This window comes from Dipodomys merriami, unplaced genomic scaffold, assembly GCF_024711535.1.
Source record: "Dipodomys merriami isolate MVZ:Mamm:240054 unplaced genomic scaffold, mDipMer1.0.p SCAF_133, whole genome shotgun sequence".
Classification (NCBI taxonomy): Eukaryota; Metazoa; Chordata; class Mammalia; order Rodentia; family Heteromyidae; genus Dipodomys; species Dipodomys merriami.
In genome coordinates this window covers 1,992,520-2,110,748 of record NW_027202638.1, presented here as the reverse complement: position 1 = coordinate 2,110,748, position 118,229 = coordinate 1,992,520, and the positions used below count along the sequence as shown (strand labels likewise).

The 118,229-nt window shown below is 39.6% G+C and overlaps 1 protein-coding gene and 1 non-coding gene across 3 annotated transcripts; one reads left to right on the top strand and one right to left on the bottom strand.

Moving 5' to 3' along the window:
- The first annotated feature begins 3,887 nt into the window (after positions 1-3,887).
- On the top strand, positions 3,888-49,762 carry Copb1 (COPI coat complex subunit beta 1). Of its 2 annotated transcripts, none has more exons than XM_070019440.1 (22): positions 3,888-3,993; positions 4,737-4,885; positions 8,303-8,532; positions 9,489-9,658; positions 11,562-11,676; positions 14,996-15,088; positions 17,768-17,905; positions 20,619-20,738; positions 21,882-21,989; positions 22,073-22,219; positions 23,800-23,945; positions 26,431-26,527; positions 29,228-29,388; positions 32,086-32,206; positions 36,203-36,430; positions 36,873-37,052; positions 40,156-40,300; positions 42,489-42,608; positions 45,828-45,973; positions 46,445-46,534; positions 48,574-48,729; positions 49,383-49,762. In XM_070019440.1, exons 2-22 carry the CDS (start codon positions 4,795-4,797, stop codon positions 49,440-49,442), a joined length of 2,862 nt encoding a protein of 953 aa, XP_069875541.1. In that variant the 5' UTR covers positions 3,888-3,993; positions 4,737-4,794; the 3' UTR covers positions 49,443-49,762. The 2 variants fall into 2 exon arrangements, with proteins under 2 accessions (XP_069875541.1, XP_069875542.1); XM_070019441.1 differs by having other exon boundaries at positions 3,911-4,025.
- LOC138825065 (small nucleolar RNA SNORA73 family) lies at positions 21,350-21,553 on the bottom strand. Its single transcript, XR_011371327.1, has one exon. It is a non-coding gene; the product is annotated as a small nucleolar RNA SNORA73 family (small nucleolar RNA).
- Positions 49,763-118,229: the final 68,467 nt, after the last annotated feature.

Below are 118,229 nucleotides of genomic sequence, written 5' to 3'. Positions count from 1 at the left end.
AATTCCAGTACTACAAAACACACACAAAGATAAAGATTATGTATCTTTTTTGAGACAGGATCTCACTGTGTAGCCCTTAACTGTGTAGCCCTTAGCTTAACTCCCTAATGCTTATCTTTTGTACTTGTTCTCTAAATGCAGCTACTAGTTTGTTGGAACTCAGCTTAAAAAAAAAAAAACAGTGGTTTGTATTGTGCCATAGGTGCAATTTTAGTTTTTTTTAACATGATTTTTAGTCCTATGCGCTGACTTAAAATTATTTCTCATGAGAACCAACCATACTATTGTAGATTCATTTGATGCTTTTATATTTCATTTGTTGAACTGTTTTTCCATAATGTTGAGAAATTTTGAGCAGAATGATTTCTAATGTCATCTGTGTCCTTTCACTGACAAAGGTGAACAATTCACTTAGAATTTTTTGAGCATCTATATATGTAGCTCTGAACATGGTTAAAAACTAAAAGGTTGGGGCTGGGAAGGTGGCTCAGTGGTAGAGCGCTTGCCTTGCATGCATGAGGCCCTGGGTTCGAGTTCTCAGCACCACATAAGCAAAAAGAAAAAAGACAGAAGTGGCGCTGTGTCTCAAGTGGTAGAGCGCTAGCCTTGAGCTGAAGAGCTGAGGGGACAGTGCCCAGGCCCAGAGTTCAGGCCCCACAACTGGACCAAAAACAAACAAACAAACAAACAGGAAGAAAAAAAAACAACTAAAAGGTTGTACATGACAAGATTCAGGTTCCAGTGCTAGTTCTTTTCGTGTTTGATAATTACATGATTGGGGAAATTCCTTTTAGGCCTTGGTTTCTTAGACTTCAAAATTTTTGTGATTCTTGATACATAGCAAGGTCTTTGTACTCAAGTTACAATTTGCAAAGCATTCAAAATTACATAATTAAATGCAAAGGTAAAAAAATACCAGCCTGGTTACAGTGGCTCATACCTGTAATCCCAGCTACTCAAAAGGCTGAGAATTCAGGATCAAATTCAAACCTAGCTCCAGTAGGAAATTCTACTAGTGCTCTACCATTTTGAGCCACAGCTCAACTTCCAGTTTTCTGGAACTTAAGTGGAGATGAGAGATTCACGGACTTTTCTGCCTGGGTTGGCTTTGAACCACGATCCTCAGATCTCAGCCTCCTGAGTAGCTAGGATTACAGGTGTGAGCGATCTACACTCGGCATCATTGAGACTCATAACCCCAATTAACCACCAGAAAACCAGAAGTGGGGCAGTGGCTCAAAGTGATAGAGTTCTAGCCTTGAGCAAAGAGAACTCAGAAACAGCACCCAGACCCTGAGTTCCAGCCCTACAACTGACAATATTAATAATAATAATATAAAGTGAAAAGTACCAAAACATGAAGTACAGTAAGGAAAGAAGTGCACTTGTTAGGAAGAATTGGTGAAGCTGTATAAAGGGTTTGTGTTTGTGTATCAGTACTGGGAGTGAAATTCAGAGCCTCACTCTGAGTTGGCATTTACACTCAACAGTCACTTGGATTTGTCTGCCTGGGCTGGCTTTGAACTGAGATCCTCCGATCTCAACCTTGGAGTAGAAAGTCTGTGTTTAAAAATAGATAACATACACACTAACAATGACATTTATGTGTAGACCTAAAATGCCATTTCATATTATAATAGTTTCCTTAATGACTGAGGATCGTAATATACCTTAAAGTTTAAAACAGAATTTGTGTTAGTCCTGCTCTGATAACCTTTCTTATTGCTAAGTCTAGTCTTATATATTTTTGGCTTCTTTTCTTGCTGATGGTTTGTCACTTTTTGTTAAATTAAATGGATTCAGAAACCAGGTAACTTCATCTGTGAAGATTCCATATTAAAAATGAGTATACATGAGGAAAAAAGGGTGAAAAAGTGCAGCAGTGGAACTCCCTGGACACTGATGAAAGTGAATCTCGTGGGTGGAGACAGGAGGGAAGGACTAGGAGAGAGTGAGGGAACAGAAGATACTGTACCAAAGGAAATGAAATGTACTCATTAGCTGACTCTTGTAATCCCTCTAGTAAATTAATTTCAAAAATGAGTACACAGAAAAGAAACTAACCTAAACACCTATCTTGGATTAATCCCAAAGAATTACTCTGAGTAAAAGAAAGATAAGTGACAAAATTGGACAACGAATAAGTAGCTGCCAGGGTTAAAGAGAAATGTGATTGTGACTGAAAAAGGAACAGTTTGAGGGTTCCTAAAGAACCATTATGCATCTTGACTGTTGGTGATAACATGATAAAGTTATAACTAAAACTAAGTAACACGCATGCATAGAAAGCGGGTGAAATTTGAATGGCAAGGGGTTAATTGCTTCCTGTATAAATTGTTACCATTGGTAGAAACTGGTTGGGGAGTATAAGTGATTTCTGTATTCACATTGCTACAATTTAAAAAGTTTTTTAAAAGGCAATGCATGCTAATGCATGTTAATGGCTCACACCTGTAATCCTAACTACTCAGGAGGATGAGATCTGAGGATTTCAGTTCAGAGCCATCCCAGGCTGTAAAGTCCATGATACTCCTCTCCGATTACCCAGCAAAATGTCAGAAGAGGAGATGTGACTCAGTGGTACAGTGCTAGCCTTGAACAAAAATGCTGAGGGACAGTGTCCAGGCCCTGAATTCAAGCCTCCAGACTGGTACAAGCAAAACATAGTTGGTGCTGGCTGGATTCTGGTTCATGACTGTAATCCTCTCTACTCAAGAGGCTAATATGTGAGGATCTGAGTTTGAGACTTTCCCTGGAAGAGAAGTCTGTGAGACTTCATTTCCAAAATAGCCAGCAAAAAGCAGAGCTGGTCATGACTAAAGTGGTAGAAAGGCTGCTGAGCAGGTATAAAAGCCAAGCCAATGGGAGCCCAGAGTTCAAAACTGGTACTGCCAAAAAAAAAAAAAAAATTCATGTATGGGATTAGAGGAGTCATCCATGATTATTGTTAATACATGGCTCTTTTTGGGTGCTCAAGTAATTGTTTTGCTTGAGAGCTCCAAAGAGAAATCTCAAGGTAATTGTAGATAGATGAGCTATTTGTGTTCAGACTCTCAAAGTGAGCTGAACCTTTCCAATAAAGATGGGTTATATCAGATGTTTTTCGTGTACAGCTTAAGATTTCATGTTTTCAAGTTAATAACTGACTAGAAAACTCTTGAGGGGTAGGGTGGGCAACAAAAAGTGAGATAGGGAAACACGAGCAAAATTTAAGTTGCTTTGTAAAGTTGATTCTATCTATAAGGGCTTTGGAGATAGGTAAAGCCACTTAAGGATGACTATTTTCCTTGATGCATAAAAGAGATGCAAACTACTGGATGCTCAAATCATAGATCATTACTATGTTGCAGAAATTATACCAGAGCAACTTTTGAGCTTCAAGCAACTCCAGCTCAGTTGAAAAGGAGCTGGCTTAAATCACTGAATATGTTAAGAACTGATATAGAGTTTCAGATAATCGAGTGATCTTATTTAAAAAAAAAACGGGAAATTAATTGCCCAATAGTAATTACTTTCCCAGTTTATTGGTAGGAGAACAGGAAGAGGGCTCCCTGAACCTCCAGCTCCCAGAAGTCCAGGGCTGGACCACAATAGCACTGTAAAATTGTTCGTCCTTCTTCGAGCCCTTACTTCCCTTTGGCCATTTTACTTCCTAGAAGAACAATTTACAGTTAACTCTTAAATGACCACGGTGCTTAAATTAGCACTCGTAACAGGGAAAACCAAACGATCTTCCACAGTGCTGTGAGTTACCATCCAACTCTAGAGAGGGAGGGGCCGGGGCACGCGGAGCTACTTGTAGTGCGCAGCCGCAGGATGGAACAGGCTTGTCCTCTCTGCGTCGCCGTAGACGCCAGGTGGCCGCGGCCTGGGTCGTTGCCCCACCCACCTCCACGTCAGCCGAGAACTCCTGGAAGCCTTCGCGGCCGGGGCAGCTCTGAGTGGAGGTCGACGGGCCCGCGGTTACCGCCGCCGCTGCCTCAAGGGAGCCAGGTAGCGGGCCTGGAGCCCGGGGCAGAGGCGCGGTGGGTCACGCCGAGGCACAGACACGTCCTCTGGCTGGAGGGAAGCGGGGCGGGAGCGGCTAGGCCTCGCGCCGGGTCCTGCTGAGGGGAGCGGAGGGCGGAGGCCCGGACTCTCCGCCGGACGCGGGCCGGGCCTGCCGGCGGGCTCCGCATCCCCTCACTCCCGAGACCCCGGGAGCTGGCGCTTGAGGTCGAGGCCTGCTGGGGTGGGAGAAGGGCCGAGCGGGCGGGCGGGCGGGCGGGGGTGCCGTTGTACGGGCCGGGGCACCCGGGGAGGCGGCGTCAGCGCCCACCGAAGGCCGCGGGGAAGCCCGGGGCGGCCGTGGCCGCGTCTGCGTGCACGGCCTCTCTGAGGTGTGCCGTGCACCGTGTGTGTTGTCCTGCAAAGCGCCGTTGTGTAAGTGGGCCCGGCGGCGTGGAGTGGGGAGTTGTCACCGCTTTGCGGGCCTTCATTCTGCTCTCCGACGTCCTCCATTGCAGGGTCGGCCCGCGGGAAAGGGGCGGCGGGTGAGAGACCGCGGCCCGGGGCTGACAAGTGTGGTTTCCGTTCGAATGTATTTTTCTGGGGGAACATAATACAGATTGGAACCCCTCTCCCCCCCCTCCAATTTACAATCGACATGCCAAGCTAAGGGAACTTTCAGACAGTAAAGATCACGACTGTGAGACTTTTTACAATAGGTGATGATTTCGCGGTATTTATTTTTCTAGATTTTCTGGCATCTGTCATCCTTGAATCTTGCTTTGGGGTTGATTATAACCAGAAACCATGACGGCTGCTGAGAATGTGTGTTACACGTTAATTAACGTGCCAATGGATTCAGAGCCACCATCTGAAATTAGCTTAAAAAATGACTTAGGTAAGGCTTTTTCTTTTTTAATTTAAATTGAACTTATTTTTAACTAGGATATTAAAACATTAAGTTGAACATATTAATGGTGTACATATATGTGTACATTTTATAATGTTTACGTTAAATCAGGTTAAACATGCCTACTCATTCATGGGTTTCTTTATAGTGAAAATACTATGTACAGTACATATTTATTATCTAAAGTCATCTTGCACAATTTCTTGCTCTTTTTTAGTCTTCCCATTCTGCCTTCTCCCATTCCCATCCCAGCCTCTGGTAACTTATTGTTGTACTCTCAACTTATGATGATCTAGGTAAACCTTAATTATATTTTGGGAATGAGACAGAGTAAATATAAGAGTATTTGTGTTTCATGTGTCTTATTAGAAATATTGATTCTCATCTGAGCTACCTCAAATCCATCTACTTAGAGGGCTAAAGCAAGAGATCACAAGTTCAAGGCCAGCTTGGGAAATTTAGCAAAATTGTCTCAAAAATTTTAAACTGTCTTAAAATTTTAAAAACCTGGTGTGATTCAGTGGTTGACTTCTTACCTAGCACTCAAGAAGTGCTGGGTTTGATGCCTAGTCCCTACTACTGAAGCAAGGAGTGAGGGTGGGGAGTTATTTATTTACTTACTTATTGCCAGTCTTGGAGCTTGAACTCAGGGCCTGGACACTGTCCCTGAGTTTCTTTTGCTCAAGGCTAGCACTCTATCACTTGATCCACAACACCACTTCCAGCTTTTTTCTGTACTGAGGAATCAAACCCAGGACTTCATGTATTCTAAGCAAGCACTCTACCACTAAATCACATTCCCAGCCCTATTTTATTTTTGAGTGAGAATTTTGCTAGGTAGTTCATCCTGGCATGGATCTCACTGCGCCCAGGCTGCCCTCCAAATCATGATTCTCCTGTTCAAGTCTCCCAAGAGCTGACATTGTAGCCCTTGTACCACCTTGCAGGTATAAAATGTGATTCTGTAAAGAAAAAAAAAGTATTGTACTTTATAAAATAATAATTTTTCAGTTGAACTATGAGAAATAAATATAAATTAAACGCTACACACTGTTCTAAACAGTGGAATGAAAATTTTGCTTTAAATATTGAAAATATCTTTGTACTTTGCAGTTGGAAGAGAGACGATATTTTACTTGTCTAATCTTGTCTCTTTGTAGACTGCTGTCCAGTCTTAGTTTACTTAAAATTAGATGTCTATTGTGGTCTGGGGTTTTTGTTTGTTTTTTTAATTCTTGTCAGCACTGTGGATTGAACTCAGGGCCTCTCTCAAGCCAGGCAATTGTACTATCACACTGAGCTGCCTCCCCAGCACCTAAAAGATCTATTTTTTTTTTTTTTTGGTTGGTTGTGGGGCTTGAACTCTGGGCCTGAGAGCTGTCCCTCAGCTCTTCAGCTCAAGTCAAGCACTCTACCACTTGAGCCTCAGCGCCATTTCTGTGTTTTGGTGGTTAATTGGAGGTGAGAGTCTCACAGACTTTTCTGCTTTGAACTGAGATCCTCAGATCTCAGCCTCCTGAGTAGCTAGGATTATAGTCGTGAGCCATTGGAACCTGGCTTACCTTTTCAATTTGAGTTGTTGAAATACATGGGAATTAGAGTGAGGTGCTTAAAACACAAATTGTATAGATTTTTTTATAAGGTTGCTGTTAAACTTTTTATAGTAGTGGACCTCTAATCTTGTAGGAATATACTTGTTTGTGAAAAATAGTAAAAACAAACAAAAAACACAAAACACTGGTGCAAGAAAAAAAGCCATTAAGGTCATAGTAATACAGTTTTATGGCTTTTAGACTTTGTATTGCTTAAGTTATTAAACAGTAAGGAAAAAGCATTTAAAAATCTGAAAGAGGGATGGGAATGTTGTTCAACAGTAGAATGCTTCCCTAGCATGGCCAAAGTTCTTGAGTTCCATCCTCAGTACAAAACAAAACAAAACAAAACAAAACTAGAACAAGAGTTTTGGAACAGGGCTGGGAATGTGGCCTAGTGGTAGAATGCTTGTCTAGCATGAATGAAGCCCTGGGTTTGAGTCCATAGTACCACATAAACAGAAAAATCTGGAAGTGGTGCTGTGGCTCAAGTGGTACGCTGCTAGCCTTGAGCAAAAGAAGCTCAGGGACAGTGCCCAGGCTCTGAGTTCAAGCCCCAGGACTAGCAAAAAAAGAAAAATAAAAAGGTTTGGCAAATTTATTTTGGCTCAGTGACCACTTTAGCCACTTAGAACTTTGCCTAATTAGTACATATAACCAGAGGGTATTCTCTGTTCTGCAACATATAAAATACCATAATAATTTAGTATGGCCATAGAGCCTTAGAGGGCAAGAAATAACTTTTGGTTTGCCTAGATTGATTCCTTTGAAGCTTAAGTCCTTCCTGTGGCCCTACCAAGTGGTCATGGATAGTCTATGTCTCTTTGACAAGAGGAACTCTTTATTTTATCGCCTCTTAGCTCTAGTTGTTAGCAATCATTTCTCACATTAAGTCTAATTCTGCTTTCTGGTAACTTCTCACTAATTCTAATTCTTTTCCTCATATTGTATGTAAAGTATCTTAAGATTTAGAGATAAATGATTTGTGCAAAGATACACAATTTAAGCTGGGCGTTGGTGGCTTATGCCTGTAATTCTAGCTACTCAGGAGTCTGAGTTTGAGGATTATAATTCAAAGCCAGCCCAGGCAAGAAAATCTATGAGACTCTGATCTCCAGTTAACCACCAAAAACCCAGAAGTGGAACTGTGACTCAAGTAGGAGAGCCCCAGAACTTGCACACACACACATACACACACACACACACACACAGATATGCAACTTGTTTATGGTAGAGCCAAGTGGCAAAACCTTGCAATTTGGATTTATACCTTTATTGCCTTTTATAAAAATCAAATATGAAAGGCAAAAATATTAATTGCCAATAGTAAAGTATGAGTAAAGTATGATTTAATTGGTTGGTTTTTATTTTTTATTTATTTTTTTTAAATTTTTTTATTGTAAAGATACTATACAGAGGGTTACAGTTACATGAGTAAGGTAATGAGTACACTTCCTCTTGAGCATTGTTACCCCCTCCATTGTTTTCCCCCTACCATCCCTTCCCTCCCTCCCTTCCCCAAGGTTCTTTTTTTTTTTTTTTTTTTGATTGTGATTAAGTGATTACTTAATTTCCGGTAATTCACAGTATTGTGGAATAATGATGCTCGTTTAAAGTCACAAGTTCATTCTAACTTTCCTGGAGCAAATTGTCTATCACAGTCTGTAATATATAACGGTGCTCACATGTTATATGCCATATATGTGATCAGCAGCATGGGGATATTTGGTAGTGGTTCAAATTGGTTGGTTTTTAAATTACATGAGGAACTTTCTTTTGAATAATTGTGTTTGTTTTTTAATATTTGAATCAGAAAAAGGAGATGTGAAGTCCAAGACAGAAGCTTTGAAGAAAGTAATCATCATGATTCTGAATGGTGAAAAGCTTCCTGGGCTTTTGATGACCATCATTCGCTTTGTGCTACCTCTTCAAGATCACACCATCAAAAAACTACTTCTGGTATTTTGGGAAATTGTTCCTAAAACAACCCCAGATGGGAGACTTTTACATGAAATGATTCTTGTATGTGATGCTTACAGAAAGGTAAACCAAACCATAATTATTTCTGAACATTTGTGAATATTTAAAAATCATTGTAAAATTAGATTGAATATGTATCATATTTGAGTGTGTACCTACTAAGTGCAAGGTTCTGATTTCTGGGTTAAGCCATAGTATTATCTCCCCTTAAAAATACACAATAAAAGTGATGGAATGGGGCTGGGAATGTGGCTTAGTGGTAGAGTGCTTGCCTTGCATGCATGACGCCTTGGGTTCAATTCCTCAGTACCACATAAACAGAAAAAGCCAGAAGTAGCACTGTGGCTCAAGTGGTAGAATGCTTGCCCTGAGCACAGAGAGACCTAAGGACAGTGCCCAGGCCCTGAGTTCAAGCCCCAGGACCAGCAAAAAAAAAATAAAACAAAACCACAAAAAAAACCCAAAAGTGATGGAATGAACTTTGTGGTAGATTTTGAACATGACCTTTGAAGCGAGGAAAGCTATACATGTTTGGAATTGAGAGGGTAAAGAGTTATTGTAAAATGTTCTAATGCTTCTTTTTAGGAATTTCTTATGCATTTTATATGTGTTAATAACAAATGACACATGTAGTATGTAAGGCAGGTAAGAGGTTAAAAACAATTGTTTTAATCAATGGAATGGAATGGTCTTTTTCCTCAAACTGATATTTTTCGTTGTTAAGTTTTATATTTAAAATTGGATTTTTTAATTTTAATTTAAATTTTTTTGTTGGTCATGGGGGCTGAACTCTGGACCTGGGCTCTGGCCCTCAGCTCTTCAGCTCAAGGCTAGTGCCCTACCACTTGAGCCACAGTGCCATTTCTGACTTTTTCTGCTTATGTGGTGCTGAGGAATCGAACCCAGGGCCTCATGCATGCAAGGCAAGCAGTTTACCACTGAGCCACCTTCCCAGCCCCTAAAATTGGATTTTTATAAAAGCTGACACTCAACATTTCATATTTTAATTTTTACATTAGGATCTTCAGCATCCTAATGAATTTATTCGAGGATCTACTCTTCGCTTTCTTTGCAAATTGAAGGAAGCAGAGTTGCTTGAACCATTAATGCCAGCTATTCGTGCTTGTTTGGAACATCGACACAGCTATGTTAGGAGAAACGCTGTTTTGGCTATCTATACTATCTACAGGTAAATATTCCTGTGGCTTTTCTCTGTGAAAACATTTTAGTCTGTGAGAGCAGAGGGTTCCAAATTTCAGATTATATCTAAGATGTTTGCAAATACCTTTTGACAGCATAGTATTTTTTCCTTACTATCATTAACTTGCGAATGTGGAAAAGTCTGTTGGCAACACTGATCCCTAGCTTCTAGAAGCACAACAAGAGTGCAATTTAAGATCATTCAGTTTACAGTTCAAAGCATTGCCTATCATTCTCAATTGTATTACCAGTCTAAAGACTTGATTTTTTTAACCATGTTTTAGAATTTTGTTTCTGTGTGGTGTTATTCTTTGTGCACTTAGAGGCTTTTTTAATGAGAAGGGCTGCAGTTCTTCACTAATTCTTGTTCTTAGAAAGCTGAAGATTTAGCTTGGACTACTGGCACATGTAATCCCAGGAACTTGTGAGCCTGAGGCAGGAGTGACAAGTTGAAGGCTGACCTGGGCTTTGTAGTGAGATCCTCCAAAGGTCTTAGAGCCTAGTGCAGGTTGCTTACACTTGTAATCCTAGCTACTCAGGAGTCTGAGATCTGAGAATTGAGATTGGAAGCCAGTCCAAACAGAAAAAACAAGCTCATGAGACAATCTCCCAATTAACCAGAAAAATCCAGAAGTGGAGTTATAGTTCAAATGGTAGAGTGCCAGCCTTGTGTGAAAAAACCAAGTGAAAGTATTAGACCTTAAGTTGAAACCCCAGTAATGACACCAAAAAAAAGAGAGGGAGGGTGGGAGAAAGATTGAGAGAAAGCTTGGGCTGATGGAGTGGTTCAAAGTGTAGAGTACCTGCTTCACAAGCACAAAGCCTTGAGTTCAAACCCAAGCAATGGAAGAAAAAAATAAAAGGCCTTATAGAGTCTAATGGTAGAGTTCTTGCCACTTATGTGTAGAGCTTAATCCCTAGTACCAAAAATAAAAAAAACAAACCCGATTTTAGAGTTCAAGAACAATTGAACCAGTTAGGGAGGTAAGATATTTGGTTTTTATGATCACTACTTTTGATCTGTTTTAAAGTAGAATATAATTCTTATAAGCACCTTTATACTATTTGATTGAAAAGTAATTCATAATTACCTTACTATTGAAAACATTAGGCTTTATTTGCTAAGCAAAATAGTATTCTGGTTAATAATATATTTGTTTGCCTGTTACCATACAGTCTACAAATTTCAGAATTTAAACTGTAGGCCATACATAAAAATAGTGACATTTATAAGCAAATGGAAATTTAAAACCGTGAATTGACTCTGGCTAAAAGTTAGGAATTACTAAATTTTGAAAATACGATGATAGTTTAAGTGTTTTATATAAAGTGACAGTAGATTACAACTTGACAGATGTTTACTTACATATGAGTGAGGGAAAAGTAGGCAGAGCATATAGATAGGTAAAACAAAACTGGTTAAAAATTAATAATTGGCAAGAACAGGTAATAATTTTTGCTAATCTGTTCTATGTATTGAAAATAAAAATGAAAAGTTAAGTTAGTAAATAAATGGTTAAGTGTCTATAGTGTTCAGTTAGGAAAACCAAAGGACTTTTTTTCTCTAATCATTATTAAGAAATGGTTGAAACTTTGTGAATTAATGGCCATAATGACTTTAATACTTTATTCCTAAATTACATATAAAACAGTTTGAAAATTAATAAATATATGTTGAATAATTCTTTTTTTCTGTATTGAAATGGAAGTGATAATTTGGTAATACATGAAGATACAACATTATTTTCATCTCCAACTTGTAATTGATTTAAAATTCCAGAAGCAAAGAATCAGTTGTGTTATAAAGTCAAAATTTTGGTCTTGTTCTGAAAGATGCTAAAATAGCAAGGTAGATTTTGATTAAATATGGATATAATCTGTTTTATTTAAAGAAATTTTGAACATCTTATACCTGATGCTCCTGAACTGATACATGATTTTCTGGTGAATGAGAAGGATGCCAGTTGCAAAAGGAATGCATTTATGATGCTAATTCATGCGGATCAGGTAAAGTACTTTTAAAAAATACTTTCATGACTGTAAGTGAAAATAGGAAGTAATGCATAGGCCTAATTGTGTTTTCAGTTACTATCGCTGGTGGTTTTTTTTTGTTGTTGTGCTTTTTTGGATGTTTGGATTAAATTTGTACAAAATTCTTTTTCTTAATCCTTTTCTACTGTTCAAATACTTAAATGCTGCTTTAAAGTAAATAATCAAAGAGGCATTTCAGAACAGGCTCTTCATAGTTTGGGAATTTGGAGTGGTATTTGTTTCTGAGGATTGAATACCGAGCCTAGTGCAGGTTTAATGCATATGCTACACTTGAGCTATCCTTCACACTTCATTATATCATTTTTCCTGATCGAATTTTTTTTCTTTTTTTGCCGGTCCTGAGGCTTGAACTCAGGGTCTGGACACTGTCTGTGCGTGCGCTTCTTTTGCTCAAGGCTAGCGCTCTACCACTTGAGCCACGGCACCACTTCCAGCTTTTTCTGTGTATGTGTTACTGAGGACTCAAACCCAGGGCTTCATGCATGGTAGGCAAGCACTCTACCACCAAGCCACTTCCCCAGCCCCGGATTGAAATTTTTATGGTTAGTATTCTATGTACTATACTCTAGGACTTTAGATTTTCTGTTTTTCTTTATATTAGTATAAATCTGAAATTACTCAATAGAGAAAAACATTATTTTGTATAGGGTATACCCTTAGGCATGTTTATGAAGTAGGCTGGCCTTTCATGTTCACGTGTATCCTTAGTAGGTTTTTGATTTTCATAAGTAGATGCTTACTCCATATATGTCTCTGCTGATAGTTAAAATACATAAATCCCTTTTAGGTTAGCAGTATTCTGTCCATCTATTGAAGCATTTGCTATCTAGTTTTTGTTATCAAAATTGGGAAAATGCGTGAAGACTGAAAGATAAAGAATCTCATTTCTCTGAAATCTTAAGTAATGTCATTACCCCAGGTCTTCCTTTATAAGTTTTTTTTTTTAACTTTTTTATTGTTTTAAAATTCTGGGCTGGAAGTTGGCTCAGTGGTAGAGTGCTTGCCTCCCATGAATGAGGCCCTGGGTTCAATTCCTCAGCACCACATAAGCAGAAAAAAGCTGGAAGTGGCTCTGTGGCTCAAGTGGTAGGGCGCTAGCCTTGAGCTGAAGAGCTGAGGGACAGTGCCCAGGCCCAGAGTTCAGCCCCCATGACCGACAAAAAAATAAATAAATAAAAATTTAAAAATAAAATTCATGTGACATCATATTTTAACTATATTTAAGTGTAAAGTTCAGTGTTATCTAATAATTTATTAAAGGAATTCCCACTTACTCCTGCCCCGGCAGTCACCATTTTACTTTCTGTCTCAATAATTTTAACACTCTTAAGTGTTTTGAAAGTAGAGTCATGGTGCTGGGATGTAGCTCAGTGGCAAAGCCCTTGCCTAGCAAGTGCAATATCCTGGATTTGATCCCCATTACCAAAAAAGAAAAAAAAAAGAAAGAAAGTAGAGTCATTTGTGTTCATTCTTTAAGACTATCTTATTTCACTTAGCATAATGTCTTGAAGGTTCATTTGTGTTATAACATCAGAATTTTCCATTCTTTTTAGAGCTGAATAATACTCTATTATGACCCATATCTTATTTATACATCCGTCAATAGATATTTGGGTTTCTGTGGTTTGTTGGGCTGTTGTAAATAATGCTCTCAAAATGGTTATCCAAATGTCTACTCTAGGTCCTGAGTATGTACTCAGAAGTGGAACTGCTGAAACTATGGCATTTCTCGTTTTCATTTTTTGTCGGTTGTCCCTCACCTCTTCAGTTCAAGGCGAGCCCTCTACCACTTGAACCACAATGTCGATTCCAGTTTTCTGGTGGTTTATTGGAGATAAGAGTCTCACAGACTTTCTTGCCTAGGCTGGCTTTGAACCGTGATCCTCAGATCTCAGCCTCCTGAGTATCTAGGATTACAGGCATGAGCCACCAGTGCGTGGCCAATTCTTCATTTTTTTGAGGACCTAATCCACCATACTGTTTTGACAGCTATGCCATTTTATATTCCCACCAGCAGTGCACAAAATTTCCATATTTCTCCATATCCTTGCCAACTTAATTTTTTATACTAGCTATCTTAAGGATTAAGAGGTGATATTAAGATATTGTCATTTATTTCCCTAAACAGTATTATGAAAAAGCTGTTAATATGAGCCATAGTGTTTGCCCTCTTGTAGAATTTTATTAACCTGTACTTTTGGTTTTATGATGTTTATGTATAATAAAGAATGTAATCAGAAATAGTTGGATTGTTTATTAATATTTTTACCAGAGAAATGTTAAGGCCTTCTTCTGATAGAGGAGAACGCATACAAGATTTTTCTCCTAGGTCTCAGTATTATAAATAACTATAATTTTAAACAGCTGGTGTTTGTGTTTGTTGGTTTTTAGTTTTTGGTTTTAGATTCAATGAATGAATATATTGAACTACGTAAAGCATAGTATTTTTCCCTTTGGTAGTTGCTAAAAAATTTAGACACTAGACTGGGCACAGTGGCTCATGCCTGTAATCCTAGCTACTTTAGGAGACAGAAATTGGAAATTTTTCAAAGCCAAACTAGGCAAAAATTAGCAAAATCCCCTTTTAACAAAAAGTTGAGTGGGGTGGTATGTGCCTGTCATCCATATTTGAGAAACTTAAGAAAGAATGTCCATGTTCAGGCTGGCCCAGGCAAAAATGTAAGACTTTGACTTAAAAATAACCAAAGCAAAAAGGGCTTTGGATATGGCTCAGGTAGTAGAGCTCCTAGCTGGCAAGTACAATTCCTGAGTTCCAATCCTACCAGAAAGCAAAAAACAGGGCTGGGAAGGTGGCTCAGTGGTAGAGTGCTTGCCTTGCATGCATGAGGCCCTGGGTCCGATTCCTCAGCACCACATAAGCAAAAAGAAAAAAGCCAGAAGTGGCGCTATGGCTCCAGTGGTAAGAGCGCTAGCCTTGATCTGAAGAGCCGAGGGACAGCACCCAGGCCCAGAGTTCAGGCCCCACGACTGGACAAAAAAAAAAAAACCAGAAAGGAAAAAACAGCTTGTTATACTTCAGGCTTTTATATTAGTATAAATCTGAAATTGCTCAAAAGAGAAAACATTTTTTTTTTGTCCCATGTACTTGACTTTTTGTCTTACATTTTGTCTGATAACTCTTACTTCACTGTTTTTCTCCAATTAGTTTCTCATTGCCCTGATTTTTTATTTTATATTTACATAATTTTAAGCTGCATTAAGTCATTGTGTTGAATGAGGGGGAGTATGATAAATACCTTTTTTTTTTTTAAAGGATCGAGCTTTGGATTATCTAAGTACCTGTATTGATCAAGTTCAAACATTTGGAGACATTCTACAATTAGTTATTGTTGAACTGATTTATAAGGTAAGAATGATAGTTTTTGATGGGTAAACAAACACAAGAGTTTTAAGAGAAGACTAGTTTCTTCTGTAGAGTTAGTCATTAGGAGAATGTATTTTAATTATAGAAATGTTTTATAGTATGGTTTTATTTTGACTTTGTTAGTCCACATATTTACCTATTTCCTTTCTAAATGTATATAAAGAATTCTTTAAACATTCATGGTTTGGTCAGTACAGCTGTGAAGAAATCATAGTAGACTGCCCAATTCACTGACAGACTGGGAAGTAAACTTCAGGATAAAAGATTTTTCTTGGGGCTGGGAAGGTGGCTCAGTGGTAGAGCACTTGCCTTGCATGCTTGAGGCCCTGGGTTCGATTCTTCAGCCGGAAGTGGCGCCGTGGCTCAAGTGGTAGAATGCTAGCCTTGAGCTGAAGAGCTGAGGGACAGCACCCAGACCCAGGATTCAGGCCCCACGACTGGACCCAAGAACAAAACAAAACAAAAAAAAATTTTTCTTAACTGTACACTAGACTACACTCAAAACAAGTACAAAAGTCATACTTTTTGTACTCCTTGTTTTTAAAATAGGACAGATAATAACTCTGAAGTACCCACTAATTTTTCAAGTGAAAGAAAAGAGACATCTCTCATTCAAAAATCTTAATGGGCCAGACACTGGTGGCTCAGGCTTGTAATCTTAGCTACTCAGGAGTTCAGAGCCATCCCATTCAGAAAACTCCATAAAACTCTTATCTTTAATAAACTACTCAGAAAAAGCCAGAAGTGGTGCTGTGGTAGATAGAGCTCTAGTCTTAAGCAAAAGAAGCTCAAAGGTAGCACATAGGCCTGAGTCTTAGGACCAGCACACCACAAACTTGGTGTTATGATTGCAATGTAGATTGAGCATAACCCCCAAAAGTTGACACACACACACACAAACTTGGTGTTATGATTGCAATGTAGATTGAGCATAACCCCCAGAAGTTCATGTGTTATCAGTATAAACCTCAGTGTAGGAATGTGGAGGTAATGAAACTTTTTACGAGGCGAAGCCTAGTAGGAGGTTATTGGGGACATTGCCTTCAGAGGGATGAAGGTAGTTCTCCTGAAACTTGAGTTCTTATAAAAGGAGCAAGCTCAGGAACTAAGGATATGTGTGTGTGTGTGTGTGTGTGTGTGTGTGTGTGTGTGTGTGTATGTGTGTGTGTGTGTGTGTGTGTGTGTATGAATATATGTGTGTGTATAATATATGTGTGTATAATATATATATGTATGTATATGTGTGTACACACACGCACACACACACACACACACACACAGAGCTCATTGGTAAAGTGTTTTCCTACCTTGCACAAGACCCTGGAATTGATCCAGGGCCCAAAACATTAATTTTTAAAAATAAAAGGCACTTTATTAGCAGCATTTCTTTAAGGCAAGGTCACAGTATGGCTTTGAATTCCAGGACTCAAGGGAGCTTCCTGGATTAGCAGCACTTTAATTTGCTCTGCCCACTGGAAGAATTGCTTTAGTGTTCTAATGAAATCAATAGTAGCAGATACCCCTGACAATTTACAGCTGTCTTGTCTTCTGCAGGAAAGGGGCCCACTCAACACAAGGTGTCAGTCTCTTAGAACTGGAATTTAAAGTGAGACTGAGATTTTTTAATCATGTGCATTGTTGGAGCATGCCACTGAGATTCTCAAAAATAGGTTTTCTGTGTTATTCAGTGACTTCATTGTTTAGTGGAGTCTAGGTTCTATGAAGAGAAAATAGTTTTTAAATATCACCCAAGTAATAGATATTTGGCTGTATATGTTTTAGAAAAATCTAGTATGAATACTAAAAGGTTATGAGAATTACTTATTCTACAAAAAAATGGTCTCAAGGTATATTTTTAACTGGAAAGAAGTTTTTAGTTTCTAGTAATGAATGTAATCCCAAATGATAGGAAATAGTAATGAGAAATAATAATAACCAAAGAAAATATTTATCTTGCTTGAAGAACTATATTTTCCTTTTATTAACTGATGACATGTCAACCATCATGTCTTCCTTTTGGATATGACACTGAGAATAAAAATCAAATTTACTGTTCTAAGAGTACATTGAGTATTTTAAGGACTGTTGGTACTATCTTACTATACTAAATATTTGTATACTTGGTTAATATTAGTATGTACAACTGAAATATCTTTATTATTACCTTTTATAGTGCAATGAAAATATAAATTTATGGTTGAATAAATAAATGAAAAGTAGCCGTAACAGTTACTTCAGATAGAACTTCTTTCTGAAATTACTTGTGTTGTGTCATATTATCTCTTCCTATTTTGGCCAATACTTTTATGTCTTTATAAGATTATTTTTAGCTCTTAAATTAAAAATCTCTGGTGTCCCATAAGCTGACATCTATAAACGTATTCCATTTGAAAAAGATATCAGAGCTGGGATTGTGGCTCAGTGGTAGAACTTTTGCCTGTTATCCATGAGGCTCTAAGTCAGTCCAAGAAAGAAAGAAGGGGAGGGGAGGGAATAATGGAGGGAGGGGAGGAGGAAAGAAAGAGAGAGACAAAGAAAGAAAAAGAAAGAAAGAAAAGCAGACAGACAGGCAAAGAAAGAAAAGAAAGAAGGAAAGAAGAGAAGAAAGGAAAGAAAGACAGTCCCTAAAATCAGTTAAAGCTTAAATGTTATCTTTTCCAGGTCTGTCATGCTAATCCATCAGAACGGGCTCGTTTTATTAGGTGCATTTATAACCTATTGCAGTCATCTAGCCCTGCTGTAAAATATGAAGCTGCTGGGACATTAGTAACACTTTCAAGTGCACCAACTGCCATCAAGGTATTATTGGACATTACAGTTCACTATTTGGTTATGTGTCATATAGAGGAATCTACAAATTTTATGGATTTTTCTCCTTATATAGCTCAACCTTTCTTCTGTTTAACTTCCTGCTTTCATACATACAAGAACATAAAAAGAGTCAGGAAAGCAAGTCAGAGAATTTCTGATTTTTGGATAATTATACTAATATATTTTTAAAAGACCTCGCTTTATGCTTAATCACAATAAAAACTAGATCTAGGGAAAATCAGTCTAGATCCTACATAACCACATGACTCCTGAAAAGGATCAAGTAAAGATTTTCCATAATGAGATACTTTCTCTTTAATTTACTTCATCGAGACTTTATCAGGAACGTCTTAATATATTCAGGGAATGCTAGAATATCAGATTGTTTTTCTCACTCAAAATATTTTTAAGCTTTTAAAATAAATTTACAAAAGTTACAAAAGACAGAGTTCCCATGTATTATGTAGCTTCCCATAATATTGTGTGTAACTCATATATTCAAAACTAAGAAGTTTAACCTTGAAAAATATTGTTAACCGAACTAAAGACTTTATTCAAAGTTTTCCCATTAATATCATTCTTGTTTCAGGATCCAATCCAGGATCCCTTTTAGTTGTCCTAGTTCTCCACTCTGTAAGAGTTCCTCAGCTTTTCCTTCTTTTTCATGCTTTGACACATTTGAAGAATACTGGTCTGTTTTGTTTACAAAATATTCTTTAATTTGAGTTTGTCTGTTTTCTCCTAGTCTTTGAGGTCAGGCATTTTTCCATAACTCTTCTCCTTATATTATTATATCAGGGAGTACATAATATCTCTATATATGTTACTACTGGTGGTGTTAACCTTGATCAGACTGTTAATATGTCTGCCAGATTTTTCCCATTATAATCAATAAACACTAAAGGGACATTGAAACTGCTAATATACTGTTGTACCTCAAACTTAACCTAACTAATATGAGCACCTATAAATCAGTTTTTTCAGTAACAATTATTGGCATGTTATTCTAATGTTGGTTTTCTACTTCATTCTATACTTATTAATTGGAATTTTATGTAAGGAAGAGTTGTCTTCTTTCTTCCTTTCATTTCCCTTTTTCTTTTTCTCCCTCTCTTTCTCTGTCCCTCCCTCCCTTTCTTTTTTTCTTCTTTCTATCAGTATGAATACTTTATTCTATGGATCATAATCTGGTATTATCATTATTTTGTTTATCGAATTATTCCCACTTTGGCTATTGAGAGCCTTTTCCTTTATCCTTTGCTTTTACATTTAGTCATTTTGTAGCCAGGTGCTGATGGCTCATGCCTGTAATACTTACAACTCAGGAGGTTAAGATCTGAGGAGTGGGCTAGGAAGGTGGCTCAGTGGTAGAGCGCTTGACTTGCATGCATGAGGCCCTGGGTTCGATTCCTCCTCAGCACCACATAAGCAGAAAAAAAAGCTGGAAGTGGTGCTGTGGCTCAAGTGGTAGAGCACTAGCCTTGAGCTGAAGAGCTGAGGGACAGCACCCAGGCCCAGAGTTCAGACCCCCCCCAAAAAAAAAAAAGATCTGAGGAGTAAGGTTTGAAGTCAGCCCTGGCAGAAATATCTGAGAGATTCTTGTCTCTAATTAATCAGCAAGATGGTGGACTAGAGATGTGGCTCAAGTGGTGGGTTGCCAGCTCTAAATAAAACAGCCAAGTGAAGGCAAGAGGGATGAAGTTCAAGCCCTAGCCAGTACTGGCAAAAAAAAAAAAAAAGGGGGGGGTGACTTAGTAGTAGAGTGGTTGCCTAGCATTCATGAAGCCCTGGGTTCGATTCCTCAGTACCACATATACAGAAAAAGCTAGAAGTGGCACTGTTGTGGCTCAAGTGGTAGAGTGTTAGCCTTGAGCAAAAGAAGCTCAGGGACAGCACGCAGGCCCTGAGTTCAAGCCCTAGGACTAACACACACAAAAAAAGTCATTCTAAAATACACATTTTTTTTTCTTATGTAATTGTTCTAAACACCTACTAAAATACTTTATGAACTCAAAGCATCATGCTTGCAAGCATGTGCCCTCTCAGCTTAGGGCTTTAAATTTATTAGATCCTACTGTTTGAGCAATGCCTCTACCCTGATTTTTCTGTATTGGGTATATTAAACTTTGATCCTCTGTTGAAGTAGGTTTAACAACTATATTGATCGGCATTTTCTAGCTGTTCTTTTCTTTGTTTCTTAGTTTCAATCTTTAATTTTTGGCTATAAATAGCTGTTCTTGCCTATACCAGCCTCTTTTTAATTTGTAATGCTTCTAATCTTTTGTAATAATAAGATTTTGGTTGGATCATATTTTCATTAAATAATACTAAGGTTTATTAAATTTAAGAAGTAAAGATATTTATTCTCACTTAATCACAATCAAAAAAAAAAAAAAGAACCTTGGGGAAGGGAGGGAGGGAGGGGATGGTAGGGGGAAAACAATGGAGGGGGTAACAATGTTCAAGAGGAAGTGGAAGTGTACTCATTGCCTCACTCATGTAACTGTAACCCTCTGTATAGTATCTTTACAATAAAAAAAATTAAAAAAAAAAAGATATTTATTCTTCTGAACAAAATGCATAAACATTAATGTAGTAATGCCAGTGAGTGTATTTTGGTTTCTTAGAGACATGTTTTTGCTTATCTTCAGATTCTGTGCTTATGTCTTAAAATGTATTTCTTTTTTATATATATATACAGGCTGCTGCTCAGTGTTACATCGATTTAATTATAAAGGAAAGTGACAACAATGTAAAGCTCATAGTTCTAGACCGATTAGTAGAATTAAAAGAGCATCCTGCTCATGAAAGAGTCCTCCAGGTAAGTGTTACCTGAAAGAAAGATCCAAAGTGAAATATTTTCAAATTTAGATCATTTCTAAGCCTTGCCATTTTAGTTAACTTAAAACTTTGAAGACTTGGCAATTAAAACTGTAGTCATCTGAAGTATAATTCTAGGGTTGAAGATATAGAACTTTTGCCCAGCACATGTGACTCTCTGGGTTTGAACCTCAAGCACCAAAAAAAGAAAAATCCAAGATGCCAGTGGTTTATACCTGTAATCTCATCTGATATCTGATATCTGATGTCTCTAGATATCAGTCTCTTGATATCAGTTTGAAGCCAGCCCTGGCACTAAAGTGTGGAAGATTCCATCTCCACTTAACCCTCAGAAAGCCAGAAAGAGAGATAGACAGACAAATCATTACAGCTTTTTAAGTAGTATTTCATGATATTGATTCATTGAAAAGACCAGGCCAATAATCCAAAAAATGTTTCTTCTTTTGCATGTGGCTTACTCTGTTGTAGTATTATTAGTTTGTTCCTTTCACTTCTATATTTCCTAGAAAATGTAAGTTGGATCTAAAAGTTGATAGTCATAATATACAATCTTCAATTTGAATATAGCCTGTGCGATTTTTTTTTTTTTTACACTGTTTCCTGCATGGTTTATCTCCCCAGTCATTGTCCACAGGACTCTGGGAAGCTGTAGGAATATGCAGGTGCAGACAAAAAGCCCGGCTTCATATCCAACATTGTGGAAAGGGACTATACATCATTGGGCAGAGCCCTATGCTCCCCTAGGCCACGAGGACAGAGCCCAGGGAGAGTGACCTCCCTGGATGTCCATGTTGGAAGCCTGTGTGATATTAATACTTTATATTACAGCAGGAGACCCAGGCTATATACTTCTACCACTAGGAATCTTATTATTAATCAAAAATTAAGGATGTAATGGATATAACCCATCAATGTGCAGTTAAGATTTTCTTATGATCAGAAGTCTTTAACTCCCATTTCTTGTATAGGGAGCAGGAAATGTTTCTCTTTTTTCTCCATTTCTTCCTACATGAATTTTATTGTAGCAAAATAAATCCTTGCTAAAACTTTAAAAAAAAATTTTTTTTCTTGTGATCAGAAAATTGTTGTTATTGCTCAAGTTTTTGCTTTTTTTTTTTTTCAGGATCTGGTAATGGACATCCTAAGAGTATTGACCACACCAGACTTAGAAGTACGCAAGAAAACTCTTCAGTTAGCACTGGATCTTGTGTCTTCTAGGAATGTTGAAGAGGTAAAGTAAAACTCTGTTGACCTTTTGTAAGTAGTCAGGCCAAATATGACATAATTTTCACTTACTTTTACTTCATCCTATAGCTGGTTATTGTCTTGAAGAAGGAAGTAATTAAAACAAATAATGTATCTGAGCATGAAGACACTGACAAATACAGACAACTCCTTGTACGAACATTGCATTCCTGTTCTGTCCGATTTCCAGATATGGCTGCAAATGTTATTCCTGTGGTATGTATTTCTGAAGACCTTAATTTTTAAATTTTCTAGAAAAGAAAAATTCTATTTGTTAAAAGTTAAACTAAAATCTTACCTGTAATCATTACATCTCACAGTAAGAAGTGATTTTTATATTCACCCTTAAGCTAAGAAGGATAAAAACTCTGGGCTTCTTTTACTTACATCTTTATCAAAAAGGCAGAAAAAACACAGGGTCAAAAAAAAAAAATGTACCTCTGTGATAGAGTACTTGTTTAACATATGTGAATTTCTCCGTTCAGTCTCCAGCACCACAATTTAAAAGAAAAATAGCTTCACGTATTATTTTAAGTGATTTATGTTTATTACAGTTACCCAAAGTAAAATAATGTTATAAATGAGGGTGCATTCATATTTTTTATTATGTCAATTGATTTTTATGTTGCTTCAAGTAAAATCATGCTATAAATATATGTAGCATTCATATTTTTCTTCCATATATTTCTTTCAAAACTTAACTAATAAAATTGAATTAGTTGTAAAAAAAAAAAAATCATGTAATTGCTTTCTATCAAGAGTAGATACCTGGGCACCAGTGGCTCTTGCCCACAATCCTAGCTACTCTGGAGGCTGAGATCTGAGGATCATAGTTTGAAGCCAGCCTGGCAGGAAAGTCCATGAGACTGTCCAATAAACTATTAAGAAAAAATGGGAAGTAGTGCTGTGACTCAAGTGGCAGAGTGCTAGCCTTGAGCCCAAAGAGGCCTCAAGATAGCACCTAAGCCCTGAGTTGAAGCCCCAAGACTAACTCTTCCCTCCCCCCCAAAAAAGCCGGGCGCCGGTGGCTCACGCCTGTAATCCTAGCTACTCAGGAGGCTGAGATCTGAGGATCAGGGTTCAAAGCCAGCCTGGGCAGGAAAGCCCATGAGACTGTTATCTCCAATAAACCACTAGAATACCGAAAGTGGCACTGTGGCTCAAGCGGTAGAGCACTCGCACTCGCCTTGAGCTGAAGAATGCAAGGACAGCACCCAAGCCCAGAGTTCAAGCCCCATAACTGACAAAAAAAAAAAAAAAAAAAAAAAAATAGATTATTGTCATTTGAAGTTTGGCCTTTAAACTTTGAATATTTTTTTCTAAAATGACCAATTTTAGTTATAATTGAGTATTTTAAGTTGTAGATCTCTAGTGAATTTTCTAATAAGCTTTACTACTTAATACAACCGTTTGTAACTTCTGTTTGCATAACACTATTTTTCAACTTATGTTTTATTATATATTTGTAAATTATGATAATGAGAATTAAAAATATTTTAAACTTGTTTTTTTTTTGTTTTGTTTTTGGTCCTCTATGGGGTTTGAACTTGGGGAGCTTTTTTGCTTAAGGCTAGTGTTCTGCCACTTGCACCACAGCTTGACTTCTGGTTTTCTGGGGGTTAATTGGAAATAAGGATCTCAAGGACTTTCCTGCCTGAGCTGACTCCTGAGTAGCTAGTATTATAGGAGTGAGCCACTGGTGCCTGGATAAATTTGTTCATTTATTTCTTGGTTTAGATCATTTTCTTCCTGAAAATTGTATAAACTGTAAATCCTATTTCCCTTTGTTCTTTTAGTTAATGGAATTTCTTAGTGACAATAATGAAGCAGCAGCTGCTGATGTCTTGGAGTTTGTTCGTGAGGCCATTCAGCGTTTTGATAACCTGAGAATGCTGATTGTTGAGAAGATGCTTGAAGTCTTTCATGCTATTAAATCTGTCAAGTAAGTTTAAAATATATTTAAATGTATAGTCAAGTAAGTGTTTAATCAGTTTTTGTTTTCAAAGAGTAATTTAATAGAAAATAGAATGTAGAGATGTTTCAAAGCAAGCCAAATTAAGATAAAGTAAGAATAACAGCAAGCATTACTATATCTTCAATCCATAATTAGTAAGTGAAAAAAATTTAGTTAATTTAGCTAGATTTTTCTATTCTGATTTCAAAACATTGTGAATCTTTTTTTTTTTTTTTTTTTTTTTTTTTGTCAGTCATGGGCTTGAACTCTGGGCTTGGGCGCTGTCCTTGTGCTCTTCAGCTCAAGGCAAGTGATCTACCACTTGAACCACAGTGCCACTTCCAGTTTTCTGGTGCTTTATTGGAGATGAGAATCACAGACTTTCCTGCCCAGGCTGGCTTTGAACCGCAATCCTCAGAACTCAGTCTCCTGAGTAGCTAGGATTACAGGTGTGAGCCACTGGCACCTGGCAACACTGTGAATCTTTTTTTTTTGGTGGGGGGGAGAGGGGGTCCGGTCATGGGGCCTGAACTCTGGGCATGGGCACTGTCCCTCAGCTCTTCAGCTCAAGGCTAGCACTCTACCACTTGAGCCACAGCGCCACTTCCGGCTTTTTTCTTTTTGCTTATGTGGTGCTGAGGAATTGAACCCAGGGCCTCACGCATGCAAGGCAAGCACTCTACCACTGAGCCACCTTCCCAGCCCAACATTGTGAATCTTAAACTAAGGTGCACATTTTTTTAAGTGGCATCATTTTGGGGTATCATTGTTATTTATGTCTTCTTTAGCATTTATTAAAGAAAAAGACTGAAAATGCAACCTAAATCAGATCTGTACTTCCCTTTAGATTAGCCATTGCTAATAAAGAATTATAGAAATAAATTTTGCTTTATTTAAGTCATCTAATGGATACACGATAATAGTCTTGTAGTATGTCTGCTTAGATAGGAAGACAGTACAAAGTGTTTTAATGTGATAATGTGATGATAAACAGATGAGCAAGATTTCCCACTTCAGCCTCTATAATTGGATTTTTCTAGTAAATTCAACAAAAATCTTTTGAGAAAAGATGACTAGAGACTATTCAGCTTAACACTTACTAGCATATGTTAATTGTACAAAGAAATTGGGGTTTTATTGTGTGGTGCATATTTTAATTTGCTTTTCTTTTTTGTGCCAGTCCTGGGGTTCAAACTAAGAGTGTGGGTGCTGTCCCTTAGCTTCTTTTGCTCAAGGCTAGCACTGTATCATTTGAGCCACAGCTCCATTTCCAGCTTTTGGTGGTTATTTGGAGATAAAAGTTTCTCATGAGCTGGGCGCCGGTGGCTCACGCCTGTAATCCTAGCTACTGAGGAGGCTGAGATCTGAGGATCAGGGTTCAAAGCCAGCCTGGGCAAGGAAAGTCTGTGAGACTTTTATCTCCAATAAACCACTAGAAACGCGGAAGTGACGCTGTGGCACAAACGGTAGAGCACTCACCTTGAGCTGAAGAGCTGAGGGATAGCACCCAAGCTCAGAGTTCAAGTCCCATGACCAACAACAACAACAACAACAACAAAAAGTTTCTCATAAATTTTCCTGCCCAGGCTGGCTTCAAACTACAATCCTCAGATCTCAGCTTCCTGAGAAGCTAGGATTGCAAGTACAAGCCACCAGTGCTCAACTGAGAACAATTACTATTTAAAAAAAAATTTTTTTGGGGGGGGGATTGGTGGTAGGGCTTGAACTCTGGACCTGGGCTCTTCAGCTAAAGGCTAGTGCTCTACCACTTGAGCCATAGTGCCACTTCAGTTTTCTGGTGGTTAATTGGAGATAAGAGTTTCACGGACTTTCCTGCCAGGGCTGGCTTTGAACTGTGATCCTCAGATATCAGCCTCCTGAGTAGCAGGATTATAGGCATAAGCCACCAGTGCCTGGCTTAAAAATAATTTTATTATTACTATTAATGTGTTATACAAAGGGGCTACCATTTCATAAGTCAGGTAATGAGTACATTTCCTTTTTTGAACAATGTAACCCCTTCTTTTGCCCTAGGAGAACATTTTTGTTGTTGTTGTTGGTCATGGGGCTTGAACTCTGGGCTTGTGTGCTATCCCTCAGCTCTTCAGCTAAGGTGAACACTCTACTGCTTGAGCCACAGTGCCACTTCCAGTTTTCTAGTGGTTTGTTGGAGATAAAGAGTCTCACAGACTTTCCTCCCCGGGCTGGCTTTGAACGTGATCCTTAGATCTCAGCCTTCTGAGTAGCTAGGATTAAAGGTGTGAGCCACCAGTGCCTGGCAACAATTATTTTTATTTTAATTTTTGTAGAGAAATGAAACTTACTGTTTGTTGTATTCTTTCTGAAATGAACTCCATAGTCCCTTACAAGCACAGAATCTTGTATTCTTGTTTTAGCTTACATTCACACACAAATCTCTGCTTTTACACTTGTATTCCAAGTCTGTATTTCAGATTTTGTATTTTTGTCTTAGGATTTATCGAGGAGCCTTATGGATCCTGGGAGAATATTGCAGTACCAAAGAAGACATTCAGAGTGTGATGACTGAAGTCCGCAGGTCCCTTGGGGAGGTACATTTCAATTTAGTCAATCTACTTGTATGGAAGTTTGTGCTGATGATGGGTTGGATATGTAACTTAGTGATAAAGTGCTTATCTAGCATGCATGAAACCCTGGGTTCAAAAGTTAGTACCACCTCTCCACCTTAAAAACATCTGACATTTATGTGTTGATTTGTTCTTGTGGATGTTGTTTGTTTGTTTCATTTTTTGTGATGATACTGGTATTTAAACTCAGGTCCTGTGTTTACTAGCAAGCATTCTACCACTTAAGCCATACTAGCCTAGCCCTTGCTTTTTCAAAACACTAAAATAAATGAATTTGAATTACCCAGATAATTAAGTTTCACTGGCTATGGGAAATTAAGATATACCTCGCCCCCACAAGAACCATAATGCCTGTCTATATTACTTTATATATTATATATGTATGTTTTTATTGTAAAAATACTGTACAGAGGGCTTACACTTACATGAGTAAGGTAATGAGTACATTTCTTACCGAGCATTGTTACCTCCTCCTTTGTTTTTCCCCTACCATCCCTTCCCTCCCCACCTGTCTATATTACTTACTTACTGTTAGCTAAGATTTTGTTAGAGCAAAATTGTTGTGACTAGAAAAAAGAAAAAGGAAAAATGGTAAAATTCTGCTTTAGCCGTGTGTTCTGAAAGAATGCCTTAGAACAGGATTTTTAATATTTATATATTAAAACTTGCGATATTCCCTCATCTGAACAACCTTATGTTGGACTTAAGTTTTTTTCACAAATAAAATCAAAGATTTTAAAAAGGTCAATTTTAAACTATTAAATTGGGTAATAGATAATAGACTAGTATTAGAAATAAATAGAAGCCAGGCACTGGTAGCTGATACCTGTAATCTTAGCTGCAGAAGGCTTAGATACAGAAGATTGAAGTTCAAGGTCAGCTTGGGCAGAGAAGTCTGTGAGACTCCATTTCTAAAATAATCAACAAAAGAAGCAAGACTTGCCATTGGCTCATGCCTAGTCTTAGCTACTCAGAAGGCAGAGATCTGAGGATCTCAATTTGAAGATAGCATGGGTAGATAAATCCTCCTGACTCAATTAACTAGCAAAAAACTGGAACTAAGCCAAGCACCATTGCCTCACACCTGTTATCCTAGCTTCTCAGGAAGCTGAGATCTGAGGATATTCCAGTTCAAAACCAGCCTAGGTAAATTCAAACAACTCCTATCTCCAATTGGCCAACAAAAAGCCAAAACTAGAGATGTTGCTCAAGGATGTAGCCATCTACAGCTAGGCCAGAATACAAGAATACAATAGCTGGGCGCCGTGGCTCATGCCTGTAATCAGGAGACTGAGAGCTGAGGATCACAGTTCAAAGCCAACCCTGGCAGGAAAGTTCTTGTGATCTTTATCTCCAATTAACCACCAGAAAACCAGAAGCGGTGCTGTGGTTCAAGTGGTAGAGCACTAGCCTTGAGCTGTAGAGCTCAGGGATAGTGCCGAAGCCCAGAATTCAAGCCCCATGACTTACAAAAACAAAACAAAAAAAAGAATACAAGGCCTTGAGTTCAAGCCCCAGTACTAGAGGAACTAAAGGAATGGGTCAAGTGGTAAAGTGCCAGTTATGAAGTCACATATGTGGTATATATGTGCACACCATAGGGAAACTAGGAGGAGGACACAGAACTAGAGGGAATCAGGAAAAAACATACAACAATGGGACCCATCAGGTGCACTGGACATTGATCAAAATGAACTCAGCAACACAATGGCAGCGATGGGAGGGAGGGAACAAGTGGGAAAGAGGGAACAGCTGACTATACAAAAGGAAAAAAATGTACGTATCATCTGATATGGAAGAAATAACTGTATTATCAAAGCTCATAGAACTCATAAGCTTTATAGACCACAATAGACAATTTGCCCCATGAGTTAGAATGTATTTTTGACTTTTTGCATCACTATCCCACAATACTGTGAAATTTGTGAAATTATGTAATCACTTAATCATAATAAAGAATTTGCAAAAAAAAAAAAAGTATTGCTATTATAAAGGTGATTTACAGAGGGGTTATTCTTACATATGTCAAATAAAGAGAACATTTCTCTTTGGAAAAAAAAAGTCAAGCAAGCATGAGACACTGAGCTCAAGCCCTGGTACCCAGGAGGGTTGGGGGGCAAGGAGAAAGCCTTGAACATTTAAAAGAGTAGTTGGTAAGTCATTTTCTATACAAAAGGCTTCTCCTAATGGGAATTTTGGAATTTGGAACTCTGCTTTCAATTAATCTTTTCCAGGCTAGTGTAGTGGGAAGAACAGAACTTTGAAGTTGTATTTCTTGGGTTTGAACTCTACCATTTATTTGTTTTATGTTTCTGGACAAAGTAATTAAACAACTTCAAGCCTCAGTCTTTGAACAAACTGTTAAATGGATTTTTTTTTTTTTTTTTGTCGGTTGTGGGTCTTGAACTCTGGGCTTGGGCGTTATCCCCCAGCTCTTCAGCTCAAGGCGAGTCTCTTAAATGGAAATTTTAATTCTTTCAGTACAAGTTACCTAATGTTTAGGAAGTGTTTGGCACAAAGTAAATGCTTCTTAGGTTTTATTCCTCTTCTCTATCTCTTTCCTGGAAATTTCAACCAAAACAACAGTCATCCTTCTGATTGTTTAAGTGTAATTTTGCTTGCTGTTATGTTACTACTAAATCATTATTTTCAATTGACTTTTAGATACCAATTGTAGAATCAGAAATAAAGAAAGAAGCTGGTGAATTAAAACCTGAAGAAGAAATAACTGTGGGGCCAGTTCAGAAATTGGTTACTGAAATGGGTACCTATGCAACTCAGAGTGCTCTCAGCAGTTCTAGACCAACCAAGAAAGAGGAAGACAGGTAACTTACAGTACCTGAGCCCTACCACCTGAACTATTTGCTTTATTATTCTTGTGTAGAAAATAGTCACATGATTTGTTAGTTTGCTTTTATGGTCAAAATGAAAATGTTAGCCAATTAAGATATTTGAAAGAGGAAAATGTTTAAATTTTCTCCCTAGTAATTATGTCCTCTGTTCACTTCTGTCTGTTTTCACCGAAATAAGTGGGTTCTAATAAAATTATATTACAGAGAAAATGCTCATTGTAATCAGGCATCAGTGGCTCATGTCGGTAATCCTAACTACTCAGAAGGCTGAGATCTGCAGGTTTTGATTTCAAGGCCAACTAGATCAAAAAAAGTTCACTAGAGCCCATCTTCAAAGTAACCAGCAAAAATCCAGGCTGTAGGAATACAGCTCAAGTAGTTCAGCTTGAACCTAGTGAGCCTGTGGTCCTAAGTTCAAACACTACTGGTGTTTGATGACATTCAAATGATGACATTTTAAAAGATGACATTTAAGATTTGGTTGTTTTTTAAAGGATCTGGAGAGATAATTAGACATTTCTTTCTTTTTTTTCTGTCGGTCATGGGTCATAAACTCTGGGCCTGGGCACTGTTCCTCAGCATTTCAGCTTAAGGCTATTGCTCTACTACTTGAGCCACAGTGCCACTTCTGGTTTTCTGTGGTTAATTGGAGATATGAGTCTCAGAGACTTTCCTGCCCAGCCTTGCTTTCAACTGCAGTCCTCAGATCTCAGCCTCCTGAGTAGCTGGGATTATAGGCATGAGCCACTGGCACCTGGCTCTTTTTTTTTTTTTTTTTTAATGGTATATATTTCTGAGGATTGATCCCAGGAACTCAGGGCCTTTACATATTCTAAGCAGGTATTCTTATCATTTAATAATATCCCCACCCCAATATTTAACAGCATTTCTTTTTATTTTTTAATATATATTTTTATTGTAAAGATACTGTACAGAGGGATTACAGTTACATAAGTAAGGTAATGAGTACATTTCCTATCAAGCATTGTTAACCCCTCCTTTTGTTTTCCCCTACCATCTCCCCAACTTGTCCCTCCTGTCCCCCACCCCCACAAAGTTGTAAAGTTCCTTTTCAACATGGTGTCTTGTACATTTCATTGTTACAATGGGTCAGTGTGTATCCTTGTTTCAACATTCTGTTATTTCTTTTCCCCTCCCCAAATAAAAAAAAATGTATAAACAAGATGCAAGTCCTCCCCAAATTAGAAAAAAATGTATAAACAAGATGCAAGGCACTGGAATCAACTGCAGTGAAAACAGGGGTTATACCATGGGGGAAGAACATACAAAAGAAACAAAAAAAATCACATAGTACATTATAAGTACATTTAAAAAGAACAGCAACAAAGATAAAACCTTTTGTGTCCCTATCTTGGGGTTAATTTTGCTTAGCATCTTCTTATATGGTCATATGTTCATAGCGGTTGACCTTTTCTGCTTGTCCTAGACGTATACTAGTTATTTTAAATAAGGGAAACCATGGGACCTATGTTTCTTTGGGCTCTTCTTACTTTTTTTGTTGTTGTTGTTCGGTCGTGGGGCCTGAACTCTGGGCTTGGGCATTGTCCCTGCGCACTTCAGCTCAAGGCGAGCACTCTACCGCTTGAGCCACCGCCACTTCTGGTTTTCTAGTGGTTTATTGGAGATAAGAGTCTCACAGACTTTCCTGCCTGGGCTGGCTTTGAACCTCGATCCTCAGATCTCAGCCTCCTGAATAGCTAGGATTACAGGCGTGAGCCACCAGCGCCCAGCTCTTCTTTCTTTTTTATTCTACTTATTTTTTAATTTGGCTTCAAACTGATATTCCAGATCTCGGCCGAAAGTGGTTGATATTACAGCTATAAGGCACCAGTGCCTGATTTAAGATTTAGCATTTCTAATCAGTTGAATAAAATTTTGATATTTTATTCTCTATTATGCTATCTTTTTATAGTGAAGATGAAAATGATAATTAAAACTTTACTTAATACTCAAAAGGAATCTGTCTCATAAGTCTTTTAAAAACTTTGCATACATTAGCTGTATAACCGGAGTTTCATTGTGCCATTTCCACATAATACAATGTATCCTAGTATGTGAAACTCACCCCACTCTCATCTTAACCCACTCTCATCTTTTCCTATCCCACTCCCCCTTAAAAGAATTTCAACAAGTTTCATTGTTCTATTTTTATACAAGCAAATGAACTACTTTGACTCTGTTCACCTTCATTCACCCTCTTCTCAAGCTCTCTGCCTTCCAACTGGTACCACCACCCCTCTCCCCACCTGCCCCAATCAGAGCTTGTTTTACTGTGTGTTAATTCTATCAAAGGGTTTCCCTATGGTATTTTAGATGTGCCTGTATTGCTCAGAACAATCCTTAGTTGCTTTCACTTTCCCCATCCCGGCTCATATAGTCTTAAAAACAACCTCTATTTAATGGAAAGGAATTTGAGACTTAGTCTATAACCTACCTAGTGAACAAAGAATCTAGGATTTGAAAGTAGCTCCTTCAGTACACACACCCTAATTACTTTGCCTTTCCATTCATTTGGCTCTTCAGTCATTTGAAGACAAATGTTAAAAGTCATATCTTTCTTTTCATTTTCCTTTTGAGAACTAAGAATAGAGTTAACTGAGTTCCTTATCAAGAAGTTGGAAGTTTTTGTTTTTCTTGATCACCTTGCAGACCTCCCCTGAGAGGATTCCTTCTGGATGGAGATTTCTTTGTTGCTGCCTCCCTTGCTACAACCCTGACTAAGATTGCATTGCGCTATGTAGCTTTGGTTCAGGAGAAGAAAAAGCAAAATGTAAGTTCAGTTATTCTACATCTACACAATAATTGACTATTATGTGTAGTTGAATAATAAAGCTAAAAAGTTAATGCTGAAGTTCACGCCAATTTAAAAAAGAGCTATGTTTAATAGGGAAAAAAATGGAACAGTAGGGTAATACGACTGTAAAGTTGGCTGAGCAATGCAATAGTAACATCATGTGATTGGTCTATTAAAGGAGATATAAGGGTTTGCAAACTCAATATTTGCTAGGAATAGTCAAGAACCAGTAAAGTGAATGCCTGTAGTCCTCCAGCATATTCATATAGTTATGTATTGTCTGTTTTATCCTGTGTCTTTTAAATAATTCTCACCAATAGTTCGTACCCTATCACAGCTTGTAAGCATTTGTTTATATTATAAGTAATAGCACATTATATGTTACAACTATTAGCAATTAATATTAACTGTTAGCATATCAAATATTAGTATATTAAGTATCATAAAAGGCATATTTCCTTCCCAACCACCTCAGCTCCCATCCTTTGTCCTACATGTCACACCCACATACCTTTTTTTCTTTTTTTTTGGTCTGTTGGAGAGCTTGAACTTAGGGCCTGGATGCTGTCCCACACAGCTCCACACAGCTCCACACAGCTCCCATTTATAGTTTTGGGGTAGGTAAGTGGAGATAAGAGTCTCATGAACTTTCCTGACCAGGCTGGCTTTGAAACCACTATTCTCAAATCTCAGCCTCCTGAGCAGCTGGGATTATAGGTGTGAGCCATTAGTGCCTGGCTACATATCATTTTTTAAGCCTTATAATACACTGTTATTTTTCTTGTAAATAGAAATATTTTCTTAAAAAGAAATCTGTGGTGTTCTTTCAGATCTCTGGTCTTAAATGGGGAAGGGACATTCTTATATATTTGAATATTATATTTTCTTTTTCCATTTGTCATAATTATTTTTAAAATATGTTCTTTTAAATGAGAAGAAAGTCTTAGTTTTACTCACATATTTACAATTTAAAGTAAACTTCATTTCTTTGTATAAATTTGTAATTACATGTGGTTTTTTTTCCTCTCAAGCAACTTAATCATTCTTAAGATACAAGTATATTGGTGAAAGAGCACTATAATACTAGTTCTCAAGAGGCTAAGGCAAAGGATCACAAAATCAAGACCAATCGGCTCCTTCTCAAAGGAAAAGAAGAGGAATTTTATCTGCTTTCATTTACTCAAAACTCTTACTTTGCTTTTATCTTAAAAAATCTTGCTGGGCACCAGTGGCTCACATCTGTAATCCTAGCTACTTAAAATGCTGAGATCTAAGGATTGGGGTTCAAGGCCAGCCCAGGCAGGAAAGTCTGTTATACTCTTATCTCCATTTAATCACTAAAAAGCCAGAAGTGAAACTGTGGTTCAAGTGGTAGAGTTGGGCAATGCACAGAAATGCCCCTCCCAACCCAATCTCTGTATGGTAGAATTATGCGTTTGTTGTATTTTTATTTTTAAATCTGTTCCTAAAATAAACAGAACATGCACAAGGCAGTGGTTTGATCTCCAGTGCCACAAAAAAAAGAGAAAAAATTATTTGTTAAAGCACTTAAGTACAAATGTTATTAATACTGTAATGGAGATTTTTTTTTAAAGATTGTAAGAATAATAGAAATCCTTCCTCCAAAAAGAGTTTAAAATTACTTTTCCCGTAGTAGGAAAATTTGCATTTTATAAAACCAACATTGTCCCTTTTTTTCATATTCATTAAACAGGGTCTCCCACTTACTCAGTTTGTTTGCTTGACTGGCGCTCTACCCCTTGAACCATACCTCCAGCCCTGCTTTTTGTTTTAGTTTTTGGAGATAGAGTCACATGAATTTTTCTGCTCAGGCTGGACTTGAACTTGAGATGTTCTAGAGCTCAGCCTCCTGAGTAGCTAAGATTACAGATGTGAGTCACCAGCACTCAGCTTATATTTAGCATTTGTTATTTGTATTCTTGATGTTCCTATTCTTAAATGGTCAAGAGTGGTATCACTAGATCATAGGGTAGTTCTATGGTTAGTTTTTGTGAGATCTCCAAATTGCCTTATACTAATTTACATTCCCACCAACAGTATAATAGGATTCCTTTTTCCTTGATTCCCCACCAATATTTGTTGTTTGTATTAGAACTTAATTGGCATAGGCAACAATGTCCTGAATTGAATTCCATGGACTGAGCAAATAGGAAAGAGAATTGAAAAATCGGTTTGCATCAAAGTAAATACTTTGTGTACAGTGAAGGACATAGTTACTAAGCTAAAAAGCCGACAGAATGGGAGATAACCTTTGTCAGCTATACGTCTGACAAATGGGTAATATCCAGAATATAAAAGGAGCTCAACACACTAAATGCCATCCAGAATCAATAACCCAATTAATAAATGGGCAAAGCAGCTAAATAGAAATTTCTCCAAAATAAAAATTGCTAATAGACACAAGAAGAAATGTTGAACATGTCTGGCCATAAGGAAAATGCAAATCAAAATAGCACTGAGATTCCATTTCACCCGAGTAAGAATATGAACAACAAACATGTTGGAGATGTAGGAATAAAGGAACCCTATTGTGCTGTTGGTGGAAAGGTAAACTAGTGCAACTACTAGGAAAGCAGTTTGAAAATTCCTCAAGAAACTAAATATATATATGATCCAGCAATATCATTGTCAGAATTTATCAAAAAAATTACAAGTCACAATATAGTACTTGCACAACATATTCATTGCTGTATTATGCACCATAGCCAAGTTATGGAAACAGCCCAGATGCCCTACTGTGGATGAGTAAATCAAGAAAATATGATATACATACATACATACATACATACTTATGTATATATATAAACAAACATACAATGGAATATAATTCCTCAAGAAGAAAAATATGGTATTTGCAGGGAAGTGGATGGACCTGGAAAAAATTATGTTAAATGAACTAAGTAAGACTCAGAGGACAAAGATTACGTGTTTTCTCTCCTATGTGGATGTTAGATCTAAAGTATATGCCCATAATACTCAATGTACATATGTGAAATGGAACCAGGTCACTTGAGAGTGGTGTTGGGGAGAAATGGAAGAGAATGATGGAAGGATTGACTCTGATTAAAATACATTGTACTCATAAACTGACATATTAAGTTGGAAACCCTTTGAACAACCATTTCTGTAAAGATAATTTTTTAAAAATTCTCTGGAGCAATAAGTAAATAATAAAATGTGAGTGATTGAAAACAGGCAGAAAATTGGTCTAGATTAGAAAGGACTAAGTAGTCCTTCATAATAATAGTCAAATCAAATTCATGAAGTTGATCCTGGATTTAAAAATTAAATTAAAAAAGGCTGGGAAGGTGGCTCAGTGGTAGAGCACCTGCTTTGCATGCATGAGGCCCTGGGTTTGATTCCTTAGCACCACATAAGCAAAAAGAAAAAAGCCAGAAGTGTTGCTGTGGCTCAAGTGGTAGAGCGCTAGCCTTGAGCTGAAGAGCTGAGGGACAGCGCCCAAGCCCAGAGTTCAGGCCCCACAACCGGACCCCAAAAAAAAATATTTTGAGATAATTTAGTAAAAGTAGAAAGAAGATGCAAAATGATGTTATAGAGCCAGGCACCTCTGGCTCATGCCTGTAAACCTAGCTACTGAGGAGGCTGAGATCTGAGGATTGTGGTTCAAGGCCAGCCTGGGCAGGAAAGTCCATGAGACTCTTATCTCCAATTAACTACCAGAAAATTGGAAGTGGTACTATGGCTCAAGCTGTAAAGCACTAGCCTTGAGCCGAAGAACTGAAGGACAGCACCGAGGCTCAGAGTTCAAGCACCACGACCAACAAAAACTTTTTAAAAATTTAAAAATGATGTTACAGAAATAAAGTCTAAAGGATTTAAAATTTTATCCAAATGAAATAAAAGATTACCTGTATTTCTTGAAGTGAATTATAATAAAGTGACATCACTGTAACTAGAGAATGATTAAATAACCAGTTTCTCTTATTCTAGTCTTTTGTTGCTGAAGCTATGCTGCTCATGGCAACTATCCTTCATTTGGGAAAATCCTCTCTTCCTAAGAAGCCAATTACTGATGATGATGTAGACCGAATATCCCTGTGCCTCAAGGTTTTGTCTGAATGTTCACCTTTAATGAATGACATTTTCAATAAGGAATGCAGACAATCTCTTTCTCATATGTTATCTGCCAAACTTGAAGAAGAGAAGCTATCTCAAAAGGTAAGGTGTACAAGTTGTTTAAGGATACAGGTGGACCTTTTGCAACAATGAGAAGTACAAGTTGTCATGTCCAAAACTAGCTTTACAACATCGGTGCATGGGGGGGGGGGGGGGAAGAGGGGGGAAGGAGAAGGATTGGGATTGGGGGGGAGGGGGGAGGCTGGGAAGGGATGTGAAGGGTAAACAAAGGAGGAGGCTGCAATGCTTGGTAAGAAATGTATGCATTATCCTGCCCATGTAATTGTAACTCCTCTGTACAGTATGTTCACAAATAAAATAAAATAAAATAAAAAATAAAAAGGTAAGGTGTACATAATAAGGCCATAAAGTGTTGTGGGTTATCAATTTGGGGCTTTCCCCATTTGCAAAGCTGTTCATATTAAAGGCCTGCAAAAGTTTATTCTTTCCATATAAAGAAACATGTATTGTTTTTTCAACACAGAAAGAATCTGAAAAGAGGAATGTGACAGTTCAACCTGATGACCCTATTTCCTTCATGCAACTAACTGCTAAGAATGAAATGAACTGCAAGGAAGATCAGTTTCAGCTGAGTTTGTTGGCAGCAATGGGTAACACACAGAGGAAAGAGGCAGCAGATCCTCTAGCATCTAAACTTAACAAGGTAACAAAATATCAGATATGCTATAAATTATTTAAATTTGCTAATTAAGAAAGCAATGAGGAAGTTGCTGCTCCTATTTTTTTTTAAAAGGAAAGTAGTTACGTAAAATCAGATCTTTTGTTTTTCATTTTTTTATAGTACTAAGGATTGAACCCAAGGCCTTCCTTAGCTATACTCCCAGCTCTAGCATCTGTTTTTATCAAGTCACTGTGATTGCTAATCAATTAAAATGGGCTGGGTGTAATGGCACATGCTTGTATCCCAGTACTTGGGGGACTGAGTCAGGAAAATTATGTGTATGATGCCAGCCTGGATTGTGGTAGTGAGTTCCAGGCCAGTGTGGGGTACATAATGAGACTTTGTCTCCAACAAACAAAGGCTTAATTGAATTTCGAAAAACTGACAAAGTACTTATATATGATACTACTGTAAATCTACTAGATAATTTTATGTGAGCCAGTTGTATATCTATCATAAACTTAATAATTAGAATTAGGGCCAGGTGGCAGTGGCTCACACCTGTAATTCTAGCTACTCAGGAGGGTGAGATCTGAGGATCACAGTTTAAAGCCAGCCCAGGCAGGAAAGTCCATGAGACTCTTATCTCCAATTAACCACTCAGAAAACAGGAAGTGGAGCAGTGGCTCAAGTGGTAGAGCACTAGCTTTGAGCTGAAGAGCTGAGGGACAGTGTTTAGGCCCAGAGTTCAAGCCACATGACTGACCAAAAAAAAAAAAATTAGAATTAGGGAAATCCTCAGAAGTTAGGGTTTTAAAGGGAAGCTGAATATTCAGGGTTCTGGCCTCTTTCCCTACACCTAGATCTCAGCTCTGTCCCTGCTTACCTGCTTTTGAGTAGCTCCATTATTTTGGTGTTTTTTTTTTTGGGGGGGGGGGAGGTTGTTGTTTTTCTGCAGGTCTTGGACTCAGGGCCTGGGCACTTTCCCTGAGCTTCTTTTGCTCAAGGCTAGCAAGCACCCTACCACTTGAGCCACAGTGCCATTTCCAGCTTTTTCTGTTTATGTGGTACTGAGGAATTGAACCCAGAGCTTCATGCATGTTAGGCAAGCACTCTACCACTAAGCCACATTTCTAGCCCCTTATAGTCAGTTTTATATTTTTAGTATATTAAGTTCCCTACAGGATTTTATTAGGAACTGAAGTCTACTCTTTTAAATATATATAAATTTAAGGATCAGAGCCCAGGTATCGTGGTTCACACTTGTAATCCCAGCACTTGGAAAGCTGTTACACAAAGATCCCAGATGAATCAGTGAGTTAGGGTTGTCCTTCATTTGTTAACTGAGTAAACAATCTCAAATCGATTTTTATGTTCAAGATAGTAGCAAAACTGAAATATTTTCTGTTATAATTGGAAATTGATAGCAATAGATTTTTTTTTGAATTGTAACAATTACAGAACATAAAGTTTAGGGGTGGGAAGGTGGCTCAGCGGTAGAACACTTGCCTTGCATGCATGAGGCCCTAGTTTCGATTCCTCAGCACCACATAAGCAAAAGAAAAAAAAGTGGCGCTGTGGCTCAAGTGGTAGAGCACTAGCCTTGAGCTGAAGAGCTGAGGGACAGCACCCAGGCCCAGAGTTTAGGCCCCACGACCAGACCCCCCCCCAAAAAACAAAAAGAGCATAAAGGTTAGCATTTTAACCATTTTTTCCTTTTTTTTTTTTTTTTTTTTTGTCGGTCGTGGGGCTTGAACTCTGGGCCAGGGCACTGTCCCTCATCTCTTCAGCTGACAGTGAGCACTCTACCACTTGAGCATCACTTCCAGTTTTCTGGTGGTTAATTGGAGATAAGAGTCTTTCCTGCCCAGGCTGGCTTTGAACCACAATCCTTAGATCTCAGCCTCCTGAGAAGCTAGGATTACAGGCGTGAGCCACCAGCGCCTGGCCATCTTAACCATTTTTAAGTGTATAGTTTCATGGCATAAATTAACTTTATGTTGTTATAGAGCTTTTTTCATCTTGTGAAACTGAAACTACGCTACACCCATTAAACAATGCATGCTCATTTGCACTTCCTTCCTGTCTCTAGCAGGGATTTTTTATGATTGTGATTATTTTAAGTACCTCATATAAGTGGAGCCATTTACCATTCATCCTTTTTTGACTGGCTTATTTCATTTAACAGAATCTCTTAAAGGTTCACTCATAGCATGTTTCACATTTTTCTTCCTTTTAAATACATTGTGTATATCACATTTTATTTATGCTTTGATAGACACTTGGATTTCTTCCATTTTGGGTTATTGTGAATAATGCTATACATGTGGATGCACAAATACCTGTGTAAGTGTTTGCTTTTAGTGATTTTAAGTATATACCCAGAAGTAAAATTGCTGGTTATAAGGCAATTCTTCTTTTGCATTGTTGGGATTTTCTTTTAGGTAGCTTCTCTATCACTTGAGCCATGCTCTCAGTCCTCAGAAGATGATTCCTTTTTAAATTTTATTGGAGAATGACCACACCATTTCCCTCTCCCTTCCTCCCTCTGTCCTTCTATCTCTTCCTCCCTTCTTTCCTTTCTTCCTTTCCTTTCCCTTGCTATTTTTGTTTTATGAGACAAGCTCTTGCTATGTAATACAAAATAGCAGAATATTGCCTAGATTGACTTGGAACTCAAGATCTCCCTGCCTCAGCTTTCTGAGTGCTCAGATTACAGGCATGCCCTACAACATATGGCTTCATACTATTTGGAGTTTGCTTTTATTTTTTAAGAATACATTAGTTGTAGTAAAAGACACCCCCCCCCAAAAAAAAAAAAAAGTCTTACAGACTTTCTTGCTTGGAATGGTTTAAATCTCAGCCTTCTGAGTAGCCAGGATTACAGGCATGATCCACCAGCACCTGGCTTGGATGTCACCTTTTAAATTAGTGTTTTAAGTTCTATATTGTTTGAATAACTTTAAGTGCTAAATTTCTTTCTAATTGTTCCAGTTTCCTTTTTTCATTCCTGAATTACAAATTCATTTTATGAAGTCTTATCTCAATATGATATATATCTGTTAATTATTAATCATTTGGCTAGGTATATGTTTAGATAAATTCTATAATTCATTTGACTATGTCTCCATTTTTGTGTTTCCAGGTCACCCAGTTGACAGGTTTCTCAGATCCTGTATATGCAGAAGCTTATGTTCATGTCAATCAGTATGATATTGTCCTGGATGTTCTTGTTGTGAATCAAACCAGCGATACTTTGCAGAACTGCACATTAGAGTTAGCTACTCTAGGTAAGAATATTTATCATCAAGGAAAGGTATTTTGTATAGTAAATCTTAATGATAGATTGATTATGAGAAATGCACAAATTTCGGTATAAAAATTGTGTATTTTGTGATATTTTGAATCAAGTTTTAAGTACCTTCAAGTCCAGCTTTATAAACTTTTTTTTTTTTTTTTGGTTGGTTATGGGGCTTGAACTCTGGGCTTGGTCCTGTCCCTGAGCTCTTCAGCTCAAGGCTAGCACTCTACCACTTGAGCCACAGTGCCACTGGTGGTTTTCTGGTGGTTAATTGGAGATAAGAGTCTCATGGACTTTCCTGTCCAGGCTGGCTTTGAACTGCAATCCTCAGATCTCAGCCCCCTGAGTAGCTAGATAACAGGCATGAGCCACCGGCACCTGGCTCTTTATAAACTTTTGTCACACTGATTTGTTTATGATCTTGGCACATTCAAATGGATTTAATTCCCAATTCCGTTTTATAATATATAACAAGAGCTGTTAAAGTTACATATTTACTAAGATACTCACTTAAAATTTTTTTTCCCTTGGTGCAGAATTAGGTATTTTCTGAATGCATATTGCGTCTTATTATATGTGTCCAAAGTAATTATTATACTTAGCAGCATGTGATTTTTTTTCTTATTAATAAAAACAAATGAAGGTGTATTGTATACATACATAGGAATAACAGTTAAACCTCTTGATACAACTAATATATGCTAGTAAAAACAAAAATGAAAAAAAAAGTCAAAAGTCAGACTTTTTCTGACTACTACTTTATCTAGATTTTAAAATGTAAAAGCCAAGTGCCAGTGGCTCACACCTGTAATTTTAGCTACTTAGGAGGCTGAGATCTGAGGATCACAGTTCAAAGCCGGCCTGGGCAGGGAAGTCTGTGAGACTCTTATCTTCAATTAACCACCAGAAAACTAGAAGTGGCACTGTGGCTCACGTGGTAGAGCGCTTGCCTTGAGCTGAAGAGCTGAGGGACAGAGCCTAGGCCCAGAGTTCAAGCCCCACAACCAACAACAACAACAAAAAAAGTGAAGTGTTTATAGAAATGGTACAATGCCCTCAAAAAACGCCAAGTGATGTATACAATAACAGTAAAACTATACCAAAATAACTCTTTAGCTATGCTCCAGTGGTTCACACCTATATTTCTAGCTACTCAGGTAGCTGAGATCTAAGGATCACCATTCAAAGCCAGCTCAGGCAGATAAAGCATGAGACTCTTATCTCTAGTTAATCTAGCATAAAGCTGGAAATAAGGCTGGCTGAAGTGGTAGAGGCCCAGCGTTGAGTAGAAAAAGCCAACTGACAGTGCCCAGACCCTACGTTCAAGCCCTAGTATCAGCACAATAAAGAAAATGTACTTTTACCTTCTTCAGCATAGCATGATGAACTATATCTTTAAGAATATACAAATCCTGGGGCTGGGAAGGTAGCTCAGAGTGCTTGCCTTGAATGTATGAGGCCGTGGGTTTGATTCCTCAGCACCACATAAGCAGAAAAAGCCTGAAGTGGTGCTGTGGCTCAAGTGGTAGAGCGCTAGCCTTGAGCTGAAGAGCTGAGGGACAGCACCCAGGCCCAGAGTTCAGGCCCCACAACTGACAAAAAAAAAAAAAAAAAAAAAAAGAATATACAAATCCTTATCTTTCTTTGTAATGAAGTTAAGGCTTAAGATCTTTGTGAAGTTTATATTCATTTATTAAAATAAAAAGATAGGGGCTGGGAAGGTGGCTCAGTGGTAGAGCGCTTGCCTTGCAAGCCTGAGGCCCTGGGTTCGATTCCTCAGCACCATATAAGCAAAAAGAAAAAAGCCGGAAGTGGCGCTGTGGCTCAAGTGGTAGAGCGCTAGCCTTGAGCTGAAGAGCTGAGGGACAGGGCTCAGGCCCAGAGTTCAGGCCCCACAACCGGACCCAAAAATAAATAAATAAATAAATAAAAATAAAAATAAAAAGATAGACTCAAAAGTATTCCTCTCTCACAAGCTCATAGTTACTCTGAAATCCTATTATCTCTAAAAGAAAATGTGCAGACTTATATAAATAATGATATTAAATTATTTTGTCCTCATAGTATTTGAATCACATACTTTCAATGTTTCTTGTTTAGCTAAAAACTGTTTTATACTTTCAATGTTTTATGTTAGTATGTTTATTTTAAAGATGCCTATTTTTTTTCTCCTTTAGGGGATCTGAAACTTGTGGAAAAACCATCTCCTTTGACTCTTGCTCCTCATGATTTTGCAAATATTAAAGCAAATGTCAAGGTAGCATCAACAGAAAATGGAATAATTTTTGGCAATATAGGTAAGGTATTATTTTATGGTTTGTGACTTTTTTTAATGTTTTTATCAAAGTACTTTTATAGTGATTAATTATGGGCATGAGAAGGAAAACAAGAATCCATTTATCACTTATGAGGCACTATGTTGTACCAAACATTATACTCAGTTCTAGATAAAAGTGGAGGTGCATAACTCAGTAAATACAAAAATTATCTATACAGAGTCACTCTTCTCAGGAAACTACAAGTTAAAATGAGGAGGTAGGTAGGAGATAAATGATTACAATTCATTGTGATAAAGGCTAGTGAATATACCATGTACTTTGGGGTCATATAGAAAAAATAAAGGAAAAGGATTTTCTTATCAAAGGATAACATTTGAGCTGAGAATAAAACTTGCATTGGCATGTGTGGCCAAGCATATTCTAGAGATTAACTTGTGCGGTGTCGTTCAGTCAATAAGCATAATTTCTCAAAATTTCCTTCATAAGGATAGATGTACAATGTTGAGGAACAAAGGGTTCTGCCTCAGATAGTTGATAATCAAGTAAGGGAAAATAGTTTATAAAATAGATAGTGTGCAGTATTACACAGGGATGTATTGCATTTTTTTCACAGCACACAACTCTTAAGTGCTTTTATACTAGGCAGAGTAGAAGTCAGTGAGGAATTTGGCTAGTTCTCAGAGGAAAAGGTCAGGAAAGGCTGCATAGAGAAGGTCATGCTCTTAATTAAAATTTTTAAAAATCAGTAGATGTCTACAAATAAATAAGGTTACAGCAGTAACAAATGAAAGTAGTTTGAGAACCTGGAGTTTAGAATGGATTAGAGGATGATAGTGAGAGGAAATTGAAATTAGGAAGGTCATTGGGAGCCATATTTTATTTGCCATAATAAGGTTTTCAGACTTTGTCCATGGAAATAAAGGGGAGACATTGGGAAATTATAAATGAGCAGCCTACGTGATTAAATTTTTCTACTGTATAGCAATATAGAAGAGACAGGAAGATTAAATAGTAGATTTTTGCAGAAGCCCAGGTGAGAAGTAAGAGAAGGCTGAAACCCATAGAGTAGTGGTAAGAATGCAAGAAGAGTTTATTGTAACCAATGTTAAGAAAATCATCATTGACTGAAGAGGAAATGACTAAAGCAGTCCTCTGATTTGTGGATTGAATTTATTGGGCTGTTGTTATTTATTTGATTCAACAAAACAGGAAGCATAAAAGAGAAAATAAAATTTGAAAGAAAATTTTAGGCACGTGTCTAAAGATAGCCAAAGGCAGTTGGATGTGAATCTGGAACTTGCAAAAGAAATTCAAATAATAATTTGTTTAAAAGCTAAAGAAGCAGTCTGAATTGTAGTTATATTGTAATGTGCTTCCCTAGCATGTGCAAGGCCCTAGGTTCTATTCCTAGCATGACAGAGAGAGAGGAAGGAAGGAAGGAAAGAGAGAGAGAGAGGGAGGGAAGAAGGGAGGGGGAGAACAATAGGAAGGACATGAGAATGGCTCAGTGGTAAATTTCATGAAGCCTTGGTTTTAATCCCCAGCATCACAAAATAGATAAAAGCAAAGAAACCAAATAATTCCCCCAGAGAAGGTTATAAATAGCACAAAGAGGACATTTGAAAACAGAGTCCAAGACAATGGTAATACTAAAGATTTGGTCAGGGTAGGAGATAACATTAAGAAAAGAAAAGGGATTCTGTAATACGCTTAGAGTAAAATCTTAAAGAAGTATCTGAAACTTCAAAAGTCAGGTAGCCTACAGTATGAAAGAGAATCCTTCGCATTTATGAGTTGCTGATCTTAAAACATTGTGTAGCATGTCTTGGGTAGTGGTGGTGGCTTGAATGCTAAATAGTTGAAGAAATAAAGATAGTGAATGTTGACAATTTTAAGACGTTGGCTTTGATAGTAATAAGAGGAAACAGTGGCTAGAAGAGAGGTTAAAGATGAGATAGAACTCCTTTTTTCTCACTGGATCTCAGAAGTAGCCCAAGCCAGTCTGGAACTTGTGAATTACAGGCCTGCATCACCAGCTGCAGCTAAGACTTTTGTTTTTGTTTTTTTGAAGTTTCTTTTGTTTTTAATAAAGAAAAGAGACCCCTGAGTATATTTTTTGAGTGTAAGAAACACAATTTATTAAGGGAATGGAAAGGTAAAGACATACTAATGAAAAATTTAGTTCTTGAACTGAAACAGGAATCACAGCTGTCAGGAAGGTAAGTTCTGAAGAGAAGAGGTAGCACTTCTCTGCTATGAAAGATGTTTACTTTTAGAAACAGCTTAAAACTAAAAGAAGAGGGCTGGGATGGTGGCTCAGTGGTAGAGCGCTTGCTTTGCATGCATGAGACCCTGGGTTCGATTCCTCAGCGCCACATAAGCAAAAAACAAGCCAGAAGTGGTGCTGTGGCTCAAGTGGTAGAGCGCTAGCCTTGAGCTGAAGAGCTGAGGGACAGCGCCCAGGCCCAGAGTTCAGGCCCCACGACTGGACCCCCCCCCCAAAAAAAAAAAAGAAACTAAAAGAAGATACTCTTGATAACCTTCTGTTTTCACAGAATATAGAAGGAATGGGAGAATAGCAAGAGAAAAGGTAAACTGCAATCAGATTGTAACTTTCTACTGTGGAAGAGTTGTAGAAGCAAAAAATATACGTACTAAGCTCAGCAATATTTACTTAAAAAATACTAGTTTAGGGTTTAGGGATGTGGCTTCATTGTAGAGTGCTTGCTTAGCATGCATGAGGCCCTGAGTTTGATTCCTCAGTGCCATGTAAAAAGGTTAATAATAATAATAAAAATTTAAAACCAAAACAAAATTAGTTTAGAAAAAGGAGGGCAGGTATGAGGTAGAAAAAAAAATACATTAGCAGATCACCTACTATGGGAGCATGGTGCTATTTGTGTATTCACTTCAGCACCTAGCACACTACAATTGCTATACAAATATTCAATGTATTAAATTTACTAAATTTATTTAATACCAAAAAAACAGGTGTCTGATTTTAAATCCTAGCCTGACTATTTATCACTTATGTGACCTTGAGCAACTTTATTTAACTTTTCTACTATTGTTTCTTCATCTGTAAGGTAGAAAATACTGGAAAAGCATTTTGGCTAGCACCCAACTTGCAGTATTATATAAATATCTGTTGCTATCATAATTATTATTTGGGCATATTAAAAATTACTTGAAGTTTTCATTTGTGATTTTGGACCTTTTTGTACATGTATATTACAGTTTATGATGTCTCTGGAGCAGCAAGTGACAGAAATTGTGTGGTTCTCAGTGATATCCACATTGACATTATGGACTATATCCAGCCAGCAACTTGCACCGATGCTGAATTCCGTCAGATGTGGGCCGAATTTGAATGGGAAAACAAAGTTAGTCTTTTAGTATCTGTTCTTATAAATTAGCTTTATGTAGAAATCATGCAAGTAGTTATGTAATTTTCTATGGCAAATAGAATAAAGCAGCAGTTCTGTAGTTAATATTTAAAACATTATAGATATGTTTCTATACTTTTATGGATGAACAATAATTTACCATTGAATCTAATGTCCAAAAGAGGCCTTGCAGACTCTGTGACCCACTGAGGAAGTCTGTTCTTTTGAGCTTTGATTTATTTGAATTGTTTTGTATATTTTGTGTTCATCTTCTATGAAGTTACCTACATCTGAAAGCACTGATACCAGATTCCTGGTAACAGCCTGCAAGTTGGATTTTGTAGATGTCATCTACTTTTTTGTTGTTCACTCTTCCCATAAATAATTGGAAGTTCTGGGATAAAATAGTGATTCATAATATCTCATCATATGATTTATGATCTTAATACATTTTTTTCTCCTCTCCAGGTAACAGTTAACACCAATATGATTGATCTAAATGACTATTTACAGCACATACTAAAGTCAACCAACATGAAGTGCCTCACTCCAGAGAAGGTAAAATTTGACTGGAAAATTTTTTGTTGTTTTTAGAATGCAGCTTGAACTCAGGGCCTGGGTGCTGTCCTTGAGCTCTTTTTGCTCAAGGTTAGCTCTCTACCTCTTTGAGCCACAGCTCCACTTTTTGAGTAGTTAATTGGAGATAAGAGTCTCATGGAGACTTTTCTGTGCAGGCTGCCTTTAAACTGTGATCCTCAGATCTCAGCCTCCTCAGTAGCTAGGACTACAATTATAAACCATCAGCAAGCTACCAGCGCCAGGCTTAGAATATCCTTATACCTGATTGAGTACTACATTAGTTTCCTGGCTTTTTTTTTTTTTTTTTTTTTGGTGGTGGTGGGGCCTGAGCTCTGGGCCTGGGCACTGTCCCTCAGCACTTTAGCTCAAGGTTAGTGCTCTACCACTTGAACCACAATGCCACTCCAGTTTTTTCTGCTTATGTGGTACTGAGGAATCTAACCCAGGGCCTCATGCATGCAAGGCAAGCACTTTGCCTCTGAGCCACCTTCCCAGCCCGTTTTCTGTCTTTTTTATGTTTCTTCTAGTATCTACTTGTTATAATTCATTCTGTTAAAAGTACTTTTTTTTGTTAATTTTTTTTGTCGGTTGTGGGGCTTGAACTCTGAGTCTGCGCATTGTCCCTCAGCTCTTCAGCTGAAAGCTAGCACTCTACCACTTGAGCCACAGAGCCACTTCCGGTTTTCTAAATGGTTTATTGGAGATAAGAGTCTCACGGACTTTCCTGCCCAGGCTGGCTTTGAACTGTGCTCCTTAGATCTCAGCCTCTTGAGTAGCTAGGATTACAGGCATGAGCCACTGGCACCCCACTAAAAGTAGTTACTTTTTTTTTTTTTTTTTTTGGGTCCGGTTGTGGGGCCTGAACTCTGGGCCTGGGCGCTGTCCCTCAGCTCTTCAGCTCAAGGCTAGCGCTCTACCACTTGAGTCACAGTGCCACTTCCGGCTTTTTTCTTTTTTGCTTATGTGGTGCTGAGGAATCGAACCCAGGGCCTCAAGCATGCAAGGCAAGCGCTCTACCACTGAGCCACCTTCCCAGCCCTAAAAGTAGTTACTTTTAAAATGTTTAAATCTACTTAACTTTTTATTCAAGTATATTAATCCTATACGTTCTTGGTGCAGTGGCTCAACTGAGTTCTCAAATTTGTTTTTTTCTTTTTGGCCTTCTCTTGATTCAGATAGAGGCTTATTCAGAAATATTTTTTCTTTATAAAACTCTGTTAGTGTTACAATATTCATATCATTAATGAAATTTGTCCTGTCAGGTTGAGGATATAACTCAATGATAAAGTGCTTGCCTGGCATGCGCGCGCGCGCGCGCGCACACACACACACACACACACACACACACACACACACATACACACACACACGATTAATTCATATGTTAGTTTATTTAGTAAATACTAAGTCTGCAAAAAGGAGTTTGGCATAAGAGCTAAACAATCATAAAGTATGCAAATACAAATTGGAAAAAATACAGTTTTTAAAGTCAGGTTTATTGGTTTATAATACACAGTGAAATCCATACTTTTTATATGCATCCTTGTAGAATTTTGGCAAACTATAATATGATCCTGTAACTGCCACAGTATGCGAGATACATATACTTTGTTGAATGGCAACTTCATTTGTGCAACTACTTAGAGATAAAAATAAAATTAGAAAAATGGTACATAGAAACATTTATTTTTTTGTGCTAGCACTGGTGCTTGAATTCAGGGCCTTTTACTGTCTCTTGGCTTTTTTGTTCAAGGATAGCATTCTTCCACTTGAGCCATAACTTCACTTTGTTCTTTTTGCTGGTTAATTGGAGATATGGGTCTCGTGGCTTTATCTGCCCAGGCTGGCCTCCAAGTGAGATCCTCAAATGTCAGCCTCTTGAGTTGCTAGTATTACAGGTGTAAGCCACCAGAGGCTGGTGTAACTAATATTTTAAATAGCAATTCTCTTATGCTATTTGGTTTTGTCAGTCGGTAGTTCGCTAGTAAAGTATTCGATTTATCACAAATTCCTCCCAGGCCCTTTCTGGTTACTGTGGCTTTATGGCAGCCAACCTTTATGCTCGTTCCATATTTGGAGAGGATGCACTTGCAAATGTCAGCATTGAAAAGCCAATTCACCAAGGACCAGATGCTGCTGTTACTGGCCATATAAGAATTCGTGCAAAGAGTCAGGTAACAATACCTTTATTTTGAGAGCATCTTTGAACTAAACAAAAGGGAAAAAATTTATGTTTTTCCTATTTCTATAATATCTTTTGTCATATTTACATTTTGTGCATGAATGTTATTTAATAAAAATACTACTTTTGCTTCCTTAAAATGGCTATCTCTTGAGTCTGGTTTTTTGTTGTTGTTGTCAATCATGGAGCTTGACCCCAGAGTCTAGGTATTGTCCCTGAGTTTTTTGCTTAGTGCTCTGGCATTTTGAACCATGGCTCCACTTCTGATTTTTCGGTGGCTAATTGAAGATTTTTCTGCCTCGGCTGGCTTTGAACTTCAATCCTCAGATCTCAGCCTCATGAGTGGTTAGAATACAGGTGTGAGCCCTTAGCACCTGGCTATTCTGGAAAATTTTCCCAAAACCAGATTGATTGCTGTGGGATGTTTGTCAGATAGATTTTGCATAGTTTTGTTTTTTAAAGCACTGATGTTAATCTATCACTAAAATGGACTTAATAATGTTTTGCTAAGTCTGTTTTTGTACACCCTAGGTTTTGTTTTTGATGTAGTGACGTTGAATAGAGGCTTAGTTAAATTGGAATAATAATAATGTACTGCTTATACATACTTTCAATAATTATAAATATTTGCATTCTTCTTTACAGGGAATGGCCTTAAGTCTTGGAGATAAAATCAACTTGTCTCAGAAGAAAACAAGTATATAAGAATAAACAAAAACTTCTTGAAGCTTTATAGTTAAAATTTAGGTATGGGCTTACTGGATTCCATCATCTTTTGTACTCTTTGATGCTTTATGTTATATATAGAAGCTGAGTTCATGCTAAATGCAGACTAGCCTATAATTTATAGTGTTTCCCTTAAATCAAGATTGAGTTCAAAATTTGTCTTTTGTCTTAACAGTCCTTAATGCTCTCCTCAAAGTATATAATGTTTTTGCCTATACCAAGACCATTTTCACAGTACAATAAACAGATTTATTCATAAATTTTTGTTACTTTATAAATAAATAATTACTTAATTTTAATATGGACCAATGGATTTCTTTTAATTGAGTTCTAGATCCCTATTATAAAGTTACTTTTTCTTATTTGAAAGTACCAGGATTTGAACCCAGGGGCCTCTCATTCTCACTCAGCTTTTTTACTGGCTAATTGCAGATAGGAGTCTCTCCAGTTTGTCTGCCCTGGCTGTCTTTAAATAGTGATCCTCAGATCTCAGCCAGTGCTTCACACTGGCACCCAGCTTAAGTTACTTTTTAAATCATTAATATATTCAGTTTTATTAAGAAATTTTATTTATTTTTTTTTGGGGGGGTCCAGTCATGGGGCCTGAACTCTGGGCCTGGGCGCTGTCCCTCAGCTCTTCAGCTCAAGGCTAACTCTACCACTTGAGCCACAGTGCCACTTCCGGCTTTTTTCTTTTTTGCTTATGTGGTGCTGAGGAATCGAACCCAGGGCCTCAGGCATGCAAGGCAAGCGCTCTACCACTAAGCCACCTTCCCAGCCCTATTAAGAGAATTTATAAACTCAGTGATATGAAATGAACCAAGCCTTGATTTACTTGATCAATGTTTACTTATTTAATACTACAGCATCAGTCCCTCTAAAATGCCTGTGTGAAGGTCTTTTCTCAAACTTAACTCCAGGGAGAAAGTACCAAACTAAACAGAACAACAATTTTTTTTAAAACTTGAAAGAAAAAAAGATCACCTTTAGTTTAAAGAAATTTTTTGAACCTTGACTGAAATAGATAAACTGTTCTTGATGATCCTAAGTCATAATATGAAGCAGATAATCCAAAATAGATATTTTTGTCATTCCCATTTAGTTTTGAGTGTTCTGTATTTGTTAGAAATCAAATTGGTCCCAGCCAATTACTAAAGCTATCTGGGAAGATTAACTCTAGAAGATTCAATAAGCTATTTTATTTCCAAATTACCTCTTCCTTACTTATTATCTTTTGATCACTTTACTAGAGTTGGGCACATCAACCTCCCTCTCCATTATGATTTCAAGTCTGTTTCTGAATAGAGTTTCCCACCTTCTTTGCACTGTTTTTTTTTTGGCCAGAAATGATTGAGGTAATCTGATCTTTCAGCTGAATCGGAACTTAAGCCATTATTCTTTGTTTCCATCTAGGACTTCAGTCTAATTTCCCATAAGTCCATAGATTAAAGTCTGTGAAAAAGTGAAAGCAGCATCTTCTATTTCAATGAGAATAGAATGATATTTTGTGTGTAAGGAGATTTATCTTGTATGATGTCATAAACTTCGAAGCCACTTTAAAATCATTAAGCCAGAAAAATACAAAACCAGTGGCTACCAAGTAGGAAAGATAAGAGGAATGTATTGAATCTAAAGGGTAGAGACATGATGGAAGAAGAGGAACTAATGTAACTTTATTTGGATTTAGATTATTTCCCACATTCTTCAGTTGAACATTAGTTTAATTAGATATCATTAGGTATTCTGGGATAAAAAGGATCTCGTAGTAGTAAATTTGGGAACAGCTGCTTAGTGTCTCATACTGGGGATTCACTGTGAATATTAGCATATTACATGCAGATTCTGAAAGATCCTACAGTAAAGATAGTTTCGTTTGGTTTAATCCAGAATATTCTAAGCTTGCTTGACCAAAGAATCCTTTCTTAGAATACCTATGTACTTAGGATATGGGTAGTAGTCTTGTATTCACAATCAATTTAAAGTTTCAAGGAATTATACTTATATATGTCCTAGAATGCCTCATGTTCTTGTTGTTATCAGATTGTCTCATGTTGCTTTTTTTTTCCTTTTGAGACATGATCTCTCTCTACAAACCAGATCTATCTGCCTCAGTCTCCCACGTCCTAGGATTTTGCTAGGATTAGCTATCCCTGAACTTTTTGTTGCTGCTGTTGTTCAAGGCTAGCAGCACTATACCACTTGAGCCACAATTCCACTTCCAGCCTTTTTGGTGATTAATAGGAGGTAAGAGACTTAAGGACCTTATCTTCAGGTCTCAGCCTCCTGAGAAGTTATGATTACAAGCATAAGTACCTGGGCTTTGCACATTGCCATTTTTGAAAAAATTAATTCTAACTACTCAGGAGGCTGAGATCTGAGGATAACAAAGCCATCCTGGGCAGGAAAATCCATGAGACTCTTGAATTAACCACTAAAAAAAGCCAGAAGTGGGACTGTGACTTAAGTGGTAGAGTGCTAGTCTTGAGCAAAAAAGAGGTCAGGAACGGCACCTAGGCCCTGAGTTCAAGCCCCAGGAATGTAATTTAAAATAATAATAATAATATATAGATGGAAAAATAAAAGGGAAAGAAGTTAATGCAGTTGTCAGAAGTTAATTGCAGTTGAAGCTGCCTACTTCATTTGCTTACTTTTAGCTATATGTGTGTGATGGTTGTGAGATGAACTGCTTAGCAGAACTTTTATTTAGAGGAGCTTTTTTCTCTGTGCCCTCTCTATTTGAATGAAATATGCATACACTGAGAAGTGTTAGATGTTCACACAAGAAGATACCATCTAATTAGGACCATAATGTCTTGTTAGAGACTACATATTATCTACAACAAGCTTAATATGTTAATAATGTATTAATGTATTGAATGAATAAACTAGTAAATATTAGGACAAAATTATATTTCAGTACTCTCATGACACTAGAGGGAGCTCTATGCAGTTATTTTCATTTGGAAATTAGACATCAGTATTTTAAAGTTATTAGAAGAAATGGTAAGGTCATTTTTTATTAGCAAAGTAATTCATAAATAATAAAAATATACATTAAGATACATTGAGCTGTTTTTACCTTTTTGTTATAAAACAACTTAGCTAGGCACCATGGCATACACCTATAATATCAGCATTTGGGTTTTGGTTTTTGTGGGTTTTGTTTGTTTGTTTGCCAGACCTGGGGCTTGAGCTCTGGGCTCTGTCCCTGAGCTGCTTTTGCTCAAGGCTAGCACTTTACACTTAAGCCACAGTGCCACTACTGGCTTTTTTCTGAGTAGTTTATTGAAGATAAGAGTCTCATAGACTTTCCTGCCCCAGCTGGTTTTGAACTGCAGTCCTCATATCTCAGCCTTCTGAGTAGCTAGGATTACAGGCATGAGCCACCAGGCCTGGCTAATAACAGTAGTTGAAAGGTGAGGCAGGAAGATCATGAGTTTTGGCTACATAGCCAGACCTTGTCTCAAAAAAATAAAATAAAAAACTTCAAATAGCAAGATGAGTGCTGGTATTTTGCGTCTTGTCAGGATTTTCTACATGATAGTTTATCCTTTGTTCTGAATGCTGTCCTCAAATTAGGGTTAGTCAGACAAACTTCTTGCTTTATTGTCATCTCTCAGATTCTATACACAATTAAAGGAAATATTCTGTATCTCCAGGAGATATAAAAGTTACCAGTTATAGTAGAGAAGTTCAGTTTAGAATCCTTTCTTGGCCACTCTAATGATAAAAGCTAACATAAGCTGTGTGCTGGTGGCTCATGTCTGTGATCCTAGCTACTCAGGAGGCTGAGATCTGAAGATTGTGGTTCAAAGCCAGCCTGGGAAGCAAAGTCTGTGAAACACTTATCTCCAATAAACCACCAGAAAACTGGAAGTAGTGCTGCGGCTCAAGTGGTAGAGAACTTGCCTTGAGCTAAAGAGTTGAGGGATAGCACCCAGTCCCAGAGTTCAAGCCCCACAACCGACCAAAAAAAAAAAAAAAAAAAAAGAAAGAAAGAAAGCTAACACATTGGATCTGGGATATAGCTCAATAGGAGAGTGTTTGCCTTTCATACACTAGACCCTGGGTTGAATCCCCAGCACAAAACAAAAATAGTACAACTTATTGGCTGCTTGCTTGTGACAGCCAGGCATTACATTTCAGAGTTGTTTCCATGATGCAACCCTTACAATGACTCTTTAGGAAAATTCTTATTAATGCCATCACTCACAAATGATTACATTCTCAGGAGAAGTTCTGGGCTAAATATGAGAAATGAACCCAGAAATAAAGCCATGGTGTTCTTGCATCTAGTCACATATTTTTACCACTATATCATTTCTTTGTACCTCAGTTTCCTTATTGTGAGATGCTATGATGTCTAATTCATGAAACTGATGAAAAATACAATAATATTATTCAGAGCATGATAGATATTCCTTAATAAGTGTTCATCCATTTTCATCCTGAAACCTATTCCCACTGTTCATAAATCTCCCTCAAAATTCTTTGAGAGAGAGAGAAAGAGAGAGAGAAAGTATACTGTCCAGAGGGGTTACAGTTACATGAGCCAGGTAATGAGTCCCTTTCCTATCAAGCATTGTTACCCCCTCCGTTATTTTTTCCCTACCATCCCTTTCCTTCCCACCTCCCCAACTCCTCCCTCCCCACCACCAAAAGTTGTAAAGTTCATTTTCAACATAGTGTCTTATATATCTCGTTGTTACAATGAGTCATCCTGTAACCTTATTTCAGCATTTTGTTATTTCTCTTCCCCTCCCCAAATTAGAAAAATGTGTATACAAGATGCAGGACACCAGAATTCAATACAGTGAAAACAGGGGTTATACCATGGGGGAAGAACATGCAAAAGAAACAAAAATCACATAGTACATTATAAGTACCTTAAAAAGAACAGCAAGAAAGATAAAATCTCTTGTGTCCCTATCTTGGGGTTCATTTCGTTTAGCATCAGCTTATATGGTCATATGAACAAAGCTTTTTTATAAACCTCCCTCAAAATTCCTTATATCCTTCTTTTTTTTTTTTTTTTGGTCGGTTTTTTGGGGGGCTTGAACTCTGGGCTTGGACACTGTCCCTGCGCTCTTCAGCTCAAGGCAAGTGCTCTACCACTTGAGCCACAGCGCCACTTCTGGTTTTCTAGTGGTTTATTGGAGATAAGAGTCTCACAGACTTTCCTGCCCGGAGTGGCTTTGAACCGCAATCCTCTGTTCTCAGCCTCCTGAATAGCTAGGATTAGAGGTGTGAGCCACCAGCACCTGGCTTCCTTATATCCTTGAAAACTTTTTTTGTCAGTCATGGGGCCTGGGCCTGGGCACTGTCCCTGAGCTCATCAGTTAAGGCAAGTGCTCTACCATTTGAGCCACAGTACCACTTACAGTTTTCTGGTGGTTAATTGGAGGTAAGAGTTTCAGACTTTCCTACCTGTCGAACTTTGAATCACAATCCTCAGATCTCAGCCTTCTGAGTAGCTAGGATTAGAGGTGTTGAGTCCCTGGCACCTGGCAACTTGGTCTTACTAAGTATCCCAGGCTGACCTCAAGCCCTCAATCCTCTTTGAGTGCTGAGATTACAAATGTGTGCCTCCTTGAGTTCGTGTGTGTGTGTGTGTGTGTGTGTGTGTGTGTGTGTGTGTGTGTGTGTGTGTGTGTGTGTGTGTGTGTGTGTGTGTGTGTGTGTGTGTGTGTGTGTGTGTGTGTGTGTGTGTGTGTGTGTGTGTGTGTGTGTGTGCGCGCGCCTGCCTGAGCATTGACCCGTAGCTTTTTTGCTCAAGGCTAGCCTTCTGCCATTTGAGCCGCACAGCTTTACTTTGAGCTTTTTGGTGCTTAATTAGAAGAAAGAGTTTCACAGACTTTTCTACCTGAGCTGGCTTGGGACGGTGATCCTCATAGCTTCCTTTTTTTTTTTTTTTAACACAAGGAATATGATTAAAAGAAGCTTAATTTCTTGAGAATTCTTTAATTGAGGTATAATTGTCCCTAAACTTTGTAACTGTTGTATTAACTCTATTTTAATAAGCTCTTGGAATTTTACCTATCAACTTGTTATTTGAGCTAAATTATGCATCACAACCCACATTTCTCATATGGTAGATTGCCTATGATGAACATATAGGCCTTATTTAATTTTACAATGATAGTTAAATGGTTCTTTAAAAAAATGAATACTAAAGATAACGTATTGGGATTATAAAAACAATATAATATTTAGGGCTACTCACTGATGAGAAATTACTTATATCTAGCCACATCCTTCTGGCAGTGACAGGATTTCTTCGAAGAGTCTGCTATGACAAAAGAATGCAAGTAGGATTTGTGCCTTCTAACTGGGGTTCTACCTATGATTGTGGGATTTTAAGAAAACTTACACTGTATATATTCTGGAATAACTGAAACCAACAAGATATATGAATGGAATGTAGCACTGTGGACTGAAATAGCTCTGAATGAGTCTACCTAAATCTAACCCAATTCTAATCCCAATATTCTAAGTAACTTTGCAAAAATAGGCAGGTATATCTGAGCCCATCTCATTAAATAGCAGTTTAGTTAATCTTCAGGGTTTCCATATGGAAAAGAAAGCCTTGTGTTTTTAGAGCTACCTCTCCAGCAGAATTTTAAATCATTCTCACAGATAGCTCAAATCAACACTATAAAATGGGGCTGGAAGTACAGTTCAGTGGTAGAACTCTTGTGCATGAAGCCTTAGATTTGCTCCCCAGCTCTCAAAAAAAAAAAAAAAAAACAGAGAGAGGGAGAAAGGAAGGAAGGAAGATAAAGAAGAAAAAAAGGAAGGGAGGGAAAGGAATGGGGGAAGTAAGTCATTTATGCTGAGGAGGGAGGGAAGGAAAAAGGAAACTGTAAGATACTTAGGCTAGAAACCCATCAGTTATCCTTTATTCTCATATCTCATCAAATATCAAGCCTATGTTCATTGTTTATACTCAGGAGGGTGAGGCAGAAGGATGGAACTTCAAGGCTAGCCTAAGAAGGCTACATAAAACCCTATCATTTTCCTATGACCAAGTGAATTAAGCATGTAGGCACAAAGATTATAAGCAAGGCTAGGGATATAGTTCAGCAGTACAACACATCATAAAGGCTTTGGGTTCAATCTCTAGTTAAAAAAAAACACCAGCCCAGAGCCGGTAGCTCACGCCTGTAATCCTAGCTACTGAGGAGGCTGAGATCTGAGGGTCATGCTTAAAGCCAGCTGGGGTAGGAAAGTTTGTGAGACTCTTACCTCCAATAAACCACTAGAAAACCGGAAGTGGTGCTGTGGCTCAAGTGGTAGAGCGCTTGCCTTGAGCTGAAGAGCGCAGAGACAGTGCCCAGACCCAGAGTTTCAAGCCCCATGACCAACAACAACAACAACAAAACAAAAACCACAAAAGACTGAATCAAATTACACCATGAACATGTGCCTATAAAATAATAGTTGTGAGAAAGTATTCTGTAAGAATGTATGTCTCGAGCAGGGGGCCAGTGGCTTACACCTGTAATCCTAGCTACTCAGGAGGCTGAGATCTGAGGATTGTGGCCGGGCGCGGAAGTCTATGAAAGTCTTATCTCCAGTTAACCACCAGAAAGCCGGAAGTGGCACTGTGGCTCAAGTGGTAGATTGCTTGCCTGGAGCTGAAGAGCTGAGGGACAGCACCCAGGCCCAGAGTTCAAGCCCCATGACGGGCAAAAAAAAAAAAAAAAAGAATATGTCTCTTACATTAAAATGAATTTGGATGTATTTTAGACATATTGCTAATCTTTCCAAGTAAATAGAAAATTGATCACTAGTAATACCACTAGTACAACTTGAAAATTAATGGCATTTCCCCCACCCTATTTACTAGGTGCGGCTAAGATATTTCATCTGTGTAGTCCCTTATTCCAGCTCTTAAAACAGTTATATCTGTGATCTCGATCTCTTCAGCTTCAAAGTAGCTGAAACCTCATCCTGTTCTGGGCCCACCCAGAGAGCTAGCATCTCTTATGAGAAAGCATTGCATTCCCCTGGGAGGGTGGAGACTAACCCTGCTGGACTTCACCAACCAGCCAATAAGGAAATGCCCAGTTGACTGAGTCTGTCTGCAAAATGGCTATATTTTACCAAGCTGTGCAAATCATTTCTTAAACCCTAGCAGTATAAAAAAAAAAGTGAGCTTAATGGATCATAGTCAGTTCTCTTTCTACAAGTTTTTTAAGGTCACCCTTTTAAAAAAAATGACCCCTTGCTTTGAATAAAGGTGTGGTTCTTTCTGTTAGACTAGGAGTGTGGTTTTCAACTACCCCAGCTAGAACACAAGTATTCCACAGCTACACGGCTATAAATAGATAATGGTGATCTCTTTCCCAAGTCCAAGGAAACATAAATTGATAGAAAATTTTGTTCATTTTATGTGTCTTCTCTATAAATGTTTTTAGTATTTTAGTACCTGCTACAAAAATTTAAAAACACTAAAGAAGCATTATGAGACTATTTGGCTAGCTTAATGTTCATGATCTATCTAATAGCTTATTTTTGTGGCTCTGTGTGTTCCTGGTGGTTTTCTATTATTGTATATGTACTTTTGCTACAAAATTGTTCTTTATTCACCAATTTAAATGTGTCAATATTTCATGAGATAGCAAAGGTGACACCCCTAGCTTATATGTCTTGTACAATTTAAATCCTCATGCAATCTTCTAGATCATGTACCATAGAGTACTATTGAATAGAAGAAGCTAAGTTCAGGAAAAGTCCTGGAAAAGAATGTACTGGTTTTGGCAGTCAGCCTCTTAAGATTTTTTTCCCATTACCCAGTAGAAGGTGCAAGCTTGGTTCTGACTGATAATACCTACTGTATATCTAGTGTTGTGCTATTTTGAAGTTACTCAGCCTGAGATAAAGTGTGGCATATGGGCACAAAACAGCCAGTCAGAACACTAGTTCAGCTAATCAGAACACTAGTTACTTAAATCTTTTACTTGAGCTTGGGGAAGTTTTCTGTTATTTTGTTGAACAGGTTAATGCCTTTAGTTTTTATTATTTCTCCCTTGTATATTCCAGTTATACTTAGATTTGATCTTGAATGTCCCTTTGGTATGCTCTGAGTGTCTTTTTTTTGGTATGCTCTGAGTGCCTTTGACTGTTCTAATTCCTCTGCTTTATCTTCAACCCCTGAAGCCCTGTTTTTGACTTCTTTTGTTCTATTGCCTATGCTTTCAACTGTTTAGTATAGTGAGATAGAGCTCTTCATGCTTCCTAGCTCTTTATTGATGTCATTTTTTCATGTCCTTCATAAAGCTCTTCATGCTTTGTAGCTCATTGATAGTGTCTCTCCTGTCCTTCACTTTTTTTATTATTTCGTCTTGCTATTTGTCCACCTTCTTTTGGTATTTTAGATTTTCGAGGATCTGCTCTTTTATTTCATCAGTAATCTTCCTCATCAATGCTTTAATGATTCTTTCATTGTCCTCCCCTGTGTGGTTGTTTTTCAAGAATGGAATGTTGGCCGGTGGGTTAGGCCTATAATCCCAGCTACTCAGGAGGCTGAGATCTGAGGATCGAGGTTCAAAGCCAACCCTGGCAGGAAAGTTTGTGAGACTCTTATCTCCAATTAACCACCAGAAAACTGGAAATGGTGCTATGGCTCAAGTGGTAGAGTGTTCCCCTTTAGCTGAAGATCTGAGAGACATCACCCAGGTCCAGAGTTCAACCCCGACAACTGGCCAAAAAATAAAAAATAAAAAGAATGTTCCTTGTTCAATGTGGTGATCTTTTGCTATGATTTACAGGTTTAAGATTTGTAAAGATTCTTCAATATAGCTCAGTTGTAATGGGGAGAGGTGACTTGAGAGCTTAACTCTAAGTAGAGAAGATTAGAATTCTAAGGCAAGCAAAAAGTGAGGGGAATAGCCGGGTGCTGGTGGCTCACGCCTGTAATCCTAGCTACTCAGGAGGCTGAGATCTGAGGATCGCGGTTCAAAGCCAGCCCGGGCAAGAAAGACTGTGAGACTCCTATCTCCAATAAACCACCAGAAAACCGGAAGTGGCGCTGTAGCTCAAGTGGTAGAGCGCTCACCTTGAGCTGAAGAGCTGAGGGACAGCGCCCAGGCCCAGAGTTCAAGCCCCATGACCGACGAAAAAAAAAAAAAAAAAAGTGAGGGGAATAGTTTGCTCAAGAGATAAGTGGGAAAATGAATTGCAAGTTTACAGAAGAAAGAGTAGAAAGAAGGAAAAGAGGCAAAAAATGAGAGGGGGCAGGAGGGAAGAGAAAAATAAGGCCAGATGCCGATAGATCACGCCTGTAATCCTAGCTACTTGGGAGGTTGTGATCTGAGAATCAGAGTTTGAAGCCAGCCCAAGCAGGAAAGTCCATGAGACTCTCATCCTCAATTAACCACCAGGAAACCAGAGGTGTCACTGTGGCTCAAAGTGGTAGAGTGCTAGATTTGAGAAGAAAAGCTCAGGGACAGTACCCAGGCCCTGAGTTCAAGCCTCACAACCAACGAAAAAGAAAGAGAGTAATAAGAAAGACATACCTGGAAGTAGAGCTGTGGTTCAAATGGTAGAGTGCTAGCCTTGAGCAAAAGAACTCAGGGACAGTGCTCCCCCCCACATCTATTAAAAAAAAAAAAGATAAGCCATGAATTCTACTCCAATGAAGAAAACAAAATTGAGAAGTGATAAGTATTAATCCCTAAACACTAGTGCACACAACTATAAACAGCCTAAGCCAGGTGCTGATACACATTTAAGCACCCTTATACTTTTCAAAATGAGAAAGGAGAGAAAAAGGAAGTTACTTAAATCTTACAATAGAAAAATTACAACTGCTTCAAGAACACAGAAAACTGGTAGCTATTAGAGGAAATTAGGCATGGTTTCATAAAATGACATTTGAACAAAGCCTTGAAAAGTAAAATTAACCTGCTGAATAGCAGATAAGAAATAGTGAAAGACCATTCCAGCCACAAAACAACTTGGATGAAGTTACAGGTATGTAGCACAGAGAAGTGTCGGCAGGCAGAGGCAGATGGTGTGGCTGGAGATGATTGTCAAAGGTCAGATCAAAAGGACAGGCTGAGAGCTGGGCATGGGAATGCATAACACTCAAGCTACTGAGTTTAGGGACAGCCTGGGTCACAAATGGAGACCCTGTCTCAAAAAGCACTTGAACTTTAGCTTATAGGGAATGAAGAACTAAAAATTTAAGGAGGCAAGTGGCTCAGAGATTAGTGTTTAGAAAACAAGCTAGACAAGATTGAAAGTGTGGGATAACAGGATCCTGTTGTAGAAATCACTTCAAGAGTGAGTTTGAAAGAACACAGTGTAGAGAGTAGGACATAGTGGAGGCAAGGAGGGGCCTTAAAAAAGTTACAAAGTTGGCGCCGGTGGCTCACGCCTGTAATCCTAGCTACTCAGGAGGCTGAGATCTGAGGATCGAGGTTCAAAGCCAGCCCGGGCAGGAAAGTCCATGAGACCCTTATCTCCAATAAACCACTAGAAAATCGCAAGTGGCGCTGTAGCTCATGTGGTAGGGCGCTCACCTTGAGCTAAAGAGCGCAGGGACAGCACCCAGGCCCAGAGTTCAAGCCCTATGACCGACAAAAAAAAGTTACATATAGCCAGGCACCAGAGGCTCATGCCTATAATTTTAGCTAAGATCTGAGGATCCTGGTTCAAAGCCAGCCCTAGCAGGAAAGATCGTGAGACTGTTATCTCCAATAAGCCACCAGAAAACCAGAAGTGGCACTGTGGTTCAAGTGGTAGAATGCATGCCTTGAGCTGAAGAGCACGGGGACAGTGCCTAGGCCCAGGGTTCAAGCCCCATGACTGACAAAAAAAAAAAAAAAAAAAAAAAGCAACAAGTTGCAGGTGAGTTCAAATGATGCTCTGATAGATGAGTTGGCTTACTTTTCTTATGTAAAATGGAACCATCTTGTTACCCTTCCAGTTTTAAAGAGTTCTTGAAATGACAATGAAATGTTAGCTGCAAAGGTGTGTACCAAGGGGCAATGGAGAAGTTATTAATGATATTGTCAGAATGGTCATCTGTAGAACTAATACCATGAGGTCAGATGAATTAAATTTATCTCACAGATTAGTTTTCTTATTACTTAATGCTTCTAAATCATATCATTGCTCTCCCGCCCCTACCCCCCCTTTTTTTTAAGATGAGCAATACATGTCATCAAGGGGATTTCCAGGAATGCTAGGGAGGCAAGTGTGGCAAAGAGAAAGTATGCAGTCTTCGGAGTAAGATAAACCTGGAATTAAATTTTCCTTGGTAATTTATTAACTACTGTCTTAGGCATGTTGTCTCAGCCTTTTTTCTTTTTCTTTTTTTTTTGGGGGGGGGGTAGGTCCTAGAAAATGGAAATGAATAACACCTACATTGGATAGTTATTAAATAAAATTCTTGTTAGTATGAGGCATATAAAAGAATGTTCCTTGCTCCCCTCCTCCCTTCTTCATTTTCTTCCTATTTGGCCCAGAACTCAGAATTATCTGTTTCTCATATCCCAGAAAAATTGAATTATGCAGGGATTTGGATATATATGAGACATGTTCAGGTTTGGAATGTGGTTCAAGTAGTAGATCTCATGCCTGGTAATTGCAGGGTCCTGAGTTCAAACCCTATTGGTGTGCTCTCAACCCCACCTCAAAAAGGAATGTTCAGCTGCCCTTGTTCAGCTGCCATATCTTCAAGCCAAAGTCTTTTAGACTGAGTGGTCACTGAAACGATCAGATACTCCATGGAATTACTTTAGAGCACAATTTGTGTCATATTTTTCCGGAACGCCACAAGTCTCATCACTTTACACATCATTCAGGAAGTTACTCACTTATCATAGACTTACAATCAGCTCATACATATATGCTGTGTCATATTCCTCTGGCAGTGTCATTGCCATTTTTTTTAATGGGATAACTGCTTTTCAAAAAGACAAAAATTTGAAATGGTATTTATATATTATACATATACATAATTATATATACATATAACCATATAATATAAATATATAAATGTGAATTACATATAAAATTTATATATAAATATATGAACATATTTATAATGTAATTATAAATGTATAATTATATAATTGTATATAAAATAGTTATATGTAATATATAATATATATTACTGATTTTAGGTACAATCTCAAAAAATAAAACCACAGTTAATCTCTATCCTCATTGAATTCCAATAGCCTAGCTGGATTCTGCCTCAGTTTTTGTGGTTAACTTTTTGTTTTCAATGCTGAGGATCAAACCCAGAACTTAATGGGTACTAGGCAAACACTTTACCACAGAAGTACATCCCCAACTCTTTTTGCTTAAGATTTTTTTCCATAGTGAGGTGCTGTATTTTCACATTCATTTTTAAAATTTTCTGTTTTTTGTTTTTAAATTGAGCTCCCTACTTTGTGAAAATACAGTTCTTGTCATGGAATGGTGAATGAGATGCAAAATATTTGCATTTGTGAGCTTACAAATAGTTGTTCTTCTGTAACAGCTATCAAATAAAGTATTTTCATAGTGGATGACTGCTAAGAAGAAAATGAAAATGCTAGTGGGATAGTGGCTGGTAGGTAGGAGAGTAATTTAGAAAGGGAGAGAAAATCTGAGGTGAAATGAGACAAAATGGCTGGGATTTCCCCCTTTTTGTGATAGAGGAATAAAGTAGCGAATGCCATAAGCAATGTGGTTGCAGACAGGTTAAAAACTGCTCTCTTGAGCTGTGACTCCCAGCTCCCCTGAAGGGTTGGATTCTATTTCTAGACATTCCTTCTTTTTATTTTAGTTTATATTTTACAGTGCTGGAGATCAGGCCTTGATCCTCAGCTAGGCAAAGGCTCAACCACCTGAACTATATGCCCAGTTCCATGCCATTTCCTTTGAAGTAGAAGCAAGCCATCCAGAAGTTTGGGCAGCTGCCACTGTTGCACAGAACCTGGCTACTTGGTCCTAGCCTCTGTATTCTCCCCAGTTGGAAACCAAGCCAGAGTCCTTACTTTTTCCCCTTCCTTTCCCTTCCCTTCCCTTCCCTTTCTTTCTTCCTTCCTTCCTTCCCTTTTCTTCCTTCATCTCTCCCTTTTCTCCCTCCCTCCCCCTCTCCTCTCTCTCTTGACAGCATCTTGCTATGTAGCCCAAGCTGGCCTTAAACTCAACCATCCTCCTGCCTCAGCCTCTTGAGTGCTGGGATTACAGATGTGTGCTACTATGCTCAGCTAAATGATGGCCTTTTTTTTTCACTTAAAAATTAGTTACTAAGTAGTGGCTATTCACTGAAGATAGAAAACAAATAAGGACAAAAGATAAATATTGGTTAATATTTCAGTATATATTTATATATTAAGATATGAGCATAATATGCTTTTAAAAATAGTAACGGGGGTTTGATCTTAGGTTTTTATGTTTGCCAGGCAGGTACTCTGTCCTTGAACAAACCCTTTCTATTCTAATATGATCTTATTCAATGAAATAAGTTCTAAAGCAAGTAAGTCAATTTCTATAGTACTTTAATTTCTAGCATGACAGTGATATATACTATAATTTATTTGATCCACCATTTGGGGGACAAAATCAACCACCAAGTACTTTACACAAAAATGTGTGAAAGAAACAATGAGAGATTGGGGCAAAAAGGAACCCTTGAGGAAAAAAAGGGATCTCTTTTCCACCCCAATGTAATAGAAGAAAAAAGGAAAAGAATAAAGGTTGGAGGGAACTCTAGCAATCTTGAGTGTAGAGCAATCTATGTTGGGGGGGCAGGAAGGGAGGAAGGGAAGGGAGGGAAGAAGGGAGATAGGGAGAGAGAGTGAGCACGGTCAAAGTTCCTCTAAAATAGTGCTGACTTCCTGAGAGTAGCTCACACATTGACCCACTGGCCTTTCATTGGTTGCCAAATAAGGTATGGCAGTCAGCCAATAGCAGGCATCATCAGAGAGTCTGCAAGAGTTTAGAAGGCAGAAACAGAAGCCTGATGATGCCTCATATCTGGGAGATCAGAGCTGTGCTTTTACACCCTGACAGCAAGTTGTTGACAGCAAATTGCAAGGACCTGAAGCAAGATGTGATGTTTCCATGGCAGCCAAGCCTTTAGGAAAAGCAGGAATAACTTGCTGCATGTTGGACCAACTAGGTTTCTTTTCCTTTTGATTAGAGAGTGCTGGAGATGTAGAATCTTAAGTTCTTGTCCATGGTCTGGGTTCTGGCTGACTCTCCACTGCTAACTAGAGAGAGTGGTAAGTAGCTCTCCTCTACTTTGATTTCAAGGACCAGACTGAATTGTTCCTTTCTTCGTTCTACACCTACTATGTCACTCCTATATTACATGGCACGAGTGACAGGGTTCTGTCTCTCACCCTGTGAACCCCAAAGTGTGGATTGTGTCTGATTTATTTTATCAGCTAACCTAGCTTAATTACTGATAATAGGTAGCACTCAGTAAAAAAAGTATACAATTGAACTTACTTTTGTTTCTCACCTGTAAAGTAGAAATTGTATCTGCCCTGCCTTCTTCCCAGAACTGATCTAAATTTAGTCACGAATCAGGAATGTTAGTCCAAATGCTATCTTGTATTCATAGTACAAAAATGACAGCAGCTTATTTGGATAGCCCTTTAAAGTTCACAGTTCCACTCTGCAACCACTAACTCATTCAATCCTCAACAGAACCTAGAAATTTTCTGTTTCACAAATGGGAAAAGTGAGCTTAAAGAGGTACAGTAATTGGCTGGGCTGCTTAGCACCTAGGTGATAAGATCTATGTGATGGGCCCCGACCTTTGACCAAGGATGTCTTCTTTACTATATGGCATTACATCTACTGCTGGAACAGTTCTTGATACAACTGAAAAATCAAGCAAAAAGACAAAAGCTCCTACAAACTTTTAGTTCATGGAGGGTTACTATCTCCACTCCTACTTAATGGAAATTCAGCATACTTTCTATGTCACACTCTGTGCTCTTTCAATCTTCACTGGAGGCTGACTGTTCCTTCACAGAGGGCTTCTGTTGGCCCATTGACAGTAACCTACCATTGCACTTCTTCCACATGCAAAATATGCTTCTGTGTTGAGACTCTTCACCAACAAACTCAGCCCATCAGACTCTTTGCCTTGGATTCTTGGTTTGATGGCTCATCCAAGAATAGAAGGGGTGGGTGCCAGTGGCTCACACCTATAATCCTAGCTACTCAGGAAGCTGAGACCTAAGGATTGCAGTTCAAAGCCAGCCTGGGCAGGAAAGTCCCTGAGACTCTTATCTCCAATTAATGACAGAAACATACCAAGGTGGCACTATGGCTCAAGTGGTAGAGTGCTAGCTTTGAGCAAAAGGAGCCAAGGGACAGTACCTAGGCCCAGAGAATCCAGGACCAGCATTAAAAAAAAAAAAAAGAAAGAAAAATAGAAGGGAAGATAGGAGGTTCATGCCATCCTTTATTCTATCTTTGCAATAGTCATCTGAATAACTCAGTTTTGGTACCTGTGCCAGGCAGAGTGGCTCATACCTATAATCCCAGCTATTCCAGAGGGCAGAAATGTGAGGATTGTAGTTCCTGGCTAGCCCCAGATAAAAGTTAGCAAGACTCCTAGTAGCTGGGCATGGTAGTGAAAGTCTGTCATCACAGTTATGTAGGAAACATAAATAGGAGAGTCACAGTCCAAGCCTGCATAGGCAAGAACAGAAGACCCTATTTGAAAAATAACTGAAACAAAAATGACTGGGACCTGACTCATTGTAGAGTGCTTGCTCTAGAACCTTGAGGCCCTATGTTAAAATCTCAGTGCTGGGAGAGAGTAGGAGAAGGGGAGGTACTTAGCATAGTCTCTATCTCAAGTTTTGCTGTTACGCAGATAACTTCTCTATATGGAACTAACCTCTATTTAATTACATGAGCAAGGTAATGAGTACATTTCTTACCAAGCATTGTAACCTCTATTTCTTATTGCTGGCAACACTAACAGTCACTTCAGAGGCCAATCTAGCCATTCATTTTCATAGCTGTACCCTGACCCTTCTCATGACCTGGAATTGTGCTCACTTTGGAGTCCTTCTTAAGTCCCCATATCCTGTCTCTCTAGCTCTCTTTGCTCTTCTATTCCCAACATACATGCTCCTTAATATCTGAGATATCATAGCTGAGCACACTGGAGCCTGCACATAGTGCTAGCATTCAGGAGTATGAAATCAATAGAATGGAAGATCCTTAGGGGTGGAGAAGAGTCTCTGAAGACCTTGAGTCACGAAAGTAGAGATGAAAAGGAGCCATGTTCAGAGAGAGTAAGGACAAGGCTGAGAAGACAAAATCAGCTGAATCTTTGGGAACAAATGTAGGGTTATTTTTGTTTTCATTTTATTCTGTGTTCCATATCAAATATCATGAAATATTCATCTTTTGCATGTGTTTCCCATTCCTTTAAAATTGAAAAGCCTATTGTATACAAAAATAGAAGGTGAATTAGATTTGACCCTTGGGACATGGTTTGCCAAATTTGTTCTGTGAGCATTTCAGATTTCTTCTCAACTTTAGAATTTTTCCTTTTTCTTGTCTTTTTTGATGCTGGTGTTGGGACTTAAACTCAGGGCCTGAATGCTGTCCCTGAGTTTTTCTGATCAAGGCTAACACTCTACCACTTTGAGCCACAGCTCCAGTTCGGGTTTAGGTGGTTAATTGGAGAGATGAATTTCACAGCCTTTCCTTCCCTAGCTGGCTTTGAACCTCGACCCTTAGATCTCATTCTCCTAAGTAGCTAGGTTTACAGTCATGAGCCACCAGCACCCTGCTAAATGTAGAGTTTTTAATGCACAGAATTGCATGATCTAACAACATCCTGTATTTCTGGGCTTGTATATGTACATGTGTGTACGTGTATATATGAGTGTATACATGTATGTGTGTGAGTCCTGGGGCTTGAACTCAGAACATGGTCACTGTCCCTGAGCTTTTTTGCTCAAGGCTAGTACTCTGCCACTGAAGCCACAGGTTCGCTTTTGACTTTTTGGAAGTTTATTGGAGATAAGAATCTCACAGACTTTCCTGCTTGGGCTGGCTTCAAAGCACGATCCTCAGATCTTAGCCTCCTGATTAGCTAGGATTGGCTCTGTTGTTTGTAAGACAGGATTTTGCTTTGTACAACTCAGGCTGCCTTGAATTTGTGATCCTTCTGCCTCAGTCTCTGAGTGTACTGGGATTACAGGCCCATGCTATTATCTCTGTCTTGCTTTCTTTTTTCCCCAAACAGCCAACCTACTTGCAGTAGGGAAAAAGGGTTTATTGAAGGTAAATAAACCATACAGGAGGTTATTGTAGTCCATTTGAAGGCTACTGGATTCGTGGAGATAGATTTGAGAAGCTTCTCCAAATTCCTAAAGGCCCTACTTCTGGTCTTCCACTCTTGAAAACTGACTTGATTCATACTTCATAGGAAATCTTAAATACCAGGTGTGAATTTCCTCAATTTCCTGCCTCCACACCCACAAATTTAACTAACAGTACTTCCCTCACTTCCTTCCTGCCAGTCTAAAGAATCAAGTCTCTTTTCTGAGGCCTATCCTTGAACCTTCCATCTTACCAAAGACCAATACCATGACCCATCGCTTAGCTATGCCCTCTCCTCTAACTATAGGTATCTTCCTAATTAGTAAAGTAAAACAAAGTCCTTTCACCTCTTATCACCCTAGGTGCTCCTTTATCTCTCTCCTTCCCTTTATAGCAAATGTTATATAGTCTCTTCTCCCTGTAAGATAGTGGTACTCACAAATATTCCAGATGCTCCCCCATGTTTCCCAGAAACTTTGCTGTTAAGCAGGCCTTAGGTGACTCAAATCTCACTCTGACCTAAAGCATAGAATAGCTGGCATGGGATCCTGCTGTGATCACTTTATTGCTGAGCAAGTTCTGTCTTCTAGAAGTTGCAACTTTTGACTGATGGAACTAATGCTGGAAGTCTAGCTTAGTGGTAGAGAGCTTGCCTAATACCAGATTCTGGGTTCCTTCCCAGTACCTGACAAAAAGAAAAAAAAGTGGTGGGACAGTGGGGGGAAGAGTTGAAGAAAGAGATACCCTACTCTACCCCTGACTCATAGACTATAAGAAAGAAACAAACTTTTGTTGTGTTAAATCACTGAAATTTGGGGATTAAAAAAAACTACAGCATATCATAACATATCTAGTGTCTTCTTCCATCCTCTTAAAAACAAAGAGCCAGGTGCTGGTGGTATGAACATACCACCTGTATGCACATACAGGTGTGAACATACCTGTAATCCTAACTACTCAGGAGGATGAGATCTGAGGATCACAGTTCAAAGCCAGCCCAGGCAGGAAAGTCCACCAGACTCTTTATTTCCAATTAACCACCAGAAAACTGGAAGTATGCTGTGGCTCAAGTGGTAGAGCTCTTACCTTGAGCTGAAGAGCTCAGGGACAGTGCCCAGGCCCAGAGTTCAAACTCCACAACTGACAAAAAAGAAAAAAGAAAAGAACATTTTTCTCTATTAACATTATTCAGGTAGATGGACACCACAGTTCTTTTATTCCTAAATCAACTGAAGTTATTACTTCTCTGCATCATTTGATCAAGTTGACTCACTTTTCTGGAAGCTTCTTCCTCTAGTAGCTAGGACACTGCCATCTCTTGGTTTTCCTCCTACTTCTTTTTTTTTTGGCGGGGGTAGGGGGGGTCAGGTCATGTTGTCTGAACTCTGGGCCTGGGCACTGTCCCTCAGCTCTTCAGCTCAAGGCTAGCCTTCTACCACTTGAGCCACAGCTCCACTTCCGGCTTTTTTCTTTTTGCTTATGTGGTGCTAAGGAATCGAACCCATGGCCTCAGGCATGCAAGGCAAGCGCTCTACCACTGAGCCACCTTCCCAGCCCCCCTCCTACTTCTCTACAACATGGGTTTTTAGATGTAAAAAGAACTTTCTTTCCTCACGTGGTCAAAGGGGAATTAGATGGCTTAAAAGTAAGTAGTTGTACAAAGGAGTTGCCATTTAACAAAGCAGTTTATGAATAGAATATATCTTAATCAATATCACTCCTGTCAACATTCACACCTGTCCCTCACCTCCCCACACCTTTCTTCACTCTTCTTAATTTTGTAGGATATGCTTTAGATTCTTGTATGCATTTTCCCCCTCTTCTCTTTATCTTTCTTCTTGATCCCACCCCATCTCTTTTGAGTATGAGAACCCAATTAAAAAACCAATATGGTTTTCCAAATCTAAGTTACTCAACTGACCTTTGAGGCTCTCCACATTAGGCACAGCCTATGTCTAGCCCTATTCTATTCTCCTTTACCCAGTATAAATTATATCCTGTGTATGACAACACACCTAGATTTGAGGAGCTCTTCTTCTTCTTCTGTCCTCCCCATGCTGTTCCCTGCATCTGTCACATGTTTCAGTCATAGTTTCTTTGCCAAATAACTTACACACATGTGCATGTGCAAAGACCCTTATGTAAGAATTGCTGTAGCTAGCTATGGTGTCACACACCTATAATCCTAGAGTTTAGGAAACTGGGGTGAAAGTATCATAAACATAAGGCCAGCCTGGACTACGTAGTAAGAGTCTATCTCAAAAAAAGAAAAAAATTCTTATAATAGCAACATATTGGGAATTACATAAATATATCTCTAGGTGACTACTTAAGTAGGCTTTGGTAAATTTATATCATAGATTATGTGAAGACAATAACAGTGATGTCCAGTCATGGAAACTAGTCACCATTTTTTTTTAAGAAAAGCCAGGTGATGATAGTTCACGCCTATATTCCTAGCCTCCTCTCAGGAGGCTGAGATCTGAGGATCGTGGTTCAAAGCCAGCCTGGGTAGGAAAGTATATGAGACTCTTATCTCCAATTAAGGACCAGAAAACCAGAAGTGGTGCTGTGGCTCAAGTGGTACAGTGATAGCCTTGAGCTGAAGAGTTGAGGGACAGTGCACAGGCCCAGATTTAAAGCCCCGTGACCAACAGAAAAGAAAAAAAAAAGAAAAGAAAAGATGGGTGCCACTGGCTCATACCTCAGTCCTTCCTACCTAGGAGGTGGAAATCTGAGTATCACAGTTTGAAGCCAGTTCCAGCAGAAAAGATTGTAAGATTTATCTCTCTTTAGCCACCAAAAAGCTGGAAATGGATGTGTGGCTCAGGTGGTAGGGTGCTAGCCTTGAACAAAAAAGTAAGGGACAGTGCCCAGGCTCTGAGTTCAAGCCCCAGCACTGGCACAAAAATTTTTTTAAAAATAATGAATTAAATACATCACCTTTTTTTTGTTTTTGGTCGGTCGTGGGGCTTGAACTCTGGGCTTGGGCACTGTCCCTCAGCTTTTCAGCTCAAGGTGAGGGCTCTACCCCTTGAGCCACAGCACCACTCCCAGTTTTCTAGTGGTTTATTGGAGATAAGAGTCTCACAGACTTTCCTTGCCCAGCTGGCTTTGAACCATGATCCTCAGATCTCAGCCTCCTGAGTAGCTAGGATTACAGCTGTGAGCCACTGGTGCCCGGCAAATACATCATCTTCATATTGTTAAATATTGTTAAAATATCTGGAGAAGCATGTATCAAAAATTTTTGTCATCAAGTGACAAAAAATACACAAAATAGACTTCATCAAAATGTGATACATTTATACCATTGAATTGTGCATTTAAAATAGTTGAGTTTTATAGTAGGGATATTCAATAAACCTGTTATTAATGTGGAATGCTAATGGTGATGTTTTTCTAGATCCTAGAAGAGAGTAGCAGCAGCATCTACAACTCTGATTTGAGTAAAAGAGAAATGTTTAAGTGTAAGGAATTTACTGAAAGGACACTGGGGCAGTTCATAGAATCCAATGAATTATTGAATAACCAAAACTTTTAGTAGGAAAGGAATTAGGACAGCTCTGGGGATTTTGGTTGTAGGAGCTAATGGATCCTTCTTTAGAATGCTGCTATTAATGGGACTTAACTCTAATGACTCCTAGTCTCCAAGTCTTTAATCTCAGTTTCAAATAACCAAAAGAGTGTTTCATTGGCTCAGCTTGGGTTAGGTGCCCACTCCTTAGCCAATCATCTCTAGGTGTAGGAGAAAGGGTCAAGCAGCACAGAAGGTTTTTGCCTATGAATCTGATCCATTTAGAGGCCAACAGCTATAATAAGGGCAACTAATAATTCTGAGTTAGGTCCAAAACAGTTTATAGAATAAGACTTTTTTTTTATTAAAGTTTATATCATGTGCAATTGAAAATAGAGACCAGATAGATGACATGTAGGACTATTATATTCAGGTATAAGAAAATAGAGCATGCAGGGGATGAAAACTATAGAAAGGATCCTGTGAGAGCCCCAAAAACTGAGCTGTGAGATCCAAAAGAATTGGGAGTTTGGAAGGCCTTCTCCCAACATACTCTCAGAATGTTGAGAGTTTCCAGGAAAGATAATCAGTCCTAGCTTGACAGAAATTCAGATTTCTATCTATCCTGGGTGTAGGCTAATTCAACCCCAAACTTTCTGGGAGTTTGGGGATAGCCAAAAGCCTATGCAAATTGTATGTCATTTACTGCTTACCTCCACTTCTTAAGATAAGGAAGCCATTTATCACTTGATTAAGATTATATCCCATGATTGATGCTTGTTACCTCAAGGATTTTGATTAAGATCATATCACATGACTGGTGCTTGTGACCAGGAATATGGATACCTCACTTTCTGCACCTATGCCCCTGTATCCTACTCAATAAATAACTTGTAAGAAGGACCCTGGGCACCCCAAACCTCAGTTCCACGGTCTGGTCTCCATTACTGCCTTGTCCCTGGACATGGTCATGGCAGGTTGCAACAGGGTGCTACATTTTAAAAAGGAGCAGATGCATCTCCATTACAATTGATTTTGCCTTGTAAGAATGTAAGTCTTTTTTTCCCCCCTCTTATACTTGAGATCAACCCCAGGATGTTGTGTGTGCTAGGCAAATGCTTTGCCACTCAGTCAGATCTTTGGATTATTGAAGGAAATCCAAACACTTAATTTTTTAAATTTATTTTTTATTAAGTAGTTGTACAGAGGGGTTTCAAATCCATGTCAGTTTTTAAGTATAATGTACTTTGATCAATGTCACCCCTTCAGTCATTCCCCATGCTTCTCCATCTCATCTCTATCCTCAAGGTATGTAGTTCAATTTTTACATAATACACCTTGAGTATAATAACTTCATTTGCTCACCCTTCCTCCCTCCATTCATGAGCCACTACTTCCTCTTGCCCTCCTCAACATATTTCAGCTTCCTGGTATTCATTTTGCTAAACAATTCTTTATTTGTTTAGCAGGGTTACATCATTAGACTCCTTTCCTAAGTATACTATCCTTAAGTCAATTTGTGTCTAAATATATATAATCATATATATGTTATCATGTATGTTTGTATTTTAGATCTAACTTGCACATATGAAAGAAAACATTCATTATCTCTCTGAGCCTAACTTACTTAACATAATTTTTTCTAGGTCTATCCATTTCCCTGCAAATAACATAATATTCTTTCTAATAAATGAGTAAAATTTCATTATATATATATATATATATATATATGTATCCCATTTTCTTGATACTTTCATCCGTTATAGGGCATCTAAACTTTTCCATAACTTGGCTATCATGAACAGTGCAGCAATGAACATGGATGTGCAAGGATCTTTACTGTATCCTGACATAATATTCTGAGCAAACACAATTTTTATGTGAAATTTCATGAAGGATTTTTGAAGACCAGAGAAAAATCTCTGTGGAGTATATCTGTTTGCCAGTTTTCAATTTGTAACTTCCTGTGGACATATTGTTGAGAGATAGAACTAACTCTGTACTGCCTTTGGAATCTTGGATAAACTATTTCCCCTTTAACATGTAAAATTAGTACAATAATCTCAATCCTCAGACTATGACTATGGAGTAGCATATATAGAAAGTGTTAAGAAAATTTGTGGTAAGGATGGTGAGGTGAATGTACAAATGTAACTTTGTTCCCTCCTTAAAAACTCATTAAAATCACAGTAAGTGATTTAGAAAAGATGAAATCTTTAAGGGTAGGAGGGAAAAGGAGAGAAAACCAACAACCCAGAAGCAATAAAATTGTAGAATCTAGAAAGTAAGTGGTTAAGTCCAAGACATGGTTAAGTCCAAGAAACTAAATCCTGCTAGTGAAGAGAAAAGGTGGGGATTCAATCTCATCTATACTACAGAATCCCTACAAAATTCAAAGTACTGAGGGCAACGAGGTAGTAATTAAATTTAGGAAATTTGTATGATTTGTGGGCTCAGTGACTCATACCTGTAATTTTAGCTACTTGGAAGATTGGGAGGATCATGGTTCCAGGCCAGCCCAGGCAAAATTTTGAGAGGCTCTATCTCAAAGAAAAAGTTGGGTGTGGTAGCTCAAGCTTGTCATCCTAACTATATGAGAAGCATAAATAGGAGAATTTTGGTCCAGGTCATCTGGGGCAAAATGCAAGACTCTATCTCAAAAGTAACCAAAGAGCTGGGAAGGTGGCTCAGAGGTAGAGTGCTAGCCTTGCATGCATGAGGCCCTGGGTTGGATTCCTCAGCAACACATAAGCAGAAAAAAGCCAGAAGTGGCACTGTGGCTCAAGTGGTAGAGCGCTAGCCTTGAGCTGAAGAGCTGAGGGACAGTGCCCAGGCTCAGAGTTCAGGCCCCACAACTGGCAAAAAAAAGTAACCAAAGCAGGGATTGGGAAGAATATGGTACAATGTCTGCCTAGCGAGCTCAAGGACCTGAGCACAAACCCATTAACCTACAAAAATTAAAATTAAAATGCCTCATTACTTTAATCCCCTCAGTGACTGTTCTTATCCCACTCTAGCCAATGACTAAAGGTTTATTTTCTGGAAATTAAAAAAAAATTAAGTCCTAGGGTTAAGGGCTACCTGACACGGTTGTGGAATGCTAAATATGTGTCTACTGAGACAATGCCCTTCCTGGTTGCCAGAATGCAAGCACCCAGGCCTCTACCCTGCAGACAGAAAAGTTAAACTTTTTTTTTTTTTTTTGCAGGATCTGTTCTGTAGAAGAGAAAACTAACAGAATAATCTGACAGTGGAAGTCCCCTGACAAATGGCCTAGTCAAATCATCCTGCTAGGAACCACTAAATCAACAAGCCTCACCCACATACTCCAAGATTCCAATCAATGTTTTATTGTCCCTTCTTAAACAAGAGTAGTCAATCAGAGGATAAGAAATACTAAAAGAAAACTTCTAACAGTAAGGATAAAAACCAAACAACAAGATAAAAGTAATTTAGAAACCATACATTTGTGATTCAAGCCTGTAATTCTAGGTACTCAGAGGCTGAGATCTAGAGGACTGAGGTTTGAAGTCAGCCTAGGCCAAAAATATTCTATCTCCAATTTGCCAGAAAAAAGCTAGGCTGGCTGGGTATTGGTGGCTCATGCCTATAATCCTAGTTACTCAGAGGGCTGAAATCTGAGGATCATGACTTGAAGCCAGCCCAGCCAGGACAGAGACTCTTATCTTCAATAAACTACTCAGAAAAAGCAGGAAGTGGTACTGTGGCTCAACTGGTAGAGCACTAGCCTTGAGCACAAAGAGGCTCAGGGACAGCCCCCAGGCCCTGAGTTCAAGCCCCAAGACTGGTTGGGGTGGGGTGGGGGAAGCTAAATCCTGATCTACCATAAAAAGTCACTGCATTATATCTAAAATCAATTAATTGAAATTAGCTGTAACAGCATAATGGCATATTATTTAGCAGAAAAAGAAACGAAAGCATCTAAAATAGTTACCTTCATGGAAAATAAGAAGGGAGAGGTGGGGCAAGGGAATTTTGGGTGTTTATTCATAAACTTTGCAGTTTATATGACTTTATGGTTTGAATCTTAAATGTCCCTTAAAGGCCTATATGCTAAAGACTTGGTCACCAGCCTGTGGCATAATTAGGAAGTAAGTGGTAGAATCTTTAGGAAGTAGCTCCTTGTTGGAGAAAATTAGGCATGCCCTTAGAGGCATGCCCTGAAGGGAATAGTGGGGCACCAGCCCCCATCCCATTTGCTTCCTGATGTCCTTGAAGTGAGAAGTTTCCTCTGCCCTTCACTCTGCCATGATGTGTTTGCTCACCACGGGCCCAAAAGCAACAGGGTCAAGGCACCATGAAACCTCTGAATACTGAACCAAAATAAATCTTTCCTGTTGGTATTCCTCAAATACTTTGTCACAGCAACCAAAAACTAATAGGAGTGACTTTCTGTTTAAAAAGCCATATGGTTGAGGGGTGGGGCAGGGTGGGAGCGGAGGGGGGAGGATGGGAAGGGATGGGAAGGGGAAACAAAGGAGGAGGCTACAATGCTTGATAAGAAATGTACTCATTATCTTGCCCATGTAATTGTAACCCCTCTGTACAGTATTTTCACAATAAAAATTTTTTTTAAAAAGCCATATGGTTTGAAAGGCCTTCTTAAAATGCAAATATAAAAATATAAGTGCAATATAAAATTCAAAGAGAAAAAAATGGACAAATTTGGTTGACTCATAAGGTAAAACTTGCGTATAAAATAGCATAAGGATGGATGATAAAATGGGAGAAAAAACACAATAGGTATGAAAGAACTATCACCCAAAATACAGTGTAAACTCTTACAAATCAGCAATAAGGACATTAAAAAGTAAAGCATATATAAAACAAATACAAACAAATCTACCAAACAGGAAATAAGAATGGTTGGAAAACACATGCAAAGATGGCTCATTTCATCAGTTTCTGGGAAATGAAAATTAAGATGATTAGATACAAAAAAAAAAAAAAGATGATGATGATGAGATACAATGTTTTAACCATTAGCTCTGCAAACCTTGGTAAGTCTGACAGATAGGCTGTGTGGAAGGTAGGCATGACCTTTCTTGCCTCTGCTGATAGCTAAACACAATGAACATTGAAAATAACTGTATATTGCCTTCAACAAGGCAAATCTTATTTCTAGATGATAGACTCTACTTTTCTTTTCTTTCTTCTTATTTCTTTTTGTCAGTTGTAGGGCTTGAACTCTGGGCCTGGACGCTGTTCCTCAGCTCTTCCGCTCAAGGCTTTCACTCAACCACTTGAGCCACAGCACCATTTCTGGTTTTCTGGTGTTTAATTGGAGATAAGTGTCACAGATTTTCCTGCCCAGGCTGGCTTTGACCCATGATCCTCAGATCTCAGCCTCCTGAGTAGTATGATTATAGGCATGAGCCACTGGCACCTGGCTTAGACTTTACTTTTTTTTTTTCACAAACATTCATTCATAAACACAATTAGTTGGGTACAAGGATCTCTTTTACTTGTGAATGGTAAAAAACCAAGAATAATTTAATAGTCTATCAATAAAGAACTATGGTTCTGAATATTATACAGCAAAGAAAATGAAGTGAAAGGACTCAATCCCCAGAACAATAAACAAATAGCAAGTGTTTAGAAGAAATTGCTTACATTACATATCTTAGAGTGGATTGGCAATGAGAAGGTTTTTATTTCCCATTTGACATCCTTTCTACGGTTTTTATTTTTACAGTAAGCAGTTAATTCTTTTATAATTATAGCAAAAAAAAAAAAAAAAGCAAATGCAATGTACTGCCCCTAGTTTCTGCCATTGGGAGCCTAAAGAAGTTTTCTCCATCACCAGACTTAAGTCCTGTGTGAGGTTTATCTCTTACAGATTTGAATGACAGCAAGACCCTGTGGGTTCCACACTGTGGTTTCTCTTCTCAGTTCTTTGTACCTTCCTATCTTCATGCCATCGGCAAAGAGCAGGTTCTTCTAGGAGTTAGTCTCTGTCCTACTCACCAGAGCCTCTCTCTTACCCATGTGCTGCTCTGCACTCTTATTTCTGAGGCCCTGAGTTGCATCCCCAGCACTGCTGAGGGTTAAGAAAAAAAGTCTAGAATATAAGATAATATGAGATGACTGATCCATAGAAACTATGAGATAATAAATGGTGGTTGTGTTAACATTTTGTTATACAGCATTAGATAACTAGCATGATTAGACATAATCTATAACCTATATGGTTTTACCTGCACTGCTCTTTACTTCTTTGTGTAGATCTAGAGTTCTATCAGGCATAATATTTCTTTTACCCAAAGTAGTTCTCTAACCATTCTCCTGGTGCTAGTTGCAGGTGATAATTTCTTTTTTAGATCTTGAAATGTCTGACAAGTACTTTGTTTTCTTCTAAACACATTTATTTAACTAGTTTGCTCTTGTTTTTGTGATATTGGTGGTACTAGAATCTGGACTCAGGGCCTTAAGCTGACAACTTTGTCAACTGCATACACCCACTGGATCTATGCCTCCAGTTCTGCTTCTTGCTTGATTATTTGGAGGATAGAATCGCTCAGATTTTTCTGATGGGGCTGGCATCAAACCTTGATCCTTTAGGTCTAGCCTCCTGAGTAGCTAGGATGATAGGTATGGGCCATTGGTATCCAGTTTAGTTTTTTTTTTTTAGACAGGATCTTACTATGTAACCCATTATGCCTCACTATGTCTCCTAGGCTGGACTCAAAGTCAACTTCACAACCTAGGATTACAGGCATGCATCACAATGCCCAGCCTCTAAACAGCTTTATTGAGGTATAATTTATACACCACAATGTTTACCCGTTATTAATGTTAATATTAGTGAGTTAATAATTGTACAGTTATCATCACAATCTGTGGTTAGAATTTCTCCATCATTAAAAGTTCCCTGATAATAGTCTATCTTCATTCCTACCCTAAACTATGTGACTACTCAATTTAACGTCCCTGTATACTTGCCTTCTAGACATTTCATATAAATACTAATACATATAATATATTGCCTCTGGTTCCATTTACTCAGTATTATGTTTTTGAGATTCATCTCTTAGTATATATCAATAGTTTATTATTTGATAATTACAGAGTCATATTCCATTACATGGGTATACCACAATTGGGTATCAGTTCACCACCTTAAGTTTGTGCTTAACTTTTACATTTCTTTTTCCTCTTTTTCTTCCTTTCTTCTTCTTCTTCTTCTTCTTCTTCTTCTTCTTCTTCTTCTTCTTCTTCTTCTTCTTCTTCTTCTTCTTCTTCTTCTTCTTCTTCTTCTTCTTCTTCCTCTTCTTCCTCTTCTTCCTCTTCTTCCTCTTCTTCCTCTTCTTCCTCTTCTTCTTCTTCTTCTTCCTCTTCTTCCTCTTCTTCCTCTTCTTCTTCCTCTTCTTCCTCTTCTTCCTCTTCCTCCTCTTCCTCCTCTTCCTCTTCTTCCTCTTCTTCCTCTTCTTCTTCTTCTTCTTCTTCTTCTTCTTCTTCTTCTTCTTCTTCTTCTTCTTCTTCTTCTTCTTCTTCTTCTTCTTCTTCTTCTTCTTCTTCTTCTTCTTTTCTTCTTCTTCTTCTTTCTTTGCCATACTAGGGATACAACAAAGGGCTTTACTCATAGTAGGAAAGTGTTCAGCCGCTGAGGTATAGCCCCAACCCTTCTTTGTATATTGTATTTTTTAAATTTATTTGTTTATTTATTTATTTATTTGGTCAGTTGAACTCTAGGCCTGGGCACTGGCCTTCAGGTCTTCAGCTCAAGGCTAGTGCTCTAGCACTTGAGCCACATCACTACTTCTCATTTTTTGGTGTTTAATTGAAGATAAGAATCTCATGGACTTTCCTGCCTGGGCTGGCTTTGAACCATGATCCTCAGATCTCAGCCTCCTGATGAGCTAGAATTACAGACATGAACCACTAGTGCCTTGCTCTGTACATTTTATTTTTGAAACAGGGTTTCACTATATAGCCTAGGCTGACTCCATTGTATGGTTTTCCTGTCTTAGTCTTCTTAGTATCTGGGATTACAGGTGTGTCCCACCATATCTGTCCTATGAATAACTTTTTAAGAAACTGACAAATTAGTTTCCAAAGGGGTTATATGGTCTTGTATTCACACCAGTAATACATGACTGTTCTAGTTTCTCTATATCATCAGTACTTGGAATCTTTCTTATTATTGCCCCTGTGATGAGTGGATAGTGGTCTACTGGCACTCCATTTGATGCTCTACTTTTTAGAAGTCTTTTTTTCCAGTTTCATTTTATATAGTTTCTATTAGTATGTCTTTGAATTCACTAATATTTTCTTCCATGGTAGTTAACTACTAGTCTCATGTACTATATTTTTTCATCTCAATATCAGATTTTTAAAAATCTTTGAGTCTTTTTTACTATCACCCTTCTCTATGTTTTTTTCTGTTCTCTTAAACATGAGATAGAATATATTTTGTATTTTTCTTATCTTCTAATTCTATCATCTCTGTCATTGTAGATTTGTTTCTATTCATTGGTTTTTTTTCTCATTGTGTGTCATAGTTTCCTGCTTTTTTTGGGGGGGTATGTCTAGTAAGTTTGATTTAATGCCAACATTGTGAGCTTAATATTGTTGGGTACTGGACTTTTTTATTTCCTTGCTATAAACTTTGTTCCAGGATGTAGTTAACTTACTTGGAAATAGTTTGGTGCCTTTGAAGTTACTTTGAAGTTTTGGGAGCAGAGTCTGTTCTAGGACTAATTTGACTGCATTACAATAGAAGGCAGTATCTTTCTGGGGCATTCTCTCCAGGCTTCATATTAAGATTTCTTTGCTCTCATTTTTGGGAATAGGACTACTTCCTAACTTGTGTGAGTCCTAAGATTCATTCCTTCTGTTTCATGCATGTGTTCCTTTCTCATTCTCCAGTGGCTATTTCACCTGCATGAAATTATCATACTTGGGTGAAAGCTTAAGATGATCTCTCTGCAGACTTCCAGTGTTCTCTCCTACATTACTTTGATTTTCTGCCCTGTGAATTCTAGTCATCCTGACCTTTTGAACAAGCCATTCTGTCTTCTCAATTTAGACAATGTGCCAGGTTTGTGCACTTCAGTCTGAAAAAATCACTGCAGGTAGCAAACTGGTGAAATACTAGGACTCATTTTTTAACCCCCTTTTGCAGGGGTCTGTGTCCTGCATGTCTAGTGGCTAACTCTTAGCTGTATCATTGTTTTAGGCAAGAAATTAAATTCTTTTCCTGTTACTCCATCTTGACCAAAAGTAGAAATCCTTTATTCCAATAGCTTCTTATGCTCTCAGGTATTCTCTCATTGTTCAAATATGGTACACTCACTGGAATGGTCTAGGAGCATTGAGATAATAATGGGTTTTTTTTTTTTTAAGTATAAGGTCAGACACTGTGGCTGGAATCCTAACTTCTTAGTTTGAGGCCACCCTGGGCAGAAAAGTTTGCCAGACTCCATGCTCACAATAAGTAAATGAATAGGGCTTGGAAGGTGGCTCAGTGGTAGAGTGCTTGCCTCGCATGCATGAGGCCCTGGGTTCATTCATCAGCATCACATAAACAGAAAAAGCTTAAAGTGGGTGCTGTGGCTCAAGTGGTAGAGCCCTAGCCTTGATCTGAAGAGCTGAGGGACAGCACCCAGGCCCAGAGTTCAAGCTCTACGACTGACACACACACAAAAAGTAAATAAATAACCAGGACTTTTGTGGCTTAAATGTAGAGCACCAGCCTAGCAAGTACAAGGCCCTGAGTTTAAAACCTAGTATTGCCTTAAAAAATTTTTAGTATAAAAACTCCTGTAATCCCCCTATAGTAATAATAGTGATTCATATTTTGGGTATTTCAAATTTCTTTTCATTCTTCTTTCTGTTTTTTGAAGTTGTGCGGTTTGGGTGTGTGTACATGCATGCGCACACTAGGGTGGAAGCTTGAATTCAGGACCTGGATGCTGTCCCTGAGCTTCTTTGTTCAAGGTTAGTACTCTACCATTTCTATCACTTGAGCCAGAGCTCTACTTCTGGCTTTTTTCCCCCCAAGAGGTAATTTATTGGAGGCAGGTCTCGTGGACTTTCTTCCCTGGGCTGGCTTTGAACCATAATCTTCACGTCTCAGCTTCTAGGTATCTCAGATTGCAGTCATGAGCCACTGGTATCCAGCTGAAGTTGTATTTTTTTATTTGATCTCTTTTTAGCCTATGACACTAATGACCACTCCCTTCTTACATTTTATTTTGTGCTCTATTACCTTCCAGGAAGAAGTACTTTCCTGATTTTATTTTGGCCCTTTCAAGCTCTAAGAGTCCTCTCCCAGACTTCTTCATAAACTCCTCTTCCCTCCTGTGGACCCATGAATACTGACTTTCCTCTTGCTCTTCTTCTCCTTCTATAGCTACACCCTCCCTCAGTGATCTCATCTTTGACCTGTGACTTCAGTTATCATCCGTCTGTTCATGACTCACAAATTTAAATTTCCTAATCTTTCTCTACAGTGCCCCACACCTTAATAGCCAATGGCCTAATGTACATCTCTACTTCAGTATCTCACATTTTGTCCCAAATGTAACTCTCTGCCTTCCTTAAGAGCCTATCCTATGTAAGTAAAACTTACAAGGATAGTGGGCCAAGATAACTCTTGCTCTGAGTTGAAGACCCATACATTTTCTGTCAGTGGAAGTTCTCAGGAATGACAAAGACTTTGTGAAAATACAAATAGATTAAAAAATACAAACACAAATTTGCCTTGTGAAGGTTAAAATATATTTGTAACTCTAACTAAGTATCACTATCCTATAATACTGTGAAATTTGTGAAATTTATGTCATCATTTAATCTCAATAAAAAAATAAAAACAGGGCTGGGAAGGTGGCTCAGTGGTAGAGTGCTTGCCTTACATGCATGAGGCCCTGGGTTTGATTCCTCAGCACCACATAAGCAGAAAAAGCCGGAAGTGGTGCTGTGGCTCCAGTGGTAGAGCACTAGCCTTGAGCTGAAGAGCTGAGGGACAGCACTGGGCCCAGAGTTCAGAGCCATGACCCACAAAAAAATAAAAATAAAAACAAAAAAGAGCCTATCCTGTGTCATGGTTCCATCTCAGTGAAGGCCCTAACATCTAACTTTCTTGCAAGCTAGAAACATAGAAGCCATGCTCAACTCTTCCTTCTTGCTTTGTAGCCTTTCTTGCACATGTAGTACAAGAGGCTAGTTCTCGATTCATTTGTGTACTGAATATGTTCTCTTCAAACCATTTTCTAGTTCCTCTATGTTCCTGCTATTTGTGCCTTCATTTTCTCTCACATGAACTATTGCAACAGACTCTTATTTGACCTCTGGGTAACTGCTGGATACATTTGGGTCTATGAAAATTACCAAGTAGATCTTGTCACTCCCTTGTTTGAAGAGCTCCACTGATGTCCAATCTCTTTTAGGATAAAATCCAGAACTTTTAGCTTAGTACATGTCAAATCCTTCACACTTTGTCTCCAAAACTCCCCTTTGGCCCCTCCTTCCTGCTCTGCCCACATGTATTGCTCTCCAGCCTCTGCCTTTGGATAGCACCTTCTGTTTCACAAATGTCTTCTCATATTAATTTATTTTGGTCAGTCATGGGGCCTGAACTCTAGGCCTGGGCACCATCCCTTAGCTCTTCAGCTCAAGGCTAGCGCTGTACCACTTGAGCCACAGCGCCACTTCCCGCTTTTTTTTTCTTTCTGCTTATGTGGTGCTGAAGAATCGAACCCAGGGCCTCAGGCATGCAAGGCAAGCACTCTACCACTGAGTCACCTTCCCAGCCCCTCTTCTCCTATTTAATGGCCCACCTAAATTAACATTTTGTCAGTTGAGCCTTCCCTAGAATCCCCCAAGAAGTGTATCTCCTTAATAGCTCCCTTGCTCTGGAAGATATTTCACTCACCCATTGCTTCTCTTGGCTCCCCGGGCCATAATTTCTCCTACTGTTTCTTCTACTAAAGTGTGCACTCACAAAGCAGAAGCCAAAGCTGGGCATGGTAGAGCACACCTAAACTCCCATAACTTGGGAGGTGGAGAGGGGATAATCTTGGGTTCAAGGCCAACCTAGGCTACATAGCAAAATTAAAGCTAATCTGGGTTTTATAGTGGGACCTGTCAAAAACAACAACAACAACAAAAATAAGAGCCATCTTATTCCTCTGTGTATGTATCTCTCTAACCAGGGTTCAGTATAAAGGGCAACAATTCCTAACTTGAGATCCATGGAGAGCCTTTGGTGGACAACTTGGGCTCTCTGGTACTGTGTGTGAAATGCTGTGTTTTGAGGGCATTTTCCTGGAAAGATACATTTCAAAAGGGCCCTCTATTCACAAATAGCTAAGTATCCATACTTTAGAGAAATACTGTAGCCAACAAGTTGTTTTTAGAAACCTGAAACTCAGTCGGAGCCTGTGCTTCACCACAAGATTGGGGTGACTCTGCTGAAACTGAGGCCTGCCAGTCCTGAAATAAGACAGCGCTGGAGGAAGGGAGCAACGGGCAAAATGCTCCTGTGTGACCCCTGTTCTTGTCTCTTCCTCCTTGTGTCTGTCTTCCTTTTTCCCCATTGTGAACATATGTACCAGAATGAAGGCAAATTTGAGACTTGAACACACAAATTTGCACGCACACTCACACACCCACACAGAGCTAGGAAATGCTTCATACATATTCATCTGCGTGAACACAGATAAACTGGCCACATGCAAATGTGCCTCATTCCTGCATGCTCCATATGTACCCACACAGAGCCTCACATGCATGCATCCATGCATGTGAAACTCCATGGCTTGGCTCTCCCCACTCCCTCCTGCAGAGAGCAAGCACTGGCCCTGGCTTGGGGCTACAGGAGAGAACTGAGTGGAGCCATCTGTCAGGCTGAGGTTCCTGAGCACCGCCCATCCTGCTTGAGCTCAGACAGTTGGCATGCCGGGCATGCAGCCTTGCTACTCTCTCCCGGCTGAATCATGCTGAATGAGCTGGCCTGGTAAAGAGTTTATCAAATCGGAACAGAATTTTGGCAAAACAGATGACTTGTGAGCTTGGCATTTGTGGGCTTGGGAGGTGGAGACCTGGGTTGAGGGGAGTGGAATTGGGGGGAAAATATGCTTCTAGATATACTGAGAAATGCCAGAGAATTGACTTCAAGAAGCTGTGCATAGAGGGAGCTCAATGCCAGAGATAATTTAAACAAACAACCAACAAAAACTGATTCAAATTCTTGTTCTGTGACCTAATAGCCAGATGGTAACTTTGAACACACTAACTTATCTCTTTGAGCCTCAGAGTCTTCTATATTATCACCCTAATAAAAATGGTCTAAATCAAGCCAAGTACTGGTGACTTATCTCAGGAGGCTGAGATCTGAGGATTGAGGTTCAAAGCCAGGCTGGGCAAGAAAGTCCATGAGACTCTTATCTCCAGTGGAACATCAAAAAAGCTAGAAGTGGAGCTGTGGCTCAAGTGGTAGAGCACTAGCCTTGAGCACAAAAGCTCTCAGGGAGAGTACCTACTCCCTGAGTTCAAGCTCAGGACTAGCGTGCACACACACACACACACACACACACACACACACACACACACACACACACACACACACACCGTCATCATCTTCATCATCATCATCTAAATCATAAATTTGGTAACAACATTTTCTGAGCTATTAATTGCTAGTTAACACAATGCACTGGCATAGGGCAAGGACTTAAAATATCATGAGAGAGCATGCAAGTCCAATGAGAACATTTAGACTTGCTGGTCTGGCCTGACTATCCTTTTTAACCCATCAACCCCTCCCCAATGGGTGGCCAAGCATGGTACCCTGTCATGATGGTTCGTCTTCTCCTAAAATCATATGCCTCAAAACATCTTGCAATTTATCCACTGCTTGTCAGCTTCCTGACTACTATTCCTCAGCCCCAATCCCTTTCCAGACTAGACTCAAAGTTGCCATCCTTTTGTCTCAGGCTCTAAGTGCTGGAATTACAAGCACGCACACCATTTGGCTCACATTTCCCTTTTGCATCTCAGAAGCAACATTGCCTTACTGACATCAATGTTCCCCTCTGCACAGCCCCTCAGGCTGCTCCTGCCTCTGGCTACTCAGTTCACAAAGCTCCCACTATCCCCACTACCTATGCTGGAACAGTCATAGTTAATATAATAGCCACACGTGGAATTCAGGCAACCTTTATTGGTGCCAGGAACTTTCAAAGTAAACGCATAACTTCATAAAGCAGATATTATTGATATCCTCATTTTACAGATGAAGAAACCGAGGTACTAAAACATCAAATAACTTTCAGCCCATGTCCAAGTCACACTGCTTTCAGAGATGTTTAAAATATGGGTAATGAGGAAAGTACATTAATTAATGAAGCAAAGTAACTATGGAGGAGCCAGGATTTGCCATCTACAAGTCTAAATTGCCCTCAAAGGCACCTTCATTGACCAACTGTATCAAACAGACACATTGCTAGGTTTTCACTGAGTCCTATCTCATTAGCCATCTGATTAGGTTCACCTGATGTGGCTACTGAGGCTCAGAGAAGTTTTGTAATTTGTCCAATGCAATCATAAGTTGAGAAACAAAAAGTGAAGACTAGGCCTGTCGGGTACCAGAGTCTTGCTCTTACCCATCATGCAACATTCTTCCTTCTCACTGCCCCGATGGCTGTTTGCATAGCTTCCTCCAAAAGCTTCCTCAGGTTGGTCCTGGGATGAGCCACAGCTGGCATCCTGGTGATCTCTAAGCCCAGAATTCCTTTTTGCTGTCGGTGGGAGGAGGACCACAATCCTGGGCTAGAGGGCAAAGCACTGGGCTTTTCATGCTGCTCTGTCTGAGAGTAGAGCATCTCTTGCTTAGGGGCTCACTGAGCCTATTAGTAATGTGGGGGAGAATAGCCCTACCTAAATCACTATGCTGGTTTTAAGATCATGAGAGAAGTATTCATAAAGGATTAGTACAGTTTTAGCTGTTTTTTTTTTTTTTTTTTGGCCAGTCCTGGGGCTTACACTCAAGGACTGGGCAGTGTCCCTGAACTTCTTTTGATCTACCACTTGAGCCACAGTGCCACTTCTGGCTTTTTCTGTTTGTGCGGTACCAAGGAATCAAACCCAGAGCTTCATGCATGATAGGCAAGCACTCTACCACTAAACCACATTCCCAGCCCCCATTGTTAGCTTTTTATAACTCTAACACCCAACCAAAGTTCAAGCCTTGGATTTCCAAAACTTTCTACCAAACTTGGAAAATCTCCAAAGGATCTTATCCCCACCTTTGACTATGTCTTTCTAAGTATCTGAAAAGCCTTGGCAATCTACAGCCAAACACTCCCAATCTGAGGCTCCCTTGTCACTTTCACATCCTGGGATCTGACCTATCCAAAATATATGCTGCCTTCTAAGAGGCACTCCTGGATGGCTGTGCTTGAAGTGATCTATTTTTCTTACCTTCTTTTGTGGTACTCAGGTTTGAACTCAGAGCCTTGTACTTGTTTGGCAGGTGCTCTGCCATTTGCACCACATTCTCCCAGCCCTTCCTTTGGCTTTTGTTATTTTAAAAATAGGGTCTAACTATTTACCCTGCTGGCCTGGACTGAGATCCTCTTATTTATACTTCCTGTGTAGCTAGGATAACAGGCACATGCCAATACACCCAGCTTCTATTGGTTGAAATGGGGTCTTATGATCTTTTTTTTTTTAAATTGTGGAAATACCGTATAGAGGGGTTACAATTACATGGGCAAGGTAATGAGTACATTTCTTTTTTTTTTTTTTTAAAGAAATAAAGTTTACTCTTCTGCACTTAATCTTTCACACCACAATGTTCTTTTACTTCACAAGGACCACAGAATTAAGAAAAATACTAAAATGAACAAGGCTTTTAGTCAGTCAGTGAAAGATAGGTTTCAGTTTGCATTCCTAGAATTCAGCAGTAAGATGTTCAGAGATTATTCCTTCATGAGTACATTTCTTATCAAGTATTGTTGGCTCCTCCTTGGTTTCCCCTTCCCATCCCTTCACATCCCTTCACATCTCCCCCCACCCCCCACACTTCCCCCCCAAAGTTGTAAAGTTCATTTCTTGACATAACGTCTTGTACATTTCATTGTTGCAATGGGTCCACCTGTATCCCTATTAAAACAATTTGTTTTTTTCCCTTCCCCTCCACAAATTATACCAACATCAAATACAGTGAAAACAAGGGTTGTACCATGGGGGAGGAACATACAAAGCAACAAAGAAATCATCTTATAAATATGTTAGAAACAATCGCAAGAAAGAAAAAACATTTGAGTCTTTATTTTGGGATTCATTTCGCCTAACATCAACTTATCTGAACTTTTCTGCTTGTCTCAGACATATACTAGTTACTGCAAATAAGGTAAACCATGGGACCTATGTTTCTTTGGGCCTGGCTTACTTCACTTAATATAATTTTTTCCAAGTCTTTCCATTTCCTAACAAATGGGGCAATGTCATTCTTTCTGATGGAGGCATAGAATTCCATTCATCTACTGAGGGGCATCTGGGTTGGTTCCATATCTTAGCTATGGTAAATAATGCTGCAATAGACATGGTTGTGCTGGTAGCTTTAGTATGATCTTGTTTGTGATCATTTGGGTAAATGCCCAAAAGTGGGATTGCTAGGTTATAGGGGAGCTCCATGTGGAATCTTTTGAGGAATCTCTATAGTACTTTCCAAAGTGGTTGAACAAGTTTTCACTCCCACCAACAATGCAGTAAGGTTCCCTTCTGTCCACATCCCCTCCAGCATCTGTTGTTATTAGAGTTCTTGATTATAGCCATTCTAACTGAGGTGAGGTGGTATCTCAGTGTTGTTTTGATCTGCATTTCTTTTATGGGTAGGGAGGTTGAGCATTTCTTCATGTGTCTATTGGCCATTCTTCTTTCCTCTTCTGAGAAATTTCTCTTATTTATTTATTCTCTTATTAATTTCACTTATTTATTGGGCAGTTGTTTCTTTGAGGATTTGCTGTTGGGGGGATTTAATTTTTTGAGTTCCAGGTATATTTTAGATATGAGACCCTTGTCCGTTGTATGGCTAGTGAAGATCTTCTCCCAATTCATGGGTTTTCTATTGATCTTGTTAGCTATATCCTTTGCCATGCAGAAGCTCTGCAGTTTCATGCAATCCCATTTGTCCAACCTTTCTTTGATTTGTTGTGTTTCTGAGTCTTTCTTAAGAAAATTTTGGTCTGTGCCAAGGAGACCTAGGGTTTCTCCTATTCCATCCTGTAATGTTTTCAGGGTGTCTGCTTTGACTTCGAGGTCTTTGATCCATTTGGAGTTGATTCTGGTGCAGAGTGATATATAAGGATCTAGCTGTAGTTTTCTACAAGTAGTTAACCAATTTTGCCAGTACCATTTACTGAAGAGGTTGTCTTTCTTCCATTCTATTTTTTTAGCTCCCTTATCGAAGTTTAGATGGCTATAGGTCTGTGGGTTCATTTCTGGGTTTTCAATTCTATTCCATTGGTCCTGAGGTCTGTTATTGTGCCAGTACCAAGCTGTTTTGATTACTATGGCTTTGTAGTAGAGTTTGAAACTTGGTATTGATATTCCTCCAGCACTGTTCTTTCTTTTAAGGATCATTTTTGCTATTCGGGGTCTTTTATTGTTCCATATGAATTTTTGGATTGCCTCTTCTATTTCCTTGAAGAATGAGGTTGAAATATTGATAGATATGGCACTGAATTTGTAGATAGCCTTGGGAATGTATTGCCATTTTCATGATGTTGATCCTTCCAATCCAGGAGTATGGGAGGTTTTTCCACTTTCTAAGTTCTGTTTTGATTTCCTTTTTCAGGTTTTTAAAGTTTTCATCATAGAGTTCCTTCACTTTTTTGGTTAATTCCTAGGTATTTTATTTTTTGTGAGGTTATTATGAATGGAGTTGCTTTCCTAATTCCAGCCATGCTTTTCTCATTGTTGGCATACAGAAAAGCCATTGATTTTTTTTTTTTTTTTGCCAGTCATGGAGTTGAACTCTGGGCCTGGGCACTGTCCCTCAGCTCTGCAGCTCAAGGCAAGCGCTCTACCACTTGAGCCACAGCACCACTTACGGCTTTTTTCTGTTTATGTGGTGCTAAGGAATCGAACCCAGAGCCTCATGCATGCAAGGCAAGCACTCTACCACTGAGCCACCTTCCCAGCCCCAAACCATTGATTTTTGGGGGTTAATTTTATACCTTGCTACTTTGCCAAAGTTTTGAATCAGCTTGAGTAATTTGGGCATGGAGTCCATGGGATTCTTTAAATACAAGATCATGTCATCTACAAAGAGGGAGAGTTTTACTTCATCTTTCCCTATTTGGATCCCTTTTATGTTTGCATCTTGTCTTATTGCTGTAGCTAGGCATTCTAATACTTCTTATGATCTTTTTGCCAGGCTTGCTTCCAGCCAGATCTCCAGATCTCAACCTCCTTAGTGGCTAGGATTACAAGTGTGAGCCACTATACCCAGCTGAGTTGAGTTTTAAAGACCAAATAGAAGTTCCTAGGCAGAGAAATGAGTGTGGGGAAAAGGTATCCTAGAAACAAGGCACTCTAGGCAAAAACAAAAACAAAAACAAAAACAAAAAAAAACCAGGAGTACATACAATTATAAAGTGAGTAAGGACATCACTGTCTCCTCTTCTTTGGCTTCTTCTCATGCTTCTTCTTCTTTCCCTCTGCTTCACATAGCAGTAAAACAGCATACTGTCTAAGAGTTCCAGCTCTAAGCTCTGAAAGATTTGGTTCTACTACTGACTATTCATCTAATCATAAGGTCACTTACATCTTCTAAACAAGAACCATAATTGTATTTGCCTCTTCAGGCTGTTGAAAACAGTAAATGAAATTATAAATATAAAGGGTGTGCCTGGCACAAGATAATTCTCCAGAAATGTTAGCTGCCCTTATTTTTATTGTCATAGTTAAGAACCTTTAAGTACCAAGGAGCAGAAAATCTAACTGGGATTGGCATGAACAGTAAGGAGTCTGTTTGTGGTATATAATGGGGAGTGTTAAGTGGAGCAGGCTCAGGGCATGGAATAATCAGGGCTCTGGCTCCATTTCTCTGCAAGCTCTCCATTCTGCCCTATTCTTTGTATTGATTCTGTGTGTAGACTGGCTTCCTGCATTGTCCAGAGATGGCTATGTCACCCTGTCCTGAGCAACTGACAACATGCTTCCTTGTTTATAACCATCACAACAGAGAAAAAAATACCTCCTCCCCCAAACAGAAATATAAATCCCTCCTTTGAATCTATCTAGGCCAACTTAGGTTATGTGGCTGCTCCTGGACCAGTGACAGTGAACAGGAACTCCCTGTGTTGATAGGCTTCAGTTTGCTTTCCTGAATCTGTCATTAGTAAGTGAAGTTGGGCTGCCATGATTGGCTTAGTGGAATTGGGATCTAATTGAGAATAAACTGGATGTTGGCTGAACACCCAACAGCATCTTGACAAGGATGCCATTTTGTGTGTGTGTGTGTGTGTGTGTGTGTGTGTGTGTGTGTGTGTGTGTGTGTGTGTGTGTGTGTGTGTATGTGTGTATACTAGACCTGAAGCTTAAACTCAGGACTGGGTGCTGTCCCTGAGCTGTCCCTCTACCACTTGTGCCACAGCTCCACTTCTGGCTTTTTGAATAGTTTATTGGAGTTAAGAGGCTTGCAAACTTTCCTACCCTAGCTGGCTTAGAACCACAGTCCTCAGCTTTTTTTTTTTTTTGTCGGTCTGGGGCTTGAACTCTGGGCTTGGGCGCTGTTCTTCAGCTCTTCAGCTTAAAGTGAGCGCTCTACCACTTGACCCACAGCGCCACTTCCAATGTTCTAGTGGTTTATTGGAGATAAGAGTCTCACGGACTTTCCTTCCCCGGGCTGGCTTTGAACTGTGATCCTCAGATCTCAGCCTCCTGAGTAGCTAGGATTACAGGTGTGAGCCACTGGTGCTCAGCCACTTTATTTGTTTGTTTGTTTGTTTGTTTTGCTTGCTGATTCACATGCATCTCTTAACATCTTGACACAACTGGCTCTTAAGGATATCTTCCTTTTTGTGTGTGTGCAGGTACTGGGGCTCAAACTCAGGTCTTTGTGCTCTTGCTTGGCTTTTGCATTCAAGGCTGGCACTCTGCCACTTGAGTTATACTTCCACTTCCAGGGATATCTTCCTTGACCATAAAACCAGAAATAACACACAGCTCCCACCTCTCACCCCACCCCTGTCCTCTGTACACCTTAGCTTCCTAAGAGCATTCACTATGCATTTAGCTACAAAGCTACTTTCAGCTTTGCTGTTTTGTTTTGTTTTTAATTTTTGGTACTGAAGCTTGAACTCAAGACCAGAACACTATCCTTTTTTCACTCAATACTGACATTCTACCACATAAGCCACACCTCTACTTTGGCACTTTACTGGTTAATTGGAGATAAGAGTCTCACAGGCTTTCCTTCCTGGACTGGCTTCAAATTGAAGTCTTTAGGTCTCTGAGTAGCTAGCATTATAGATGATCATCACCAGTGTCTTGCTTAGTTCGCCTGTAAAATATAAATTCCATGAGAGTAGACACTTTGATATGCTTCGTGCTGCACTTCTGGAGCCTAAAAGGTCCTGGCACACAGAGTAGACACACAGCAGCGATTTGTTGAATGGACTTGTGATTCAGATCAGAGCCAAACTACAAGAATCTTCCCACAGGCAGGTGCCCTGCACTGGCTGCAGAAGCACTTGGCCTTCTCAGCCTCCCCTCTTTTCTCTTCCTTTTCTCTCTTAGTGTATTTCTCCCATCTGCCTCCCGTTTCTCTAATGTCCATCTGCTGAGTAGGGTGGTATTTGTTAATGTTTGCTTTCTTCCTACATAGTGTTAATTATAACTCTTTTCTTCTCCCCTTTCCTGCTGATAAGCTCTTATTTCTACATCCAAAAACAGCAAATATTTCATGCTCAAACAAGATCAGAAAATCTCAGTAGCTTTTATATCCTGCAAGGATTTAAAGCAAAGCATCGTTATTTTTTTTTTAGCATAACATGGGTGCTTTGCTATTAGTGTCTGAAAAAAATGATATACTGTGTCACTGCAAGGATTTCTGAGACTGCCATTTATGCCTTCATGAATCTGTCCTCTTGGAACTCTTTAGTAAGAATATATATAATTGATGTATTCATAAATATAAATAATTTTTATATATATATGTTATATGTATATATAAACTTTAAGGAGAAAAAAAGCCCCTCGGCATCCTTCCATCCTACCCTAAAACCTGATATACAGGATATACAAGATAGGGCATTCCTTTTCAGGGTGATATTTTCTGATTCTAAGAACTGATGAAAGAATGCTAACAAGTTGAGGGTCGGGCTCAGTGGAAGAGCCCATGCATAGCATGATTTCAGTCTTGGGTTCAATCCCTATCACTAAAGTAATAGCGCTATCAGCCAGAATTATTAGGGTAACAGTATTTGCCCAGTTTCCTCCATTGAATCATTCCCATTGTTCTTTCCTTAGTTACACAGTGAACATGGGCTTCTAGGGTAATGCTTTTTTTCCAAGCAACAGTGAGTCTCTGCATCTTTTCTACTCAGTCCCCAGATGTGACCCACTGTTAGCAGATTGCTGAGCAAGCTCCAGACCTTTCCTTTGCACATGTGGCATGACCACCAGAGTGTCAGTTCCTCAAGCGGTACAAGGTATGATGAGGAAGCAGTGACCATGCAGGGCTTGCATTCCTAGCTTCCCTTGCATCCAGGTGTGGCCATGTGTATCGTTTTCGCCAGTGGAATGCCAGCAGAAATACGTAAAATTTCTGGGTCCAAACCTTCAGGAAGTGAGCATGACTTCTTTGTACCCTCTTTCTCCTGCCTTTCTTCTGCCTGCAGAAGCCCTTGGGGGATGGCAAAACCACAGGATGAAATGACCCTGATTCTTTGAGTCACTGAAGGGGAAAGGGCCACCTGCCAAAACCTTTGAACCGAATGTGAGGAAGAAGTAAACTCCACTCATGTTTGAACCTTTATACACTTGGTTGTTTTTTTTTTTTTTTTTTTTTTACAATGACTAGCAATGCTATAATAAATACAGTATATGTCAAGCATATTCTTTTCCATTTTTTAAAAAAAATTTGTTATTCTGGGCCTCACCTATAGGAGGCAAGTGATCTACCACTTGAATCGTATCTTTATCCTTTTTTTATTTACATTTTGCTTTGTTTGAGACAAGATCTCATTACCTTTTTGCCTTCACTGGCCCCAAATTCTAGATCTTCCTGTCTTTGTGGCCCAACTAGCTGGGACTGTAAACATGTATACCATGTCTGATTTCATGTGATTTTATGTTACACTATATTCATCTACACACATTTAAAACAGAACAAAAGACACCATAGTGTTATTTGTTACAGGCTGAGAGAGGGTAACTCAGAAACACAGACAGGAGTAGAAAAACCAGAACTAGAAGGTTTGGTAGCCCCAAAGCCTATGTTGTTTTTTTCCAGTATCACACTGGAATTGTTACACTGACCTCCACCTACCTCTCTGATGGGCAAACTTGTAAGAAGGTGTCATTTGTTAGGCATCTCTGATGACTCAGAAGGGCTGCATTCCCCTCCAAGGTGGAGTAACCCCAGGTAGGACCTGCCCACCTAACAGTCTGTGGCTTCCTGCCTTCTTCGGTTCAAGGTTTCTCAGATAAGGAGGAGCCTGAAAACTGCTCATATTTCCCAGAAGACATCGCTTCACCTGACAAGTACAGCCTACAAAGGCTGAGGGCAGAAAGTATGGGGGTCATGGTAAACAGCAGTGCAGACTGGAAAAGTCCAGGCCTAAAAGTTTCCTTCAGCCCAACATCAATGTCCCACTGGGGCCTCAGAGTTTACAACCAGTTAGCTGATGTCCCCAGAGGAGGCTCCATTCTCCTTGTCCCAAATGCTACCAGAAAGTAAACTAGGGGAAGCCAGATGGTCTCAGCTCTCTGAGTCTTCCAGGAAACTCAACAGTTCTAAGAAGCCCCCATTTCCTGCTTCACACCCACAGCCTGGTCCTTGGTGGAGAAAGGCAAGGAGGTCTTTCTCCTTTCACACTCTGCTCCTCCCCACCTCCAGGCCTTACGTGAGACCTCTCAGTGTACACAGCTGCTCATAGAAACAATACAGGCAACAGGATGGGATTGGTAGGAGATCCCTCAGCTAATACAGGCTCTGGGATCCCTACCTCTCTTAGGCTCCTGTATACTCATTACTCCAAGGTCTCTGCCTGAGGGAAAGATAAGCCTAAGACTGAGCCAGAGCAACAATAAGCCAAAAGGCATTGCATAGTGATTGTGAAATTCAATAAATCAAAGTTTCAGCCCAGCACTGGTGGCTCACACCTGTAATCCTAGCTATTCAGCAGGGGGTGAGATCTGAAGATCACAGTTCAAAGCCAGCCTAGGAAAGAAAGTCTGTGAGATTCTTCAAGTTATCACCAAAAAGCAGAAAATGAAGCTGTGGCTCAATGGAGCATTAGCTGTGAGCAAAAAGCTCAGGAACAGTACCTAGGCCCTGAGTTCAAGTTCTAAGACTGGAACATAATACATACATACACACACATATACACCTACCCACGTACATACATAAATGTATATTTCTCAGGATGAGAGTCATATAGTATTTAAGGTTTCCACAGGAACACCAAATAATATTAATTTTTCCTTTTTCATCCTTTTTCAATACTTTTGATTATATAAAAAAGATTCATCTAAGCAAACACTTTATTCAGTGCTAGTAGGTCTTTTGTACTTTTGGTGGTGGTGGTGGTGGTTGTGGGGCTTGAACTCTGGGCCTGGGCTCTGTCACTCAAAGGCTAGTGCTCTACCACTTGTGCCACAGCACCACTTCCAGTTTTCTAAGTAGTTTATTGGAGATAAGAGTCTTGTGGACTTTCCTGCCCAGGCTGGCTTTGAACTGTGATCCTCAGATCTCAGCCTCCTAAGTAGCTAGGATTCCTTTTGTCCTCTTTAATACTCATTTAATACAATAAAAGCCATCAGAAAGGTAAAGAGAGAATAGTAAATAACATTAGAAATAAAAACGTGGGCTAAGTATGTATCTCAGTGTTAGAGTGCTTACCTAGAAATAAAACTTGGATTATAACAAACATTTTCTAATGTTAATATAATTTTTAAGACATACCTTTCACAAAAGCACCATAATCTTATACATCCAGGAACAAATCTAATAGAAACAAGTGGAGCAGCTACTTTTGGATCTGCTTTCTGAGAAGCAGTAACTGAAGGTTCAGCCAGTGGAGAAATTCCCTGGGATACCAACTTCAAGCCAGAGCGGAGGATTTATTAGATTTATTAGAAGGTGTGTACCTGATTTTCACCGAGAAAACCATAACCTTTTAATGGAAAAAATTTAAAAACAAAACCTAGACAAATGAAGAGGTGCAGCATGAACTAGAAGAAGGCTCAATATCATAGAGTATGAGACTGTTGTGGAGATATATATACATATATATATACATATATACATATATGTATATATGTATATATAGTAACATATATTATATAATCCTAGCCCTCAGGAGGATCTTGAGTCTGAGGCCAATAGGACTTATTCAGGAAGACCTTGTCTCAAAGAAATAAACCACAAAACATGACAATATACAAAAGAATATATATATATATATATATATATATATATATATGAATGATTGTCATGTCATGCAATCCCTATCAGTATTCTGAGAGAGAGAGAGTGTTTGTGTGAACACTTTCCACTTTCCAAATGCTGTAGAGTTTATTTGGAAGAGCAAATAGAGTGGCTTTCATAGGGTGCATTTAGGAAAGCCCTCTCTGAGGATTGATGTGTGGGCAGTAAGTGGAGCATTCCAACAGATTGAGCCAAGGCTCTCAGACAGCAGCTTGCTAGGAATGTTCCAAGAATATGACATGGTCAGTGTGGCTGGAGAAAATGAGTGAATGACAGAAAGAAGGTGGGAGCAATATCAGGATCCTGAATGTATGTGGCTTTGCAAGCTGTGATTGCTTTGCTTGTAAGCCCTGAAATTTACTTTGAGAAGGGAAATTATTGGAGTATTTTGAGCAAGGAGTGACAGATTAGTTAAATCATTTAAAGATTTTAAAAGCTGTGACACTGTTAAATAAACAGGTTTGCTGAAATGCAGTAACAGCCATGAATGGCTGAAGTTTGGGAGATGTTTTTAAATTAAGTATAATTCCATGGGTCACAGAATTGAGCTTTCCAACTCAGCACAGCCCAAACAGAATGGGAAAAGAATCTTGGCTTTTGGAGCCAACAACGATAAACTTGGAGGAGCAGCAGGCCAGGCCCAATCTTCCTCTGTTCTGGCTTGTGGCTGGTATCCTAGGGAATCTCTCTATTGGCTGAGCGTCCAGTCACTGCCTCTCAGAGAGCAGGTCCAATAGTAGCTACTCCATTAGTTCATGAAAAATATCACTAACCTCAAAATTAATGAAGTTTAAAGAAGGCCAGAGCTAACACCAGACACGGTAGTACGCTTCTATAATTTCAGTACTCAGAAGGCTCAGGCTCAGGCTCAGGATTGTGAGTTCAAGGGCAGCCTAAGCAAATCAAAATCAAAACAAAACTAACAAAACCCAGAAGACCAGAGATGAAAGGGATTCACTCACTCCACAGAGAACACTAAAAGTAATGTCTCTATAGATGGTTTCTATTTCTGGCATTTTCCATCATCATTTTTCATTCAGTTAATCAACAAGCATGCATTAAGTGTGCACAGCCTGACAGTATGGGATTCACTGTGATGAGAAAATTGACATAGGCTCTGTTTTCATAGATCTTCTTCTCTAACCTGGGGAAAAGACAATAAAAGAGAAAAATGTTATTACAGTGCAGGAAATGAACAGGGTGGGCAGGTCAAAACTGGCCTACTGGCCCTCTTTTTGTAAAGAAAATGTCTTGTTTGTTTATGTATTATCCTTGCTTATTCATGCTATCATGGCAAGTTTAAGTAGTTAGTTAAAGAGACCTATGACCTAGCTAGGATTATGGTCATGAGCTACTGATACCCAAATCAGCTCATACACAATGATTGCAACCTCTAGGTGTGGAGAAATGATTGGTGCTTGACAGATACTAGTATTTTACTAACTGAAGAAACCTGGTTGGTAATTTTCTTTCTTTTCTTTTCAACATTGTCATAATTACTCAATCGTATTTTTTGTAACTATATGTGATAACTTGATTCTTTTAATTGGATAAGCACTGGGTAGGAAGAGAAAAAGCATTCAATTTACCCCAACTCAAATGGGGTAGGAAGAGAGAGAAGGGAAAGAGAGCTAAAGAGACAGCATTGTCTCTAAGGAGAAGACTCCTAATACAGTATGAGCTGGGCCATGTGGCCTGGAAGACCGTGCCACTCTAAAGAGACACAAGGACTCACAACATGTGTTCTCTGCACTTTCGCTGCACAGGACTATTAACGTGACTCATTTGCTTGTTCTGCGTGTCTGTACATCTTCTCCATGTTCTCACTGCTAGCTCCTGCTTCCTCTTTATTGCTACTTAAGGATCTTTGCTGCCTGTGTGCCCTGCAGGAGTGGAAATGTCACTTTCTTTTTAGTGAAAAAAGATGGCTGTCCAAGCTTCTCTGTTCATGCCTTTCATATTGTATGTCACTGGCCAGCCTATGACTTTGTGACACTTGCCATCTACTTCTACCTGTCAGGTTGTGGCTAGAAGAAAATAAGTTCACATAGTACAAACAGGGACTCTAGCACCAACATGAGCAGAGTGTTCTCCCTTAGGAGGGTCTTAGATAGAACAGTTGGGTTGATTGACATGTAAAGTACTACTCCATATGTCTACATTAACTGAGACTGTATCTACATGCCCCTATCTGTGATATTATGATTATCCCATGGGGCTTTAGCTCCTGAGGGCCTGGGTCTGTGACCTTGAATGGACTCTTTTTAGCCACAAGTTCCCAGATGACTATGGTTCCTTGGTCCCCAAATTTATTATTCCCCAATTTAGAGATACACAGCAAGGAAGAGATTTCAAACATGAATCTCAGAATCTCTCTGTCTGTCTCTGTCTCTGTTTCTGTCTCGCTTTGTCTCTGTCTCTCTGTCTCTGTCTCTGTCTCTGTCTCTCTGTCTCTCTCTGTCTCTCTCACACGCACACACACACACACACACACATACACACACACACACACACACATACACACACACACACCAGGGAAGTCCCTTGAGAGGAAGCCTGCTGCTGGAGAATTTCTGATTTTCTGCTTTGGGTCTTAGTAATGCAGGGATGATGTGGTTGAAGCCTGAGGGGATACTTTTGCAATTTCACCCCTGACAGCACTGGCTTGAGCTCTGACACATGGGCCACCTCTGACTCAGAGCTGAGTTAAAGAATTAAATCTGCTGCCTCCCAAATCTGGCAGAGATGGAGATGGGTGTTGGCTGAGAAGGCCCTGGGAATCTTCTGGGCAGGCAGAATGGGCTTCATTTGGTCATGTGACAGGGGAGAGGGGCCCAGAAATCTTCCATTCTCAACATGCCTTCCCCCAGCTGCTCCAAACTCCTAAAATAAGCCCATAGACTCTTTTCTTACCTGAAGGCCTTGGTCTCAATTAGATGCAATTCCACAGATTGCCCAAGACCATCCTTCAAAGTAATATCAGTCCTACAGGGTTTATGGAACACTGAATTTCACACACTTTCTGCCTATTGGGAGTAGAGAGGGCCAGAGTGCCTCCCTGAACTGTGATCTCACATATGTGCGTGTGTGTGTGCTGGGGATAATATTAGGAAAGGGGAGTGAATTCTGGCTCCAGTGCTCCTTCTAAGAAGACTCAGAGTTCTATCCTGGCTATGCCATTTACTGTGTCTTTGACTGAGCAAATCATTGCATCTCTCTGGGTCTTAGTCTTCCTCCTTTGTAAAGAGATTGGGTAGGGACTTCTCTAAGGGTCTTTCTAGTTCTGCACCTCAGCACCTGAAACGAATTCCTCCTGGAGGAGAGCCAGTGAGAGGAGGAAGCTTCTTCCCAGGGTTCAAAAAGTCCAAAGCAGCAGGAGTCACTCATGTCCAGTAAGGTGTGTAAGTTCTTGTGACTAAACTCAGACTGCCCCAGCCCTCAGTCCCAAGTCTCGTCTCCAATCCAATTAGAAAGCAATGTCCCTTCTTTAAGACACTCTACCCCTGTCCACTGGAAAATTGCCCTAACAGTTCTAAAATTATAGTGTCTGCAGGGCAAAGAGCAATCATGGAGTTGTACAAAGTTGTAAAGAATGGCCTGGCTCCAGTAGCAGCTGAACCAGGACAAAATGTGTTCTCGAGGCTGCTACTGGGTACCATTAAGACATTGCAGAGCTGCAATCAGATTTCTCATCCTATCCTCTTTCCATTCTACCACCTTGCTAATCCCTGGATTGTGATATTGATGGCAAATCCAGCAACTACTTCAGCCTCTCTGGAAAGCCTTAAAGGAGTTAGGGCTTTCTAGAAGTGAGGGAAGAACCTACAAGCTTATATCAAACCAGGGATTTCTCCCACAAGCTCAGTCTGTACCAGTGCTCATCATGCCTAGATTCATTGAGGGACCCTGGTGATGTAGGTGACTACAGCTCCCTTCTCACTCGGGAGAGGGGAAGACTTCAGAAAGAACAGCCAACGCAAAAGCAGATGTGTGGCAGGAAAGTGTTCCAGCTCCAGCTGGGAAGTGGGGCCACCACCTTGGAGGTAAGAGTCCATTCCTGAATTCCAAATCCAGTTTCTCTATGAGATATTGATCCTGATTTTGATTGAACACCTTCACTGAGAAGAAACTCGTAAGCAGAAACTTACCCCCTTCCCAGGTATCATTCTAACTTCAGCTATATACTCAGCCTTACTTCCAGACTTTCTCCTTCTCAAGCAATTTGTGTATCAATGCCTAGGGTTTTCCTTTTATTTATTTTATTTTATTTTTGTTGATCATGGGGCTTGAACTCAGGGCATGGGTGCTATCCCTGAGCTCTTTTACTCAAGGCTAATACTCTACCACTTTCAGCCATAGTGCCACTTCTGCCTAAGGTTTTCCTAAGGCCTAAGAACTTGCACTTTCTGAGATTAGGAGGGCTCCCTCATGCCTGTCACCTAAGTACATGATCAATAAATATTTTCTAAAGGAGTGAATGAGATGGGATGGGGTTGGGTAGGCATAGTCAATTTGAAGAGGACTGCCTTAGCATCCCTTTTTGCTTCTAGTTTGTTTTCAAATAGGCTAACTTTTGGCTAGACTAGTCTTATTCTGTGATCATCCAAACTCCTCCCAAGTAGCTGGGACTACAGGTTTGTGCCTCTATTCCCACCTCTCAGGATGATCAGCTGGTAATACCACTTTCATGGAATATTCCCTAACCCAGTATGGGGGTACATGCCTTAATTCCAGCACTGGGGAAGATGAAGCAGGAGGATTGAGAGTTCCAAGTCAGCCAAGCCACAAAGGAAGACTGTTAAAAAATTATTTATATTCTAACATGATATATGTAACTTGATGTCCTCAGAATAATCTGACATAAACACATTCCTAATACCTGATCAATTTAACAAATTAAGATGTATAATTTGAGGTCAATTGCTGACCTTGAGGGAACTATAGAAAACTAAACTGAGTTTCTGGTTCTTTTTTTAAAAAAAAATTTCCTCATGAATATCTCAAAGCTCCTGAGCTCTTTCCTGGGAACAGCCTATTACATAAACAAGAACCAGATAATAGACAAACTTTTAGATGGAAGAGAAACAGTGGTACCAAGAGCCCGGGATGAGCTCATATGTAAGCTCTATGTTTGGCTGCTAGAAGGAAGAATGGTTATGGATTGTGCAATTGTCCTTGCCTGGTGAGAGGATATTTGTCCATAGAAACAAACCTATGATTCAAGAAGAAATGCATCAAAAATTCTTATATAAAAGACACTGAGAGAGAGTTCAAACAGCCTTCATTCGAGGTGTAACATAAATCTCCAGGTATACTTGAGGAGCTGATTCCAGCACTGAGGTTGTTGGCTGTCCTAGGGCAGCAGATTTGAATAGTGGTATGCTCTGAGTAGTTACATGGTGTGTGGACCCCAGTGGATCCTGTGTTGCTTCCATTTTAACAGAATCAGGATTTGTTCAGTTATGCATTTCTCCCTCATACAACCTTGAGCACTGGGGAAAACAGAATGTGCTTCCTACTCCCAACCCTAACAAGGAGGCCTAACTGACAGGTGTAAAGACAGTCTTGTCCCTTTGCCCAGGATTAGTCCAGGAATATAAGAGGATCCAACTTGGCCACAGTGCTGAGAAGCCTGCCTGCAGGAGGATTCCAGGAAGGGTGTGTGTGTGTGTGTGTGTGAGAGAGAGAAGAGAGAGAGAGAGAGAGAGAGAGAGAGAGAGAGAGAGAGAGAGAGAGAGAGAGAGAGAGAGAGAGAGAGAGAGAGAGAGAGAGACTGTTTTTCTGGATTTTGTGTTATACCTGGAGCTCTTCAACTTGAAGAGGAAGTTAACACCAAACCTGGCAGAAAGCGAGCTGGAAAGAACCTGAATTCTTTTCTATTCTTTTTTGAAGAAAGGTTCGTGCTGTAATGGCTGGCCTGGAACTTAGAATTATTCTGTCCTGAGATTATAGGCATGGACTTGGTAAAAATTTGCATTCTTTTCCCTCTCTCTTATCTCTCCTCTCCACTCGTCCTCTCCCTCCTCCTTTCTCTGTCTGTCTGTCTCCCTTTCTCTCATTCTGGGCTTGAACTCAGGGCCTTATGCTTTCACTCAGCTTTTTTGCTCATGACTCTCCTTTGAGCTATACCTCCAGCTCAATATATCCCTAGTTAAACAGAGATGGCATTTTATAGACTTTTCCACTCAGGCTGGCTTCAAACCTTGATCCTCCAGGTATTAGCCTCCTAGGTAGCTAGTATTACAGGTGTGGATCACTGGTGCTCAGCTACAACTTGGATGTGTGTGTGTGTGTGTGTGTGTGTGTGTGTGTGTGTGTGTGTGTGTGTGTGCGCGCGCGCGCATGCGCCAAGGTACTGTCCCTGAATTCTTTTGCTCTACCGCTTTGGGCCACAGTGCCACTCTTAGTTTTTGAATGTTTCTGCTTAGGCTGGCTTTGACCCATGATCTCACCTCTTGAGTAGTTAGGATTATAAGCATGAGCCACTGATGCCCAGCTAGAACTTGGATTCCTGATGACATTGTTGAGTTGCTAAGTCAACCAGTCTAGGAAACCACCCTAAAATTACCCTCTTATCTTCCTAAGTGTACAGTACTATACTTTCTTTTTTTTCTCTGCCAGTCCTGGGGCTTGTACTGAGGGCTTGGGCATTGTTTCTGAGCTTCTTTTGCTCAAGGCTAGCACTCCACCACTGAACTTCTGGCTTTTTCTGTTTATGTGGTACTGAAGAATGAACCCAGAACTTCATAGATGTTAGGCAAGCACTCTACCACTAAGCCACATTCCCAGTACCCAGTAATATATTTTCTTTTAAGTAACTTTTAATTGGTTCAGTCACTCACAACTGAAAGTATACATGGTCCAAGTATTTATTGGAATCTTTTTATTATATGCTGAGGGAAGTGGTTTTGAAAGATAACACTACTCTGTTCCCACATAGCTTATCTTACTTAGATAGAGGAGGATTGACCATTAAAAACTGATTTTAAAATTGCTTATTTAATCATGATAGAATAAAGGAAAAAGGGTGGAAAAGATTATCTGATCTTGTCTGAGAGGACATATTTCTTTCTCAGTCTCTCTCTCTTAATAGGAATTTTAAATTTCAACTGTGCTTTCTTGGAAAGGGGAGTTTGTATTTACTCCCAAGCTTTCCTTCTTGGCAAAGAGCGTGCAGCATCCATCTGATGACTAAAGAGAGGCTTTAAATATCAGATCGAAGGGCAGCAAAAACTGTCAAGGTTTTGTGAAAATTGTGGAGCCTGAATTCCTGTTGTTTCCTGGTTGGGAGAAGTCCAGCCTGTGGTCTACCCATGATGAGTGACTCTCGACTTCACTAAGCAGCAGTGGCAAAGACATCTGAGAAAGACAACTGGGGACAGATAGTGGTGGGTTTGAAATAAGGCAATCAAGTATTGATTCTGTTATAATCAAATGTTGTGTGAAGTCATTGATTTGGTGGATTTCTGATGACAACATAGCAAAATCAAAGTCTTCTTCCTTTGCTGATAATTCAGTCATGCCATCAACTCTCCATCCTGGAGGACACAGGGAGAGATCTGAAATGAGAAATCAGGTATCTGGAGGAAGATAAAGCTGTTGTGTCAGAGCTGTCTGGCGCCTTCTACATTTCTCTTTGGCCTTCCTTTGACTTCTGCCCCACCTGAACTGATAGTATCGTGCCTCAAGTATGTAGCCTGCTTCTTTTCTCTTACCCTGAATTATCCTCAGTGTCACCAAAGTTGTTTGGCCCCTGTACAAATGGAAATACATTTGAGGATGTGTGTGAAATAATGCCATCGGTGTAGTCCTCAACCAAAGGGGATTCCAGTGTTCAGTGGTACTGGAAGACTGTTCACTCATTCATTCAATTATTGATGCTGGGATTGAACCCAGAGCCAATAAGCTACTTCAGCTCTCTTTCTGATTTTTTTTTTAAAGTCAAGACCTTGCCAAGCAGGGGCTCTATTACTGAGCTACATCTCCAGTGACCCTCCTTTTTAGTCAAGGTCTCCACTAGGTAATCTCAGACATTTAGGTCAAGGGATCTTCCTGCCTCAGCTTATAATAGCTGAGATGACAGGTATGTGACACAACTCATAGCTCAGGAAGATAATTCTGAGGAACACAGTATCTCTTAAGTATTCACTGCCACAGTTGCAACCTTACCAGTGTAACCTTTTTGGGTTTTTTTTGTTTGTTTGTTTGTTGCTGGTCCTGAGGCTTGAACTCAGGGCTTGGATACTGTCCTTGAGCCTCTTTGTGCTCAAGGCTAGTGCTCTACCACTTGAGCACTTCTTCCAACTTTTTTGAGTAGTGGATTGGAGATAAGAGTCTCATGTGGACTTTTCTGCCAGGCTGGCTTCAAATCACAATCCTCAGATCTCAGCCTCCTGAGTAGCTAGGGGTACAGGCATGAGCCACAGATCCCCAGCCAGTGTAGTCTTTTACTGCCTTTTCCTTCTCCCCTTGCCTTGCTTTTCTCCATTTCTTCATTCCTGTTTCCTAAGATCATCTCCTCCAAAACACCTGCACTTCAGATTTTGTATCAGAACTTTGTTTGCAGGGGAAACCAAAGTAGGGTAAGCAACACTGGCAGAGGAAGGCACTAGAAAAAAATGAAGTGCCCTGATAAGATACTAGTAGGCTCGTAATCGGAGGCTCAAAATGGTTTGAAAGCAAGGATGAGATTCCCCCAGTGAAAAAGCCACCCTCTAGTGGATCATTGGAAAAGCCTGTGCCTCGCACTCAGGAGGGCATGGATTTGATTCCTAGTACCAGAATGAAACCGGGAAGTTCTCTAACTAAGCTGCAATGAAACCCTCTGGTTAACAAGTTTGCAATTATTGTTCTAGTGTGTTACTTCTTTCTTCCTCTAGAAGAAAAGTACTTCTGGTTTTGTTGTTGTTGTTGTTATTCCTCTTCTTCTTCTTATTGTGTATGTGATAAGGGGTGTGTGTGTGTGTGTGTGTGTGTGTGTGTGTGTGTGTGTGTGTGTGTGTGTGTGCGTGTTTTGGTGATACTAAGGGTTTGAACTCAATTTTGGCTTGGCAATACCTCTGAGCCATACCTCCAGCCTAGCTTTTCACTGATTATTTTTCAGTTAGGGTGTTGTTTCCCACACAGGTATACACCTGAGTTGCTTCTACCTATTCTATCTAGGTTTTCCAATGCTAACTGGATCACACATATATACCACTTCCCTCCATGGAGACAAAGTCTCAAAGACTTTTCTGCCGAGGATGGTGTTGATCTGTGCTCAGCTCCTGTGCTCAGTCCTCCAAGTAGCAAGGATATAGGCATGAGCCACTAGCTCCTAGAGGGAAGGTTAATATTTCTTTTAAGCAATCTCAAATCCATAAAAAGTCACAAAACATAGAAATACCCCCCTTGCCCATATTTGAAAGCAAGGTGGTGACATAATAAGCCATCATCTCTTAGTATTTCCCAAGCACAAGCACTCTCCTACAGATCCACAATGCAGTCATCAAAGTCAGGAAATTGACCTCAACACATTACAACCATCTAATCTTCAGACTCCAGGCAAGCATCACCAGTTATCCCTGAGACCTTCAGCAAAGGAGCGAGTTTAGCACCACAGATTGCATTTGGTTGTCACTTTAATCTGACACAGCTCTGCAGTCTTTCTTTGACATTTGTGGCCTCGATGCATTTGAAGATGATAGTTCCAGTTACTTTGTAAATATCTCTCAATCGTGGTTTGTCTAATGTTTTCTCCTAATTAGATTCAGGTCATGCATTGCAGGAATGATGTTTGTTCTCATTACATCCTTGCAGGTGGCACATGGCTTCTTTTACCCTGTTAACTAATTATGTTCACTTTGATCATTTGATTAAGGTGATGTCTGCCAGGTTTCCCTGCTGAAAACACACTCTCTTCCCTTTTGTAATTAATAAGTACTTTGTAGCAGGTGTTTTGCAGCCATGCAAATACACTACTTTTCATCAAATTTCCAACTCACTCATCTTATTCACTTATTTATATAGATCAGTGTGTGCTCAGAATTTCCTGTTTTACTCACTGGTATGTTAGTGTATATATATATGTTTATTATTTTATGATTTTTATCATTTTATCTATGATTATTATATATGATTCATTATAATATATATGCTTTGTTATTATATTTTGTTTTATTTAAAGCTTTTACTTTGTTAGTTCAGTCTAACTTGGAATTTGTAATCTTCTCACATATGCTTCCCTAGTGTTGGGATTATAGGCATGCACACACACACACACACACACACACACACACACACGCACACACACACACACACACGCGCGCACACACACACACACACACAGAGTTATTTAGCCTGTATCAGGGCTTGAATATAGGGTCTTCTTTCAGCTTTTTCAGCGCTCAAGGCTGGCACTGTATACCTTATGGCAACCTCCATTTTCGTTTTGTTTTTGGTTTTTGTTTTTTTGATTGTGAGGCTTGAACTCAGCGCCTAGGCACTGTCCCTGAGCTCTTTTTTGCTCAAGGCTGGCACTCTACCACTTTGAACCACAGCTCCACTTCTCATTTTCTGGTAGTTAATTGGTGATAAGAGTCTCACTCACTTTTCTGCCTGGCTGGTTTTGAAACATGATCCTCAGATCTTGGCTTCCTGTGTAGCTAGGATTACAGATGTGAACCACCAGCACCAGCTCCAGCTTTTGTGTGTGTGTGTACCAGACCTGGGCTTGATCTTAGAGTCTGGCACTGTCCTTGAGCTTTTGTGCTCAAGGCTAGGCTAATGCTTTACCATTTGAGCCACAGATCCACTTCCAGCTTTCGGCGGTTAATTGGAGATAAGAGTCTCTCAACTTTCCTGCTGGGACTGGCTTTGAATCTCAATCCTTACATTTTAGCCTCCAGAGTAGCTAGGATTACAGGCGTGAGCCACCAGCACCTGGCTTTCCATTTTCAGCTTGTTAACAGAGATAATGGTCTCATGGATTTCTCTGCCTGAGTTGGCTCTGAACTATAATTCTCAGAGCTCAGCATCCTGAGTAGTTAGGACTGTAAATATGAACCACCAGCACCTTACATAATGTGTGTGTGTGTGTGTGTGTGTGTGTGTGTGTGTGTGTGAGAGAGAGAGAGAGAGAGAGAGAGAGAGAGAGAGAGAGAGAGAGAGAGAGAGAGAGAGAGAGAGAGAGAGAGAGAGAGAGGAGAGAGAGAGATTTATAAGGAATTTGCTCATGCAATCATGGAAGCTAGGAAAGCCCATGACATGCATTAGAAATTTGAAAGCCCAGCAAAGCTGTTGGTATGAGTTTCTAGTCCAAGTCCAGGTTCAAAGGCAACAAAGATGTGTGCCAACTGGAAGATACAGAAAGAAGTAATACTCTGTTATGCACCTTTTTGTTCTATACCAGCCTTCAACATATTGGATGAGCATGCCACTGCGCCGCCCCCCCCCCTCGCCCCTCGGCAAACCCACCCATATTAGGGAAATAATTCAATTCTACTCAGTCTACCATACAACTGTTAGTTTCATCCAGAAACACCTTGAAAAACATACCCAAAATGATGCTAGTAAAATATCTGGTTTGTTCTGGATTTAGCCAGAGAAGGTGCCCATAAGCTATGCCTTAAAAAAAAAAGGTGGTTCAAGGGTTTGAACTCAGGGATTCCACTCATCTGGCATGTGCTTTATAACTTTTACTTGAATAAGCAGTATGCTATGAGCTGGAGGCATGACTCAAGTGGTAGAGTGCTTCAATTCAGTTCTCAGTACCACCAAAAGAACAGTAAAACCTTATACTTCTGTATGAATCCCACTGTGGCTATGAAGGCAAAGGCTACATACCTCAGGATCTGCTGTGATCTGCTCAGTGTTGACAGCTTTTCCTGGGTTTCTTCAGGTTACAACCTCCCTCTCTCCCACACGGGCTTTTCCAAGATGAGACCCTACTTTACTCCTGGTTATAACTATTCCAGGAGTACTGCATTGGGAGTGAATGACCAGGGCAAAGGGAATTTTTTTGTGTATGAATGAAACTAGGATGGTGAGGATGAAGCTTTCTGGAAGCCTGGCATGGAGAAAATTGGGCTTGCCCCCAAGGAGTTAGGGAAGATTAGAAAGCCAGATGCCCAGCTCAGCTCAACTGTGGCTTGTCATTTGCATGAAATTATCCCCTTAAGGCACTAATCGGTGATTCTGGAGACAGCCAGTTATTCTGCATAATTCCCAGGAAGCCAGAACTAAGTAGGGACCAAGAATCTGTTAACTTTTATCTTCTAAGAACAATAAAGACTTCTTGATGAATGTGTCATTATACAATAAAGAGCAGAGGTAGAGGGATACCTGGTTGTCACCTGTGGAGGAGCCATTCCTAGAGACTTTCTAGAGTACCCCAGAAATAAGAGAGAATTCCAGCTGTCAGAGTCCCCCACTCCCCCCACAAATACTTGCCTAAACCTGATCAGATTGTGAAACATCTTCCTGGCTCTGGGCTCCTTCCTCAAGCATCATTTACCGAATTTAGGGAATTGCTCCCTCACCTGCCTCAGTACATTCTCTCTGTACTCCTCTTCACCATGAGATTTCTAGGAAGAGTTGTCTGCATTTCCTGCATTCACTGGCTCAGTGGTTCTCATCAAGGTCATTCAATCTGAAGCCAACCCATTGTGTTCTTGTCCCTATGTGGTGTCTAACACTTTAGTCTCCTGTCTTTGGAAATCTTCCTCTGGCTTATGTAATATCATCCTCTCCTGACTCGTAGTGTATTTCGTTGAGCTCTGAATGTATCATTCTCCTGAGGAATTCTCATCCTCAGTTCATTCCTTAAATGCTGTTCACGCAGGGCTCTGTCCCTGGCACCCTTCCTTCTTGCTCTGGATGATCTCATCCATTCCTTTGGCTTTAACCAATTTCTCACATGCTGACAACTCCCAGCCCCATATCATTTTTTTTCCTGTTTCCAGACCTTATATTGTTCTACTACTTGGACATGTCATGGTCCACTCATTAGCTTACCCAATTAAGCTAATCGTCAGCTCCTTCAGGTTTGTTTCTGTGGTGGTTTTCAGTTCAGTAGGTGGTAAAACTCTAACTCAGACCACAAACCAAGAAATCTAATAGATTTGTAGTCAGTCTTTGTATGGAATACCAGTGACAGCTTAACATGTCCAATTCACTCTGTCTTTTCTAATTCCTGCCCTCATTGACCTGTTTTCAAATTTCATTACCTGCTTTCAGGGCTGTCTCTGCTTCATATTTTTCCCTCCCTCTCTTCTCTCTTCCATATCATTCTCTAATAATCTACCCAAACTGGAAACCTATTATTCTATCACCTGGTTGAAAACAGGTGATTCTTTAGTAATTCCTTATTATTCTCAGGATAAAAATCCTTGCCATTGCTGGTTTACATGCCTGTAATCCTATCTGTACAGGAAGCTGAGATCTGAGGATCTCAGGAAGTTTTCTGTGGCCCTCTTAGGGATAATTAGGTCTCAATCTTCATATTGTTCATATAGCAAGGGGTGCCTTCCTCTTTTGTGGCATTTAGGACCAAATCTTTATTCTGTTTTTTTTTTTTAAACCAGGGCTGAGAACCGAACCCAGGGCCTTGGGCGCGCCAGGTGGGCGCCCTTCCGCTGGGCTAAACCCCCAGCCCCTCTTTATTCTGTTTTAAGATTTCTTTTTAATTACAGATAAATCAGTCTCCTGCAATGAACAGCCAGTACATTCTCATATCCAGTGTTCTTATGCAGACACTAACTTCAACCCTGCAAGCCACATCCAGCCTGTTTTGGTCCTTAAGCTAGGGCAAGAAGGATAATAATAGCTAGTCAGCTACATTCCATGGAGATGGGGTGTCACAGCTCCTTTCTGTTGAAACATCTAGTTATGCCTGGGCTGGTTGTTATGGAAACATGGCTGATGCTATGAGCATATGGCCTGGAGCCTCTGCCTTTCACATTCCCAATGAGGGAGAGGAGCTGGTACTTGAGAACAGCAAGATCATGTCCTATATTATCTATTGTGCTTGTAGAAGCAAGGGAGACCATAGATCATTGTGGAGAGAGCTGGCTTATGAGAAACTAGAATTTCGAGTGATCTGCCCCTTTGTGAATAGTCCCTGAGTAATGCCTGTGAGCCTAAATATGTGCAGATGGATGTGGGAAGGCTGGAGGAGTGAGAAGGAAGGAGGTAGAGGTGGGAAACAAACATGTAATGAACACTCGCTGTGTCCCAGGTTCTTTATTACCTGTAGCAAAAAACTTGTCCAATAATTAGCATTTTTGAGCCTAGTAAAGTACCAGGTACTTTACACCATTCTTTTGTTTAATCCATATGAAAATTAGATGATCAATAGATTTCATTGTTCTCTCAAACAATTCTCAAAAAAAAAGGGAAACTAAGTAAATAATCACTAAAGTCTATGTAGCTAAAAATTGGTTACCAGGGAAGATTGTCCCCTAAAATGTCTTCATAAACCTATACTAAAATGTCTTTATACTATGACGAGTGATTTCAATTTGTCATTTTGTTCAAACACATGGCACTGCTATTAGATTGGTTTCTTAGGCCATTCAAGGTGCTACAACAAGAATACATTGTTCATAGTTCTAAACCTGGCAGGCTCCAGAGCAAGATGTCAGCCTGGTTGGGTTCTAGTGAAGACCACCTTCCTCATAGACAGACGTCTCAATGGACCCTCACATGTGGGAAGGGTTAGGGATCTCCTTGGAGGTCTCTTTTATGAGGACAAGGTAGTAATCCCATTCCTAAAGGGTCCTCCCTCATGATCTTATGACCCCCAAAAGCCCTGCCTCCCAATACTATCACCCTAGGGGGTAGGATTTCAACCTATGAATTTTAGGGGAACAGGAATACTCAGACTGTTTCAATTTTACCCCAAGCTTATAAGAATCTACAGAAGTGCTTCTCTGAAATCTCCTTGCCTATAGTAAATGAAAGTCTTCTGGTCTCCTAGTTGTAATGTTGTATAATTGGCATGATAGTTTTTGAGGTGGTAAACATTATTTCCATTTTACAAATGAAGAGTCTTAAGCAGTTTGGCCAAAGACACATGGCTAGTGGTTAACGAGCAATTGAAGCCAGTGAGTGATACTTCAAAGCCTGGGTTCTGCTTACACCCTACTGTTCTTCAGGGAAGGCTGCCTCTCCCCTATCGCTGAGCTACCAAGTGGGGCTGCTTCCAAAAGCCAGTCATCTCTAATCAAGACCCCATTTCCCCAACTGCTTTCTCAATTTCAGAGGCAATCTTAGTCTGTCCAGACCGAACCAAACCAAATACAGCTATTACAACTCAAAAAAATCAAATCAAACTTGTGTGTGTGTGTGTGTGTGTGTGTGTGTGTGTGTGTGTGTGTGTGTGTTGTGTCTTTGTCAGTCATGGGGCTTGAACTCTGGGCCTGGGCACTGTCTCTCAGCTCTTCAGCTCAAGGGGAGTGCTCTACCACTTGAGCCACAGTACCACTTCTGGTTTTCTGGGTGGTTTATTGGAGATAAGATTCTTATGGAGTTTCCTACCCAGGCTGACTTCAAACCACGATCTTCAGATCTCAGCCTCCTGAGTAGCTAGGATTACAGGCATGAGCCACGGATGCCTGGCTTCAAATCAAAAAATTTATGTTTAGAGTTGAAGTAAAGATCTTTCCTTCAGTAGAGCACCAGTGGCTTGCAGTTGTAATCCTAGCTACTCAGAAGGCTGAGCTCCGGAGGATTCGGGTTTGAGGTCAACATGGGCAGAAGAGCTCATGAAACTATTTCTGAAAATAAGCAACAAATAGGCTGGAGGTATGGTTCAAATGGTAGAGTGTCACTGTCTTTCACTCTGTTTTTTTTAATTCTTATCACATGAAATTGTCTATCATTTTTCTGAGTTTCTACTTCCCCACTCCCCTCATTCATGTCACATTTCCATCCTTTATCTGGATTATTAAAAAAGCCACCTAAATCCTCCAGTTTCCATGCTTGCGCCCTTCCAATCTAGATCTTCATTACAACAGACTCTTATTATTGTTTCATTCTTTTGCTTCCATCACTCCTGTTCCTCTTTAGAGATTATCCAAAGCTGTTACCATAGTTCATGTATCACATTACAATTGGTTTGTGTTCATGTATCATCCTCTACTTAGCCTTTGCTGCACCTGTTATGTGTATATTTAAACAATTATATGACTAATTTCTATTAAAATTACATGTTTATCAGGCTAGACCTTTCACTCTAGTCCCTACCACCACCACTCTGTCTTGTGTTGGTTAGAGCAGGAAAGATTATTGCTTTTCTGTCCATCTCTATGATAAATCTTTGTTTATGTATGTGTGTCCTTCACTGAACTCCAAGCTCCTTTGGGAAGAACTGGGCTAGAAACCAAATCTTCCTGACTCCCAAACCTAAATTTCCTAATTCTTGCAGCAGGACAAGAATTAGGAAAATAATTGTGTACATGAGGAAACTGAAGCCTGGAGTGGCAAAGTGACTTGCCCAACATCACAAAGAGCCAGAGCAAAAATCTTAGCTTTCTTCTTCAGTTGGCAGCATGGCTACTAGACTTTGTGGTGTCACTATAGTCCCTGTTACAACCTAATCCTGAGTGAGGGTCAACAAGGATGGCAGGGGGGGTAGACAGGAAAAGGGAGTGGGTAGAGGGAAACTAAGGGCAGTGGATTGGGGGTCAGGAGGTCTCACCTATCCATGTGATGTAGGACCTTGGGTGAGTCTGGCTTCTTTTTTTCAGCCTTCCTCTCTGCAGGTAGAGTCTAAAAAGGGAGGTGGCACTTGTAACCATCAAGTCTGTCGTTGCAGACCTTCCATGATGAGCTCTGTAAGAGATTCACAAACAAGAAGAGCAGACTTTCCCAACGTGTGCCATGTGCAGCTGTCACATAGGTGATGATCCCAGGTAGTCAGAGGATGATCACTGTCTAACTTAATGGTTACATTTCTAATTAGTGTATGTTAGGGGAAATATAAAACGAACACTTCAAAAAGTAATATATTTTTTCTGAGAAAATAATTTTAGACTATTTAATTTGCAGTGCTAGGGAAGGAACCCAATACCTCTCCCATGCCAGGCAGGAGCTCTTCTCCTCAGCCATATCCCCAGCCCAGTTAGATTACTTTCCTTTCTTTCTTTTTTTTTTTTTTTTTTTGACTTATTATTGCTGATTGATTGGTTGTTTTGCTTTTGTGGTTTTGTTTTGTTTTGACACAAGGTCTTGCTATGTTTCTCAAGCTGATCTTGAACTCAAATTTCTTCTGCCTCACTCTCCCAAATGCTGGGATTACACGTATGTTCTATCATCCCCAGCTTAGACTTTTGTTTTTCCGTCATGGGGCTTGAACTCAGGGCCTACGTACTATTCCTGAGCTCTTTTGCTCAAAGCTAGTGCTCTATCACAGTGCATTTCCAGTTTTCTGATGGTTAATTGGAGATAAGAGTCTCATGGACTTTCCTACCTAGCCTGGCTTTGAACCACAGTCCTCAGATCTCAGCCTCCTGAATAGCTAGGATTATAAGCATGAACCACCAGCACCCAGCTAGAGTTGTTTTTTTTTTTTTTTTTTTTTTGCCAGTCCTGGGGCTTGAACTCAGGGCCTGGGCACTGTCCCTGAGCTTCTTTTGTTCAAGTCTAGCACTCCACCACTGCATTTCCAGCTTTTTCTGTTTATGTGGTACAGAAGAATCGAACCCAGGGCTTCATACATGTTAGGCAAGTATCTACCACTAAGCCACATTCTCATCCCACAGCTAGAATGTTTTAAAGAGAAAAAAATTGATTAACTGAAAGTGCATATGGCATACAAACAACAAAATGCAGACAATTGTATTAAGCAACCAAGATTTGGACAACTTAGATTTGGAAAATATTTTATTGCCCCTGTGAGAATTTATTCTGCCTAACTGCTCTGTACTAATCTTTTCCAGTAACAAATGCAGCATATCTGATGGTAGCTCCTTCCTTTTCTGGTGTAAAACTCAGAACTAAATTTAAAAGTCAATCTCAGAAATCAGACTGATCTTTGCTGTGGACTTGATTTTCTTCCAACTCACGAATGATCACTCTAGACTTCCACTGTAAGTTGTGCAAAGTAGAAAGTGGTAAGGTACTGGTATGTACAAATAGCATTAAAAATTAGAGAAAAATTAAGTCCTAAAAAGCATACATTGATGAGCAGGGTGTGACATGAGCTTCATCCCACACTTTACAAAGCAATTCTCCACATATCTTTCCTTGTATCATTTCATTGGTAAAACTCATAGCTACCTATAAAGAAGGAAGATTAGCATTATCCCTATATCACAAATGGGGAAACTGAGGCTAAGCAAGACAATTTATGGTCTCATGGGCCGACAGTTAAATTTAGGTCTTCTGTCTTCCATTTTCATTTTCTTTCACTGTCATAATTTCTTTGTGTTTTCTTTTTTAAATAGGATCCAACAAATACTGAGTCTCTAGCCCAACTATTCAGGAGGCTGAGATGGGAGGCTGTGTAAGGCCAGGATGATCGAGGGCAGCTTGAGCTGCAGAGCAAAATCCTATCTCACAAATAAGGCAGGACTCAGGCAGCTCATATCTGTAGTCCTAGCTACTGAAGAGGCTGAGATCTGAGGACTGCATTTTGAAGCCAGCCCAGACAGGAAAGTCTGTGAGACTCTTACCTCTAGTTAACCAATAAAAAGCCAGAAGTGGAGTTCTGGCTCAAGTGGGAGTACCAACCTTGAGGAAAAGAAAATACCCAAGGAACTCAGGAACCGCACCCAGGCCCTGAGTTCAAGCCCCAGAACTCTCTGTCTCTGTCTCTGTCTCTCTGTCTCTCTCTTTCACACACACACACACACACACACACACACACACACACACACACACACACACACACACACACACGATAAAATCAAACAAAACCCTTAGCACACATGACCCCTGCCTGTCCCCACTCGGCTGGCATTGGGCGATGGCCCGGGCTGACCGGCGGGCCTCCTGGGCTGGCTGCCCGGAAGACCTGGCCGGCTCCCCGCTAGGTTGTGCTCCCCCAGAGGGCTGGCTGTCATCGTGGCTCTCATTTGCCCTGGATCGCCGGGCTGAGGCTCTGGCCGAGAGGCTCCTGCCTAGTTGGTTGGCTGTTCACGGGCGAGAGCTTCCTTTACACCCAGGAGTGCTCTGCCTGCCAGGGCCCTACGGTTGGCAGCCCCGCGGAGCCCGGTGCCCGCTGCCGCCCCAGCTAGTCCCAGCTCAGTGCCCTTGCAGGGTGACATCCACGTGTGCCACCCGTGGCTGACCCGGACGCCCATCTGCAGCCCGCTGCCCTCCCTCTCGGTCCTCTGGTCCTGGGCGCGCTATGGTGACCTGCACTCAATGGCTTCTGGAGCTCAGGGCCTTAACTTGGTTCTCCCGCGCTTTGGGGTTATGCAGGTATAAACGTGTGGACCGATGGTGTCCTGCTGTGATAACTATTCAAGAACTTCCATTTTTTTTCCCGGCACTCTGAAGATGGGTGGGGGCAGGAGGATCCCAAGTTCCAGGGCAGCCTGAACTATATAACACGACCCTATATAAAACAAATAAGCCTGGCGCTGGTGGCTCATGCCTGTAACCCTAGGATCTGAGGATCATGGTTCAAAACCAGCCCCGGGAAGGAAAGACTGAGACTATTACCTACAATGAATTGCAGAAAAAGCTAGAAGTGGTGCTGTGGCTCAAGTGGTAGAGTGCTAGCCTTGATCAAAAGGAGCTGAAGAAAAAAAATAAACAGTTTAAGAGATTTTCTATTTTCATGCATTGTCTCTGATTATAATTTTAAGTTAATTTGGGGGTCTGGGGTGTATGCTTTCATGAGGACCTAGGTTCAATCTCAACACCAAAAAACATGAACATATTTTAACTAATTAATTAGGGTCAAACAGTACATGAATACTAAGCCTTTGCCCCAGCAGTTAGTGCCACAGTGGATTTTATTTGGAAGCAAAAACAGACCCAGATTCTTCAGTCCCACTTCCTGCTTTTTGTAAAATTTGAGGCATGTGATTTAGATTCTTCAGATCACAAACCTGTAGCAGCATGGAGGTGATTAGAAGTCATTTTCCTCTCTACATGCACCTGACTCTTCTTAGTCTGTAAATTGTGGTGAGTGGTTCCAGCTATCTAGCTCTCTGGAATTCTCTTCTTTTCTTCAGTATTTTCAGACCCTGGCTCTCCAGCTTTCCATCACTTCTGTGAGCTTCTGAGTTTTCCCAGTATGTTTTCCTTTTCTTCAGATGGTCAAAGTGCCCTCAGTATTATGTACTCTCCCTAGCAGTTCCATAGACAATTCTGTTGCATTTCTGGGATTGCAAAAACATATTTAAAAATGTGCTGTTTTAGGATAAATCCTTTGGAAGGGAATAAAGGGACAAAGGTACAAATAGTTTAAAGTTTGTTGATAATGATTGCCAAATAGCATTCCAAAAGTATCATCCAAATTCAGTTACCCATAAGCAGTAGGCATTTATCATTATTTTAGTTTTTATTAGTTAAATGACAAAGAAAATGGTCATTATTTTTAATTTTGCACATGTTTAAATTAAATGCTGAAGTTTTTAGCTCTGTCTTATTAAAGCTTTGATTTCTCTTATGATATGAACTTTAAATAATTCACACATTCATTCTTGGAATGCTTACTGCAAACATTTTTGGAGCTTATTTTTCTTTTTATCTCATTTTTTCTTTGTACAGAAGCTTCACATTTTTATGTAATAAAATCTGTTCATCTTTTCTTTTGTGATTTCTTCTTTTGCCTCAGTGCTTTAAAACTTACAATTCCTCCAAAGATCTGATAAATAGTGAATTCAATTTCCTGCCAGTTTTTCTGTGATTTGGCTTTTATATATTTAACTCTATCTGTGTGAGGTCTATTTTTGTGTATGACATAAATGTATGAATCTAAATTATTACACTGGCTTTTAGAATCACATGCATTTGTGAATAAGCTAAGTCTCTGGGTGTCTTGTTGTGGCCATTATTTGCTGTTTTGTTCTGCTTTGTTCTGTTTTAGTAATGCAAAGGAAAATTTTCAGGGTAGCCCAGGGCTTGTTTTTGAGAAAAATGTGAGTAAAATGGAGAAAGAACCTTAGACAGTTGAGATAGGAACAAAGAGAGAGAGAAATATTGAAACAGGGACAGAAAAAAAAAAGTGAAATAGAGATTGAAACAGAAACAAGAGAAGTGAAGAACCAGAGTGCACGGAGGCCAGGAAGGCCCCCCAGGGGTGGCCCCACTTTGCTACCCAGCCAGTTTTATCCTGTCACATGGATCCAAAAAGACCCACATACCATTTGGGAATCTCAAATTCCCTCATCATTCACCAGCTGCCTCTAGTCTGGAAGATTTCAGAGGCCTAGAAGAAAGTATCTTTGCTCTCGCCTAGTTGTGCCTTCCTTCCCTCCTGCCCAGCTCTGGGCAAGCAGTCCAGAGAGGAAGACATGCTAAGGACTAATTATTTCCATGGCTGTCAGTGGAGGCTATAAAAGGTAGATGGGTCAACCTGATGCTGAAACCCCATTCTTCCCTCCTCTACTGCCTCTAGACTCAGTCTACTTAATCCCACTCATCCCTCCCGGTCTCTACCTAGCACCTGTTCTTCCCTATTCCCTATAGTCATAGTTGGGGTACACAATTGCAGGCTTCATATATATGTTATAGGTGCAGAAACATTTATTGAACACCTACTTTTGAGTGAGTCACTAGGCTTGCTCCTCAATACAATTAACTTAATTCTCACAATGGCCTTTTGAGAAGTTATCCTTATCAGAGGTGTTGAGTAACTGTCTACAATAAAGACTCCATTGGGATTTCAATCCGTGCATTTACCTAGCCTGTGCAAGGATTTGGGTTGATTTCCAACATGGCAAACAAAAACCCATGTATGTTCCTCATAAGGTGCCAAACAGCTTTTTGAAGACTCATTTGCAAAGTGCAGTCCCTCTAAGAGAGGTTGAGGCAGGAGGAACTATTTTGCCTAGGACTTTGAAGGCAGCCTCGACAACATAGTGAGATTGTGTCAGATAAATGAAGGAAGGGAAGGAGGGGGGGGGGAGGGAGGGAAGGAAGGAAGGAAGGAAGAGGGGAGAGAGAGGGAAGGGAGTAAAGGAGGAAGATAGGGAGTGAAGGCAGGGAAGAAAGAAAAAAAGTTATTTTCCAAGTGGGATAAAATAGATCCAACAATTCCTTTGTTCCATAGTTTTTTTAATCATTTGTTTTTAAAGGGTAAGAACATCTAGTTCAT

Excerpts from the sequence above, each read along its gene's own strand:
- Copb1 (XM_070019440.1), top strand. The coding sequence starts at position 4,795 with ATGACGGCTGCTGAGAATGTGTGTTACACGTTAATTAACGTGCCAATG. Across the intron at positions 23,946-26,430 it reads CATGCTATTAAATCTGTCAA|GATTTATCGAGGAGCCTTAT; the intron begins GTAAGTTTAAAA and ends TTTTTGTCTTAG. Across the intron at positions 26,528-29,227 it reads TCCGCAGGTCCCTTGGGGAG|ATACCAATTGTAGAATCAGA; the intron begins GTACATTTCAAT and ends ATTGACTTTTAG.